General features: G+C 38.0%; 5 protein-coding genes across 5 annotated transcripts; 3 read left to right on the top strand and 2 right to left on the bottom strand.

The window, feature by feature from the left end:
- The first annotated feature begins 16,492 nt into the window (after positions 1-16,492).
- foxp3a (forkhead box P3a) lies at positions 16,493-21,782 on the top strand. Its single transcript, XM_062998392.1, has 9 exons — positions 16,493-16,591; positions 17,847-17,945; positions 18,078-18,165; positions 18,321-18,371; positions 19,037-19,175; positions 19,920-19,996; positions 20,088-20,189; positions 21,285-21,406; positions 21,510-21,782. The coding sequence occupies exons 1-9, from the start codon at positions 16,494-16,496 to the stop codon at positions 21,550-21,552; spliced, it is 819 nt and encodes a 272-aa protein (XP_062854462.1). The 5' UTR covers position 16,493; the 3' UTR covers positions 21,553-21,782.
- Positions 21,783-22,526: 744 nt separating this feature from the next.
- tspy (testis specific protein Y-linked) lies at positions 22,527-29,967 on the top strand. Its single transcript, XM_062998391.1, has 7 exons — positions 22,527-23,661; positions 25,283-25,360; positions 25,454-25,559; positions 25,652-25,806; positions 26,597-26,673; positions 27,331-27,452; positions 28,954-29,967. The coding sequence occupies exons 1-7, from the start codon at positions 22,843-22,845 to the stop codon at positions 29,124-29,126; spliced, it is 1,530 nt and encodes a 509-aa protein (XP_062854461.1). The 5' UTR covers positions 22,527-22,842; the 3' UTR covers positions 29,127-29,967.
- A 19,950-nt stretch (positions 29,968-49,917) lies between these two features.
- sema3ga (sema domain, immunoglobulin domain (Ig), short basic domain, secreted, (semaphorin) 3Ga) lies at positions 49,918-75,736 on the top strand. The gene is made up of 18 exons (XM_062998982.1): positions 49,918-50,146; positions 55,097-55,227; positions 62,312-62,472; positions 63,237-63,299; positions 63,462-63,581; positions 63,669-63,762; positions 63,869-63,988; positions 65,364-65,509; positions 68,614-68,728; positions 70,407-70,476; positions 70,570-70,714; positions 70,823-71,045; positions 71,139-71,227; positions 71,504-71,545; positions 71,669-71,826; positions 71,945-72,012; positions 72,360-72,487; positions 73,380-75,736. The coding sequence occupies exons 2-18, from the start codon at positions 55,119-55,121 to the stop codon at positions 73,785-73,787; spliced, it is 2,259 nt and encodes a 752-aa protein (XP_062855052.1). The 5' UTR covers positions 49,918-50,146; positions 55,097-55,118; the 3' UTR covers positions 73,788-75,736.
- A 2,357-nt stretch (positions 75,737-78,093) lies between these two features.
- On the bottom strand, positions 78,094-99,317 carry wasa (WASP actin nucleation promoting factor a). Its single transcript, XM_062998981.1, has 11 exons — positions 99,213-99,317; positions 91,057-91,197; positions 90,347-90,433; positions 88,869-88,965; positions 88,700-88,726; positions 88,574-88,606; positions 83,131-83,281; positions 82,372-82,550; positions 81,367-82,268; positions 81,162-81,273; positions 78,094-79,538 (listed from the first exon to the last, which is right to left on the bottom strand). The coding sequence occupies exons 1-11, from the start codon at positions 99,315-99,317 to the stop codon at positions 79,486-79,488; spliced, it is 1,887 nt and encodes a 628-aa protein (XP_062855051.1). The 3' UTR covers positions 78,094-79,485.
- Positions 99,318-109,667: 10,350 nt separating this feature from the next.
- On the bottom strand, positions 109,668-125,122 carry slc38a5a (solute carrier family 38 member 5a). The gene is made up of 15 exons (XM_062998390.1): positions 125,066-125,122; positions 124,898-124,964; positions 122,959-123,074; positions 119,796-119,869; positions 117,975-118,067; positions 117,793-117,874; positions 117,042-117,124; positions 116,014-116,072; positions 115,753-115,890; positions 114,376-114,455; positions 114,143-114,243; positions 112,857-112,972; positions 111,673-111,817; positions 111,442-111,545; positions 109,668-109,950 (listed from the first exon to the last, which is right to left on the bottom strand). The coding sequence occupies exons 1-15, from the start codon at positions 125,119-125,121 to the stop codon at positions 109,846-109,848; spliced, it is 1,419 nt and encodes a 472-aa protein (XP_062854460.1). The 5' UTR covers position 125,122; the 3' UTR covers positions 109,668-109,845.
- Between the last annotated feature and the right edge of the window lie 2,879 nt (positions 125,123-128,001).

Here is a 128,001-nt window from a genome sequence, read left to right as displayed (position 1 = left end):
GGCTAACATTTAAAAGTTTTTTTAATGTTGACCACTTTTGACATTATGGCCATTAGACCTGCAATAACCAAGTTTTTTTTTTTTTTTTTATCTAAGTATATTTTTAAATCAGTTGTCTTGCATGTCAGAGTGTTGAGATGGAAGGACATTATCCACATATAAAACTACAATCTCAGTGATGTGCATGATATTTAAGTGAAGTCTAACGTTAGGCAATATGATTATAAACTATCAATATTAATATAAAATAAGCAGACTTTAAATATGTAAAATCAGAAGTACAGTATTAAAAATAAGTTATAAGCAGTGCTGTGGCACAAGGAGGTAGAGTTGGTGCAGCATAGAGATTTTAATACTCTTTTTCTGTCAATGTAAAGTTTGGCATTTTCTTATAATGCCTGTTTGGTTTTCCAAAACATGCCCAATGAATCATTGAAATATAGGAGACTATTAATTCCTTCTAAGAACTTATAGTGTTACAATGGCTTACATATGCAGGACAACATAAAAACAAATAAGGTAAAATAAAAGCTGTGCTAATATATACACACACATTTTGCAGAGAAATAAGCTAATGCATAGTTTTTTTCTGAACTGTAGTGGCGAAGATATAGCACAACTATAAACGTTAAATGTTAAAATATGCAAAAAGTTAAACTCAAAAAGTTAGAAAATAATGTAGAGTACAATGTAAATACATTATGTTTTAATTACTTAATAAAGATTTCAATATACTGTAATTTGTACTTTACAGTGATGTACAGTAGTAAGTTGGACACTGGCATTATTAGTTTATTGAAAACTTTAAAATTTTTATGTATTAGTTCAAAAACGTTAAGCTTTTAGGAAACCAAAAGCTTATCGGTTAAAACTAACTGTATTTTTTGTATATAAAAAAATCGTAATCTGCATGCTCACAGATATTTAAAGATGTGATGTGTTTATGTTTTTGGCAAGCTGTAAGACTGTTTAAAATGAACACTAGTAAAACTACTAGTAATTTTTTCTTGCTTTACAAATGCTTTACAGATCATATAATCAACATAAGTTGAGCTAAAAATGTTTGAATTTCTTACTACTTGGTGTGGCCATATTTTTATAATAGGTAAAGAATAGTTTAATGCCTGAAATGAGCTTCTGATTAGTAGATTAAAATCACATGCTAAACGTTATCTGAGTATGTGCTTTAGTATGAAGAAGGATTCTCAAGGAAATCCGACCCTTGTACAAAGGAACTGGCATGATCAATTTCATGTTTGTATATTTGTATGCATGTATGTATGTAAAACAAATGACTTAATCACTATCCATCACCTGTAAGCAAAAGCTTTAGTTGTTTTAATAAAAAAAATTATTAAAAAAACCCCAATTATTCCCTTAGCTAATGTTCTTGTTTACATAATCTAGGTACTAAACCTAAAGAAAGAAAATATGTTCATCTAGAACTACACATTAACAGGACTTTAGTAGAGGCTTTACACTGCATTCGATATGTTAGTTACTAGGGTTAACATTATGTCAGATTTACCAGAATAATTAACCACACAGTCTAACAAAACATGTTTCATAGCAAAAAAAGTTACCTTCATTGTCATTCTTATGTTGTCCAGAAAGTGAACCACTTGATTTCTCTCTCCAGTAACAAAATTATTTCCACCCTCTAAAGATCAGTACATGTTAGAAACATAGGAGAAACATTAAAAGCTGCTGTGCTGTACTACAAGTAAAATCCTTTTTAAAAGTACCAAAGTATGAAAGCAGCATTTTTATTGATTAAAGATGTTATTGTGGTTACCAATTTTTCATTAAAACCAAACAAGTTTCTAAGGAAACACGGTTAACCATACTATTGGCACAACTGAAAAGCTGGTTTTAGAAATAAGACAAAAAATTGAATGATTGATAGCTGTTCAGTTTAAACGTATTGCAGGTGATATGTAATAAATGAAATCTATATTGCTATTTAATAATTTAAACTGTTTATTACAGTATTCATGTATCACTAGAAGAAATTATGTAGTTTTGAAAAACAACAATACAGTCTTTAGACCAAAAATAAAGTTTTTATCTACTGTCCATCTGCATTTACATCCAATCACTGCAAGTTCAACATTTTCTGTAGCTTTTTTGTAGGAGTCTGTGTTTGCTAATGAGGCTGTAATAAATAGAAATATGTGTTACTGTATAAATTCTCTTTATACAGGTTTAATCATACTCATTATGCAGTCTTTATGTTCTTATTATCCACACACATTCATAATTAGCATTGGCTTCTTTTCTGTTTATTCAGAGACCAACTGCTAAAATTATGTAAAAAAAAAAACTGTCCAATTTACTTCAGCTTTGTTACCAATTTATTAGCATGCATATATAATTATGTTTTATCATGACAATCGATCAACTCTGTTCTTGCAAAAATTTCACATGAAAATCATTTACTGAGAAAGCTAAAGTATATCATGATGGTAAACTTGAGAATTTCATCAGTAAACATGAACCTTGAGAACAATTTGTTCAAAAACAGGATGAAGCTATTTTTTCAACTAATCTGACATATATGATTTACAGATGAACATAGGATTGTTCGCCCCACCATCCTCCCGCCCATAGTGTCACGTCACATACATCGTAAATGGACTTTCCAAACACGTAAAGGTTATTTTTTATGTTTTCTTTTTCTATTATTTTATTTTATGGAATGCCCCGGAATGACCTTTTCCATATGTTTTACTATAGAGGTCATACAGTTGGGTGTTAATGTTGAAGTATACAAAAAATACCTAAAAGTGTATCCTAATAAAGTCTTAATAAAGATTTAAGGGATAAGTATTGAGTAGGACTTATAAAATTATAAAATTATAAAATGAATAAAGATACCTTTTAGACACAAGCTTAAATTCTGCTGCATTCAGGCTCTCTGCTTAAAAAAAGGTTCAATAAATCTGTTTTAAGAAATGCAGTTTTACATGAATTTAGCAGTATTTTATCACAGTGCAAACTGATGTGATGTAGCTGTAAACACAGTATATTATGTATTGGATTAACTCATTTGATTATGTATATTATATTTGTGGGACATGTATTATAAAAACTGAAATGTAGATGTGCCCTTTGTATAGATTCTCTAAAGTATGTAAAGTTCCTGTTTACAAAATAATCTGCCTAAAGCAACCGAACACATCGATGAGAAGGGAAACTTCCAGTTAAATGTCAGCATGAAGCTTATAAAAGGGTTGACCCAGCCATCAGAAATCATTCGACCAGTACTAATTCAACCACAGCTTTACCTGCAGACCACAGTAAGTAAATTTATTTGTAATAGCATATATATTATAACATTTACATTTATGCATGTTTGCTTGAACTACCAGCTTGTTTGATACCAACACAATTTAGAATGAGTACCTGTACAAAGATAACATCTAAAGTACAGCTTTAAGGAAAAAAAACATACACGCTATTGCAGCTCATGAATGAAAAAAGCCTGGCATGCAATATGTTAAAAAGATAGAACAGTAATGTGCAATTATAATGGAAAATTAAACATTTTTTTACCAGATTAAAAAGTAATGATAAAATCCTTTGGAATGGAATGTATGTTAAGGGTCACTGACGTAATAATCATTTTTTAAATATTTAATATTCATGTTTGAGTCACTATCATGATGGGCATTTTTCCAAAAGAAATTTATTTAAAATGACCATTTTTACATATTGTACTTGTAGAATAAAAGACATATCATTTACTCTACAAGCACATTACAGTTTTTATGAAAATATTTTTAAGGCAACAAAGTATGGTAATTTAGTCATCTCAAACTGATAATCAAATAACGATGTAATTTTATGTATAGACATTAAAACTATAATATTAAAAATATGCCAGCTTCAAAAGTATTTCACTTGTTGCAATGCCTATAAATTAGGATTGTAAACATTATACAGCTCAAACACCAAAAAGGACTTTTATTTTGGTACACTTAAAGGAGAAGGAAAAAAAAGACCTCAAGTAAAGTTTATGATTAAAAAGTGTAAAAATCGCCAATTTTGAGTCGTGGTGGGGCAGGTTATTTATGTCTTGCAGTGACAGGAAAACTCTAGCATGTTTTGTTTTTAAAATTAAATTTAAATAAAAAGTACTGACATTTAGGCCTAAAACCTAAATACATAACTATTATGCTGCCCACCTATCTATCCTTGACTTTCCCTTTGGGATTAATAATGTGATCTATCTATCTATCTATCTATCTATCTATCTATCTATCTATCTATCTATCTATCTATCTATCTATCTATCTATCTATCTATCTATCTATTATTATTTATATATATTAGATTTTTAAAACTATTTTACTATTCTACTACCTGTTTCTACAACCATATAAAAATACACAATATAGTGAATTTAAAGGTTATAATCAGATTTTTGTTAGAATTTCATGTAATTAATTTAACCGTTTATTTTATTTTAACTTTTTAGTTTATTTTATCTGTATATATGGCCACAGTAGCAACACCACCTGATATTTTAGTACTTAAAAATGCAAAAATGCCCAAGATGTTATTTATTTTGATGCAGTAAAATGTCTTTACATAATGGTAGTATTATACTTTTTTTTTACTTTATTAAAAATCTAAATTAGACAGGAAAAAATGGTCAGGTTGTAACAATAATTTGTATACAAAATCCAATAAAGTTATGCTGCTGCAAAATAAACTATTTTTTGTGTTTATTTTTTGTTTGTTTTTAAAGACTTAATATATTTTTAAAAGCTATTAAGTAAATATTAAAACGTAATTTGTTGCAGGCACCAAAATGGTGCTTAGGTTTTTTTTTTTGGTTTTTTTTCAACTTTATGATGTTATATTTCCTCAATTACACTAATAAATGAAGTCACACAGGAGAATCTTGCATCTTTTCTACACTAACTGGTTGTCCTTCCTGTTGAAAAAACCTACTGCTGTTCCTTCACACTTGAGACGACTGAAACCATAGTGATCGGGAAAGACAGAAACAAAAGCAGTGGGAGGAATTGACACACTTTTTACAAGCGCTTACTTTTATACTATTTCCATCACCATGATTCGTAACTTTAAAGTGTGGGTTTTAAAAGTAGTTTTCCTTAACACTGGAACGTCACCTACATCACAGTGTAAAGGTAAGTTAGAAGTTATTTAAAAAAAATGAATGAATGAATGAAATATCACCTAAAAGTGCTTGCAGTTTTTTTCTGCATCATGAACAAGACTTATTTAGAACAAAATTAGAAGTAAATGTCAGGTGCTTTAAATATCTGCTTGTAATTTTATTAATATTGTATATTAAAACTGCAAAACCTTTGTAGTTACTTAAAGTAGTTACAATAAATAAAGAGAGCATTTGTAGTTATATTGTTTATGTGATTAAGATTTATAGCCCTAAACTGTGAAACTGGAAGATCATTTATATCATAGGGTAAAGTTTCAAAAGTTTACATTTTAAAACATCATAAAAACATCACTTAAATCTCTTTGTATTCTAAACAAGAGTGTTTTGATAGATCAATATTTGATCATTAGAACCTAGCCACTGGGGGTGCACGTATGAGTGCACGCGTAGTTCCGGTCCTAAGCCCAGGTAAATTGCGTTGCAGGGACAAAAAACCTAATGTCGGGCATAATGGTGTAAAGTTTGTTCTGTTTTGCTAAGACTCTTTTACTAAGACTTTTTTACTAAGACTTTTCTTTAAAGCTATTCATTGCAGAAATTGAATTCACTAAAGACTGGGTGTTCTGACAGAACGATTATGACCCAAGATACACGTCAGATCAACACCAACAATTTTGGTTGAACTCTACAAATCAGGTCAAGTAAAGCGATTAAAGATTCTATAGCTAAGATAGCTATCATTTTAAGAGTTTTGTGTGTGTACTGGTGACCCACCATGGATTTATTAAATCCGTAATAAAAACCTAAAAACAAAAATTACTTAAATTCCTACAAAACTATGTATTGAACTCAATCTCAAAAAACAGTTGTGTAATGCTAAAACTGCCATGACTTTAGGGCAGTTGTAGCCTAGTGGTTAAGGTACTGGACTAAAAGGTCACTGGTTCAACCCCCATTACTGCCAGGTTTCCACTGTTGGGTCCTTGAGCAAGGCCCTTAACGCCTCAATTGCTTAGACAGCATATTGTCACAGTACTGAAGGTCACTTTGGATAAAAGTGTCTGCTGAATGCTGAAAATGTAAATGACGCATTAGTTGAGGGTACATTAACTACATTTCAACAGTCCTAAAAAAGGCAATCTAGATGGCAGCACATGTTGCTCCAAAATGCGTATCCCTCAGCATTAATGGTGCATTTACATATTACCACAGAAAAGTACAAAGTTCCAAAAAACTATTTTTAAAGGTGGATTCATCAAACCAAAGCATCAGTCTGTTTTTGAATGTTGTATGCCTTTCATTTTGCTGACTTAACTTGTAATTATAGACACCACTTTGAACTTTGTTTATCATAAGGGTTTCCCAAATTATTCTTGATGACACGTGGTTACATTTATTACAGAAACATACCAGTTTTTTAAATCACTGCCCTCTGAAGGACTGAAGATCACAGGAATTCTGTGTTGACCCTGCCTTTTATGCAAACAATTGTTTTGGATTCTCTGAATATTTTAAGAGTATTTTGAACTGATGGTGATAGTAATATGTTGCAATTCACAAGAAACATTGGACTTGTTGACTTAGTCTTTCAGTAAGTGGCAAACCTCATCCCACCCTGCTTGTTAACGACCAAGCCTTTCATTAACTAGTAGAGTTTTTTTTTATCATTCTTCAAACTTTCCATTCATATATGTGACCCTTGCGTCAGCTATATATGTGTTGCAGGTATCACATATGGAATTAACATATATTTACAAAAATCAGTAATCAACAGTTGACAAAGTACAACATAAACATAAAACATAACCTATATTTAAACTATCTATCTATAAAACTATTCTCTGTGCTGTTTTCAAATAAATGCCTGTAAATGACAGTTTACAAATTACAGCTGATTAAATTTTTTTCTATTTTACCTCTGTTAATTAATTAATTTATGTATTATGATTTTAACGTCATGTTTTACACTTTGGTTACTTTCATGACAGAAACGGTAGTTACTCATTACACAAGATTCATCAGTTCACAAGTTTTAATGTCAAACAGTCATGGACAATTTTGTATATCCGATTCACCTCACTTGTGGCATGTCTTTGGACTGTGGGAGGAAACCGTAGCTCTCGGAGGAAACCCACGCAGACACGGGTAGAACATGCAAACTCCACACAGAAAGGACCCAGACCGCCCCACCCGGGGATCAAACCCAGAACCTTCTTGCTGTGAGGCGACAGTGAGCCATTGTGCCGCCCGACCTCCTTTAATAACTTTTTAGAGTTTAATTTGCATTCACATCCTACCAATGCATGTTTCTACTTCATTTGCAAACACAGTGTCTTTTAATAAGTATTTAAATCTCACAAACGGATAAAATTACTACCCTATTTTAAAACCATCTTTATCAATAACATATTTGGTCCATTACTCTTGGCAAATTTAATTTCATTTTTAATATTGAATGGGATTCAAGTTGGGCAATTTTCTTGGCCATACAACTGTAATCTCTTTTTATTTATTTATTTATTTATTTAAAACTTGAGTTATGTCTTGAGTCTTGAGTTACGTCCTGAGATTAAAATCCTCACTGATATGTCCTGAATAATTCTTGTTTCCTTGAACAATGTGCAATGCACCAAAAGCAACTAATATCCTCATGCTTCTACCTCCTTACTTGATTGTTAGCACAGTGTTCAAAAAATCATACACCTAAACTATCTTTCTTTAAACATGGCAAGTTTGTGGTGATGATTAAGCTTGTGGTGCAGTTTAATATGTATTTTTCCTGTGTAACTGCTTACTGATTTAAAAAAGATATTTGGTCTAGTGCCCAAATGCGGTATGAAAAAACGCAGCATGATTTCAGTTTTGATTACAGAATAAAACATTAAAATATCAAGATACAGTTATTAAGACATAAATTATTAAGATCCATATTTAATTATACAAAAATATATTATTATTATTATCATTACTAGAAACTCGGTAGGATTTTATTACATTAAATCAATAAGTATTTTAAAACTATTGTCAGTCATGAGTTAATAAATTATTCAAGCTTTGCTGGATTGTGCTTTTGAAGTGTACTTAGCTTATGCATTTACACACATGTGCAAAATAAAAGTTAAATAATAAAAATGTTATCACTTAAAACACACACAATTTTGCTACCAAAGAAAATACAAAACCATAGTTTTCCATACCAGATACAGAGTAACTCCAGCCTATTCCATGCAATCGTACTTGAAACGAAACTGGTCCACTTTAACAATTACTGTACATTTAGCAGAACTGGAACCCACAACACAGTGCTTATTAAAAACAAAAACCTGCAGGTATATTCCATTCATATTAATAGTATCGAGGTCTGTATTAGTTGGTAATATGTCTAGTCTAGTATGAGGATTTTCTGGAAAAATAAAGACTGTAAACAAGACTCTTGAGTGGGAGTAGTGAGTCAGAATGAATTTCCTGCATTATATTTAAAAAAGCTATGTACACTTCAAATGTGGTATATTAAACCAGGTCTTTTATAGATATATATAGTTTTTCTCCCACGTCTGTAATATTGTTGCTCACAAATTTGCTGAAATCAATAGTGAAAAAGCACAGTAGTGTTATTAATACAGTTTTTCCTCTGAGCTACAGACCACAGGTATAAGATAGAAGTGTACAGTTTAGCTCTAAATAAATGCCTATTCAAAATGAAACATAAGCTTGCTCTGTCACTGGCAATGATGCAGTGTGTTGGGTGGGGGTGGTAAAATGCATTTCTATAAACTCATTCTAAATGATCAGATTTAATAGATCACTTGGAACAGATTTTATCAGAAAAAATGTCTGTTGCAATGTACAACAAAAATGGCTCAAAGCAGTAACTGCCACTTTGTGAATGTGTGTGGATATACGGCATGCCAGCAAGTTGCAAGTAAGTATTCTTTTTATCATAAAATAAATCAAGCAATTGTTTGTAGTACTAGGCTCCAATAATAGCTGGGGGTTAAAAAAGAAATTGGGTCCATTTGGAATCCCAAGATCAGTTGTTTTACCTCAGTTGGATTAATTGAGGGTGCTAATACAGTTAAACATACTAAATGCTAGCATAGAGACAACAAAGCTAGTGTAAAATGCTTGATTTCCAAGTCCTTATTCAATAATAATAATGTTTTATTACACAAGAAGATGTACTTACTGCTTAAGGAGAACCAACCTAAAACCAAAAGGACCAAACCCTTTAGCCCACAGCCAATGTAAACTAAATAAAACTGATGTCATATACTTTACTTTACTTACTTGCTTTTCCTAGTCTTAACTACATGTAGCTTACTTTAAAAAGTTAGCAAAATGTTGTAGTAATTAATAAGTTATAAAATTATCTACTAGTTGCTCACTGTCATGATTTTACTTTTTGTCAAATGATAATATGCAGTTTTATGAATGATACTTAGGAATCAAATGAAAAAAAAGCATTCAATTTGGTACCAAGATATTTAAATGTAGCTTTTGGTTTTTCAGAACAATCATTGAGCTGCATGTGCTAACATGCTAGCACACCAGATCTGACATCTTAAACTCGTAAGAATCTCAGCTGTACAAACGGATTAGCTCGTCCAAGGGTGGGAATGAAGGGGATTCCACATAACTGCTGGAATTACGACCTCAACTCACTGATTGATAGCGTCTGCACAGAGACAGGGGATAACGAAGATCAGTGCGTGGCACGTCTTGTGAAGGCTGAAAAGTAGAACTCGGCTACTACCTACGTGTCTGAGATGGCGTGTGTTAGTCATGGCTCTCCTCGGTCAGGATTCGTGGTCAGCAACAGTAGAGGAAGCGATTGCAATCTGGTAATTGGATAAAACTAGATTGAAAGAAAAAATAAGGAAAAAAAATCCAACAATTATTAAGCTATTAAATGTAATTAGTGACTTTTTTGTGCAGCTATAAAACCCAGCCCTAGTACTGCAGTTTTGTAGATATTTAGAAGGATTTTCTTATTCATCCAATAAAGACTATGTCTCTAACATAGTCCTCTGTTTTGTGTAACTTTGCTGTTAAATCTGGCTGGAATCTAATCGTATGTTGGTATAAATTGGAAAGGCAATTTTACCTGTCACAGAGGCCATATAAAAAAAAAAAACTATAACAGAAATTAAATTAATCCAACACCAACTCCCACACACGCCAAACACAAAGCTACCGAAAAGTGCAGCATAAAACCTATAAACAAAAAGCAACCACTCATTTATATAAAAAATTATATAAAATGAATGAACTTCTGCTTATTACTGCTCTCCGACTCCCTAGTCACAATGGAAAATACCAGAAAGAACAAATAGCAAATAGCAAACTTTATAATTTATTTGCATTTCAGTACCACATCATACACCTGTGAATTGTTTTTGAATTCACCATGCAACAGCCGTGACCAGATATCTCAAGTAAAAACAAGTGCGTCATATGCCTATATATAATGATATAATGTGTCTGTATATATATCTATAGATAGATAGATAGATAGATAGATAGATAGATAGATAGATAGATAGATAGATAGATAGATAGATAGATAGATAGATAGATAGATAGAAAAATGTTACCATTATAACTAATATTGCTTAACTGTTTCTCTTAAGAGTTTATCAGTGACAAACATGTAAATGTAAATTGCATTTCATTTGTTGATATTTGGTAGACACTTTTTATTCAAAGCAACCTACAATATAGTAGGTATCCAGTATCCTTCTTACTACTAGTCCACTGTCCCATCTACTAATCTACCACTGTGACTATTCCTAGTTTCACTGTAGCAATCATTGAGCATTTATAGATGAATGATCTTTTTAAATGAATGAATATTATACTGTAATAACCTTGTTTGTACCAGTATAGTAAAATATTGTAAAAAGCAAAATATCCACACATCATGACTTTAAATGCTAAAAATAAGAGCTAAAAGGAAAATTTTACTCAATATTGCCTTATGCAAGAAATAAAACAAATGCTTTGTGTATATTTTCATGTATCCATTTACCCCGTGACAACCAGAAAACAGAAAAAAAACTTCCTCTGGTTCTCATTTGATTCTGTCAAAGTTTTAACTTTTAAGAAAAACCCCCAATGTAAAAAAGTATCTGACATTTGTGTGGTTACATGTCTCTAAATGTCACCTGTTACCTGGAGAAAAAAAGACATTATGAAAGACTTATGTCTAAACATGAAGACAAAACCACAAAGGCAACACTAGTGTGCTACAATCCAAAGGTGAAAGTGTTTTTCATTTTTTTATACTTTTTTTTTTACATTTGGGTATTTTTGAAAAATCATTGAATTCAATAATAAAATATAAGGCAATATATTAAAATCACATGGAATTATAAAAAAAATAATGCAATATATTAAAATATAATACAAAGCATTACAGTAAAATGCAATGCATTCCAATTAGAAGCAATTAGTAAATAATAATGCAATACATTTACATGTATATACAAAGTGTGCTAACTATTAAATGTAATATACCACAGTAAAATTAAAATAAAAACATTGAAACCTAATGCAGTATATCTGTATTAAATAGTGTAGTGAAGCTGTATTATAAGAATTAGCTGTTGTAAGCAAGTCTTTGTTCATTTCCTCGAATGCTGGGGGCCCATTGTAGGCAGAGGTGTTTGTCTGTGTTGCTTCCATCTGCAAACTTTCCTGTGGTCCACAGGTTTCTTCCCTCAGTGTCGGTTTAAAGCACACCTGTGCTATACCACAAAAACAGAGACCTCAAACATACCAAAGACAAACACACTGTATATCCACTAAAGTAATAGACATAGTAGTAGCAGTAATAATGGTATAGTAGTAGTAGTAATAGTAATAGTAGTAGTAGTAACAGTGGTTTTAGAAGTAGTAGTAAAAATAATTGTAGTGAAAGAAGTAGTAGTAGTTTATAACAGTGTAAGAATGAAATAGTTATTCTTGTAATGTGTTACTTGTTATTTATTATTGGTATAGAACTGGTATAATAACAATAATCAGATAATGTAAATGTTAATGGAATTGTCAGATTGTCAGAAAATGTAATTATTTGGTAAGTTGTAAGTTGTTCTCGGATGATGAAGTAAAAAAAAGTAAGAAAGTATTAAGAAGAACACATTTTGACGGACTTCTAAACATTTTTTTATATTAACGAGTTATATACTGTTTGTAACCCCAGCTATGCTTCATAATGGTGCTGGAACAAGTGGAGGTAGAGACAGCAGAGGTCATTTAAAGGACCATCAACTTGGGGAACAGTGTTCTGAGTTTTCCAGATCACAGCTTAAGGATGGAGCAAGCAGTTCAGCTCTAACATCCACCGAGTTTATCATTAAGGTAAGAAAACGATGACTACAGGAACACTATGTAAACATCTAGAATCTTTTACAAATTCTGACAAATTCTGAAATAAACCAGTCTGGAAATTGCTACAAATTCATGTACAAGGCTTTATAACTTTATGACTAATATCTTCAATGGGGGGAAAAGGTAAAGTTGATTTAAATGTATTCAGTAGTGTTTGACCTATTAAAAATAGAGGTACTAGAAACAAATCATTCATAAAGTCAGACAAATAAATAATAGTACAACTAGGCAAATATTGGAAAATATGATATTCATTAAAGGGGTTTTAAAAAAAAAACTGAAGCTGAGGTGAATTGAATTTTGCAGCTAAACAGTGGTCAAAAATACAAAAGCAATTTCATACTTAAATGGTTAAAAGTAATAATACAAATAGAGATGCTAGGCTTAGACCTGAAGCAAGCAGATCATATTTAAAAATCTTTAGTGCTTCATATTTAAAGCAGTCTTAAAAAGAACAATGGGTGATGTTAAAGAGTAATATCCATAATAACATTATGGTTTACCTGCAGTCATTGCTGCTAAAAGTGATGCTACTAGCTACTTTTAACTAGCATTTACTTTTTATGGATATGTATGTTAGATAGCTTTGTTCCTTCAGGGAAAAATGGAAACCCTTTACCTAAGCTCCCTTTTGTAAAAGTTTATGTTTTGTTTAATCATCTAACAGTTTTGATTCACATGGACATATGAAATGGTCATTTATTTATTTATTATACACCCTTGTATAATAAATTTTAATAGATTATTAAGTTACATGTAATGTAAGCTAGATAGTTAGAAAGTGGGCTTTTTGCTGGCAAACTGCAATGGCACTGACTCTCGTTGTTCTTGTACAATGACAGTAAAGGTATTCGTATTCGTATCGCAGGATAATCAAATGATTTCTGTGCAGCTGTGACTGTCTTATTCATTCTCCTGTACAATTTGTACACCAATGAATGTAACATGTGATCAGGGTTGAAGATGACTCCGTTTTTGTGAGTCTGGTACAGAACAAGCAGGTCAGGCTTGGCACAGTGGTAGTTTGATATGCCCTTTTCTTACTCCAACTAAATATAGTTTTTAAAAAGTATAAAGAATTGATTGAAAAATATCTTCTAATACTCTATTATACCTACATACAGGTATATATTAATTAAAGACTAAAATCGTGGATGGCTATATAAACTGGAGCATTGTATTGGATAACTTAACAGCTAACAAAAACGCATGTACAGTGTATCACAAAAGTGAGTACACCCCTCACATTTCTGCAAATATTTCATTATATCTTTTCATGGGACAACACTATAGACATGAAACTTGGATATAACTTAGAGTAGTCAGTGTACAACTTGTATAGCAGTGTAGATTTACTGTCTTCTGAAAATAACTCGACACACAGCCATTAATGTCTAAATAGCTGGCAACATAAGTGAGTACACCCCACAGTGAACATGTCCAAATTGTGCCCAAATGTGTCGTTGTCCCTCCCTGGTGTCATGTGTCAAGGTCCCAGGTGTAAATGGGGAGCAGGGCTGTTAAATTTGGTGTTTTGGGTACAATTCTCTCATACTGGCCACTGGATATTCAACATGGCACCTCATGGCAAAGAACTCTCTGAGGATGTGAGAAATAGAATTGTTGCTCTCCACAAAGATGGCCTGGGCTATAAGAAGATTGCTAACACCATGAAACTGAGCTACAGCATGGTGGCCAAGGTCATACAGCAATTTTCCAGGACAGGTTCCACTCGGAACAGGCTTCGCCAGGGTCGACCAAAGAAGTTGAGTCCACGTGTTCGGCGTCATATCCAGAGGTTGGCTTTAAAAAATAGACACATGAGTGCTGCCAGCATTTCTGCAGAGGTTGAAGACGTGGGAGGTCAGCCTGTCAGTGCTCAGACCATACGCCGCACACTGCATCAACTCGGTCTGCATGGTCGTCATCCCAGAAGGAAGCTGACGCACAAGAAAGCCAGCAAACAGTTTGCTGAAAACAAGCAGTCCAAGAACATGGATTACTGGAATGCCCTGTGGTCTGACGAGACCAAGATAACCTTGTTTGGCTCAGATGGTGTCCAGCATGTGTGGCGGCGCCCTGGTGAGAAGTACCAAGACAACTGTATCTTGCCTACAGTCAAGCATGTTGGTGGTAGCATCATGGTCTTGGGCTGCATGAGTGTTGCTGGCACTGGGGAGCTGCAGTTCATTGAGGGAAACATGAATTTCAACATGTACTGTGACATTCTGAAACAGAGCATGATCCCCTCCCTTCGAAAACTGGGCCTCATGGCAGTTTTCCAACAAGATAACGACCCCAAACACAACCTCCAAGATGACAACTGCCTTGCTGAGGAAGCTGAAGGTAAAGGTGATGGACTAAACCCAATTGAGCACCTGTGGCGCATCCTCAAGTTGAAGGTGGAGGAGTTCAAGGTGTCTAACATCCACCAGCTCCGTGATGTCATCATGGAGGAGTGGAAGAGGATTCCAGTAGCAACCTGTGCAGCTCTGGTGAATTCCATGCCCAGGAGGGTTAAGGCAGTGCTGGATAATAATGGTGGTCACACAAAATATTGACACTTTGGGCACAATTTGGACATGTTCACTGTGGGGTGTACTCACTTATGTTGCCAGCTATTTAGACATTAATGGCTGTATGTTGAGTTATTTTCAGAAGACAGTAAATCTACACTGCTATACAAGTTGTACACTGACTACTCTAAGTTATATCCAAGTTTCATGTCTATAGTGTTGTCCCATGAAAAGATATAATAAAATATTTGCAGAAATGTGAGGGGTGTACTCACTTTTGTGATACACTGTATATGTTTTAAATTAGGTATCTTATTAAAATGTTTGTGAAAAGTTTAATTTACTTACTAGTAAGTTTTATCTGAGTTTTACAGCTACAGTCTTAACCTTTCATATAGTCACTAAGTTAGTCAGGCTTCATTTGTGTAACCAGAGTAGATCCGCTGACTGCCATCTTAAAGAGGTGTGTAGATAAAATTGCAGAAATATTTCCAAAAAAGTATGGTAAAGCTTTAAACTCACCTCAATTTAAGCATTTACAGTTTAATAACACATACACAATCAGAGTAGAAGTAAATATAAAACATAAAATGACTGAAATATTGAAAGCAGAAAAAATATACGTAAAACACAGGTCCCCAACCCAATTCAACCTAGTATAAAACATACATATAACATCATTTAAAATACTAGATATATTAGGATATTAGATACTTACCAACCTCGTTATCCTGGTCAGGGTCATGGTGGATACAGTGTCACCTGAGAACACTGGGCCAGAGGCAGGAAAAGTGGACAGGATGACAGTCTCTCACATGTTTTTAGGGGTTGGCAGGAAAAAAAAGTGTAGACAAGGAACTGAAAGAATATGTACACACACACACACACACACACACACACACACACACACACACACACACACACACACACACACACACACACACACACACATACTCCAAAACCTTGCTGAAAACAATAATGGTTTGATATGAATAGACATTCTGTATATTTTGCACCAAAATATGGAGTCTATGCAAATGTACATTTGTTATTGTTTCCCATCTTTAATTTGTCCCCAGCTCTATTTGGTTAGTAAACTTGATGAAATTACCAATTAATGTATATTTAATGTATCTGAACGTGTATTATCTTTATAACCTAAAACCTTCTGTTCTGTATCCAGACTTACAGTGACAAAACCAGCAATCAACATCAGCAGTTCAGGCTGCAGAGGCCATCAGTTCTACGCAAGGGCTACCAGACTCTGCCAAATGGTAGGGTTAGGGGTATTTTAACATGATGCTTAACCTGCACCTCATTCAAAATAAACATTTTCAGCCAGTATTTATTTTATTTAAACATAATATCTAACAGTAAATCTATTTTTATCCACAGCATTGTCCAGTCAGTCTGGTATGGGTGACAGCTCAACTGAAACCATGTGTAAGACTGAAATGAACAATATTACAAGCTGTCACAGCAGGGAAAATGATTCTGGCTCAAGTTCAAGACAGAGCACACCAGAGCGCAAGACAGAGTAAGTGCAGATACAAAAAATCCTATTTTATTTAGAAAACTGTAGTACCTGAAAACACACACATTATACATGCCAAACTCCTTAAAGACAATAACTACAGGATTAAACCCAGGCCTCTGAGACCTAAGAACCACCCATTAAGTAACAAGACTTTTGTATAAGTATGGCTATGTGTGTAAATCTTAATAAAAACTTCTTTTTATATATTTTTTTAACTGCAACAGTGAAATTAGTAAACAGGGGAAGAAAAAAAACATGTGGTAAATTTACCTTATGCAGCAAAGTGATGACATAGTGACATGACATGCAAATAAATTAGTGTGATGGGAAGAAAATCAGAACTTAGAACACAAATCTATCTGGTGTTGTGCTGTAAGTTGAACGAAAAGCTGAATTTAATGGATAAACTTCCAAATGGCACTGGGCATGCAAATATCCAATCGCTCCAGGAATGTTTTCATCCTATAATATTTTGTCATTTATGATTACTCACTCACTTACTTTCTTAACCGCTTATCCAGTTATGGTCGTAGGGGGGTGCTGGAGCCTATCCCAGCTTTTCAATGGGCGCAAGGCACACAGTAACACCCTGGACAGGGCGCCAGTCCATCGCAGGGCAGACACACATACACACACACACACACACCCATTCACCTATAGGGCAATTCAGTGTCTCCAATTAACCTGACTGCATGTTTTTGGACTGTGGGAGGAAACCGGAGCTCCCAGAGGAAACCCACGCAGACACGGGGAGAACATGCAAACTCCGCACAGAAAGGACCCGGACCGCCCCGCCTGGGGATCAAACCCAGGACCTTCTTGCTGTGAGGCGACAGTGCTACCCAACGAGCCACTGTGCCGGCCCCATTCATGATTAATGTATTCTAAATTAAATTAAATTAAATGTACAGATCATATGTTGCTCTACTAAAGCAATGAATTTCAATTACACTGAATTTCTAAAGTAATCAGATTGTCAGCAGTTTTTATATTAAAGAGTTAAGTAATTCACTAAGTGTTAGACTTGTTTTAGTAATCATTAACTATCTAGTGTGTCTCAAAATGCAGCAGCAATTAATGACAAATATGTAATACCTGTATTATAAGTTGATAATGAAATAACTAATATTAGCACCATGCAGTAATCTGATAATAAACTGTTCAATGCACAACTCATTATATTATATGTCCACGTATAAGGTTACAAACTACATATTCTTTGTTAAAACATGTTATTACATATATCTATCCAAAGTCTTTCACAGGTAGCCTCAGAAAGTGCATTATTTAGCAAAGAGGTGTGCAAATGGCCAGGCTGCAAGCAAGCATTCAAAGAACACACTCTCTTCCTGAAGTGAGTAATAACATTAGTGATTTTTTAAACAAACTATTAGTCCTTAAATGCACTATATGTACATAGAAAGCAGCGATTTTTAATTAATGTGAATTAATTAATGTCTTGTTCTATGAATTGTGTACATAACAGACATCTCTGTTCTGAGCATGGCTTTGGAGACAAAACCATTGAACAATGGAGAATGCAGAGAGATATGGTTCAGCGCATCGAGAGTCAGGTACCCACATTCACCAAAAATATTTACATTTTAGTTCGTGCATTCTACTACTACTACTACTACTAATAATAATAATAATAATGATATTATTATTGGTATTATTATCTAAGGAAAAATTGATAATGATAACTGAAAATGTTGTGATATTTCTGCAGCTAAATATGGAAAGGCAAAGACTACAGTTCATGTCCCTGCATCTGCATGATGTAAGAGCATTCATACTATAATGCTTTTAAAATAGATAAGCATACTATACACCGATGAGGCATAACATTATAACATTAGGTGAAGTGAATAACACTGATTATCTCTTCATCACGGCACCTGTTAGTGGGTGGGATATATTAGGCAGCAAGTGAACATTTTATCCTCAAAGTTGATGTGTTAGAAGCAGGAAAAATGGGCGAGCTTAAGGATTTGAGCGAGTTTGATAAGGGCCAAATTGTGATGGCTAGACAACTGGGTCAGAGCATCTCCAAAACTGCAGCTCTTGTGGGGTGTTCCCGGTCTGCAGTGGTCGGTATCTATCAAAAGTGGTCCAAGGAGGGAACAGTGGTAAATCAATGACAGGGTCATGGGCGGCCAAGGCTCACTGATGCACGTGGGGAGCGAAGGCTGGCCCGTGTGGTTTGATCCAACAGACGAGCTACTGTAGCTCAAATTGCTGAAGAAGTTAATGCTGGTTCTGATAGAAAGGTGTCAGAAGACACAGTGCATCACAGTTGCAGGGCTGTTTTTGCAGCAAAAGGGGGATCAACACAATATTAGGAAGGTGGTCATAATGTTATGCCTCATCGGTGTATACAGTATATTGCATTGAACTCTAACAGTGATTGTCCATGACAAGAGTATCACTGCACTTTTTCTTCAGACTAACTCAAGACTGAATCAGTCCAGCACTCAGTCAGAAAACCTGCAGTCCTGTCAAAGTTTGAGTAGCCAAAGCACCATCTCTGCCGACATGGTACCTTCAGGATACTGGCACATCCCTTCCTTACACTTCATACAAGGTAAATAAAACATTCCACCTATTCACCTGACATAACCAATCAGATGGATGAGTTGTTCTTCCCTGTCAGTTATGCATCAGGATATCAGTCTGACGTGTGGTTTTAGATGGAACACTGAATGGAGGCTGTACATTTGTTGGGGAGTTTTATACCTCTTAGCTTTCACAAAAAAAAAGCTAAGGGCGCTTAGTGGTGCAGCAGTGAATCGCGCTAGCCCACTATCACTGGGATGCTATTGGCTTGTCTGGCATCTGCATACAGACAAGATTGGCAATGTCTCAGGGGTGTGTGTGTGTGTGACCAAAACCTCATGATGGATTGGTGTCCTGTCTGGGGTGTGTTACTGCATTGTATGTTACGGCATTGTCTTTTTCACCACAAGATGTACTATATTTAAAATACTTACTTTAGAATTATTATGGTGAGGTGGTATTTGGTGGTGTTTTTTTCCATTTTTAAGTAGTGAAAAACACTTAATATTAAATATCAAATAAGGGAAAAACATTTTGACAGTAGACTCGAACCATTTGCACCTTGAAGTATATGGCCAAACACATGTGGACACTCTGACCATATAATATATATACATATACGTATAATTTTATACAAATTGGTTCACGGTGGTTGTGGCTAAAACACCAGATGGGGTGTAAAATACATTTGTCTACATAGTTTTTGGCTGTAAATATGTCCAACATGTATGACATTCTTTAGCTCATGATTTTTGAAAAAATTATTCCTCAGGAATCGTCCCCAGCATCGAGTGCTACAATTTTACAAACATAAGGCCCCCATTTACCTATGCATCCATGATTAGATGGGTAAGTGTGCACTTTGTCTTCACATGTACATTCCTCTCAATTATTTTTAATGCTCATCAGGTACATTTCCTTTCTTTCTGGTGTCACTTAGGCAATTCTCGAATCTCCAGAGAAGCATTTGACGCTGAATGAAATCTATCACTGGTTTACACGCAAGTTTTATTACTTCCGCCAGAACCCCACTACTTGGAAAGTAAGCAACACCTTGTACTTCTTGCTCTGTGACTCAGTGACCACAAACAGAGAGATTCTAAAACCACAACTATCAGTTCTTATTAAACCGAACATAAAAACATGAGAGGAGCTAACAAGTAGCCTGTTTTTGGATTTGTTTTAGCCTAGTGGTAGCTAAAATATTGTTTTTTTAAAGATATTTTTGTAGTTTGATAATATGTCTGTAATTTGGTTTCTCTTTAACCTTTAATTAAAGTACAAAGTATTTTTAATGACCGTACAACATTTAGTTTTCTCACCTCTCAAATTATTAAAAAGTGTAATTAAAAGGAAAGGTGATGAAACACAGAAGTAAACAAGCCTTTGCCCTATTTTTGAGTGTTGCCAGCATCAAATTCTACATTTGTTTATATTTATAAAATACATTAAGGTTGTCAGTAAAAACATTGAAAATCTTTTAACTTTAGCCAGTTTAACAATTAAAGCAAATATTGTTTTCTACATTTTACTTTTCTGAAATTATGGTTTGTAGAAAATTAAACAACAAATCTATGTGCATTGCTTACATCTTAAATCATTTTAAAACGTTGATTGCCCTTTGCTGCTTTAAAAGCCTGTACTTTTCAAGAATGGCTTCCCATTATAATTAAAAGATAAACAGATAAATGTACTAATATTTGGCCAGATACCAATGTTAGTCAATAAGACCTGCTAAAAGTTACTATTTAATTTCAGCTCACATGTGTAAGATTGAGTCAGGGCTTTGTGCAGGCCAGTGATGATAATGTGAGGCTTGTGTGCAAGTAATCTGTCATAAGATTCCGGTGAACAGTTCTTGTGCTAACGTAGCTTCCAATGAAAGCTTTTTTTTTTTACCTCACATGATGTAGCTTTCAGTTGCCATGTTTTTCAAGTTGTTGTTCCCCATAGAGAATTTTATTACAAGTAACTGAGCCTTTCAGTATAACCTATACTACAGCTAATTTATTTCTAACTACGTATTACAGCGCCCACATATATTTAGGCATGTAAAGTATCTTGACAGTTATGCAAAAGTCTGTAAACTCTGAAAGATATTTCTGTTCAATTGATATTTTAACCCCCACACATTTAGAATGCAGTGCGACACAACCTCAGCCTCCATAAGTGCTTTGTGCGTGTCGATGGAAGGAAAGGCTCAGTTTGGACCGTGGATGAGGAAGAATTTCTAAAAAAAAAAGGGCAGAAGTTACACAGGTACACTATCCAACAATATCATATAGTTCTGACCTAAGACTTACATAAACTAATTAAGATGATTAAAACGAACCATGTGTAATTACTACTTTATTTTCTGCAGGAATCAAGATATGAGCTGGATGGCACACATGTTTTATTCTTGAAATTGTATTCCTCAGTGCTGACTCACATTGTGAGACTCTCTGAGTAACCACCACAAAACCTCAATGTGTCTTTCTGCATATCCATAAGTAATTTCTGATTTACTTCAGTTTCCTTTTTTATTGACCTTAAATAGGCCAAGGAAGCAGAAGCTGAATATGAAGCTTAGCTAAGGAAATATATTACACATGTGTAAAAACATAAAATACTAAAGTATACAATCGTTACATTCTATTGTACTCACAATGTTTTGACTTGTTTTACTAAATAAAATATTATTAATAAGTTACATACTGCAAGTCCTTCTGCATTTTGCCATTGATTAATAATACAATAATGCAATTACAGTGTCTTATGATCTTTTTTGATGGGAATGCTTCAGAACCAGAAAGTCAATCTCAAATATTTGGAGTAACAACAATACGGGTCAAGTTTGTGTAGTACATTCTGCTGTACAACATTTACCTTTTTTACTACTACAGACATAAGTAGCACTTAATAAAACAAACGAGCAAAAACAAATACGTTTTTCTAATGAATGCACTCTGTAGAGTTGGGAGTCTATCTTAAAAAGAGTCGATTCTCTTATTCAATTCATTGACAACTAAGATTCGAAAGCTTTGGAGTTAATTCCAGGCGGTAAATCATTAGCTCTAGTTCGTGTAATAGATTTCGCAGTTTAGTTTGCGTTACCTCCTAACTTTGAGCAAAAGAGTTTATTACTGTTTAATTTTGCAAAATGTTATTTATGTTGTTAACTTTGTGGAATCGAATTGTATCGATTCCTAACATAACCCTGCAATTAGATTCAGAGTCGACTCTAAGATATCTGGTTGACCGGGTCTGGCGCTTCACTGGGTTGTGCTTTTTAATTGGCTGGGACGATTTTTGCGCCACGCGGCTCGGCCAATGAGAGCTTTGTTTTCGTCGTTCGTATCAAAAACAACACATCTTCAGACAAATGGCGAACGGAAGGAGAAATTATAAACAAGTACGCGGAGTCGGAATTTACAGACCAGTGTTTTACATTGAAGTAAGAGTTTAATTGTTAGTAAAACTGCACAGTTGCGAGTGCATTAAGTGTTGGGCTATAATTAGTATAGGCCTGTAGTATTTAGACAAGGACAAAAGTGCTATTCGTCTATGCAAACGGGTTAGCCGGCTGTTTAGCTAGTTGGCTAACAACCGCCTAAGTAGTTCGATCAGTTAAGATCAAGGAATTTGCATCCGTTTTCCTGTAGGTAAAAAACAACATATTCAAACGCGATAACGTGCGCTCACTGATATCTAAAATGAGTTCAACATCGGACAGCGGTATTAAACCGTCCGAGTCTAATAAGAGAGCCGCAAGCCCACAGGAGCAATCAGACTCCCCGCCGTCAAAACAGTCTAAAGTGGACGATCAGAACGATGAACAGATCGATTCGTGTGAGCACACTGAAAAAGATGCAGATGGAATAAAAAGTAAAGTTCCAACAGGATCAGATAATAATGCTGCTCCCGAAAAGAGCGCGAATGGTGCAGACAGCGCGAGTGAGCCAGACAGCTGCGGTGAACGCGCAGTAACAGATAAAGACTCGGCTGGAGGAGCCGCGATGGCTGCAGCTGAAGTGCTCGCGAGTCTGACCGGCGGCGGGAATCACGATACCGAGACACCGTGCTCGTCCAGACAAGCCATCGAAGAGAACCTAGCCGACCAGTGGAACCGTTCAGATCGTCCAGGGCTAGAACAGGCTGACAGCTCATCGGGCGCACCGAGACGCGGCACAGTGCGGGTACGGCAGCGGGTGCGCGCTCGCCGAGCAGAGGAGGAGGAAGAAGAGGAGGAAGAAGACTCTCTGTCCTTGTCCTCATCCACAGCCAGCTCTAACGATGATGATGGTGAGCAGCGAGATGACGGTGAGTGCTCTATCGTGGCGGTGCAAATGGCCCCCGAGCTGCGGCGATCGGTGGCGATGCTTGCGCATGTGCAGATGCGACTGGAAGCGTTAGAGAGGAAAGGTGCGCGTCTACACCGGCGCATCGAGCTTAAACTGAGCCGCCAGAAGCGCCCGCACCACGATCAGCGCGCCTCCATCGCCCTGAGCATCCCGGGATTCTGGCTCACTGCTGTATCCTTTTAACAGGCACATGGAACCTCTCTCTCTTTAGTGATGTTTTGGGTCAGTAATGACCTTGACATGTAATGCTCTGTAATTTAACTATCAGTCTTTTGTTGCATGGTCTCTTCTTGGGTAAGATGTTTTGCATAAAAATTCCACTCGCCTAGCATATATTTATATAATTGTATTAATCATAAATTAATTGATTAACTTAATTGGTGGATCAGGTCTGATAAGCAAGTAAATGCAATGTATACAGATCTGCTGTCCCTTAGCTGTGCATTTTTAATTTGTTTAGTGCACAGTTTTAGTTCTCATAGTTTCCACTGGTTTAGGGCAGTTGTAGCCTAGTGGTTAAGGTACTGGACTAGTAATCAGAAAGTTGCCGATTCAAGCCTCATCTCTGCCAGGTTGCAACAGTTGGGCCCTTGATCAAGGTGGAAAGAGTAGTACCAAATATTGTACTCAGGTAAAAGTACTATTACTTTAATGAATTTTTACTTAAGTAGGAGTAACATTTCTAGTCTAAAAATCTACTGAAGTAAAAAGTAACTCATTTAAAATGTACTCAGAGTAAACGTTACTTAGTTACTTTTTTAACAGGGGGGGGGGGTGGGTGTCTCCTGTGTAATGCAAACAGGACAAGTGGATATAAATCTTACAATAGTTGTTTTTAATTAAAATATAATATAAAAAAACATGTTGATACAACATTTAAAACATTTAGGGATGTGTAATGTGTCCTTTAAGTACAGACCATCCCATAAAACTTTTTTAAACTGTATAACCACTGAAGTTGGCATTAATTGTGGATTCTTTTCATCACCTACAAATACCAAACAACAGTCATACTGCAAATCTCATAACTCAAAACAAGTCAAGGTTACAAGTGTTGTGACTTTCACTAAATGACCCAAAGAAAACCTTCGAGATGTAAGACAAAACTTTGCCATTCTTTGACATCAGACTGTGTTATGTTGTCAAATAACGAAACATCAAACTCCAAACATGTTAAACTTTTAAAATCATTCTTCCCTACTCTATACCTAGATTACAGCTCCTTTATTTTAGCACCGGTTTATTTTCCATCGCAGAATTCACTGCAGCAGTTTCCCAGACGCGATTCTTTTAGCGTTTTTATTTTTTTTACTCAGTAACGGATGTTATTTAAAATGTAGCGAATTACAAATCTTTTTAATACAAAACATACATAAGTAAAAGTAAAATTACTGGTTGTAAAATCTACTTTAAAAAGTACAAGTACACAAAAAAAACTACTCAATTACAGTAACGTGAGTAAATGTAATTCGTTACTTTCCACCTCTGATCAAGGCCCTTAATTTTAAGGTGATAAAAATTGGATGCTTAATGGTATGATGTTTACAATTACTTATACTGTGGGGGATTATGACTAAAATGTATCTATTTTTTAAACTTGTACACATTTTACCTTGTCACAAATGTTATTACTATTTCATAACCCATATAAAATTTAAACGTAAATAATATACATAATCCAATAAAATTTTTACTTATTTAAATATTATTTTCTGTCATATTATTTTACATTTTTTAATATTTTGTGTTGCTTAATGTACATATGTAGTTTGCTTAACAATAACTATTCTAGCTTCTCAACCACCCACACCTGTCAGCTCAAGTTGATGAAAATGATGAAGATGCTCTTAGCTACATGAACAATTTGGAGGTAAAATACCCCACCTCTATCCCCACATTAAATATATGGTACATTCTACAAAGCCCCTTTATTTCCATTGTGCTTATAATGTGTCTCATGCAGGTTGAAACTTTCAAAAACAACAAACTCGGCTACCGAATTTCCTTTCACTTCCGTCGGAATCCGTTCTTTCAGAACAAAGTCATAATGAAAGAGCTTCATCTTGGAGGTAGATTTTCACAATCACTACTGTTCTGTTGCTATTTTTTGTCTAGACAGTCTATAGTGTTACATAGTTTATAACATTGTTTTTTCTTTCAGGATCCCCAGTTTCTTTTTCAAATCCAATTCTGTGGCATCCTGGTGAGTCTTTAACAGGAAATGCTGAACCAAGACGAAACTCACGGGGAGTTTATCAGAGCTTCTTTCACTGGTTTAATGATCACAGCAATCCTGGGAAGGATGATATAGCCCAGGTATATAACGGCTATATCCTTAATGTATTATAAAAGTTTAAAAAAAGTTTAAAACCAAATGTCTTATGTGTAATTTTTTACAAGTGCTTTGTGTATACAGTCCATTATCAGTTATTTGAATCTGGGTACAAAATGGTTGTGGCAGAGGCCCAAATTTGGTCTTATAGTCTGAACAAATATTAACGTGTAGTAGTGATAATAGGCGTTTGTGTGCCACAGGCCGTAAGTGGCCCACAGATTACATGGCCCACCCTTTATATTGACATACAATAAATCACTCACTCACTCTCTTAAACACTTATCCAATTATGGTCACGGGGGGAGGGGTGCTGGAGCCTATCCCAGCTTTTCAATGTGCACAAGGCACACGGTAACACCCTGGACGGGGCGCCTGTCCATCACAGGGCAGACACACATACACACACCCATTCACCTATAGGGCAATTCAGTGTCTCCAATTAGCCTGACTGCATGTTTTTGGACTGTGGGAGAAAACCGGAGCTCCCGGAGGAAACCCACGTAGACACGGGGAGAACATGCAAACTCCGCACAGAAAGGACCCGGACCGCCCCGCCTGGGGATCGAACCCAGGACCTTCTTGCTGTGAGGCGACAGTGCTACCCACCGAGCCACCGCACCGCCCTGACATACAGTAAATGCACATGAAAAATGATCATAGTGCATAATGTGTAATTCATTTTGAGTTGTTCCTTTATGGTTGATTAACATGGTTATTATATGTGGTTATACTAGGTTTAACAATTTAATTCACATTGCTTTTTTAATGTAGATCTTAAAGGATGACCTGTACAAAAACCCTCTCAGGTACTACCTGACTCCACTGTGGGAACCACAAGAAAACGGCAGGTAATAGAACACTCGGCACTCTCAGTCCAGATTAGTGAGGTCATAGTTTGTTACTTTTATTTTAAGTTGCAAAGCACCTTAAGGCTCGGGCTTGTAATTCATTATTTTCTCACTTAAATACTCATTTACTCATGATTGATTAGCAGACTGTATCAGAGCTGTCACAGGTGTATGGAAGAAATGAGAAATCTTTTTCTCATAGTTTCATCAAGCAAAATGTGTTTTTGAGATGTCTAATGTGTTGAGATGTTTGGGATGGGAGGACTATTTCAACAGTAGATGTTTGGTGCTGTGCATTCCCAGCAGGAAGGATGCATTTAGGTCATTCATTAAACAACCTCCGACTGTGATTCGGTTCTCAACGACTGGGGGTGTTGAGCACTAAGCACTGTTAAAAAAAATTCCAGTCATTTCTCTGCACCACTTCTTATCGTGGAAACACGCTTGTAAATGTGTTAATAATAACAGGCTCGTTTATTTCCAAGGATTACAGCAATTCTTAAGCAGTAAATTATGCTAGCCCACGACCGCTGTGATCCAGGGCGTCTACGTACAGACATGATTGTTGTGACCCTGCATTTGCATGACTGATGAAATAGCGCGAGCAGTAATTTACACTTCCCCTTTGAACAACCTACCTGAATATTTCTTTGCCAGCAAACCCAAACCACAGCAGAACAGCAATGGGGATGAGTGTGTGATCATCTCGGACTCTGACGATGACCAGGAACAGGAGGAACGAGATGACAAGGGTGATGAAGATGACATTCAAATCTCAGGTAATAATCTGAAACCAGACACAGAAACTGATGATGAGGTGTGACATGTAAATATTAGACATCTCAGACAAATAGTGTTTACTGTATTCAAAACAATTATGCTAATGTTAGAATGTTTGTAAACAATTTAATAATAAATTAGATGATCTTTTAAGTTGGAAAAAGCTAAAAGTGTAATCAGGATTAAAATATGATTATTTAGGGAATCCTTGAAAAAATATAGACTCACTGGCCACTTTAATATGAACACCTTTGTATTACTTAGCACAAGGTAAGTGTGCTTTGCTTTCAGTGCAGTGTTTTACCACATCCCAAGAGCACTTTACTGCATTTAGATCTGGTGACTAGGAAGGCCATTGAAGTGCACAGAACTAGTTTTTTATGGACTCAGTCTGAGTTAACTTGTGCTTTGTGTTATATTACTTTTATGCTAGAAGTAGCCAAAAGAAATCTTAAATTGTGGTTATAAAGGAATGTACTTGGTCAGCAACAATACTCAAATATGCACATGGCATTAAGGAATGCTTGATTGTTATAAGGGGCCCAATGTGTGCCAAAACATTCACTTTACCAATACACCACCAATTTCAACCAGAACCTTTGACACATTTTAGGTCGGGTCCATGAATTTATGCTGTTTATGCCAAATTCTGACTCTACAATCTGCATGTCTCAACAGAAATCAATATTCATTAAGTCATGCAGCTTTTTTCTATCCATAACTGATCTGCACCAACATCTGTTAGGTCAGTTGTCTCAATTACTAACTAAAGGTGTTTTAGCCAAGCCTGTTGTTAACAGGTGTATACAAATAATTGTGTAAAATAAATTAGATTATTTTAGCTTTGTGGCAACAGTTTTGGAAAAGGCTTTTCCTGTACCGACATGATTATGCTCTGCGCACAAAACAAAGTCCATAAAGGTCCCTAACCTCAATCCCACTAAACACCCTTGGGATAAACTGGAATTTCGATTGTGTAACATCTGGTGACAGTGGTAGTCTAGTGGGTAGATCTATTAATCAAAAAATTGTCTGTTCAAATCCAGTCTCTGCTATGCATTGGGCTGTTGGGCCCTTTAACTCTGTCTGCTCCAGGGGTGCCGTACAATGGCTGACCCTGTGCTCTGACCCCAACTTACAAAGAAGCTAGGATATGCAAAAAAGCATTTTATTGTACTGCACACATGTATGTGTATATATGACAAACAAAGGCATTCTTCTATTGTTTTTCTGTGCCTGCCTTCTCAAACACTCTTTTGAATGGGCACAGACACACTGTGAAACGTGTCTGTCTTCATAGAGGAGTGGAGGCAGTTATAGCTGCAGAGAGGAAAACAACTAGGAATAGGGTTAGGGTTAGGGTTAGTTTGTCCAACAAGCTTGTGGCAAAGTGGCACATGATTGGCTGATAGGATTGTTTCATGAATGTGCAGGTATTCCTAATAAAGTGGCCACTTTAGTTATGTATTAAATTATTTATGTGATATGTGTTTTTTCTAGGTTCTGATGAAAGTGACCAAGAGGCAGTGGAGTCTTCCAATGAGGGGCAGGAGCAAGTGGATATAGAGGAAGTCGAAGACTCACGTGGCTCAGGTAGTTGTGATGACAGAAAGCAGGACCAGGAAGATGATGACATCGAGGTCAATGAAGATGAGGTAGAAGAGGAAAACTAACAACAATCATAATTAGTAATGAGGCATAATTTTATTCTTTGTGTTCTTTCTGTAAATGACGAGTTTATAAGGACGTTATTATGGCAGGTAATAAAGTAGCTTTTTTTGTCTGATCGCATCATGCCAGCAGTTTAGAGCAGAGCTGATGAGCTAATACAAGATGACACAATTTCATACCAGTTGTAGATGGAGATAAAAAAAAAAAAAAAAAATAAAAAAAAATCTCGTGAGTATGGTTAGTGAAAATTGGATTTGTTTTAAATGCAGGTGAAATATACACCGATCAGCAATAACATTAAAACCGGAAACCGGACCCACCAACATGAAAATGAATGAATGGTTAACTATATTCAGAATTAATCATATTCGTCATATGTTTATAATCTTGTTAAACTACCACATAATGCAAACACACTGTGTGCCTAGAAACCACTAAATCCTTCCTTCATTATTAGCTTTATTGTATAAGATTTGTTCTTATGTGAGGCGCTCAGGTGGTGCAACTGCTGAGATCTGGGGATTGATTTGTGGAAGTTTGATACATTATGTAAAATACCCAAAGCAAGTTCGTAATGAGTACATAATTATATAAAAGTGTATGAAAATTCCAGCCCCGGTTCCTACATCAAGGGTCATTTGGCTAAAAAGCTAAGATAAGGCTTTGTAATGACATGTGTATTTTGCCTTTAAACATGTAAGTATTATGAAAATAACAATAGTTTTGAAACTGTGACATTACTTCTGTCAGCACTAGCAGTAGATTATTTCAGGTGGTGTTCATGTGATTCTGCAGCATCAAATATACACATTAAAATCAGAACTTAAGAGTTAAATACTAACATTTACACACCATTTATTCTTGCTTTGTAAATGTAGTATTGTACTGGCTTTAATAATGCTTAATATCAGAAATTTTTTTAAACAGATTGATTTATTTGAACTGCTCTAGTTGAGTGAATGTATATTTCTGTTGATTCATGGCACAGAGTGTGTTTACATGTAGCTTTGGTGGTAGTAAAAAGTCAAAAAGATCAAAGTCAAAAAAGCCAATGTTACCATCATACTCCAACACCCTAAATCAGAGTGAAGGCTCCAGTCGTACCAGGTTCTTAGATACCAAATTCTGTTCGTGAGTTACATTTATTTTAGTGAGATAAACAGTGACATGGAAATTTGCAACGCCAACTTACAGTACAAAAAAAAACTTCGGAAAAAGTCAGACCTTCAACCAAACTCAGCAGAAGGTTTCTTCAACAGCTCGACTGCTCTGCTGTACTGACCTTCAAAGGTGCAGTGCTTAACATTGTTACACTGTTGATTCTAAACAGCGGATGTTATTCTGTTTTCATTTGACATATTACAGAACCCTACTACAAAATGTAGCCACAAGGTTTGCAGTAAGAAGGGCGCTTGGGTGGCGCAGCAGTCTTAACACGCTAGCATCTCACTGCAGAGAGGTCAAACTCGCCAGTCTGAACCGACCTGGTTGGGCGCTGCCATTGCGATATGCTATCAGGGCTAGATGGTCACATGGGGCTTAGCGTGACTCTCCATAATTTATTTATGTTGTCAAAATAAAGACAGTACACAGAAGCACAGAGCTGAGAAACAGGTCTATGTAGTAGATGTGAAGGTAATAGAATTGTGTCATCTCATTGCTTCTCAGTGTATAAAATCATTTAACTCCTGCTACTTGATTTTAAATTAGAGATGCAACCTTACTACTAGAAATTAATCCAACAGCGTTTCTACATTTGTGAATTAAAAAAATAATAACTATTATTGTTTTCTATAATTAAATTGCTAAGTATATTGTTACCAGGTAATCCTGTTGTTGCCTTTTTGTGCAATTATGAAATTATGAAATTATTTTGTACATTGAATCACCCATTGCACTGATTTTGTTGCAAAAACTGCAGCAACCTTTTTAAGACAAAATCAGACTTTTTCTATGCAGTTAAACTAAGCGCATAACATCCTTTGTTAACGAATCTGACTTTTTCTTTTTGTAGTAATCATTCTCAGAGTGTGTGTTTTAAGCAAGTTTAAAGTTGCACTGGATGAAAACTCGACCCCTCAGGGATGTTTATTACAGTAATTTTATTAAATAAATTAAATTAAATAATACATAACTGTAATAATTCCATTTTATGGTCTAATCTCATTTGCTATTTGTTCATATAAAGTAAAATCAAACATTGCCATGCACCTGTAAAGAACATGTATCTTATGGCAGTTTTGGGATTTCAAAGATTTCTGCAGCTTGGAGCATAAAAAATGACTTTCAGAAATTGTTAAATGTAAAAAAGAAGCTTTAATAAATGTACTAAAAAACCTACATTCATAAGTATGTGTTTCAGATATTCACTCATAAAACAATAAATCCCAGTTCCCAAACTGCCATGACATGCATGTATTTTTTAATTAAATGTACACATTTGACTTTGGGTGTAGTGCTTCTAAGAGAATTTACTTATAAACACGTCCTAAACAGCTAGAAACACCTCAAATGTGCCGTGCTTACATGTTTTTTTTTTTTCTTTTTACATATTTCTAGCCTTATTTTAAATATATAAATAAAAGAACACTGACAGTAAAATGCATGAATGTTGCTGTTAGCAGGTACTTGGTCTAATAAATGTATCCATCATTTTCCATGTATATAAACTCTAGGGCAGATGTCATGATCTAGCTTTATTATTTTTTATTTTTGGGTGTCTGTTCATTCACATTAATAATGCATTTTTATATAAAAATTAGTTGTATGTGGAGAATTTGGAATTTTTTTGTCCTTTTTTTTCTGATTGCTCTCATATTTTGTGTTTTGTTAGTTTAAATTTATTTATTTGGACCTGAAATTCATCACAAAACACATGAAATGGATATCATGCCTTACCTTGTGGTAACTGTCATTTTAAGATAACCTGTTTTATTTTTATTTTATAATTTTAAAGAGTAGAGCGGCAGTGGCGGTCACAATAATTCCCAACCTGTAAAATATGGTTTCGAATTTGTCTATCTAAAAGTTTTAAAGAGAATTTGACCTAAATAACAGAAAAGAAAGATATTTTGTGTAGACAATTTTATAGCTTAAACAGTTTGCAATATACAATGTAATTTGTCTTTAAATAAATGTTTCTTTTTTTAAAAATAAAGTTGTTATGCTTTCAGAATTCTTTGTCTTTTTTTCCTCTGCAATTTCATGAAAAAAAAAAAGTTTAAAAACTGTATGATGTGCATGCAGTTGTGATGAATACATTAACATTTATTTATTTAGCAGATGCTTTTAATCAGAGTGACCTAGAAACGTGCAAAGTTTAATTAATTCTAAGCATAATGCTTAATGCTAAGCATTCATTATCTGATTACAGATTAATGCTGTCATGTCAGTAAATAAAAAAGGACAATAATCAATGAAACAATAATCTAAATAATTTAAAACCAGAGACAATTTTATCCAAAAAAGCTATGAAAGCAAATTTAAAAACCCAAAACACTTGTGCTAAATGTACATGAAAACAAGGAACCGGCTGAGTTCTTGCATGGCAATCTAAGCTCATTATGAATGTAAGTAAAGCCTGGTTGACTTGTGTCAATGGCTTGTAATTCATGGCAACATATTTTAAATTGTTCTTGGAGTACATGTAACCATCTAGACAAATATCCTTCTAGTATAATCTGTTTAACCCTTGTGTAACCCAGGCAGAAGGTTTCTGTATATTTTACCAATCAAATTTGTAAAAGTTACTTTGGACAAAGAGGTACAAGTTTGGTCACAGGAAAAAAAAACAGTTGCAGAAATGACTACAAAACTACAAAATGCACTCCTACAATGTTCCTGACAATTACTTTATCCTGGTCAGAGGCTAAATGACAGTCTGTTACCACCCTACAAGACAAACCAGGAAAAAGTACAGAGCTTGAAATACCCTGAACATTGATGCCAATCCATCACAAGGCAACAGGCACTTAGACATTTTTGTCACAACTAGGTGCAATTAGACATAGCAAATCCCCTTTTTGGGATTGTTGGAGAATTATAGTAACAATTATAATTTATGACAGTTTTTTTCTTCATTTTATTTTTATTTTTTTTTACGAGATGTTCCTCCACAAGGGGGAGTTGTGGAATTGTGGTCACACTAGACTAGGCTAAACGATATATGTTGTGAGGGTTTTTATGTAAAAACATACTGTATAAACTTAACATTTGTGTAGCTCACTTTATTCGCTTTATAGAATATCTCACTGCAGGATATAAACAGTGCTGTAAGTTTCCATCTGCCAGGCTTTGTTCACTTGACCGGCCTTTAACATAGCCTTGATTATTGTGAAGTAAAATTAAATAAAGATAAACTGAGTACCCTGCACTGGCAGGGTAAAGTAAGTAACTTAGTTTTTAATTAAAAGCACTTTAGCCCCTCACTAACCCTCAACAGATTTGCTACGCTATAATACACGTTAGGCTGAGCTGTATTTCAGCTGTATTACAATGGCTGTGTCCCAAACTGCACCTGTCACCTGTTACTAGACCCTACTTCAGAGGTGTCCAAACTTTTCTTGTTGGGGGCCAGATGTGGCAAAAAAATATGCAATGACGGGTCACAGACTAGTGTTTTTTATCAAACAAATAAAAAATAATAGGCCTACTTGATTACTATCAATGACATAGCTTTCTTTTTATTTTATTTTATTTTATATATCTGCCTTTAACAGTGCTGTGTGAACAATTTTTTATTTATTTATTTGCATTTTTAACGTCATGTTTTGCACACTTTGGTTACATTCATGACAGAAACGATAGTTACTCATTACACAAGATTAATCAGTTCACAAGTTTAATGTCAAACACAGTCATGGACAATTTTGTATCTCCAATTCACCTCACTTGCATGTCTTTGGACTGTGGGAGGAAACCCACACAGACACAGGGAGAACATGCAAACTTCACACAGAAAGGACCCGGACCACCCCTTTCTGTGGGGATCGAACCCAGTACCTTTTTGCTGTGAGGCGACAGTGCTACCCACTGAGCCACCGTGTGACCTAAGATTTTGTTTACCAGTAAATAATCCTAATAGAAACACTATTACACTCCGTCATTACAGCAACTGTTTCCTGATAAATTAAACATACACACTTTCATTTTCTCAACATATGTGAAATCTGTCTTCAGAGTTTCTTTAAAGCAGCCATGTCTATCCAAAAATTTACGAAGATTAATGTAGGTGCTGAAGTTAACACTTTCATTTATGGAAAGTGTTTTAAATTGGTTTTATTTGATAAAACCCAGTGTTCAAAGTAGAATTTGGCTTAATGCTCGGACAACTTTCACTTAAGTTCTAAAATACCTCACCAGCCTTTTCAAAAATGGTAATGGCCTGTGGGTCGTAGTTTGGTCACTCCTGTCTTACTCACTTATAACACAGTGGCCAGTAATTATTAAAACAACTTACGTGTTTACAACACTGCAGAACAACAACCAAGACACATATGGTAAAATGTGACTAAAATGTTAAATATCTTCAATGTTGTAATGTGAAATGTTGTAATAGTCCCCCATATTACCAAATTCTGTGCAATTATGTATTTATTTATAATTCCGTTATTTATTATTTTTAAATTGGTAATTCAGTTTATTTACAGTAATTTTTACAGTTAAAGCATGCTTTTAAAACATAAAACAGTTTCATTGACTGAATTTCATGTCTAATAATGCTTGTTCTTATTAGAAAATATAACTATTTTAAAAAGCTTGCTTTCTAAATAAACAGATTTTATTTGGGCCACTTGGTGAACTGCTGAATAAAGGACGCCCACAGGACCACCACAGAGCAGGTATTATTTGGGTGGTGGATCATTCTCAGCACTGCAGTGACACTGACATGGTGGTGGTGTGTTAGTGTGTGTTGTGCTGGTATGAGTGGATAAGACAGAGCAGCGCTGCTGGAGTTTTTTAACACCTCACTGTCACTGCTGGACTGAGAATAGTCAACCAACCAAAAAAATATCCAGCCAACAGCGCCCCGTGGGCAGCGTCCTGTGACCACTGATGAAGGTCTAGAAGATTACCAACTCAAACAGCAGCAATAGATGACCGATCGTCTCTGACTTTACATCTACAAGGTGGACCAACTAGGTAGGAGTGTCTAATAGAGTGGACAGTGAGTGGACACGGTATTTAAAAACTCCAGCAGCGCTGCTGTGTCTGATCCACTCATACCAGCACAACACACACTAACACACCACCACCATGTCAGTGTCACTGCAGTGCTGAGAATGATCCACCACCCAAATAATACCTGCTCTGTGGTGGTCCTGTGGTGGTCCTGACCATTGAAGAACAGCATGAAAGGGGGCTAACAAAGCATGCAGAGAAACAGATGGACTACAGTCAGTAATTGTAGAACTTCAAAGTGCTCCTATATGGTAAGTAGAGCTGATAAAATGGACAGTGAGTGTAGAAACAAGGAGGTGGTTTTAATGTTATGGCTGATCGATATATGTCCTGAAGGTACGATGACAAAATGTTCAGTTTGTTTTTTTGGTCAGTTTTCTATTTACGTATTAATTCATACAACCTGATCAAAGCTTCAATGGGTCTAGGACCACACCTGGGACAGGGCACCAATTTATCAAATTTATCAATTTAACTAACCCACCCAGTCAGGTAGTCATACTTAAGGGCAATTTAGAGTGACAAATCCCACCTACAGGCATATTTTGGTGAGTTGGAGGAAGCCAGAGTTGACAATGAAACCCAAATTCCAAAGACCCTAATGCTGTGCAGCTCACATTCTACCAACTCTAGAACGTTTAATTTCACTATCTATCTTATAGTCTATTGTTGCTGGTTTAGGAGAAAAAAAAAAGTCAAAATATGAGGAGTCTAATGGGTTAATACCGTCAATCTGTAATTTCACTCTTGACATTAAAAGGTCAGTATGATATGACAGTTGAATACACTCTTGGTGTTACTGCTTTGCAAACAGCCTGAAGCCAGGCATTTCTGGGCAGGCCTCAACAAAGGAGACTCGATGCTGAAATGAAACACTTACCCATCATGCTTGATGGCTTGTTTAATGCAACTCTATAAATATTCAACTAGCAAAGACGTGTTTAGGTTTTAAAAATGGTGAAATCAGGGCCATATGATCATAGAATGTATGCAGTATGCGTACTTTATTAAAGTGTTCAGTCGAGCATGTCTCTGGCTGTGAATACTAGTAACTATATTTGAGTAGCTGTGTTTGAATGTCATTCCAGACACATGACAATTATTTATCTCGCCCATTTCTTGTCCATATTTCATAAAGTATCATGTTTGTTTTTGCCCTGCGGTCATGTACACCTATCAATTAACCTGTTGGACATTCCATTCCAAAACCGTAGGCAATAAAATGAATTCTTCCTTCTGTCCTTGCAGGTATAATAGCCTCTACTCTTAGAGGAAGGCTTCCCACAAGACTGAAATGTGTCTGTGGGAATTTGTGCCCACTCAGTGAAAACAGCATTTTAAAAACAACATTCTAATTCATCTAATTCAAATGTGTCCATTGAACCTTACTGTTTATTGAAACCATACTCATCAAACCATGAACCTTAGACACAGGGGCACAATCCTGGACCGCTGAACATTATTAGAAAGGGTGTCCACATACTTTTGGCAATAATGTGTATGTCTTTTTTCAGTGAATAATTTCATAAGCCCTAGGAGGGTTGTGTCAGAAAGGGCATCCGGCGTAAAAATTGTGCCAAATCGATGCGCGGATCGTGATCCGCCGAGAGCCGACCCCGGGACAAAGGCCAAGGAAAAGAATTTCATAAGCCCTAGGTTAGTTTCCTTGTATGTAGCTGGCTTATATGTTGATCCATGATTGTCATTAATCTACCTTTCTGGGAGTTTTGTTCTTCTAGGATCTTGACAGACTTAATAACCTGGTAACTCAGTGTGTGAAATATGATGGAAAAAGCAGCCTGAAAAGAATGAAAGAGACAGAGATTAATGGTTAAGCTTATTAGCTCTGCCTGTCTGTATGTGACTACAGTGTTTAATAGATGAATGAGCTTAATTAAGCTTATTACACATGGAAAAATGCATCACTATTGAGGTTCCTCGCTGATGTGGGTGCTGTACAAGATCAAGACCAGCTATTAAGTTAATTATTAAGTTAAACCATTTGTTAGTTTGTGAAATATCATTTTAATTAGATTACATACCACAATGCTGTTGATTTTTGTCTGTGGGGAATTGCTAGCTGCAAGGTAATTCATGTTTCTAGACTCTATAGCATTTAATGTAGCTCAACAATAAATATTAATAAAACATGACCCTACAGTCAGATGTAATTCTGTTGCTATTTTGTTTGTTCACTCACTGACCTTGAGCAGAGAATTCTTATGGTCTTTGTTCCAACTGGCCTTGGACAGCTGACATCACTTTCCATCTGAGTTCATTTGGTGTATGGTGTGGAGAACCTCCAGTGGCTTGCAGAGAACCCTGAAATGAATTGGAATGTCAATTGTGAGCTATGAGTGCCTGTTCTAACAATTGATTTCCTCACACTTCAAAATCTTGTAGAAATTCTCCATAATAATGCCCATAGCTCTGAAAACAAAACTTTGAACAAGCTCAAACAAAAGCACAAAAAAGACAGAATGCTTTTTCAATCCACTTCACCTCCACCACAAAAAATCTGCCCATTGTTTATATTTTTGTACAAGAACTGGAAGGACGTCAAAGCATGAAGAGCATGCACTTGTTCAATGCTAAGTCATGATTCCCCAACCATATCACTCTGTGATGTTATTCAAATGCAGCAATCTGTCCATTAAAGCAAATAAAAGCATCTAAAGAAATGTCCATGTTTGCCCGTGACCAAGTTACAAACACGTTCTCCTACATTGTGCCTCCAAAGACTCGTCGACATACCACTGAGGCTAAAATGGACTGTTTGATGCATGCTAAATAGAGCATAGAATAAAACACCATGCATGTATGCGCACACACACACACCCAAGTGGAACTTTTATCAGCCCAAAATCACCAGCAGATCATCCATATTTAATGAGACAGGGCATTATCAGACTGCTCCATTCTGGCCCCCTTCAGGCAGATGCTAAAGTACTGACAGATTTAACCTCGAAGACAGATGAGCATGACGCTTCCACATCTAAATATTTCTACCTTTTTTACCAAGCAGCCATATTCTCTCTGAGATTGTTTACATTTTGCAGTCTATTACAGAACACCACACTCTTACTCATTCACTTACTCACACCTAAGTAATTTAGACTAGCCAGTCCACCAAAAAAAACACTCAAATTGTTGTAGTTGAGGCAGTTGTAGCCTAGCAGTTAAAGTACTGGAGTAGTAAGCATAAGGTCACTGGTTTAAACCCCACCACTGCTAGGTTGCCACTGTTGGGCACTTAAGCAGGGCCCTTAACCTTCAATTGCTTGGACTGTAAGTTGCTTTGGATAAAAGCGTCTGCTAAATCCTGAAAATGTAAACAAATGCAAGTAATTAACTGGAAGTGAGGTTTGAACTCAGGTATCCAGGGCCCTGATGCTGTACTGCACCCACACTACTTACCACAAGTCAAGTCAAGTCAAATTTATTTATATAGTGCTTTTTACAATAGACATTGTCTCAAAGCAACTTTATAGAATTCAGTACCAACAGACCAAAAACCCCTGTTGAGCAAGCCGAGGGTGACTCCCTTAAAATTACAGGAAGAAACCTTGAGAGGAATCAGACCCATCCTTCTTGGGTGGCCTGGAGGATACTTTAAATAAATAGGATTTACACCAATCATACAAACACAAAATTAAATTGAACTGAATGTTAAAACTAGCAACAAAAAAAATTGGAGTTCATCATTATGCAGTCCAGTCTGTGATAAAGTCTGTTTTGTAAGTTCTGGACATTTTGGTGCAAACACGCCAGGTTTCCGTCACATCTAGTAGAAGCAGCAATATTGGCACAGCAGGGTGAACAGGTTTCTGTCAGAACCACCTCGGGGTAAAACAACATAAGATGTAGTTACAATGTGAGCAAATGCACAAGCATTTAAAATAAAAATTAACCAGAGACCAAAAATATTTAAAGAAATGAATTATTGGTTGTAGAGCATGTAGAGTAAGTGCTGGAGATTAACAAGGATTCTAAAGACTTGAGTTTGATCCTTGTCTCCAGTCACCATCTGTGAGGTCTTGGCCTGCTCATCTATTGTCCTTATGCATATTCTTAGAGTATGTGGAACGGCTACTTCTATGTTTAAGTAATTAATTAGATTCACACCATTCCAGCTCTTCACCCATTTTTTCCCAGGGAGACACCTGATCCTTATGACCCTGAACATTAATTATTAATTAGTAGTAATAAATTTTAACTAACCAAGATGAATTGGTTAGTGAGAATTAATAACTAACCCATAAATTAATGAATAATTGAATATGAATGTATGTATAATACATTAGGTCTGAAATGAACTGGCACCCTGTCCAGGCTGTAATCTAGCATTGTGCTTTTGCAGAATTCAGTAATAGGTAAAAAAAAAAATGTTCTGTTTAAGAGTTAGCATTTTATATGGCATTTTATATACCATTAAACTAGGTAAATGTGTATAAATAATAATAATTACATAATTGATATGTATAGATACATAAATACATAAATAATTGTAGCAGTTATGAGCTTTAATCCTAAACCTGGGCGGCACGGTGGCTAAGTGGGTAGCACTGTCGCCTCACAGCAAGAAGGTCCTGGGTTCGATCCCCAGGTGGGGCGGTCCGGGTCCTTTCTGTGTGGAGTTTGCATGTTCACCCCCTGTCTGTGTGGGTTTCCTCCGGGTGCTCTGGTTTCCTCCCACAGTCCAAGACGTGCAAGTGAGGTGAATTGGAGACACAAAATTGTCCATGACTGTGTTCGATATAACCTTGTGAACTGATGAATCTTGTGTGATGAGTAACTACCGTTCCTGTCATGAATGTAACCAATGTGTAAAACATGACGTTAAAATCCTAACAAACAATAATCCTAAAACTAAATGACCTGCTGATCATTCACATCTGTTTTGTGGTGTTTTTGCACAATACATTGTGATTTTGTAGGGTGTGCATGTGTCTTAAGCTTTGAATGAGTATTATAAATCAACTCCAAATCCTTTTGAGTGAAAACAGAAGTTCATAAATAATATTCCTAAATGTGTCAAGATTTGTGTACTTTTTATAAATGTTTATACATTGAACATTAATTTAAAGATTTTTCTATTTTATTTGTAGTTTGGGGTACATTTTTGTCTAAGAAAACACAACATGTGCATCAAATGTAAAAATTGGAAGAGGCGTGTAGGGAGTTATTTAGAGGAAATGTACTGTAGCATATTACTATCTACTATCTGGTCTGATCTCTTGGAGACCGAAGGACTCAGTCTGGCTGGTGAAATGGGGTTTTGTGAGTGTTTGAAGTTGCTGTTTTAAGGTGAGCCAGAGCACATAAGCACACGCTCTTACATGCATGAAGGCACACACATTCTTCTACACACAATGCCTCGAATGTGCACCTAGAAGTCATGTGACAAGAGTGTGTTTTCTTACCTCCGGCTGCTTTGATCCTTGGTTAAGGTTTACTGTTAACCTGAGGGACTGTCCTGTCAATTCCACGAATGTGTGACAGATATATAGCCCATTTATAATGTATTTCAAAGCATGTGTTGATTGGATGTATATCATTTTCATACGGTTCCTAATCCCTTAAGGAAACCACCACACCTGTGCACTTCACAAAGCTACTTCACAGACAAATAAATATCACTGCAGGTTTAAAACAATGAAGTACACCTGACTTTTTATTATTTGAAACATATTTAACATGGTATTAATGCAATATGTTTATCAACAGGTGTTTATTTTTAGTTTATGTAATTAATAATATTTTAATATTTTTTAATAATTTTGTTTTTAACTTAAATCCACCTTTAGTTTAGTTTATTATGTGAACATTTAATTTCTATTGTAGCTTTAAAAAAAAACATTTCATTTTTTTATTTATATCTTTTTACCACCACTTTATCCTTGTAATGATGGCCAAAGGTCCGGTTTCCTTGAAATCATTGGGCCCAGTGCAGTAACAAACCCCAAACAGGATGCCAATCCATCCACCCACAGTTGGTTTGTTTGTTTATTGGAATTTTAACGTCATGTTTTACACTTTGGTTACATTCATGACCGGAGTGGTAGTTACTCATTACACAAGATTCATCAGTTCACAAGGTTATATCGAACACAGTCCTGGACAATTTTGTATCTCCAGTTCACCTTACTTGCACATCTTTGGACTGTGGGAGGAAACCGGAGCCCTGGAGGAAACCCACGCAGACACGGGGAGAACATACAAACTCCACACAGAAAGGACCCAGACTGCCCCACCTGGGGATCGAACCCAGGACCTTCTTGCTGTGAGGTGACAGTGCTACCCACTGAGCCACAGTGCCCCCCCCTATCCACTCTCTGACATAGCCAATCATGTCTGTATGTAGAAACCCGACTGGCTGATAGCACCATTCGGGATTCAAGCCCTGAACCCCAGGAGTAGTCTGCTAGCGTAATTTACTGCTGTGCCACCCCAGCCCCCTAAAATAATTAATATAGAAATATTTTAGCTAATCATATATTATAGTATAGCTGTACATAATTAATTCATTTTTTTGTTTGTCCCTGTCAACTACTTCATTCATTAAGCTACTTCATGAATCCTTACCTCTATGAATTCAGAGGCAATTTTAATATATATATATACAGTATATACAGTGTATCACAAAAGTGAGTACACCCCTCACATTTCTGCAGATATTGAAGTATATCTTTTCATGGGACAACACTGACAAAATGACACTTTGACACAATGAAAAGTAGTCTGTGTGCAGCTTATATAACAGTGTAAATTTATTCTTCCCTCAAAATAACTCAATATACAGCCATTAATGTCTAAACCACCGGCAACAAAAGTGAGTACACCCCTTAGTGAAAGTTCCTGAAGTGTCAATATTTTGTGTGGCCACCATTATTTCCCAGAACTGCCTTAACTCTCCTGGGCATGGAGTTTACCAGAGCTTCACAGGTTGCCACTGGAATGCTTTTCCACTCCTCCATGACGACATCACGGAGCTGGCGGATATTCGAGACTTTGCGCTCCTCCACCTTCCGCTTGAGGATGCCCCAAAGATGTTCTATTGGGTTTAGGTCTGGAGACATGCTTGGCCAGTCCATCACCTTTACCCTCAGCCTCTTCAATAAAGCAGTGGTCGTCTTAGAGGTGTGTTTGGGGTCATTATCATGCTGGAACACTGCCCTGCGACCCAGTTTCCGGAGGGAGGGGATCATGCTCTGCTTCAGTATTTCACAGTACATATTGGAGTTCATGTGTCCCTCAATGAAATGTAACTCCCCAACACCTGCTGCACTCATGCAGCCCCAGACCATGGCATTCCCACCACCATGCTTGACTGTAGGCATGACACACTTTTCTTTGTACTCCTCACCTGATTGCCGCCACACATGCCTGAGACCATCTGAACCAAACAAATTAATCTTGGTCTCATCAGACCATAGGACATGGTTCCAGTAATCCATGTCCTTTGTTGACATGTCTTCAGCAAACTGTTTGTGGGCTTTCTTGTGTAGAGACTTCAGAAGAGGCTTCCTTCTGGGGTGACAGCCATGCAGACCAATTTGATGTAGTGTGCGGCGTATGGTCTGAGCACTGACAGGCTGACCCCCCACCTTTTCAATCTCTGCAGCAATGCTGACAGCACTCCTGCGCCTATCTTTCAAAGACAGCAGTTGGATGTGACGCTGAGCACGTGCACTCAGCTTCTTTGGACGACCAACGCGAGGTCTGTTCTGAGTGGACCCTGCTCTTTTAAAACGCTGGATGATCTTGGCCACTGTGCTGCAGCTCAGTTTCAGGGTGTTGGCAATCTTCTTGTAGCCTTGGCCATCTTTATGTAGCGCAACAATTCGTCTTTTAAGATCCTCAGAGAGTTCTTTGCCATGAGGTGCCATGTTGGAACTTTCAGTGACCAGTATGAGAGAATGTGAGAGCTGTACTACTAAATTGAACACACCTGCTCCCTATGCACACCTGAGACCTAGTAACACTAACAAATCACATGACATTTTGGAGGGAAAATGACAAGCAGTGCTCAATTTGGACATTTAGGGGTGTAGTCTCTTAGGGGTGTACTCACTTTTGTTGCCGGTGGTTTAGACATTAATGGCTGTATATTGAGTTATTTTGAGGGAAGAATAAATTTACACTGTTATATAAGCTGCACACAGACTACTTTTCATTGTGTCAAAGTGTCATTTTGTCAGTGTTGTCCCATGAAAAGATATACTTCAATATCTGCAGAAATGTGAGGGGTGTACTCACTTTTGTGATACACTGTATATATATATATATATATATATATATATATATATATATATTTTATATATGTATATATATATATATATATATATATATATATTATATATGTTAGGGACAACGCTATCCATCACACAACATCTCACACACTGTTTTACACTATTATTGTTATGTTATTTACATCTAAAGACAATTTAGAGTAGCCAGTCTTCATTTTTGGTATGTGTAAAAGAGTACCTCCATGTACAGTCTCGTACCCAGAACCCATGTAAACACTGGAACAGTGTGCCAAACTTCACACAAATCAGGGGAAAGGCTCAAATCTGAGACACCTGTTTTTATTTATTTAGGAAAACAAAAGAAGTGTCCAATAGAGGTGTGTAGTCTTCACCTTGTGTGTTGAAGCTTAAACATGGAGTTCCAATCTATTTACGGTTCTAGTGTTGCAACCAAGAATAAAAAAAACTAAAAACTAAATTCGGCACTGTCCATTCTTTTAGCCTATGTGGCTGTCCACTTTCTGGGTAACCTTAGTTGTCTTTAGACATTTTAACTTAAAATTTACAAAACTGACTTATTAGAGTGGCATCCTATGGCACAATTTATGTGCATTTCTCCCCCTTTTCTTCCAATTAAGTAATTCCAAAGCAAACTGATCCTTTAAAACACAAAGAGCTAACAACATCAGTTCAGCCAGTGGCAGATACCTACAGAGGTCTAACATGCATGTCGCACCACTGAGGTCTACAGCCAAGGTTTGTTTTAGACATTGCCTTGGTTGATGCTTGCAATGAATGTGGCTGAAACTCCTTTTAGCCCTGTATTGTAATTCCTAGGACTTTTATGAGCTGAATAGAAACAGTAGAAACAAACCAACTAAGAGGCCCCCAGGACCTAAGTTTGACCCTCTGTCCTCGAACATTAAATTTTATGTGTCTGTACGTTTCCATAAAGCGCCATTCACTGCGCTTCTTGTTTAACCTATTTGCCTTTGTGTCATGCTATACGTCATACGTGCACTTTATTTAAGATTGAACAATCTCTGTACATACTGAGACCAGACCACAAATGGTTGTCCCATAAATCCTTCACTGCTTTTGTCTACTCTCCACACGGATGGTTCTAGCCATAGTATATAGACTTTAGTATAACTGAATGGGAGAGGTGCACAGTGCTGGATCTCAGGGCCAGTGTGGGTAAATGGTGCACGGAAACCCCAGTATAAAGCTCACATTTTAGTCACTTCCTCAGAGAGGAAAATAAAGGATGCCTCCCACAAGGAGAGAGAAAGGAAAAAAACCACCTCCACATCCGCACCAGAGTACAAAAGGAAGAAAAGAGGACAGTCAAGAGGCACACCTCAAAGCAGGCGGGAATAAAGACAACTTCACTGTTCAAATAGTTATTGAAAGTCAGCTTTACTGACAAAATGAGAAAAAGACATCCAAGTAAAATAACCTGCTGAACAAATGACAAGTCAACAATGGAATGAACAAATGAAGTACACTAATTCAGGGAGTACAAGAGAGTATAAAGATTAAGTAGGCCTTCAGGGCATTAATTGGTTCTTGGCAGACCCACAGTGTTGAATTAACGCCTGGCATGTTCATGTAAGTCAGTGTTTAGAAATAACACAGTAAGGGGAAGCCCAGGCCACATACTACCTCACTAAATTGTAGTTAAAGTGGGTAGCTACTTATATTTGTGTTCTCATAGAAAGCTAATGTCAAACCCCAATTAACACCACTCTTATTAGTAGTCTAGCTCAAAGTAGGTGTTACTATTTTGACTAGTTGTCTAGTACAGTAGAAAGAACAGAAGTTTCTGAAGCATTTTTTTGTCCCTACAGACAAGACAGAAAGGTTAAGAGACAGCCAGTGTGCAGTGTCTCATCAATTCTTAAAGGGTTTTTTGAGGCGTACATGACCGCATCGAGATTTTCCGTGAAGGAGAAATGTCTTTTTAGTGAACCCCTTCCCCCCAATGGCTTTTTGTCTCCGTTGTCGTTAGCCACACAAATGCCAAGTGAAGAATCTGGGGAATTTTTAAATGCTTTGTTGCCCTTTTGTGCCCTTTTTGAACACTTCTCTTCAGAGATAGAGTGTCTTTATTTTAAAACTTGTTACAGCTGTCAGACATTTTAGTCATACTGGAGGTGGTTCTCAGTCAATCGGTAAGAAGAGGGATTTTAGAGACTGTTACATCAAATAAAATACAATTCAAAAGTATTTAAACCCCAAGACATGCTAGTGCACATCAGGGGCTCTATTTCAAGAAAGTAAGATCTCTTGAAGGCTTAAAAAAATTAAGTCATTTTCCCACTCTCCTGAACACATGCACACATACTGTATGTGCACATTAACATATATACGTATATATTTCTACACTCACTGTCCATTTTATCAGCTTCACTTACCATATACAAGCACTTTGTAGTTCTACAATTACTGACTGTAGTCCATTTATTTCTCTGCATGCTTTGTTAGCCCCCTTTCATTCTGTTCTTTAATGGTCAGAACTCTTCCAGGACCACTACAGAGCAGGTATTATTTGGGTGGTGGATCATTCTCAGCACTGCAGTGACACTGACATGGTGGTGGTGTGTTAGTGTGTGTTGTGCTGGTATGAGTGGATCAGACAGCAGCGCTGATGGAGTTTTTTAACACATCACTATCACTGCTGGACTGAGAATAGTCCACCAACCAAAAATATCCAGCCAACAGCGCCCCGTGGGCAGCGTCCTGTGACCACTGATGAAGGTCTAGAAGATGACCAACTCAAACAGCAGCAATAGATGAGCGATCGTCTCTGACTTTACATCTACAAGGTGGACCAACTAGGTAGGAGTGTCTAATAGAGTGGACAGTGAGTGGACACGGTATTTAAAAAATCCACTCATACTAGCACAACACACACTAACACACCATGTCATTGTAACAGCAGTGCTGAGAATGACCCACCACCTAAATAATACCTGCCCTGTGGTGGTCCTGTGGGGGTCCTTACCATTGAAGAACAGGGTGAAAGCAGGCTAAAAACATATGTAGAGAAACAGATGGACTACAGTCAGTAATTGTAGAACTACAAAGTGCTTCTATATGGTAAGTGGAGCTGATAAAAAATGGACAGTGAGTGTAGAACCAATGAGGTGGTTTTAATGTTATGGCTGATCAGTGTATGTATGGATTTACCTTACCCATGGTTACCCTTGTTAAAACAATGTAGAAAAGATTTTACCAAACATTGGCAATAAAAAGAATTTAAAAAACACACTTTTAACATAGCATAGTCATAGAATGTCAGCAAGATACTGTCACACAGCCCTCTGTAACGACACTTTAGTTTATAGGACTAATATGTGCAATATAACTTAATGCTGTTGGCTATTTTAAAATAGGGTAGACTGTAGTTAAGTCCTGGAAACTGCTAGGCATTTATAACAGGTTTATTTAACAGATTTTTATCTTTAGTAGTTACTACAGTAAAATATAAATATGTATTGTATTGATTTTTTTTGCCTGATAGGTTTTGAAAAATAAGCTACTCTGTCAGCTAAGTCAATGAACACATATAATCTGGCAAAAATAAATATGAAGTCATATTTGGCATTAGTGTATTTCAGGGTCAGGAGTAATGCTACAAGAGTGCTCCCATGACAGGTTAATGCTTCAAGCAGTTTTCATTTTCCTACACAAGTGTTGTTTTGTTGGGTGCTCTTGCGCCATTTATCTACTATTTGAACTTTTAAACATCTCCGCCTTTTTGGTTTCAGTTGTTCCCTTGGGTATGAGCACACAAATGTGTTGCTTGCTAACAAAAAGAGGATCGTGAACAGATGGAAGCATTCCATCTAACAAATACACATCACTTTTACTTAAAAGTAAAGCAGAATAAGGCATGGCATTGTCTTGCTGAACTTACTATGGACTTTCCCTCATATATGCCTCTGCAACAATGGTACCTTCACATGCTTCTGCACCTTTTGTTGATAACAATCTGGGTGGTTTTTGTTTTTGACATGGAGAGATTAATTTCCTTTTTTTCGGAAAAGACGCTGGATTGTGAACTCATGTGACAACAACACTGTCTTTTGGTCCAAAGAAAATGAGCTTGGGCTCAGAGAACTTAGCTGTGTTTCTGATGTATGCTTTTCTCTTTGCATAAGATGCAGCAGCCAACTTTGTTAAGTGACAGCGGTTTTCAGAAGTACTACAAAGAGAGTCTGTGTGGCTGTATTTATCACAGTAGCATAATGGTTTCTCATGCATTGCTGTCTGATGGCTTAAAGTTCATGTACATTTAACAGTGATTTCTGACTTTGCACATCTATTTCTTGAAATCTTTTTCTATCTAAATCTACTTCCATAAATCTTTTTACAGTATTCTGTATGGTATAGGGTGAAGGTCTTAAATTAATTGCAATCTCGCATTGGGAAATGTTCTTTGTGAACTGATTGTTGATTCCTACACAAAAGATGGCACACAGTGGTAAGCCACAACCCTCACCTATTACCAATTTACCTGCTTATTGTGGAATAATAGTGGGGATCAAGTGTCATTTGTATGAATAACTGCAAATATGTATAGAGAATTCATTCCGAATTCTACTCATCAATGTATACACACTTAAATGAAAATAAACTTCTAGTACAATTCTTAGTTATATATAAATTTACATTTTTCATGATCATAAATTGAGCTCAGGATGCCTCTCAATCTGGTAAGCTTTCAGATTTGATAATGCAATATTTGCTCAACAATGTTAAAACATGCAACTGTCGTAGGACGTAAAAGATTAATATGTATAAAGGGTTTAAAGCTTACGTACATTCAACAGTGATTTCCGACCTTGCACATCTATTGCTTGACATCTTTTTCTATCTAAATCTACTTCCATAAATCTTTTTACAGTATTCTGTATGGTATATGGTACATCTTAAATTAATTGCAATTTGTCATTGACAAATGTTCTTTGTGAACTCATTGTTGATTTCTTCACAAAAGCTGGCACACAGTGGTAAGCCACAACCCTCACCTATTACCATTTTAGCTGCTTATTGTGGAATGATAACATGGAAGTGTCATTAGGATGAATACCTGCAAATAGGTATAGAGAATTAATTCCAAATTCTACTCATCAATGTATACACACTTAAATAAAAAATAAACTTCTAATACAATTCTTAAAGTTACCTATATATTTTCATATACAGTATATATTTTAATGATCGTAAATTGAGCTTAAGATGCCTCTCAATCTGGTAAGATTTCAGATTTGAAAATGCAATATTTGCTCAATGATGTTAAAATATGCGACTGTATATGCAGTTGTATAAAGGGTTTAAAGTTCAACAGTGATTTCAGACCTTGCACATGTATTATTATCTAAATCTACTTCCATAAATCTTTTCACAGTATTCTGTATGGTATATGGTGAGCGTCTTAAATTAATTGCAATCTTGCATTGACAAATGTTCTTTGTGAACTGATTGTTGATTCCTTCACAAAAGATAGCACACAGTGGTAAGCCACAACCCTCACCTATTACCAATTTACCTGCTTATTGTGGAATAATAGTGGGGATCAAGTGTCATTAGGATGAATACCTGCAAATATGTATAGAGAATCAATTCCACATCCTACCCACCTATATAAAATCAAAAGAAGATTAAGATTGTAAAATCAAATTTTAATTCTAATTAAATTTTTAATCATTTTAAATTGCTCTTAAAATCCATCCCAAACTGGTAAGCTTTCAGATTTGACAATGGAATATTTGCTCAACTATGTTAAAACATGGCACTATTATAGGAGATGGAAGAACACCATCTATCGAACGGTCCTTCAGGAAACCAATAGTGATTCCTATCTTTTTGGGTCCGACTGACAGCTTTAAGAATCTAATTTGGGAGGTGTCTGAGGGGCTCTGAAAAGCCATCATCAGTCTTTGAGTTGTGGAGGGAAGCGTTCCTGTTCGTGAGGTGAGGAAATGCGCAGTTGGTTTATCTGCGGTGTGGAGCGAGTAAGTGAGGTGGTGGAGCTGGAGCTGGAGCTGGGAGTGTGAGTGGGAGTGTGATAGGGACTAGGGAGACTTTTGTGGGATTCAGAACTGACTGAACACCTGCTATGCTTCAAAACCGCGGATTTTAAAGGGCTTACGTGACAAGAGGACATTGTTTTGCTTCTTTTTTTCTTTTTGCACGAGTAATCTTTTTGTGACACTGTCACGAAATCAACAACAACACTTTTTTTTTGCTATTTGTTGCATCTGAGAGATAAGTGTAAATCAGACAAGCAGCGCGCGCTCACAGCTCGTTCCACACACCTCACTCACGTCGACCTTTCCGTCCTGACTGAAGCGTTCCTGTCAGCAGGTTTTAGCTCTCACTGACAAACTGTCCAACGGATTAAAGTGTGTTTTAGTGAGTAAGGTGTTTTTTTTTCTTTTTTGGGAGTGATAAATATCGCGGCGAGACTATTGGAATGTAGATAAAAGGATAACATCTCACCTGAGAGACGACTGAAAACTCAGCTCGACGTCTTTTCCAGTTTAGCCACCGATTCTGAGAGAAAGGAGAGGAGAGAACAGGTAAGGCTAGCAAACCTTTATTTTCATTCTTTATTACTATTAAATATGTGTGCTTTTGCTTAGCTTTCTGTCAGTATGCTGTTTTGTTGGAGTATTGTACTATATGCTATGTGTGAATTATGTAGAATATAAGTTATATGCTGTCCTGGGTTATATATGGTTTGTTCATGTAAATAGGGTCATGGAATGCCATACATCATACATAAGGAGACGGGTGCTAGTTAAAATTTTGGACCCTGGAGGGTTCACCGTCCTCCCACAGACAGTGTTTTTTTTCCAGGGGGTTCTTAGGGACCCCTATCTACTTTGGGCCCTTGGAGTTGTCCCCACATTTTCTATACTGTATCCATTTATATGACAGTGTTCAATACAAATTTTACCATTGAGTTTTGTAATAGAGAGAGAGAATGGGGTTTTGAGTTATTGACATGATGTAACACTATAATGCTGTTAAGCTTTTTAAATGTAAGTTTGTATACATTTTTGTTTAATTCTTTTTCATTATTAAATCCACTTTCTGCAATGTATCAGTTTCACAGACTGCAAAACAGTCCTAAAACATTTTTTGCAAGCTGTGCATTGTACTCTTCGCTATTTGTGCATAATGCAAAATATAAGTTATATGCTGTCATGACTTATATATGGTTTGTTCATGGAAATAGGGTCATGGTATGCCATACATCATACATAAGATGACAGGGGTGCTAGTTGAAATTTTGGCACCCCTGGAAGGTTTACCTTCCTCCCACAGACAGTGGTCTTTCCAGAGGGTTCTAAGGGACCCCTATCTAATATTACCATTGAGTTTTGTAAGAGAGAGAGGTTTTGGGTCACTGACATGAAACACTATAATGCTGTTAAGTTTTTAAATGTAAAAAAATAAAAAATAAAAAAAATAAAAAAATAATATATATATATATATACCAACATTTTTGTTTAATTATTGTTCATTATTAAATCTGCTTTCTGTAATGTAACAGTTTCTGGCTGCAAAACAGTCCAAAAACATTTTTACGACCCTGTTTTGTTTCTTTCATGACCATACTGATATAAAGCTGGTCTGACTAAGTACAGCATCACATGTGTTCCAAATTACATTTCTGACTTGTTAAAATGTATCCTTCTAACATCTGTAGAGCTAGTATTAGTTATATGGCATCAGTGAAGTTACCAACTGTCCAGCTGTATTCAATATAAACGCAAAAGGCATTTTCAATTTTAGGTGTGGAAATTTGTGCCCTTTTAGGCAAATGATGATTTGATTTGATGATTTGTGAGTGGTTGAGATCAGGGCTTTGCACAAGAAACTGGAGTTCCTCATCAAGACACTTGTGTAATGTTTGCTTAACATCTGGGGTGGGGGGCCATTATTAAAATCAAAATAGTGAAATCATATCTTATCATATCACAAGAAAATAACCTCCCCCTCGCACCATCATGTATTGTGCAGATTTGCTCAGCCATTTTGAAGCCATCATGAAAAAAAACTAAAGTGGATTTTTCTTTGTTTAGATACTGATTATAAATTGCAGTATAATTTGAAAATGTCCAAAATTGTCCAAAATTGAAAAAAGTTTCAATTTAAGGTCAGTACACTACACATAAAGTGACTTAGTTCCAGGTTAGGGAAGGGAAAAGGTTTTGGAATAAATAGATAAATATGAAGAGAGATGTAGTAGACGTCACAGATTTGGCTTTTAGTATTCATAATTCATATCCTGTCCACTCCAGCGGAGTGCCATCATTCATTATGCATGTGTACATGAGAGTATAACCGTTTATATCTACCAATTCCCACAACCAGTAAAGCATTAAATGGGCCACTTAACAAGTTTCTAACTTCAGAGGAGCCTGGTTGCATAGGGTCGTGGGTTTAATGCAACTGTCTGAATCAATACTCATATTGTAAATCTGTGCTATTGTTTTTCATATGTAAATGTTTGGAGTTTGTCTTGGATAGACTTGTTATGTACTTAAATTGAATTAATTTGCTATATAGTAGTGGTATTAACAGTTTTACATTCTTATAAAGAACTAATTCTGATTTGTTATATGCTTAGCCATATTTGACAAGGCATTCAGTGCACTAGGTTTGTTCATTACTGTCAAAGATATTAAAAGATTGTATGGTATTAATAATGAAAAATCCAAACAGTATTTTCTAATGACTTGAATGACCACCCTTTCTCATTATAAATCATTCCAAGCTATTTTTGTATCCTTTGAGTGCTTAGTTGTAATATTTGACTTTCACTCCAATTCTTTCTGTCATATTTGTTCTAAATATGTCAGATTTAGTAGTTAGTGTTGGCCAATATTTCCTGACATAAGTAATAAATCTGCTTTGTCACCCATGCCTTAAATAGCAGAATGTCTTATAAAGCAACACATTGCAAATACAGAGTACAATGAATGTTACATTTTCTGTCTTTAACATGCACATTTCTACAGGTTCTTCTTCTTTTCTAAAACTTTTAGTTTAGTTGAAGTTCTTTCTTACTGTGTTATTTTACTTCTACTACCTTTTATGTTTAGCAGAACTGAATGCAACTTCTAGTTCATTCTCTCCTGCTGTTTTCTAGTCAATATTATGTTTTCAGAATGGTAAAGTACCTATTCATTGGATCATTCCGTTGCCCAGTGGGTTAGCTAATAAATTTACGATTTGCCCACCCCTGCTTATCAATACAAAAACCATGGGGTGTAACATTTTGCTTTCAATTGCAAATGTAGCCTGTACACTTTTGATTATATTAGAATGCCTGTGATTTTGGGCACTTTTTACGAAATATGACTATAGGGATGTTTACTTTTTTTGCATCCTATGTTTTTTCATTTCATAAAGAGAAAGTCTCTAATCCACTTCATTCAACTGCATACATTTGAGTAGAAAAAGACTGAAACCAAAGTGCAAGAGAAAAATCCTGGCTAATTATGTTAGGACTGAGACTTTCACCTCAGCAGCTCTGCAGGTGGAAACATGACCCTCGCTGACCTGCTTTTTGCAGCCTGGGGCTTTCATTTCTCTAGGTATATGCCAGCAAGCTCACACCTTGTGTGTGTGTTGAATAGCTAAGTTTGAAATGCCACACCCTCTTACAGAAGTAGTGTTTGGACTAACATGTAAAAACACCTAAGCGCATGACCTGTGCTGACAAACACAAAGTGAGAAGAAAATACATATCTGATCAAGCTAACTATGTCTGATCTCCAGCCAGCTAGGCACTCGGGGAAAGCCAAAAGCAGACAAAAGAAAAGAAAAAATAAGTAGAAGAAGGGTAGAACTAAGTAGTGGAAAGGGCCTATTGTGGACCTAAACTCTTGGGGAATTAGTATTTTTTTTTTAGTTTGATTAACCTCCACTGTTCAGATCTAATGAACTTTTCAAGCTCTCAATAGCAATTGCTTACCAGCTGTGATTTCAATCTCTCTCCTGCAGGAGAGGCATATCCATCTCTAGCACTGTTCAGAGAGATTAAATCAGTCCTCATGCTTTTACCCCTCTCCCTCTTTTAACTCCTGTGCTCTTTACACCAGTGCTCACTCAGATGCCCTTTCTTTTCTCTCACATCTTTTCTTCACTCTGTCATTTTGACGTTTAGACATGTAGTACATTCCGAGACAAGCCTATAGATGTGCTGGGAGGGCGTACTTGAATCATCTGCCAAATCTCATGGTGCCTAAAGAGAGTAACATCCAAAAGAACAAGTTCCAACTCCAAACTTTGTTTATTTACTGGAGATAAATAAATGATGATATGCATTCTGCATGTGTGTATTTATTATAGTAATAAGGTGATTACTACAACACTAACTATTCAGCTGGCCTACTATTATGGCATATCAGGAGAATATGGGTGCATTTAAATATTCATGGAATCTATTTATACTTGGTTGTTTCACGCATCTTGTCCAGTGGTGGAGAAATCTACTAGCCTGGGCGCCTGGGAAAGTCATTTATGTACCTAGGCTACAAGTTTAGATTTGCTTTAGCTCAGCAAATGGCAAATAAAAACAATAAAAACAATTGTAATGTTTAAAATGAGCTGTTAAAGTGTACTTCAAGCTTTTCATGCCTTTAGACACATTTTTGTATTTTAATGTAAATCTCAATCAGTCAGTTTTTACAGTAACCAGCAATAAAGTTATAAAAGCACTATAACAAGAGGATTGTAATAATGAATGACTAAACTCTAATACATGTATATTTTATTCTAACCTGTCTTTCTTTTACATTATGTTGGTAATTAAAACATCACAATACTTCAACAAAAATGGTTTCACATACTTGTCTGATATGATGAAAAGTGGCAAAGTTCAAAACTCTGAATGACTACCCTATTGACATCAGCTCTGTGCTTCACTCAATGATGTCAGGAGTTTATGGCCTGGATCAGTAGCTAGTGGAAACAAATCTAAACTTGGCCCGGAGGGATATCCTGCTAAAACCTATAACACGGCACAATGTGACAGGGATTTGCAGCAGCTTAGTGCACTTTGGCAGCACTGGCGTTTCCAAAGCATGTCCTTCTAATCCCTTTTTTCACAGGTGTGCAATGTTTGACATCCCACCGTTGCATGCTGACCCTTTAACCTACAAGGATGGTGCTCTAGTGTGTCAACCTGCTAATCAGAAATGAATTAGAAAGCAAATTGGTCACTGTCACACAACAAAGCCCTACTTCAACGTGTTTAGGCTCTGTCAAATCTAGAGGTAGATCAGATGTATGATTATTGAAGTTTGTGACATGATGTTATTATTCCTCCAGCATTTATAATTTTAATGTAACTTTTTATGTAACTTAAATATCTTTTTCATAGTCTGTACCTTTTCTTGCAGATATTTCTAACAGCTCACGTCATTTTCTTAGTCCTCTATGCCACCCTGCATGTTTCTCTCTTCCCCCAATGATATATTTAGCCTGTTCCACTCTCTGTCTCTTTTGTTTAGGTCTACAGGTTGCCTGAGTCACATGGGAACCAATATGGGAACAAGAATCATCCTGTTGCTACTGGCACTGTGCGTTTGTGGTGTGTCCTGCATCCTGCGTTCAGCCCCCAGAGTTGCTTTATCCTTTAAAGGTGGGCACAATTACACACAAATATATACAAAAAAGGCATAATAAACAGAACCACACAAACACCTGTACTGGACATAATAGAACTACTGTTTTTTTCTGTTTTCCTCTCTTCTATCCTCCTAGTCATTCATTCACATGCCCGTAGGCATTCACACACATATGCAAACACGTACACATATTAAAGTAGTAGCTTAGTTCCTGTAACTGACTGCTAGAATGTTTCTAACAGTCTACAAAAGGTGGATGTTTCCTCCAGAGCTGGAGCCGGATACCCGCTGTGTAAATGAAACCATCTAGTATACAATGTTCATTGTTCAAAAGTCCAGGAACTTGCAATATATTATGCAATATGATATGAAACATGGAATCATTAGCTGTAATTCTTCGAGTTTCCTTAGCATCAATGATTGTATTATGTCAGCCATAATAAAGGGTTTTTTGTCCTACTGCAGTAAAGGACTTTCAGGTCTTTATTATTTTGTTCTACACATTCTACACATTCCCCTGATATTCACTTTTGTCGAGTTAAATAATAAAAAAATTAATTAACTTTAAATTAGCATTAAATATGCTTTAAATGTGATCCAATCGAGTCAGTTTAATTGTAGTTAAACACAATCTGCTTAAAGCTGTACAAGATATACAAGAGATGTCCACTCAAAGTCAGGTTACTGATGTAGGCTGCTCCTCTAAAAAACATGTTAGTGTGAATCCTGCCTCAATCAGCTCAGGATCGATAAGCTGGACGATTTAGCTATAAACTGAAAGAGCTGTAAAAAAGCTTGAAGCCTGGAAAATTTGTCTAAAACATTGTAGAAGACAACATACTAAACAGCATAACATGTAATGCCTTGGGAGGTTAAAAAAATCAACGGTCACAGTAAAAGACTTGCAGAAGTCTTTTGAACTTAATAATCTCTGTTCATGGATAACAATAGTGTTTATTAAAAACCACCACAAAGGAAACCACTGCTCTTTTGAAAACATTCTGCACACCTTAAGTCTGCAAGATACCATCTAGATGTTTAACAGTGTTTTGGGGACAAGGTTTCTTGTTATGTTTATTTCTATCTTTGCTAACACTAACACTTTAATCTGTGAAGCATGGTGAAGGGAGCATTATGATTTGGGGCTGATTCTTCAGGCCCTGGACAGCTTGCATTCATTAAGTGACCAAGGAATTTAGATGGTACTTAAACATTTCACAGGATACTGTTAGGGTAGTGGTCAACCAGCTAAAGCTTGATTGAAATGGCCTTCCCAGAGTCTTGACCTCAACCCGGTGGTCAACTCAAATTCAAACAAAAAAGTAAGTGTTTGAATCATTCAGTCACAGAAAACAGCTGTGGAAAGAAAATTCCCCAGCCAGCCATCATATGTCTCTTACAGGTTATGAAACCACAACAGGTTAGTTCTATTCCCTGTAGAAGTTTTTCCAGGCTTTTCCAAACAGTCCTACAGATAATAGGTGTGTGTGAATGAAGCTTTACTCCAAACAATTACTGTTATTATAGCAAGTTAACCTGTCAGCCTCTTGCAATCACGGACATACCTGCACACACTATGCACAAGTCTCAAATTACAGTACAGTGTAATAAATAACTGAAAGATGAGTCTGTAAGCCTTTGAACCTTTGAACAAATAGGAATTACTCAAATAAAGCATTTTAGAAAAAATCTTAGTCACTTCTTTACTGACACTTCAAGAGGCGAGAGAACACATTTTCCCTGAATCAGAGCTTTATAATTATAGCAGTGATGCTAAAAACCTTCACACCTACTTTATGTGATTAAAAGGTGTGTACTGGGGTAAGTAAAAGAGTAGGCATGCTTTTAACAACCCAGCATCTTTATCACTAACAATTTGGTGAACAAATTATATCAATAGAGTTTTCAAGCAATTATCAAGCAAGTTGTAACTAATGAAGTTAAAAAGTCTAAAAGGCCACTAAAACAGGAACCAGCCAAAATAAAACCAGCAGAAATAGAGCTCTGGTTGTCTCACAATGAGAACATTAAATGAGACTATAATTACTTTAACATGCATTTACATTTTCAGCATTTAGCAGACGCCTTTATCCAAAGCGACTTACAGTACAGTTACAGTATACAATCTGAGCAAATGAGGCTTAAGGGCTCAACAGCAGCAACCTGGCAGTGGTGAGGCTTGAACCAGCAACCTTTTGATTGTTAAGCTACGGCCTGCCCTAATGCAGTGAGATAATTGTTTATTGTTTGTGAGGAGATGGCACGTACCTCTTATATCCAAGTGGGTTTTCAGCCGGGAACTCTGGTTTCTTCCCACCTCTTAAAAACTTGCAAAAGGAGAAATGGTTACTGGAACTTACCTCTAGATGCCAGTGAGTGAGTGAATGGGTAATCCCCTGTCAGGAACTGGTGCCTTGTCCAGGCTTCAGACTTATCATCAGGGTAGGGTTGAACAATTACTGATGATGAACAAGTAAATGGATAAATAAACATATATATCACATGCTAACACTAACTTTGTTACTTTGATCTGTTGTTTGGTTAAAATTAATAAGGTTGATATTTTACTCTATTTTGTTGTGTAAAAGCTGGAAATATCTGGAGATCAAGATGAAACACAACTGTTAAAACTATGTGAACAAAGCAGGTTTATCATAAGCTTACAAAAAAACAGGAGAAAATAGCTTTTAAAACTGTAGTTTCCTTCACACTACATCACATACTTGATCTTCAAGGCTTTTTACTCTTTATTCCTACTTCTAACAAATAAATACATTGTGGACTCCCATGTTAAATAGCTAGCATCTTAAAATAATGACAGTCGTTAGTTGTGCATAATCTGCTTGTTAGTACTATTGTGATACTGTTGTGTTAGAACCAGCACAATCAACACAACTTGACTCCAACTGTCCTTTAAAAAAAGCACAAAACTGTCCAAAAAGTTACAAATACAAACTGTTCTAAATGGTTTTACACATTGTAACTGGTTTGGGTTGTGTGGGTGGACAGTTTACAGATAAAAGCTTTAATGGCTCCAATTAATGAACATGCTGGCTTACCTAATGTGCGTGGTTTGCATACATGATTATTTTCAGTGAAAGGGTAATGGCTTTGTTAATATACAGTACAATTACAGTAAAATGACTACAAAATGTTTGAGAACATTCTTAATTTATTAATTATATAACTACAGTCTGTGTTTTTTTTGTAAATGTGCCTGGATATTTAAAAGACCTTCTAGTATTTGTTTATTTCATTTTCATTTCATGAACTGATTTATCCTGGTCAGGGTAGCGGTGGGACAGTTTTTATCAGAAAACAAAGGACAGGATGGAATACCTTGGACAGGGTGCCAATCCTTCGTAGGGCTACCTCTGTGTTCCACGCTATTGGTTTGATGTTTTTATAGTGGAATGCAGTGTTAGTTTTACTCCCAAATGTAAATGTCTTTCAAAGTATTCCACCTTTGACTAATCAGCTCACAAAGAATTATACCAAAGGTCTTGATGGTCTAGATGTTTTTGGCAAATGCGCTTGTGTTCTTTTTGATCGACTCCTTCATGGGTACCAGTGTTTTTTTTATTGTGTACATTGACCCTAACTGAGGCATATAAGGCTTGCCTCTCTGAGTCCTAGAACTGAGTCACAGAGCCCAACCAATGATTTTGTAACCTCAATTTCTGTTTCTACATTACTGCTGGGCATCAATGGTAATTCACTTATTTACATTGAGGGGCAATTTCTATCATTCGGTTCCCATATAGTTTGCATTTATAAAGCTTTTAGGTATGATAAAGAGTGTACAGTACATTTTGTTTATAAATGATAAATATAACAAACATATAACTTCAGATGGTAAAAATAGACACTGGTAGCACAAGTTTAATATGGAAAAAGCAATGGCACATGCAATTAGCTACGTATACTGTGTGATCTAAAATTATGAGTGCGTCCAGATTTTTTTCTTCACTTTTTAAACATTGTAGATTACATCTCTAAATGATAATAATTGTATATAATTTTATATATAATTTATAATTTTCTTATTGTTTTTTTCTGTAACATTCTTCAAAATTAAATGTAACATTTTTAGCATATTGCTTTTTCTCTGACTAGTAAGCCTTAAAGGTTAAAGTGAAATATCATACCAGTACCAGTTATCACAGCGTTTTATGTGCTGTGTTTCTTATGCTTGCCTAAAAGATTTGCCAAACTTACTTGTTGCTCACAGTCATTCTACTTTGGCTCTTTATTGCAGTATTGTTCTATCCCTCTATCATGTCATCACCAGTGTATGTAATCCAGCTGAAATTCATCTGTGGCCTTTGGCCTTTTTTTGATTTCATCCACTCACTTGCCTTGCCCAATCCGCTGTATTGTCCCCCCTGAGAATGATCGGTCCAGTATTAGTGACCTCCACCTTTTATTTTCTCCTCCCCCACTTTAAGAATAGTGGGCCGGAAAAGACCATTTCTCTGCTTGGCTCCTCTGTGTTCTGCTGTTCCCAAAGATGGATTGTTCATTGTTTACAACAGGGATGGCCTTTGTCTTGAAGGCGCCTGAAGAGGAGGAAAGCTCTTTACAGGGTTATAGTGAACATGTTTAGTGGAAGTTCATCTAGTTAAGAGGAAAGACAACCAGTGTGATGTCACATATGAAACTTTATAACTGCAAATATTTCAAAATAATATATTTGTAGATACATTTTGACATTTTAACTAATATAAACTGACTTTGATTGTAATATGATGTATGACACTGCAAGGAATTTCTAGGAACAGACATACATGCATACTCCCTTTACCTTTGTGCCTGTTTGTTTACCATATCCATAGCTTGTTTTGTTTGGCCTGAACTCTGAGCAGCATCCACTTTTGCCGGCTTGGCCACGTCAGTGTGTCCTGTGTTTATGATAAAGGAAGGAGAGCGGAAATATATTGTTTAAAAGCCTCCTTATTCTTACCCACCCAGTCCTGCCTGATCTAAAATCTGATGTGTAGATTTATTTTGGAGGCAAAATATTCTTGGCATCCAGCAAGAACACTCATCTCTTCTTGAAAAATTAGAACGTCATGTATTGGACACATTTCCTGTACTTGAAAACACAAACACAAGAGCAAACATCCTTAGTGACGAATTGCTAGTGACCTAAAGGAAGTGGAAGCTATCAGAGCGTGGGTTCAGGAGAGAAACTAGTCCTTGTCTGTTGACAGTTAAAAGATTTTGTGATTTCAAGGTCAAGGCCAAATTAGGGGTGCATATTTTGCCATTTTGATTTAACCTTTAAAAATATAAAACACATATCTAGGTTTTATACGAGTAAGTCTTTGTGTCTTATTAAAAACACATAACTAAACATAACATTAATGTAGAACAGTAAGGTGAACATAAGCACCTTGAGCAAAACCAGCATTCAGAAGTAGATTTTATATGGTAGCCTGTAGCAATAATTTCTATCATAACTATTTAGCTATGCAATTATAACTAAGCTTGCTAATTATAATTTATATAGATGCAGTTTATATGCAATTATAATGTATATTGAAGCTTTTCCTGACATTTGTTTTCATAGTAAGAAGAATTCTACCTTTACACTAAGACATTAACATTACACAGAGATCCACATGTAGTTTATCATACAGTCTAACTTCCTACTGACATAAAAACGGCTTCAGATTTTAATGTGTAATAGTTCAGTTGTTCATGATTTAAATGATATAAGTGCATGAAAAGGACAGCTTGAGGACTGCAGCAAAGTTCTTCCTAAAAGAAACTGGAATCATTGAAATCTGTAGACTGATAGATGAATGGGGTGACATTTATAAAAACTGGCATGCTTCTGTAATGCATATCATTTATTTATTCAAAGAAAACTGAAACTAAGGGGTGTATATTAGGCCACAGAATGTTCCTGGTATTGTTAATGTTTACTCTTTCTCAGCAGTGTTTCATTAATTTAGAAATGTTCTAGTTATTTCGTACATTTAATTACAATCACATTCTGACTAGCAGCTGTTTGGCTTTGAGTTTCTTCACAGTGGGTCAGCACTTAAAATATTCAACTCTTAGAAGCTCACCCGCTGTGGCAAAATGGCTAAAGGATCAACTTTCACCCACTTTTATCATCTTTTTTTGTACAACAATAGGGCCTGTGCACACAAAAAGAGCTAATACGGAGCATGTTGGTAGTTTCTGTGCAGTATTTCTGATGGGGTGTAACCAAAGCCCTTAAGCATATAAACACATGTAAGATGAGAACAACAGTTATTTAAGCCCTAGGAAGGCTACAATTAGTCAGGCATATGTTTAGATTAATCTGCTTATTCATAATATTATAACCACGGTAAAGTCTTTTCAGATTACTTTATTATGGTAGTACATATATATACATTTATTTTAAACAAAGGAAGTAGGCTATTTTAATGTTTCTCATAATACATGTATTTTATGAAAGGTCTTTTTGATGTCATTTATATTTATAATAACATTTAATATAAAACATTTATAAATGCTGCATCATTTGCATCAGTACACACTTTCTCAGCAAGCCATTGATAGCTTTAAAGACCTTCCATAATTATAGTGGGCATCTCAATGTCAGGCATAATAAGTGAGGTGTAGGAACATACGTTATTCAGACAGTACATTCATGTATTTTTGTTGATATCTCAACAATGAATTAAGTGCACTTTGTTCCCCAGAATTTCACTTCACACTGTCAGTTTTTGTTATGCACCCCTGAGAGGATAGTTCACAGAGGTCTAAGCTGACAGCTCAGGAATGACAAGCTTCTTGTGTAAGATTTGGGATCACAAGAACAAGAAGCCCAGAGAGAATTGTTTATCCCAAAACACACTAATGCTCTGTGAGTGGGACTTAATTCGCCTAGAGCAAAAGAAATATAAACTTCCCCCTGCTGATCCAAAAACAAAACAGTGATTTGTTTTATGAACACAATTATTATTAGAGTAAATAACTCTGGTTTTTGGTTAAATTTGCTACACCAGGTACACCACAAAACTGGAATCAGTTTTAGGATTTTTTAGCAATCAGCGTTAATGACAGCATTTCCCATGGTTTCTCTCTGTTGCTCACCAGAGCTAATGGACACTCGAACAGTAAGGCCATTCAGCTTCTCCTTCAACACCAGTGACTACCGAATTCTCCACATGGACCAGGACCAGGGACGACTTTACCTGGGCAGCCGCGAGTATCTTGTGTCCCTGGACATGCAGAACGTCAACAAGGAACCTCTCATTGTAAGCAGAGCATGTTATTAAGAGCACCAAGAACAAGAACACTATATTTAATACGTTCAAAGCAGTAATACACCATGGACAGGTCTCTAATCCACTGCACAATCATCAAAACACAACTATCCAGTCACTCACACCTGGGATCAAAATTAGCTAGTCCACCTAGTGGCAAACCCATGCAGATACTGAGAGAATCAAGTATATGAATCAAACTCAGGTCCCCAGAAACTCAAAGGTGTGTGACCATTATATTACCTGCTGCAGTACCATGATGGTCTAACTTTGCACACCAGTGTTTTGAGGATATACAGTATATGGACCCATGATGACATTGACATAAATCACTTCAGTTCGAACTAAATTAAGAATAATAGAAGGATTGGAATCACATCAGATGAAGCCAGGAGTAAACCATAAACAGATGGTGGTTTAAATGTTATGTAGCCAAAAGACTTGCATGTTGATGGCAGGAAACAATGGAAACACCTGAAGACACATGAGAAACTTGTTAATTCTTACACAGACAGTAATCAGAGGTGAGAATCCAATCACTGACCCTGGAGCTGTGTGGAACTGACCCAGTATATTTGTTTAAACCCACAATAAGCTTATGAAAGAAGTTCAGTGTAAAAGTAAGACAACTGATCCAGTGTTCAGTTTTATTCTTAGAATAATGAATATATGGTATACTGAATATGAAATATAGATGTTCTCTACACATACTCTGCATATACTCAGGGTGAAAGTTTTTGGTTTACTCTTCATAGATCCACTGGCCTGCAACAGCTCAAAGAAAAGGGGAGTGTCAGATGACTGGGAAAGGAACATATGTAAGTACACCACATATTATGCTAGCACTACATTCACTATAATAATTATTGATTTGTTTCACAACTAAGCTTTTTTGATTAAGGTTTAGATGGAGATTATGTTTAGCGTATCCCTATGAATTACATTAATCTCTTGTTACTGTGTGTGTTTGTGTTTCCCAGGGAGAATGTGCCAACTTTGTACGTTTGATTGAGCCATGGAACAGGACTCATTTGTACACCTGTGGCACAGGAGCTTACAGACCCATTTGTACCTTTATCAACAGAGGCTGGAAAGCCGAGGTACACACTTAGGCGCACACACACTTTGCCTGAAGCTTTATTATAACAACCCTTTCAACTGGCCATCTGCCCCTCTTGTCTGTGTAGGACTACCTCTTCAGGCTGGTCCCTGGATATGTGGATTCAGGAAAGGGCAAATGCTCCTACGACCCAAACCATGAAAACGTGGCTGCCCTCATCAGTGAGTTACAAAAGAACTACTGTTTGTCCTCTGACCTTCAGTAGCATGCACAGAGCCTATGCTAATTTCTTCTTTCCACATCCTTACCCTCTTCTGTGTTTCTCAGATGGCAATCTATACTCTGGTGTGCATGTGGACTTTATGGGCACTGACCCAGCCATCTTTAGAACTATGGGAAACAGGCCAGCTATCAGGACAGAGCAGTATGACTCTAAGTGGCTTAATGGTAAGTATTCAGTTAAGCCTAAAACAAATGGGTACAGCAGCACAATAAGGGAAAACTTCTTTTGCTCTACCACATCTGTCAAATCAGCTTTTCAAAACAAAATAACGAAGTAAAAGAAGAAGTAAGTTTACTTCATGATTTCATATAAAATGCTTGCTTCACTTTAATCTTTTAAACGGTTTTAGCTTCTTAAAGTTAATGAGTAGTGAACCAATTTTCCAAATTCATATAACAGAAGGTTCATTAGTCATAAAGTGTTTATCTTTGTACTCGAGTGGTGCAGCAGTCTCGTGCGCTAGCCCACCACCGCTTAGTGCTGTGCTCTTTGATTCTCAGCTATGCTACTGACCTGGCCAATCATCCAATGGACACAGTTGGTTGTGCTTGAGGGAGGGAGGTCAGTGGGGTTACACTTCATGGCCAAAAGTATTTGGACACCTGTCCACAAACTTGTTGGGCTCTTTGAGCCTTGAAGGCTTCTCATAGGACTGTGGGAATTTGTGTCTGTTCGGTAAATAAGAGCATTTTGTATAGCTGGGCCAGGAAAGCCTCAGTTGATGTTCTAGTTCATTCCAAAGCTGTTCAGTGGGGCTGAGGTCAGGGCTCTGTGCAGGCCACTGGAGTTTCTTTAAACCAAGTTTTTCTCCATGTCTTTATAGACATTGCTTTGTGCACAGAGGCACAGTCATGCTGGAACAGGAAAGGGCCTTCCCTAACCTGTTGCTGCCAAGTCGAAGGCATACTATTCTCTTAATACAGTTGATTTTATACGCCTGTTAGCAACTGTTGTGGCTGAAACACATGAATTTAAAAAAGAGACAGGACATCTCAATACTTTTGTCCATATAGTAAATTTTGTCTATAAAGTGATTGACTTATTTATGTCAGAAATTATGATTTCTTTGGTGGCTGTATAGCTGCCTTTGTCACTGACTCAGTTTAAACCTGCTAGCTGGATAGCAAAAAAAAGGTATTTTACTAGCAACAGTTATGTTATGGTTTTTATACTCAGCCCTTGAACTCATATGTGGAAATTGAATCTTAATTTGAATAGAACATAAAAATGAATTTTTAGCTGTCCATAATTTGACTCGTTTGAGCAAGACATTCAAGCTACTTGCAAGTCGCACTGAAATGTTAATGGAAAAAATAACACAGTAGTGTTGATTGCTACGCAGTTTCCTCGAGTCTGTTTTTGACTTGCTGGTTCAGGGATTGGGTGTACACCACCACCTAGTGTACAAATGCCTACAGCAACCCTAGTGCGTTCCAATCATGCCAGATAGCAAAAAGATCTTTTGCTAACCTCGGATACATTTGCCAATCACCATGTGTTTTTGATGTTTTCTTTTCGTTCTTTGTGTCTTAATATTAGAGCCGGTGTTTATTCAAATAAAGCAGATTCCAGACAGCTCAGAGAAAAATGATGACAAGCTCTACTTCTTCTTCCGGGAGAAGAGTTTGGACTCTGGAGGGACTGCAAGTCCCAGCATGTTGGCCAGAGTGGGCAGAGTGTGTTTGGTAAGAAAACTAAATAGGCATTCGTCATTCAACAATACTTATTAACAGTTCTTCATTGTTATGAGATCTTCTTCTTCTTCCTCGGCCTTTGTCCCGTTCGGTTGCGGGGTCGGCTCTCGGCGGATCGTGATCCGCATTGATCTGGCACAATTTTTACGCCGGATGCCCTTCCTGACACAACCCTCCCTATTTTATCCAGGCTTGGGACCGGCACTACAATGCACTGGTTTGTGCTTCTAGCGGCTAGGTATCTATAGGACAATTTAGTGTTTCCAATTAGCCTGGTGGCATGTTTTGGACTGTGGGAGGAAACTGGAGCACCCGGAGGAAACCCACGCGGACACGGGGAGAACATGCAAACTCCGCACAGAACCCAGGAGATCGAACCCAGGACCTTCTTGCTGTGCTACCCACTAAGCCACCGTGCCGCCCTCTCCATTGTTATGAGATATGAGAGTAATATATACTTATAGTTATGGACAGTTAACCATTTTATTGTAGATGAACATACATTTGATGTATTGTAGATGTTACATTTGTATGTATTATTAGGGGCACAGACACAAATATTTGTGCGATTATTTTCTAATCAATAAATACATTTCAGTAAAAAGCTACATGACAGTTTGTGGTAGTTTTGGAGTTATTGTTCTGCTTTATTTCAGGCTCTACTTTGTAGTATATACAGTGGGGGAAATAAGTATTTGATCCCCTACCAACCAGCAAGAATTCTGACCCCCACAGACCGGTTATGTGCCCATGAGGCACACAAATTAGTCCTGTCCCTGTATAAAATACTCCTGTCACAGAATCAGTTTCTTCCGTTCAAATCTCTCGACAACCATGGGCAAGACCAAAGAGCTATCAAAGGACGTCAGGGACAAGATTGTAGACCTGCACAAGGCTGGAATGGGCTACAAGACCATCAGCAAGAAGCTTGGTGAGAAAGAGACCACTGTTGGTGCGATAATTCGAAAATGGAAGAAATACAAGATCACAGTCAATCACCCTCACTCTGGAGCTCCATGCAAGATCTTACCTGGTGGGGTAAGAATGATTCTGAGAAAGTTGAGGTCAGTCCAGAATTACACGGGAGGAGCTTGTCAATGATCTCAAGGGAGCTGGGAGCACAGTCACCAAGAAAACCATTAGTAACGCACTTCGCCGTAATGGATTGAGATCCTGCAGTGCCCGCAAAGTCCCTTTGCTCAAGAAGGCTCATGTACAGGCCCGTCTGAAGTTTGCCAATGAACACCTGAATGATTCAGAGAAAGCTTGGGAGAATGTGATATGGTCAGATGAGACCAAAATTGAGCTCTTTGACATCAACTCCACTCGCCGTGTTTGGAGGCAAAGAAATGCCCGGTGGGGATGGTGTTCTTGGGGTCATATCCAGCATTTCTCTGCTCCCAGCTCCCTTGAGATCATTGACAAGCTCCTCCCGTGTAATTCTGGACTGACCTCACCTTTCTCAGAATCATTCTTACCCCACCAGGTGAGATCTTGCATGGAGCTCCAGAGTGAGGGCGATTGACTGTGATCTTGTATTTCTTCCATTTTCGAATTATCGCACCAACAGTGGTCTCTTTCTTACCAAGCTTCTTGCTGATGGTCTTGTAGCCCATTCCAGCCTTGTGCAGGTCTACAATCTTGTCCCTGACGTCCTTTGATAGCTCTTTGGTCTTGCCCATGGTGGTCGAGAGATTTGAACGGAAGAAACTGATTCTGTGACAGGAGTATTTTATACAGGGACAGGACTAATTTGTGTGCCTTATGGGCACATAACCGGTCTGTGGGGGTCAGAATTCTTGCTGGTTGGTAGGGGATCAAATACTTATTTCCCTTAATTAAATACAAATTAATTTACAACTTTTATTTAATGTTTTTTTTCTGGATTTTTTGTTGATATTCTGTCTCTCTCTGTTAAAATAAACCTTCCATAAAAATTATAGACTGTTCAAGTCTTTGTAAGGGGGTAAACTTACAAAATCAGCAGGGAATCAAATACTTATTTCCCCCACTGTACATTTCCTAGATTCCCCTATGCAGCTTATTTAATCCTTGACAACATTTCAGTCCCTATGGAGGTTTTACAGTGCAATAAAGTTTCCGTTGTGCAAAGTTTCCTTAAATAATTTATTAACAGCTTAGTTTTCCTATCTTGTTAAAGTCACTAGTCATCATTAGACACAACTGTTACACTGAGGAATTAGAATTCAAAACTTTTGTCAATGGGCACTAAATTCTGAATAGAATTTTCTCAACGATGTCAGTGAATTGTTACAGTTAAAACATACAAACAAAAGCAAAACATTAGGAAAGCTAAGTGTGCAGTCAAAGTGAGTTGGATAAGGATTTGTTTAATCAGAACATGGTTTAAATTAGCACTGTCAGCTCACAGCAAGAAAGTGGGTTCCTTACAGTGTGGGTTTTCTCTGGGTGCTCCGGTTTCCACCCACAAGTCCAAAGACATACAGTCAGGTCACTTGAAGATTCTAAAAATTGTGTGTGTGTGTGTGTGTCCTGTGATGAACTGGTGACCTGGCAGGAGTGTTTTCTGCCTAAGACTCAGACCCACTGTGACTTTAAACATGATGAAGCTTTGGTAAAACAGATAATGAATAAATGGTTAAATGTTTCTTTTATTATGTTCTTCTGAGTTGAATTTTAAGTTCTCCTTAAATGCTGTGTGGCTAAATAACAGACAGATCTGCAAGTAAGCTAGGGGAAGGGCTGTAAACGAGCAAGTTGGTGCTAGTACTATGGTGCAGAATCTTAAAAGACAAAGTCTGATAACAGGAAACAGAAAGTGTGATGTAATCAGCTCAGCGTTCTCAGAAAGTTATTTATTAGCACCACTTACTGTGTAGATAGATTTAAAAAGTGGTGCTTCAACAGTGCAGAAGTGCTTTGGTTACTACAAAACAAACTGAAGAACACAACAGTTATCCTCAGGTATAAACCAGGTCTTGTGACCATGTAAACAGCAATATATCTGTAAGTTAATACTTTTTTAGGCATTTATGTAGTATAAATTTTTTTTTTTTATAAAAAAAATATTATTGGAGCAGAACTGAGAGCAAATGTGCTATGTGTGTTACCAGAATGATGAGGGAGGCCAGAAGTTGCTGGTTAACAAGTGGACAACATTTCTCAAAGCCAGACTTGTGTGCTCTGTAATGGGTGACGATGGTGTGGAGACTTTCTTTGATGAGCTGAGTGGGTATTATTTAAAAAGTACACTTTACCACAATCTTAACACAATTATACTGTTTACACTGATTAGCTATAACATTAAAACCACCTCCTTGTTTCTACACTCACTGTTAGGGTTGCCAACTTTCAGAACTGGAAATAAGGAACACCCTGGGCTGGCAGGTTGGCGGAAGGCATAGGGTGGGGGTTGCTTTGGCGGGTGTTTACACCTATAAAAAATATTACGGGTCTTACACCGTCATAGGAACATTATCAAAATGTTTAGTATAGGCTGTTTAACATATATTATTTTCGCTCTTTATAGTAATAAATCAGAACCATATTTTAGGCAAAACAACATGCATGAAGAACATCATGTAGCATTTTTTCTCAATAGTGCAAACTATTGCAAATTTCATTAAAAAATAAAAATAAAACAGACCTGGTATTATAAAAAATGCTGAATATTTCTCACACTTTTTCATAAATACTTGGGGTTTTTATGTATGTATTACAGTGGGCACTGTTTGAAATAAACTCAACTGTGTGGCATATTTTGCTGGCATGTTACTTTTTTGTATTATATTTTGTTAGAATTCATATCACACATATGTACACTTGATATTTCCTTCCACAAAGTAATTTTAGTTAACCAAACTAGATTTCTTCTCAGGGTAATTTTGCTGTAGTTCAGCTTCTTCCAGTGTGGAAGTCTCTAATCTGCAGCATTTCTCTCCCATTGATAAAAATACGGAATAAAGCACGTCCCGTATCGGTTCAATACGGAACACATTTACATTTACATTTTCTGCATTTAGCAGACGCTCTTATCCAGAGCGACTTACAGAAGTGCTTCCATAGTAAACATTTCATTTCTCAAGTTTTAGTAAACAACAGTCGAAGAACACAAATCTGCTCAAACCTGTTAGAACCAATGTGTTTTTTTTTTTTTTTTTTTTTTTTTTCTTTAGGTAATGGAACACCACGTTTAGTTTCCAAATAAGGAACGATTCCGTATTTTACGGGACGGTTGGCAACCCTACTCATTGTCCATTTTATCAGCTCCACTTACCATATAGGAGCACTTTGTAGTTCTACAATCACTGACTGTAGTCCATCTGTTTTTCTGCATACATTTTAGCCTGCTTTCACTCTGTTCTTCAATGGTCAGGACCCCCACAGGAGTTGGTCATCTTCTAGACCTTCATCAGTGGTCACAGGACGCTGCCCATGGGGTGCTGTTGGCTGGATGTTTTTGGTTGGTGGAATATTCTCAGTCCAGCAGTGACAGTCATCAGCGCTGCTGTGTCTTATCCACTCATACCAGCACAACTCACACTAACACACCACCACCATGTCAGTGTCACTGCAGTGCTGAGAATGATCCAACACCCAAATAATACATACTCTGTAGTGGTCCTGGGAGAGTCCTGACCATTAAAGAACAGCATGAAAGGGGGCTAACAAAGCATGCAAAGAAACAGATGGACTACAGTCAGTAATTGTAGAACTAAAAAAGTGCTCCTATATGGTAAATGAAGTTGATAAAATGGACAATGTGAATAGAAACAAGGAGGTGGTTTTAATGCTATGGCTTATCGGTGTATATAGCACCAGGTTATTTAGTACTATCTTATTTTAATTCCGCTGTTGATTCAGCATCTGTATCCTTGCTAGACTAAATCATATCTTTTTATTCCAGGAGATGTCTTTATTCAGCCAACCCAGGATGAACGCAACCCTATGATATATGCTGTTTTTTCCACTGCAGGGTAAATATATCTAGTTGTCTTCATGCATATACTGTATATAGAAGGCTAGTTTTGCTGCCTTTGGAATACAGAGTGTCTTATATCTCTGCATAGGTCTGTGTTTAAGGGATCGGCTGTGTGTGTGTATTCTATGGCTGACATTCGGAATGTCTTCAATGGCCCTTTTGCCCACAAACAAGGACACAATTACCAGTGGACAATGTACACCGGGAAGATTCCCTACCCTCGACCTGGAACTGTAAGTAAATATTCATAATGTTAAGAACTACAAATTATTATTCAAGATGTTTTAAAATGATTACTGTTTATGTTACTGTTAAAAAGATGACTTTGTGTTACCTTCTAGTGTCCAGGAGGCACCTTTACACCAGGTTTGCATTCCACTAAAGAGTTCTCAGAGGAGGCTGTAAACTTCATTCGCTTTCACCCACTCATGTACCACCCAGTGTATCCTATACACAAGCGCCCCTTGGTGGTGCGATCAGGAGTGGACTACCGCTTTACCACAATTGCTGTGGACCAGGTAGATGCTGTGGATGGGAGATATGATGTGTTTTTTCTCGGAACAGGTGAGTCATATATAGCTGCAGGTGTTTTTAATAACACCATATATGTGCTACACTAGGAGCATATTGTTAAAGGTTTTTGTTTACTGTCTACAGATCGTGGAACAGTGCAGAAAATTATAGTACTGCCCAAAGATCCAACCACCATGGAAGAGCTGACTTTAGAGGAAGTGGAAGTTTTTAGGGTAAGTCGAAGCCCAAAGCAGTGGTAATTTTGTGAATCATGAATTAGTAATAGATGGTAATAGATGGTATGCATTCAAAGTTCACCCATATGAGATTAGGTGGACCTGATAGCCAATGACAGTAGTATAGTACAGTAGTCTTGGATTCTGTACAGTTGCTTTGAAACAATATATTTTGTAAAAAGCACAATACAAATAAATTTGACCTGAAATGAGTAGACAGTTTATTAGGCTGTACCTAATAAACTGACAGACGGTGTCTCTTCTTTTTTACAGACACAAGTGCCTATTAAGACAATGAGAATATCTGCTAAAAGGGTAAACATTACATTCCCTAATTACAGTCCCAATGTTTAAAAGTGTATAATAGAAATGTTAATGAAATACTTATTATATCCTCTGTACAGACTGTAATATCTTTTCTTCCTTTAATCTAAACAGCAACAGCTATATGTATCATCGGATGCTGGTCTAACCCAGGTGTCTTTACATCGCTGTGGTGTGTATGGTAAGGCTTGCTCAGACTGCTGTCTGGCACGAGACCCCTACTGTGCCTGGGATGGAGAGAACTGTGCTGCCTTTACACAGGCAACTAAAAGGTTGGCAAAGCTTAACAAAACCCTAAAAAGTTTAAGCAAATAATTTTTTAACAGTTAATGAAAATTAAACAGTTTGCGTCCCATCTGAAATGTCTGAATAAAACAAATTTCTTTTCAGGAGAAGCAGAAGGCAGGATGTTAAACATGGTGACCCTTTACGTCAATGCAGAGGCTTCAATGGTAAAGGTGGGTAGAGATCGGGATGGGGACATTTTTAATTTTTGAAGTGGGTAAAAGTGTTTGGCCATGTCAAAAAATTAACTATAAAAAATTATATACTAAAAAAAGTATATATAGATTACTGTACTGTATATTAATTATGCTGTAAAAATATAAGTGTAGAAACATGCTCTAAGTGTCTAAGGAAACGTGGCGGCGTAATAAGCCTAATGTTTCCTAATTAGCTAGTTTCTATATGAGCTTGCAGATATGCTGATTTACAAATGATGAAGCAGAATAAATAAAATATCATTTATAAGCATGTGTCGTCCTTCAAGGTTCATACACTAAATGAGTTCTGTGTATCTCCCCAGTTGAGAAAAGACTAAGTGAGACAGTACAGTTCGGCGTGGAGGGTAGCAGTACATTTTTGGAGTGTGTACCACGATCTCCTCAGGCTACTGTCAAATGGCTCTACCAAAAAGAAGGAAGAAGGAAAGTGGTAAGATCTCATTTCTACACTTCCTCAACACTTAAATGGGGAACCTCACAGTCTTGCAACACTGAGTTCGCAATTTACATCTGATTAGGAGTTTTTAGACAATTTCTAATAAACCTGTTATTAATGTACAGTGCACAAATATAGCCACATTTATTATACTTATTACAAATATTTTGCCTCAGTTTTTTTTTTTATATTTTATTTCAGATTGTGGTGGTTTAAAATGTAAAAAATACAATAATATATTTTTGTTAAATTAGAAAATACAACTCCATAAAAACAGAAATATTACCCTCTTGTAAACCAGAATTAAAAGCAGACAATTTATAGACCTTACCCTGTTTTACTGGTAGCACTGTCGCCTCACAGCAAAAAGGTCCTGAGTTCAATTGCCAGGTGGAGCGGTTCGGGTCCTTTCTGTGTGGAGTTTGCATGTTCTCCCTGTGTCTTTGTGGGTTTTCTCCAGTTTTCTTTAACAGTCCAAAGACATGTAAGTTAGTTAAATTGGAGATACACAATTGCCCATAACGTGTTTGACATTAAACTTGAACAAAAGATTTGTATATGTAACCAAAGTGCAAACATGATGTTAAAGAGGAGCAGTTGGCTACTGCACACGTTTCGGAGGAGTGTTTGTTGATCACAGCTCTTCTCGGTCATCAGGAGTGGAAGTCAGCAGCAGTAGAGGAAGCGAAATGCAATCGGGTAATTGTATACGACTCGATTGGGAGGAAAATGTTTTAAAAATACTTGAGATGGTTCGTGTAGGTATTTTTACAACAAGATATTACATAGAGAGTAAAAGAACTAAAGGGATTAGAACATAACTCCATCATATAATAACTTCATTATATAAATTTAAAAAAATACAGTTACACTGCTCTGTCTGCAGTTGAACCGAGAGGGAGAAGTCCTGACCACGCCTCAAGGAGTCCTGCTGAAGTCCCTCACCCAATCAGATGCTGGTCTCTACCACTGCCTGGCCACTGAGAACAACTTTAAGCACACTCTAGCTCGTGTCTCACTGCGAATTCTGGATCGGGACATCGCAGTGGCACTCACAGTACCTGATGAGGAGAATAACAAGGACAGTGGATATGAGGAAATAAAGATGGATCAAAAACCTCGTCAGCATGACGTCCTGCCCAGAATTGATGGTGTGCAACCTCTGGAACCTGAAGTGCGAGTGATCCACCAGTACTGCCAGTCCTACTGGGAACAGCTCACTTCTGCAGGGCAGCAGCAGATCAAACGGCCAAGCCGCAGACACACAGAAGGTCATGAGCCAAGTGGAGGTTGAGAAACACCTAGGAAATGACCTCATGTCATGTATTCCTTCAGTTTGTTCTTTTGTTTATGTACTGCTGAGAGAGATTGGGTGATCACACTACTTCTCAAGAACATCTGTCTTCTTAACCTTCAATACGTTTGCTAATGTACTGCTAATTTTGATTTTCTGAATTCATTTTAATGTTTCATTTTTATGGCCTTCATGCTTTTAGACATATTGGATTAAACATTGCATTGTTTTAACTGAATCATTTAAACTAATTCACAAGCTCAACTAAATCAAATTGTAAAGCACTTGCACAACGTTCGTGTTATTGGTGTAGACATTTCTTACAAGTGTAATAATAAGGTACAATCTTATAAAATTACACTTAAAATAAAATATATTATTTTTACTGTTAGAGGTTATAGGATAAATCAGTAGGTAGTATTTTCAAATCCTGGTGACCCATAATCCACAGTTTAAAAAAAGCATTTTCTAGTTATTGCTTATACACCGATCAGCCATAACATTAAAACCACCTTCTTGTTTCTACACTCACTGTCCATTTTATCAGCTCCACTTACCATATAGAAGCACTTTGTAGTTCTAAAATGACTGACTGTAGTCCATCTGTTTCTCTACATACCTTTTTAGCCTGCTTTTACCCTGTTCTTAAATGGTCAGGACCACCACAGAGCAGGTATTATTTAGGTGGAGGATCATTCTCAGCACGGCAGTGACACTGACATGGTGGTGGTGTGTTAGTGTGTGTTGTGCTGGTATCAGTAGACCAGACACAGCAGCGCTGATGGAGTTTTTAAATACTGAGAGTCCACTCACTGTCCACTCTATTAGACACTCCTACCTAGTTGTACCACCTTGTAGCTGTAAAGTCAGAGACAATCGCTCATTTATTGCTGATGTTTGAGTTGGTCATCTTCTAGCCCTTCATCAGTGGTCACAGGACGCTGCCCACTGGGCTCTGTTGGCTGGATGTTTTTGGTTGGTGGACTTTTCTTAGTCCAGCAGTGACAGTGATGTGTTTAAAAACTCCATTAGCATTGATGTGTCGTATCCACTCATACCAACTCATAGATGAAAATATTACATGTCTTTAGCTATAAGCCAGAAGCAGACCACCTCATCCACAGACGCATAGTAAAGGCTGCAGGTGTTCACTTAAATAGAGCAAAAGCTACAACTGATTCCACTTGCTTCCTCAATTGTTTTCAGTTTTCAAAATGTCAGTGTTAAAATGATTAATGTTTGGGATCAAGTTCAGCATCTTCTTGGCTGGAGTGAAAACCTTTACATTAAGTCTTGTGTATAGTATTTTAGGTTACCCATGTTGTAATATACCTTGACCAGACCTGGTAATAATTACTGATCCTATATTCTTTTAGTTGAATGGCTTGTAACACATTTTCTATTATTTTACCTCTGCAGTCAAGTTTAAGCACCTTACAGTATGATTTATCTGGAGATTATTAGTAAAGGAAAATCTTTTCTGTGTATGTGTATCATTCAGTCTATGGGCAAGTGCAATTTTCTGTTTCCTAGTTCTTGGTTGGAAAATTGCTCCAAATCTGTCACAAGAACACTCAATATCTTTATGTTTGTGACTCTAGCTGATTGTTAATGTGTATTTATTTTATGGCTGTATTTTATTCTGACAGACCTTATCAGTAGAGAAGATATCATGTAAGGGTGGAGGGCATTTTGCATGTATGACAAGATATGGTTCTATTTATTGAAATGTAATTTAATAACTGACACTGTTTTTGTACATAGGTTGTTTTGGAATGTATAGCTACTATTGACCCACCAACACCAATAACACAGGAATTTAAAGTTACAGCACAAGCACCAACTGTTGTAATTGGTATTTTTACATAGAATTTGGTCACATCGTGTTGTTTGTATGTTCTGTTGTACCTGAATATAAGAACTTAAAGGAAATAAAAGCATACAGTGTACAGTTGTAATCACTCTGACTAACGAATCGCACGTAAGTCGCACACACAGCGACTTCAGACTCAACTCGTTTCAAATGACTCGTAAACAACAAGAGTCGCTAGTGTCAGCATGTGTTAACATTAGTTACGTGTGACAAGTTCACTTCATTTGAACATTTTCGTTACCTTTGGATTGGAATCTCACAACAAATGGTGGAATACCCTAGGTAGTGCACTTCACAGGAACAACTGGGTGAATGGAACGCTCCTACAGAATTGGCGCTAATGGTTGAAAGACCAACCAATCTGAACCAATCAAACTTGATTTTAATTTTTAGTAAGAAATGCTGTTATTTGCATTTATTCAGTTTGCCTCACACAGATGATGTGTCAGTGAAACACTTAATTGGCTTTCTAACGAGTTCGTGTTTTACTTCACAACCGGGAAAAGTTTGGAGGTTTTTAATTATAAGCACACATTTACAAAATAATTTGCTGTGTTTTGGATTTTGGTCGCAGTGCTGTGATTTATTGCACGCTGTTGTTTTGCAATAAAAACAAAACGTATCAGTTAAAGCTTTTAACTGGTACCTTCTTGTTACGGAAATTACATTCATTTGTACAATGACTAGGAAAGTAAAGGCACTAATCTGAACTTAGAGATGATTTGTTTATTTCTACACTACATTTCCAATATATGTTTTGTGTATATTATATTGACTTGTGACTTGACCCGGACTCTAGTCTAAAGACTTGTGACTTGACTCAAACTCTAACCTAAAGACTTGTGACTTGACTCAAACTCTAACCTAAAGACTTGTGACTTGACTTGAACTCTAACCTAAAGACTTGTGACTTGACTCAAACTCTAACCTAAAGACTTGTGACTTGACTCGAACTCTAACCTAAAGACTTGTGACTTGACTCGAACTCTAACCTAAAGACTTGTGACTTGACTCGAACTCTAACCTAAAGACTTGTGACTTGACTCGAACTCTAACCTAAAGACTTGTGACTTGACTCGAACTCTAACCTAAAGACTTGTGACTTGACTCGAACTCTAACCTAAAGACTTGTGACTTGACTCAAACTCTAACCTAAAGACTTGTGACTTGACTCAAACTCTAACCTAAAGACTTGTGACTTGACTCGGACTCTAACCTAAAGACTTGTGACTTGACTCGGACTCTAGCCTAAAGACTTGTGACTTGACTCGGACTCTAGTCTAAAGACTTGTGACTTGACTCAGACTCTAGCCTAAAGACTTGTGACTTGATTCGAACTCTAACCTAAAGACTTGTGACTTGACTCGAACTCTAACCTAAAGACTTGTGACTTGACTCGAACTCTAACCTAAAGACTTGTGACTTGACTCGGACTCTAACCTAAAGACTTGTGACTTGACTCGAACTCTAACCTAAAGACTTGTGACTTGACTCGGACTCTAGCCTAAAGACTTGTGACTTGACTCGAACTCTAACCTAAAGACTTGTGACTTGACTCGGACTCTAGCCTAAAGACTTGTGACTTGACTCGGACTCTAACCTAAAGACTTGTGACTTGACTCGGACTCTAACCTAAAGACTTGTGACTTGACTCGAACTCTAACCTAAAGACTTGTGACTTGACTCGAACTCTAACCTAAAGACTTGTGACTTGACTCGAACTCTAACCTAAAGACTTGTGACTTGACTCGGACTCTAGCCTAAAGACTTGTGACTTGACTCGGACTCAGTGATGTATAAAGTACCGAAAGGCCATACTTGAGTAAAAGTACAAGTATCTAACCAGAAATGTACTTTGATAGAAGTAAAATTCACCTTTTAGAATATTACTTGAGTAAAAGTCTAAAAGTATCTGATGTTTAATGTACTTAAATATCAAAAGTAATTTGATATTAAATGTACTTAAGTATTAAAAATAGAAGTAAAAGTAAATGCTGTTAGTATAAATGGAAGCGGTCATTTAAATATAAAGATTGTTTTTTAAGCCAGTAAACCACCTTAACAATTAACCTGTTTTCTTCCTTTCATCTGAACATGATTTGTGCCAATTCATGATCATAATTAACTGTTCACATCACCTGTTTACAATCACGTCATTATTTAGTTGTTTTAATTTATTACTAGCCCTAAATGTTCTTGTTCCAACGTTTTTAGAATGCGAGTCGATGTAAATGTAAGAAACACTGCATCTATTTTATTTGCATTGTCTATACTGTCCCATTTTTTTATTTGGGTAGTATATTTCAATAACAAAAAAATTATTTTGGCATAAGTCATTTAAAGCATTTAAGCCTAAAAAGAAAGAAAACTTTATGTACTTTAAATGATTAGCTCTTTAAAATGAATTATTGACAGTATATAAGCATTAATCCACTTTGTTTAATAATTAGTGAACCCAACTTTGGAAGCAGTTACAGTAGGTTAACACAGTAGGTTGTGTTTTCAAATCCTGGTCACCACTCTTGACCCATAATCCACAACTGTTCAGATTAATTTTAAGTAAATAGCAAAACATGTATTAGTTACAGTCAGTAATGTATTTGCATAAGTTCTAAATAATTAATGCAGCAGATTTGATTAATTGCTCTTTAAGCTCTGCCAGGCCTCACCACACATTTAAACAGGGTTAAGATCTGGACACTTCTCCCCTTTTTCTCCCTTTCAGCGCGTCCAATTTACCCAATTGCATCATGCTTTCTCTCCGCCTATGCCGATCCCTGCTCTGACCGAGGAGATCGAAGCTAACCCACAACCCCTCCGACACATGAGCAGCAAGCCGTATGCATCTTATCACCCACACATTGACGAGTGTTGTGCCACCTAACGTTGTGTACGGAGAGACACACCCTAAGAGCACTCTTTCCTCATCTCTGTGTAGGCGACTCTAATCAGCCAGCAGAGGTCGTAATTGCACCAGTCCGACAGAGAGAGACCCACATCTGGCTTAGTTCCGCCCATCTGAACAACAGGCCAATCGTTGTTCATGTGGCCGCTCAGCCTCAGCTGGCAAGGCAGAGCTGAGGTTCGATACGATGTATTTGAGATCCCAGCTCTGGTTGCAGCGTGTGTTTTTACCGCTGCTCCACCTGAGCGGCCTGGACAAGAGTTTTTTAAATTTTAAAATAAATAGAAACTTTCTTATTAGTTCTTCCAATAACTCAAACAAAGGTGTGTAATTTTTCATCCTCAATCTCTATACTGTGATTCCTGTTTTTCCTGTTAATCCTGATTGGATCTCTAGATATTGCTGCTGTGTAGTGTGACTGTAGTTTCATGTTCTCTTCTTTATAATGGACTACACTGCTCTTCATGGCACAATTAGTGCCTTTGAGATGGTCTTGTATCCTTTTTTCAGTATGTTCCTCTCTAATTTAGACTTAGTCTGCACATTTTTGTACATCAACTGAAAAAAGTATTTACTTCACATTTTTAATCTGACACAATGAAATTAAATTCATCCTGCTCAGGGTCATAGCACATCCAATGGGCGCAAGGCAGGAAAACCCTAAACAGGGCACCAATCCATTGCAGGGCTTCTCTAGTAAACTGCTTCTTATTTAACATAAAAATTACAACAAACGTAATCTGTACTTTATTAATAAATGAAATAGTTTGTAATAAAAGTCTAGATTTGTAGAAGTTATGGATGTTACAGTGAGATTGTTAGTCCAGTGTGTTCTTTTCCTTCATGTACATTTTCAGACAGTGATTGTGATTTGCACCAAAAGATGTTTATTGGGATGCTGTCCTTCACTTGAACTTATCTTAGTCCCACTCATCGTCATCATCTTCCTCATCATCAAATTCATCTTCATCATCTAGAGGAAAAAAAATGTAATTAACTTTAGCATAGGCTGATCCTACTAAACTGTCTTAACCTCATCAACTCCAAAGACCTGTAGGCTGGTCTTAAAATCAATCATATTCATACCAGTCAAATCGTAACAAAAACGTGGAGATGAGTGGTGAAGAACCTGTAAAAACTGCAGTCCCCGAGCTCTTAATGATTTATATTTATGCAAATTATTTTAATTTGATTAACATTGTTAATCAAATGTAATTTTTTTTAAAAGATTTTTGCTGTGCTAAGATTACCAAACCAAATTATTCAACTTAAAATATACAACTACAACAAGCAATTTGGATAAGCCTGCAGAGTTTTGGGACACAGTACTATTGAGTGACAAATCACAACTGGAACTGGTTGGCCTTGGTGGCTGGTGAATCATTTACATTTACATTTTCGGCATTTAGCAGACGCCTTTATCCAAAGCGACTTACAGTAGTGTCACATTATATAGTCTGAGCAATTGAGGGTTAAGGGTCTTGCTCAAGGGAGCAACCTGGCAGTGATGGGGCTTAAACCAGCAACCCTTTGATTACTAGTCCAGTACCTTAACTGCTAGGCTACAGCTGGCCTGAATCAACAGATTATATGGCTCAAGAAAGCCAAGGTTTATGAGAAGAAGAATATTATCCCCATAGTTAAGCATAGAGGTGGGTCAGTAAAGAAATGGAACTCTTGACTGTGTGACTGGTATCATGGATTCACTAAAATACCAAGGCATGTTGAGGAGGAATGTTCTGCCTTTTGTGGTGAATTTGAACCCTGGTGATAATTAAACTTGATCCCAAGCCGCTTCTATTTCAACCATAGCTTGGTTAAGCAATCAGTCCTGGAATAGGCTTGATTATCCAAAGAATTTTCTTGGAGTCTCGAAATTTAAATCAAATAGAACTCTTGGGTGGGATTCAAAGAAACCAGCAGCAGTATTGTGAACCTGTTCTTATCTGTGAAGAAAACAAGGCACCAATGCAAGACCTGTCAATTCTAGTGTTCTCTGGTGAATGCCAATCGATCTGTATGGTGATGGGCTGTGAGCACTGGTGCCATTAGAGGATGTCGGGCAGTCATGCCACCCTTGTGGTGGCTGAAACATGCACAACAATATGACTGGAGGTCATTTTGTAAGGCTCTGGCAGTGCTCTGCCGGGTTTCTCCTAGCACAGATAACAGCCCTGATGGTGGGTTGATGCCCTACTACAACCTCGTCCAGCTTGCCTCATGTAACAGCCTGTGTCCTGGTATCTCCTCAATGCTCTGTGTTCGGAGACTGTGCTGGGAGACACAGCAAACCTTGTGACGACACATATGAATGTGCCATCCTGGATTGCCTGGGCCATCTGTGCAACCTAAATGGGCTGCAGGTACCACCTCATGCTACCAGTAGTGACAAGGAAACTAGAAAAACACAAAACTAGAGAAGAATCAGTCAGAAAAGATAAGGAGAGAGTAATTGTCTGTGGCCACCACCTGTAAAACGGATCCATTTTGGGGGGTTGTTTTGCTGTTACCTCTCTAGTGGACCTGTTGTCACTTTTATATGCACCAAATGAAGTGAAATTGATTCACAATCGCTTATACATGAGTAGTTTAATACCTGAGGGGCGGATGGCTTGACTTCTCTTCTGCATGACCATCATGAGGGCTCCTACTATTCCCTCTTCTGAATCCCCTGTGGCAGATGGGGGTGGATTGGGGTTGGCGGTTACCTATTAAAATAATTTATATTTATTTTAGTTTCAATTAAACCACATTATCACTGACATTTCTTGATGCAAAACAATCAAAATAGCTATTGTTACCATTTTGAGCTTTGTTCCTAAGCGTATCTGGTCCAGTAATGCTCCTCTTCCTCCTTCTCCGCCACTGCTGGCTACAGGAGGAGCTGGACTGCTTCCTAAATTGGGTGGTGGTGGAGCAGAAGGTGGTGGAGCAGAAGGTGGTGGAGGAGGTGGTGGAGGAGGAGGACCTCCTTTGCTGGAATTAACTGAAACAGGTGGAGGATATGAATCCATGTCTGAGGAATACTGGTCATATGTTTGAGGATATGTTTGGGAGTCAAATGAAACAGGGGGTGGTGGTAGGTCTTCACACTCTGGTGGTGGGAGAAAGTCAACTGGAGGAGGAGGAAGAAACGTTTCAGGTGGTGGAGGTGGCCGTGAATGACTGCTTGGAGGTGGGGGTAAAGATCCAGTTCGTCTTCCTGGTAGAGATGGGGGTGGAGGTCCACTTCGTCCTCCTGGAACTGGAGGCATGGATCCATTATGACCTCCTGGAACTGATGGTAAAGATTCTCTACGTGCTCCTTCAGGAAAGGGTGGGGGTCCACTACTTCTTCCTGGAGGAGGAGGGAAGGGTCCACTACGAGAAGGTAGAGCAGGCAAAGCTCGTTCTCCTGGTACAGGGGGCGGAGGGCCACTATGCCCACCTGACACTGGAGGTAAGGAACCACCTCTTGCTGGCATGGTTGCAGCAGCTGGTGGTTGAGGTAAAGCCCCTTTCCGTCCACCTTGTGTTGCTTGGCCTGGGGGTGGTGGTAAGGGTCCTGAGCGCCTTACAGAGGACCTTGGGGTTTCATTAAACTGTGTTCCTCCAGGAGGAGGGGGTAAGGGCCCTAGACGAGGCTGAGAGGGAATAGGAGCTGAAGGAGAAGCAGTGTTGAGAGAGGTCCGACGAGTGCTGGGAGGTGGTGGTAGAGGACGTTCTGCAAAGCAAGCATGTTCAGAAACATGTTCAGTCTTTAAATAAAGCAAATGCTGATGCAACAAATGGATTGAAATCAACTTTTATATTAAAAAAAACCTCACCCTGCTGATTCAATTCTTTTTTAACAGCGTCCATTCCACCGGAGCGCTCAATGACATCATAAATGAGCTGAGAGGTCTCTGAGTCATTCATGTCTGCCTCACTGATTCCAGCACGCGACAGCAACTGCATCAGGTCCGGATCTATGCTGTTGGTTTCCATACCAACATGACTAACATGACTGAAAGATAAATCAAACTTTCATTAGCACAACATAACAATGTAGAACACTTCTGGGTCCTAAAAGCTTGTTCAGCAAAAAATCTATTTGATGCCGCTCAGGTGGCGCAGCGGTAAAAACACATGCTGGAACACCAGAGGTGGGTTCTCGAATACATCGTATCCTGCCGCCGGCTGGGCTGAGCAGCCACATGAACAACAATTGGCCTGTTGTTCAGATAGGGGTGGGATATTAAAGCCGGATAGAGACTCTCTCATAACTAATGCAATTACGACCTCTGCTGGCTGATTGATGGCGCCTGCACATAGACGGGAAAAGAGTGCTGTCAGGGTGTGTCTCTCCGTACACAGTGCTGATCCGCATTGCAAAACTCGTCAAAGTGTAGGTGACAAAATGCATACGGCTGCTCCCCACGTGTCGGAGGGGGTGTGGGTTAGCTTCGTTCTCCTCAATCAGAGCGGGGATCGGCATTGGTGGAGAGGAAGCATGACGCAATTGGGCAGTTGGACGTGCTAAAAAGGGAGAAAATGCATAAACAAAATATGTTTACAAAAATCTATTTGATAATTTTCTCACTTACGTAAATCCACTGGGAGCTCCAATTAACTCCTTGGATATTTTAGAGCCCTTCTTTTTGTTTTTTTTCTCCTTCGACTTTTTCTCTTTCTTTGATTTTGATGGGGCTGCTTGATTCTGGATGTTTTCCAATGGGAATGGACTGTTCCCACCATCTAGTTTGAAAGAATATCAATCAAATTTTCATTTTCACTAAATTAATACAAAAAAGCTTCAGATATTTGGTTTATATTAGTTTTCTGCCAGTAAAATAACCCCATATTGATCGTCCCATTGATTCTTTTGGATGAAACATACTTTAAAAAAACACAAATTCAGTAGGCGGCTCAGTGCCACAGCTGGTACAATAATTGCAGCACAAAAACATGGGCTCTTGGGACCTCGGTAGATTTTAATGGACCACCTGCTGTACAGTACCCATGGGTGTGAGTGAATAAACGTAAGAATAAAAGTGATTGGTGCCCTGTTCAGAGTGTATACACAGCATCCAGGTAGCACTAGACCCACTGTGACCCTGACCAAGATAAAGCCATTAGTAAAAATAAATAGGTTTTTTCCCCCACATATTTCACCCCCCATCTGAATATTGCCAGGTGCCCTGTTGCAATTCTTTTGCTGTTTGTAACACCTCTTTACTGGCAGAGGAGGGCTAAGACTGTCATGCACCCTCTCCAATACACATGCAGTCGACACCACATCTTTTCATCTGCCAGTGGCAGAGTATTGCAGGAAGCAGTACTATACATGGAGAGATGCCATTATTTTCTTGAATACAAGTATTTTTGTTTCAGCATGTTCCTATTTTCCTTTAGTTAATGTCAAGATTCGGATGCTGATTGGTGGATCAACACTGATATCATCCTAGGAGACATAAAAGGTGACGCTAACAGATATACTGTAGATGGCTGACTGCCCCATCCCTTGTCTCACTTATGTTCGGATTGTTGTTTTTGCTTGGGAAATCTTGTAATATATATAAAAAATAACTAATACTGTCACTTGTGACTTTTAAAAATGTTACAAATATCAGTAAAGTTTGGCTGTCTTAAACTGTCTGGACTGTATGCATGTTACAATTCTCTTCACATCCTTAACAGGCCATATTAAGTTCGCTCTAATTTTAAGAAATAAAAAAGTATTGCAACACCACCACCAGTGCAGGTGCCTTGACCAGACAGCTGAAGTTGCAGTTGTACAGCAGCCATGAAGCCCATTTTACCTTCCTCTAAAAATTGTATAGCAAATTGTATCCATTTGGATGCCCAGTCTGATCATTAGCACTGTTTGGGTCTGAGCTTAAGAGGTTAAAATCTCTGTGGTGGCGGACTACTATTTTACACAACTACAATAACCTGAGTGCTCTTTGTTTTTCTCCTGTAAAATACCTCAATAAAAAGTGCACACTGAGGTGCCCAGGTGGCACAGTGGGAGATTCCGCTAGCATACCAGCACTGAGATTCTGAACTGACACGTTTCTGCTAGGGCGGAATGATCGGACTATGTGGGTGGGATCTTCAAACGCAGTGTAAGGACCCTGATTTGCAGATAGAGAGGCACCTGGGCAGAATGCATGGGTGGTAAAGGGTTCTGCTAAGGGCTGCACGTGGGTTCGGAGGAGGCGTGAGCAGCAATAGGGATCCCCCAGCAGTGGAAGACAAATTGACTACAGTAATTGACAAGTAATACTATAAAAATAGTTATGGTTTTATGTAATTATTAAAATGCCACTTAAGATAATGTCCCATGAAAATGATAATCAAATATGAATTGTGCCCTGCAATGAATTAGCACATTGTTTCTCAACCTTTTTTCAGTCACGGCACCCTTTAAAAGTATGCAAAATCTCAAGTCATCCCAGTCTAAAATGTATTAAAGAACTTACACTCTGCATCCCTCAGACTGCTAACACACACGCACACACACCATAAGATGCCATTTAGGGAGGAAGGGGGAAACGTGACTTACTTTTAATGGGAAACCTGAGCCTGGGATTATGCACACAATCGCCCTATTCTGGCAGGGATGGATGAGAGGCAGACATGGAGCTCCTGGTCCAGAGCCCTCAGTCGCTCCCTGTACTTGTTCTTGATGTAAGTTAGGCTCGAAAAGCTCAGTTCGCGCCATGAACGAATCAGATTTAACATAATTAAACAAGTTTATAGTTTATTTCATAATTATTTGTCATTATACTAAGAGCACTGCTTCTTTTCTGCATGTTCTCTCTGTAGGTCAAACTCAAAAGAAGCTTTATTGGCATGACAAATAAAGACATTCGTATTGCCAAAGCAAGTTACAGAGAAATAATAAAAATAACAGTAAGAAAGAACAAATAAATACAAAACAGTTACATGTGCAAAAAATATATAAAATAGAATAAAATATTAATAAAAACAGTGCAAAATTATAATATTAACAGTAATGAGGTAGTAATACCGATCAGTTTGTGTGTGTGTGTGTGTGTGTGTGTGTCTCTCTCGCGCTCTCTCTCTCTCTGTGTGTCTCTCTCTCTCTCTCTGTGTGTGTGTGTGTCTCTCTCTCTCTCTCTCTCTCTCTCTGTGTGTGTGTGTCTCTCTCTGTGTGTGTGTGTGTCTCTCTCTCTTTCTCTGTGTGTGTGTGTGTGTCTGTCTCTCTCTCTCTCTGTGTGTGTGTGTGTGTCTCTCTCTGTGTGTGTGTGTGTGTCTCTCTCTCTCTCTCTCTCTGTGTGTGTGTGTGTGTGTCTCTGTGTGTGTGTGTGTGTGTGTGTCTCTGTGTGTGTGTGTGTGTGTGTGTGTGTCTCTCTCTGTGTGTGTGTGTGTGTCTCTCTCTGTGTGTGTGTGTGTGTGTCGCTCACTCTCCGCTCTCCGTTTTCGGATTTGAATTTCGACAATAAACAGCTCTTATTATGACTGATTAATTCCCTCTACTGATGGAAGTGGACTGGGTGGATTACAGTCTGAACGGCGCAGAAATAAAAATATATATATATAGCGGCTCCCAGAGGCGCGACTCGGTTCCTTTTGTTTATTTTAAAGAGTCGTTCAATAGAATCGGATCGTTCACGAACGACCCATAACTATCGGAATATTTTCGACGGCACCCCTGACGAAGCCAGACGGCTGGATCAGCACCCTGTCCAGGGTGTGTTACTGCATCGCCAGTGATTCTACAAAAACAGGAATTACAGCAAGCCTCACCAGGATAAAGAAGTGGTAAAAAGATGAAAATGAAACAGAAAATCAATTGTGTAATTTCTAAATGAAGTGAGACATTAAGCTATTCATTATTCATTAATTTATCTATCTTTTTTTTCTATTTCTTTATGCATTTTCTCCCATTTTTCTCCCGATTTAGCATAGTCAATTTGCCTTTCACTGCTGGGGATCCCTGATTGCATTCGAGGAAGATATCCTCCGACCCGTGCGCAGTCCTAGCGGACCCCTTCTTTTCACCCATGCACTCTGCACAGGCGCCTCTATCTGCTAATCAGGGTCCTTGCACAGTGTTTGAAGACCCCACCCACATAGTCCAGTCATCCCGCTCTAGCGGACATGGTAGCCAATTAGAGTCTGCTGCAGGTACTGCCAGTTATGCCCGCAAGATGGCGCCCAACCGGTGGCAACGCTGAGTTTCGAACCGGGTGTTCAGAATATTGGCACTGGGCCGCTCAGGTGGCGCAGCGGTAAAAAGAAACGCACTGCAACCAGGGCTGGATTCTGAGAAGCGTGGTATCGAATCCAGCCTTGCTTTACCGGTTCGAAGCTGAGTGGCTATATGAGCAACGATTGGCCGGTTGCTCATGTGGGGGGTGGGACAAAGAACCGGATCTGGGTCTCTCTCTGTCAGAATGCGATTGCGTTCTCTGCCGGCTGATTCGAGGCGCTTACACAGAGATGGGAGAGGGTGCCCTTAGGGTGTGTCTCTCCGCATGCAACGCTAGGTGGCGCCAAACTCGTCAATGTGTGGGTGGCAAAGATGCATCTGGCTGCTGCTCGTGTTTCGGAGGGGATACGGGTTAGCTTCAATCACCTCCGTCAGGGCAGGGTTCGGCATAGACAGAGAGGAAGCACGATGCTAATTGAACAATTGGATGCGCTAAAAGGGGAGAAAAAGGGGTAAAAATTAGAATATTTAAAAAAAAAAAAAAGAATATTGGCACTGGTGTGCTAGTGGAATATCCCACTGAGCCACCTGGGCGCCTTCATTTATCTATCTATAGCAGCCTTTCTCAACCGGGGTGCCGCGGAACCCTGGGGTGCCGTCTGGCTTCGTCAGGGGTGCCGTCAAAAATATTCTGACGTTACTGATATTATGAAATAAATTTAAAATACAAAAAGGTCAACTTATCATGAAAATGTTGAACATTAGCCACCTCAAACATCAAAATTTGTCTCACATGCCCCTTTCCCCATGCTACAACGTCAACGCGGGGGTCAGCACGATGCATTAGGAGAGCGTTGTGTGAAGCACATGAACTAGCAAGGAAAGGTTTTTGAAGAGAAAGTCTCCAGAATCAGGTAACTCTGAATCTGAGCCATCAACTTCTTCATCCAGTGGTAGCTCAGCAGCGAGGGTAGTAGAACCAGCAGCAAGACAACGAAAAGACAGTACGATGATAGCTACTTGTTGTATGGTTTCATCTTTACCGGGGATCCATCATGCCCTCTTCCTATGGGCCTGGTATGTGGTATGAAATTGTCAAACCAAGCAATGGTTCCAAGCATTCTAAACTTAAAATACACCTGACAACAAATCATCCGTCAATAGCCAGCAAGGATACAGAGTATTTTATTCGTTTGAAAAGTCAACACAACCGACAAGAGCAAGTGATGATGAAGTCCGCAAAAGTGTCAGAGAAAGCACTGGAGGCTAGCTATTTAGTGGCCGAGATAGTGGCTAAGGCTAAGAAGCCACACACGATTGCGATTACCTTTCTCTATGACATATTTGTGCAAACTGAGCTTTTCGAGCCTAACTTACATCAAGAACAAGTACAGGGAGCGACTGAGGGCTCTGGACCAGGAGCTCCGTGTCTGCCTCTCATCCATCCCTGCCAGAATAGGGCGATTGTGTGCATCATCCCAGGCTCAGGTTTCCCATTAAAAGTAAGTCACGTTTACCCCTCCCTCCCTAAATGACACCTTATGGTGTGTGTGTGTGTGTGTGTGTGTGTGTGTGTGTTAGCAGTCCGAGGGATGCAGAGTGTAAGTTTTTTAATACATTTATAGTAACTTTATCCTAATTAGACTCAGAAACGTTTGGCACATGAAGGTGTAAGTACGACATGGACACACTAACTCACACCTAGGTGCAATTTAGTAACTAATTGCAAACTAGTAACTAGTAACTAATCCAGTTTTTGGAAAGAAACTTCTCACACAGTGATTGGGCCCCAGGGCCCATTTGCTTTGTGCTACTTTACTTACTGTGCCTTTGTGCAGGCTTTAATAATAATTATTATTGTTAATTACCATTTGAAGATGATAAAGGAAATCCATCATGATCTGAAAAAAAGAAGAAAATAAAAACACAATTAGGTCACTAAAAACACAAGAATACATTCTCTTTTAGTCAGCGATGAAATAATTCACTCTCACCTCGTTGGCTTTTTCGATTGCGCTTCTCTGAAGACAAATAATAGAAAAATATAAGCTTATTTGACGTTAAAAATCATTATACAGTATATTCTGCGACTGTCATTATATTTAATGTAAATGTTCATTTTAATTTAGTGTTTAGGTTGAAGACCTATGTGTTTAAACTGACCCAGTTGTTTACATCTTTGATTGATCTTGTCATCCACTGCATTGAAAAAGCGGTCAGCTTCTTGCTCATTTGCAAAGTTTAATCCCACCTGACAGTCCTGAGAAAACAAGTTACAGCTTTTAAACAGTGAATTCACGTAAGAACTACAAGGACCATTGACAAAAAGAGTATAATTATTATTTTTTAAATGCATTTTCTCCCTTTCTTTCTGATTTTTAGCGCATCCAATTTTTACCCAATTGCATTATGCTTCCTCTTTGAGGAGAGGAGAGCTTGTGCAGTAGCCGACTGCATCTTTTCACCTGCACGAGGCAAGTTCATATGCCAATCAGCTTTGTGCACGGAGAGCCACAACCTGATCAACGAATTATCCCTCGTCTCTGTGCAGACACCATCAATCAGCCAGCAAAGGTCGTTATTGCATTAGTCATGAGGAGTCCCTATCCAGCTCACCCTACCCTATGAACAACAGCCAATCGTTGTTTATGCAGCCGCCCAGCTCAGCCGGATGCAGAGCTGAGATTCGATACGATGTATTTGAAATCCCAGCGCTGGTGTGCTAGTGTGTTTTACTGCTGCGCCACCTGAGCGGCAAGACTAAAATTATTAAAAGATATTTGTTTTACATGACACTGGTTTTCAACTTGAGATTACCTGGATACCAGAGTGCCTGGGTCATGGTTTATTATTTAACCCAATGTTTTCCAACTTAGTGAATGAGTATGTTAATTCAAGACATATAAACAGTGAATTCTGATGTTTAAAATTGCAGTCAAATCAGATAAACTACTTACAGGGTGGTAACATCTTGACCTGCCATGCTTATACACTTAAAACCAGTTCCTGTGTCTCATCAAACATCCCAACACCTGAGCAAAATGCTTTACAAGCTGTACTCTATCATACTAGCTAGCGCTGCCTTAAGCACCCTTCTGTTCTAGAGTTTTTCCTTTGAATGATATTCCAGCTTTGTAGGTTGTCTAACTGCTGCTGTTTTTCTAGGTTCTGTTGTTTTGCCCCTCTGAATAACATTTGCCAGTGGATTAAGTGGCTGGTGAAGTTGCACCCAAGCAGTGTTTTGTTTGTTTCCTGAGTTTCCTGGCTCAGGTTGCGTGTATATTTACAGTGTTTCTCTGTTCTTGTAATGTCGTTGCCTTCTGTCTTTCCTCTTCTTGGGTTCCTCTTCAGAATTCAGTTGATTTAGTTTTATTTCTAACGCTTTATTTTGTTATTTAGTTATTTAGTCTTCCTATTTTAAAAATTTGACCACTGGTCACTGTTACTAATACACTGTAGAAATTCAGATTACTAAAATGCAAGTAGATCAATGCCATAATCAGTTTTTCTGGTACATGTAACCTGGTTAATTAACAATTCCCACCCACTATTTCAGTTATCAATCTGGTCAGGTCTAACATGCTTACTCTGGGACATTTTAAGCCAGACAATGCTGATGTCCTTACTGACTGAATACTTACATCTGCATTAAACGTGTGGAAGAACGACCTGGCTTTGCAGTAGGTGAACTGGTTATAAATCTCCTGCTCCCATATAAGTTTACTCGCCTGTTGCAGAGGCACAAATCTCAGAATTAGATCAGATTAGGTTAAACTCAACAAATTTATAAACATACACATTTAACATTAAATTGTGTGTAATTAAACAGCATAATTCTGCTCAGTTGCTAAATTCTGGATGGATAATAAGAGGCATTTGTTAAAGCAGTCTTTAATTTAGTTAAAAAAGCACATTTGTAGAACTTTCTTTACAATTTAAATGTACATTATGGTTTAATTTTAATTAATTTGGTTTAATTTATTATAACGTAAAATGTTATATATGTATACAGCATTTTACTTGATAATCAAGTCACTAATTGGCCAAGAATGCAGAGTATTTGTTCATCATATTTTGTACATTCTTATTTCTAGTCCTTTTTATGGCTATTTATGAACACCTGTTAGTGTGGTCAAAAATGAGATGAAACATGTTTGCCTCATTTTAAAGCCCAGGAGTCTATATGGACATTTTCTTAAGCCACCCCATTCTAGAAATCCAATTGTACATATGATACCAGTGACCTTACATTTCTATGTATTTTGTGATATTGATGATATTGGAAGCATGAATGTACATAAATGCACTAAGATGATGTGACTTATCTTTGAAATCTCAGCGTTCACATTACCTTAATATCAAAGAGTCGGATGAAGTAAGACCTATTGGGATTATCTTTGACAAAGCAGAGAATGCCTGTATGCTGCAGAGTCCAGATGGAGGGGCTGTGTGGCAGTGCCATGAACAACTGCACCACTGTTGTACACATAGGCTGGAACACATGAACACACAGGAAAGTATTAATTGTAAATGCAACACCTGAAACAAACAATTCTTTGGACATTAGTAGCAAGACCTTTATGAGTAAGATTGTACTGTGGTTCCTGATCTGAAACAGAGGTGGAAAGTAGGGCAGCATGGTGGCTCAGAGTGTTCCAAACAGCAGCATGGTTCCTGGGAGGGCCTGGATTTAGATTTAGATGTCTTAGAGAGCCTGGTATGTTCTCCCTATGTCTGCATGGATAAACTCTGCGTAGTATAATTTTCTCACCACTCCCCAAAACATGCAGAAGGTGAACTGTCTATTCTGCTCATTCCTGTCTATTTAACAGTAGGTCTAAAGGCTTTGTTATGTTACATTGCACATTTCGTATTTATTTGTTTTCATTACCAGGTGACCCATAATGTACCCGTGATTAATTTGGTTACCCTTCTTGATCAGGGACAAAGCAAACTAGAGCTAGATAATATAAGCATGCAATAAGTGGTTACATGAAAAACATATAAAAACTTAAACAGGACTACCTAAAATTCAACTGCATAGGAGCAAATTGAAAATCACCCTGCTGTTACTGCTATTGTTCACTGTTACCGTGGTGTATTTGTGGCTCGTTAGGCATCGTATGATAGCTCTGGATATTGATGCCTACCATATTTTACTGTAGAGTTATTAGTAGGCAACTTGTGCCACAAGTTTTGTGATCTTAGTGGTTAAGCTACTGGACTAGTAATCATAAGGGTGCCAGTTTAAGATACACCATCACCAGGTTGCCACTGTTGAGCCCTTGAGCAAGACCCATAACCCTCAATTGCTTGGACTGTATACTTTGGATAAAAGCATCTGCTAAATGCTAATAATGTAAATGTACAAGAATCATAAGTAGTAAAACCATAATAGACCTAATTTGTTACTGAATACAAGACAGAAACCCACTAGGCATCAGAGGGTAGCACACTCTATATGGGCAATCTATGGGCAAATTAGAACACCTGGATGTTTTGGGAGTTGGGTAGAAACCCAAGTACACACAGGAAACCCCACCTAGACCCAAGCAGACACTGACCAGAAGAGAGAATTGAACCCAAGTGCCAAGGATCCACGTTGCTGTGTTCCACATTTAATGATTTACGACAGCGATCCCTCAGTCAGTTGTATATTACCCATAACCGTTTACTGTATGTGGCAATGAAACTACATCTGTGCCACTGTTCCATCCAGATTCAGTCAAATTCTTGGTTTACTTCTGTGTGCTAACAATAGAAATGTACACAAACTGAACAGATTTGGAAATTAGCTTCCATTAGGGTCATCTTAAGCAGTCAGTTATGCGACAGTGTTTAAAATGGTGGTAAACAAAGTGAAGTATTTAAAACTTTTTTTTTTTACTTTGATTTCGCCGCTCAGGTGGCGCAGCGGTAAAATAAGTACGCTAGCACACCAGAGTTGGTTGGGGTTTCGAATACATCGTATCCAATCTCAGCTCTGCCTTCCGACTGGGCTGGGCGGCTGCATGAACAATGATTGGCTGTTGTTCATAGGGGCAAAAAGTCAGATCATAGGTCCTCATAACTGGTGCAACTGCGGCCCCTGCTGGCCATGGTCATGGCGCCTGCACAGGGCTGAGGAATTATGCTGATGGGGGTGTGTCCCTCCGTACACAGTGCCCGTCAGTGTATGAACTCGACTCGTGCAGGTGAAAAATGCAGTCTGTACTGACTGTACGTGCCGGAGGGGGCACATGTCAGTTGAGAGGCATCCTCAGTCAGCGGTGAAGGGTCGAATCAGTATAGAGGACGCAATCAGGGTAATTGGACATGACTAGATTAGGGGAGAAAATTGGGGGAAACAAAAAAAACAACAACCTTGATTTCACCAAGCCCTAAGGCAAAAATAAATGGTGCATTACTCCTCTCCAGGCATCACTAATTCACCTATTACCCTCTGGGCAACTTAGCACTCAGTTCCCCTACTGACATGTTTTTTTTGGATGTGAAAGGAGACCCAAGTGTCTATAATTTGAATAAGTCTGCTCTAGCGAATCATCTGTCTCATGGTTGATGGGTGCAGAACAACAACAGCACACATTATTTCACCACTTACATGTTTAACACTGTTAGTTTCAAACATATTCAATGTGATTTAATGTTCAATGTTTGGTTTGTCAATTATTTACTTTCATTTACCTCTGATTTGGAACTTTGACCCTAAAAATGCACACAAACAAGAGCACACACCCCATTGTGAGCACATACCCCATTCTGTTTATTAACCAAATGCATTGAAGGACTGTTTCTGAGTGCACTGTTATCAAAGCATGACAGGAAATGTCTAGTGCACGCTTCCTCTGTCACCCCTGCCCACTATACGTAAATAGGCACTTGAGATGAATAGCACGACTGTTTCATCTTTCACACCTCCAGCCATGTACGTAGCTCAGACAGCAATACAATCAGACCACAGTTTCTGCACAAAATGGCCGTTGTGATTAGATCGACTGTATGTATTTACAGAGTATATAGATTTCCAATTAACTATTGTATTTTGTAAACACATACACACTTACAGTTTGATGCCTGCAACACACTTACAAAATGTTGTGACAAAGGCGTGTTTTGCACTGTGTTTCATCACCTTTCTTATTAATGAGACTTTTTAATGGTTGGGGACACTAATTATTGAAGTTTTGCATGTGGATTTCTTTGCGTTCTTACTTTTTTTTACATATATATTAGGGCTGTCGAAGTTAACGCGATAATAACGCATTAACGCAATCTCAATTTAACGCGATTAAAAAAATTAGTGCCATTAACGCAAATTCTAGTTCATGTTGATACTTGACTGGTAGAACAAACGTTTTAATGTCGGACTTGCCACCGTTTTTCATTTGCGGTTTGTTAACATAATGTAACCGATCGTGGTAGTGATGCACTTGCATAATAAAGAAATAAATACACGCTATATTCACAAGTTGTCGGGAGCAGAACACTTTATTACACTTAATTAACTTCTTCTTCTGTACCGAATACCGGAAAGCTGAGTCGAGCACGTTAGTTCATGAACTATGGAAGCCCCAAAGGGTCAAAACACACTCACTTCGTGTAGAAACGTCCATCAAACCATCGTCACGATACAACCACAGACAAGTCTGATACAATAACTACGCCTTATCCCACCTAAAGCACCGCTGATCTACAATGTTTGCTGATGGAGAAATTCTAACCTACAATCTGACATTTACTGCCTAGTATGTGAGTGAATAAAACTCCCTTACAGTTTTCTCTTGTCCCAGCAGTTTTTAACATCAGTACATTTAGCATAAAATGTGTTCACCATTTTAATTGTAACATTTCACTTAAAAATCCTTGTTTTCTATAACATTTACACCGATTTTTTTTAATGCGATTAATCGCGATTAACTATATGAAATTCTGAGATTAATCGCGATTAAAAATTTTAATCGTTTGACAGCCCTAATATATATATATTTTGTTTCTCCCCCTTTTTAGCGCGTCCAATTGCTCAATTGTGTCATGCTTCCTCTCCACCAATGCTTATCCCCACTCTAATTGAGGAGAACGAAGCTAACCCACGCCCCCTCCAACACATGGCAGCAGCCGTATGCATCTTGTCACCTACACTTTGACAAGTGCAATGCGGATCAGCACTGTGTACAGAGACACCCTGACAGCACTCTTTTCCCGTCTCTGTGCAGGCGCCATCAATCAGCCAGCAGAGGTCGTAATTGCATTATTTATGAGAGAGTCTCTGTCAGGCTTTTTTAATATCCCACCCCTATCTGAACAACAGGCCAATCGTTGTTCATGTGGCTGCTCAGCCCAGACGGTAGGCAGAGCTGAGACTCGATCTGATGTATTCGAGAACCCAGTTTCGGTGTTCCAGCATGTGTTTTTATGCTCTTACTTGATACAAGACCTCAGAGTTCATGGTTGCTGTTGTCTGATTCTTCTCTTCATGATTTACCATATATACTGTATATATACAGTATATATTATTATTTTTTTTCTCCCTTTTTCTCCCCCTTTAGCGCATCCAATTGTCAAATTTTTTCATGTGCTTCCTCTCTGTCTATGCCGAACCCTGCCCTGACAGATGTGATCGAAGCTAACCAACATCCCCCCCGAAACACTGGCAGCAGCCGGATGCATCTTTGCCACCCACACATTGATGAGTTTGGCGCCACCTAGCGTTGCATGTGGAGAGAGACACACCCTAAGGGCACCCTCCCTCATCTCTTGTGTAGGCGCCTCTTAATCAGCCGGCAGAGATCGTAATCGCATTCTGACAGAGAGAGAGACCCACCCCCTCCGGTCTCCAATCCCACCCCCCCACCTGAACAACAGGCCAATCGTTGTTCATATAGCCGCCCAGCCTTCGACCGGCTGAAGGCAGAGCTGGATTCAAAACGACGCACTTTCGAAATCCAGCTCTGGTTGCAGCGCGTGTTTTTACTGCTGCGCCACCTGAGCGGCTATGATTTACCATATATTTTTAATAGAAGACAGATCTGGACAGCAGCCAGGCTGGTCAAGCACACACACTCTGTGTTTACAAAGCCACGATGGTGTAGCAGAATCAGGCTTGGAACTGTCTTGTTAAAATAACCATGAACTTCCAAAAAAAAAGGCATCGCCTAGATAGAAGCATGTCTCTCTAAAATCAGAATATACACCTTATCATCAATGGTACTTTCACACACATTCAGGTCACCCACGCTGTAGGCACTGATGCACCCCAATACCATGACATGACATGTTCTTGGCTTTTGCTGATAACAGTCTGAATGATCCTTTTCATCTGTGGCGTGGAGAAGTCAATTCCCTTTTTTTCCCCAGAAAGCTGAAATATGGACTTATCTGACCACAGCACGTTTCCACTGTCTTTCCGTTCATCTGAGATGAGTCAGAGTACTCTGTGGTGTTTCTGCATAGAATTGATGTCTGGCTTTCTCTTTGTGAGTTTGCATTTCTTGATGCAGTGATAGACTGTGTTAAGTGACAACAGTTTTTCGAAGTACTTATAGTATATTTATCACTGTAGAATTCAGAGATTTCTCCAAATTCCCTAAATCTTTTGACAATATCATGTATGGTAAATGGTGAAGAACCTTAATTATTTGTAATCATGATCCTCACCTGTTACCAGTTCAACAGGTAATTGTTCTACACTCACTGTCTATTTGATCAGCTCCACTTACCATATAGAAGCACTTTGTAGTTCTACAATTACTGACTGTAGTCCATCTGTTTCTCTGCATGCTTTGTTAGCCCCCCTTTACCATGTTCTTCAATGGTCAGGACCCCCACAGGACCACCACAGAGTAGGTATTATTTGGATGGTGGGTCATTCTCAGCACTGCAGTGACACTGACATGGTGGTGGTGTGTTAGTGTGTGTTGTGCTGGTATGAGTGGATCAGACACAGCAGCGCTGATGGAGTTTTTAAACACCTCACTGTCACAGCTGGACTGAGAATAGTCCACCAACCAAAAATATCCAGCCAACAGCGCCCTGTGGGCAGCGTCCTGTGACCACTGATGAAGGTCTAGAAGATGACCAACTCAAACAGCAGCAATAGATGACCAACTAGGTAGGAGTGTCTAATAGAGTGGACACGGAATTTAAAAACTCCAGCGGCGCTACTGTGTCTGATCCACTCATACCAGCACAACACACACTAACACACCACCACCATGTCAGTGTCACTGCAGTGCCGAGAATGATCCACCACCTAAATAATACCTGCTCTGTGGTGGTCCTCTGGGGTCCTGACCATTGAAGAACAAGGTGAAAGCAGGCTACAAAAGTATGGATTACAGTCAGTAATTGTAGAACTACAAAATGCTTTTATATGGTAAGTGAAGCCGATAAAATGGACAGTGAGTGTAGAAACAAGTAGGAGGTTTTAATGTTATGGCTGATCAGTGTATACATACACACATAAATATTAGTTAGTCCACTCAATCCACTTTCAGTAATAATTTAGTAATAATTAACCTGAAACCTGACAAACCTGGCTGATAACTGCTCTAAAAGACACCCAGCATGCCATTGTGTGTTTGGCACAGAATTAAGGATGTATCGTTGTATCATGTAGCATTATGCAAAAAACCTAAAGAGGAAGTTCAAGTTTGGCTTCCCTATTAAAATAATGTAACCACATGCAAATATTTTTAAATGTGTAAATTGGTGCTGTTACTGCCACACACAGTTTAAGACACACACTGTCCCGTGTATTTTAAACCTGGTGTGTCAAATCAAAAAGTTGTTTACAAACTAAAAAATCTGTGAATTAAAAAAAAAATTTGAAAAAAATGCAGGAAAATGTTAGAACGTGTGTGTTGGCCTTTTAAGCATTATTATTATGTGTTACCTTAATCATGTGGGTCATATATAGTAATAGTTTCAGTAGATGATGAAACAAAGCATGTACCCTTTTCTCTTGAAAAACATTTCTGCAATTCTGGAATGTTTATATATTTTTGTAGTCCATATTCATTTTAAGGGACGACATTATTACACAATCAAATGAAACCAAGTGACATAGAACAAGTGTGCTTCCACATTTTATTTGCTTTAACATTTATTACTGTTATGATAGTTACATTTATTGCCAAAAACTGTTAAACTACATACTCTAGCTCTCTGTGTAGTTACCAGCATTTAAACCACAGTTGTTTAGACATTATAATTACATGAGGTGCTTATAAAACATGATTACAACGTTATGCAGACTTTTAGTTTTATCTCTAATATGTTGTTACTTTAAGCAATACACCAATACCCTATTTTTTTTAAACCAATTTTCTTATTTAGGGTAATTGCATTTTCCAGAAATCACAGGCAGAAAGGCAGAAATACCCTGCATAGAGCACCAAATCATTACCTTGACCCATCCCCCCCCTTCCTCAGACATATCCAATCATGTTTGTGTAGTAGCCCGGCCGGCCGAGAGCACAGCTGAGATTTGAATCCAGATCTCAGTGGTGGTGGGCCAGCGAAAAACCCCAATGGAAAAAGACAGAGTGCCAAAACTAAACTGAATTAAACCTGGCATCAACCTGGCATCAACCTGGCATCAACGCTTAATGAGGTGCAGGGATCGTCAGTTAAAAGAACCAAAATCATCTGCCTCTCCATTCTCACTGCTGGCTCCAATGGTATAAAGGGCAGATGATTCATAAACTTCAATCTTATACTTATTTGGAAGTTCATATTTTACATGACTGGCTACAGGGCACCCAGGTGGCACAGTGGTTAATTGTGCTACTCCACCACTGCTGGGGCACAGGGTTTGAATCCCTAGCATTGCACTGGCTGATAGCAAATACAGACATGATTGGCAAGGCCTGTGATGGATTGAAGTGTGTTACTGCATTGCTCCTAGGGATTTTAGGGAAAACTACAGCGACCTACAGGATGAAGCAGAGGTGAAACATGAAAATTGAATGGAAAAAATTGCTAAAATGAAGCCTGGCTGTGTTTAAATAACCAAATTACCAATTAACTTACTAATGTCTAAATGGTTGAGTTACCAAGAAGGCAATTACTGTAAACATATTGATATTAGTAATTAGTAAAGCAAGTTCATTTTGAGTAATTATGTTTGGGCACTCGCTATAGCTCATCTCAGTGCTATCAGAAGGCTAGACATTGGCTGCAAAAAAGATGACATGACAACAAACCAAACAACGACATTTTTCTATTAAAATGTAATAAAATGCTTCCTTACAAGTTAATGACAGCTCTATTAAATACATTGGAAATTTAAACAAGTGAGTTAGATAATCAGGGCTATAATTATTGTGAAAAGAAAGCATAACATAACTGAATACCTAATATATCAGCAAGGCTCTTATGTTACTCATTTTATGAATTTAAACATACCCACTACAGTAAAATCAGGATGGTGAATTAACCCACTACAGTTGGTTAATTTAAGTTCCTGCCCCTCATAAAAATGTAACCCACCAGAGCCCCTGTACTCACCACACATCTCCTGCCCAGCAGATCAATCACTTGTTCATTCTCTTGCGGACTCAGCAGAGAACAGCCCGTGCTGTCCTGACTTTTCTGCTTTGACCCACGCCTCATGTCCTACCACTAGCCCTCAGACCCTGTTTTAGACTGCTCAAACGGTTTCAGAACCACAAATGCCGGCAGACAGGATCTCCGTCTTTCTGCTCATCAGACCCCACACAGCACAAACAGGTTTCTCTTCCTACTTCTCACCAGCGCTTAGTGGCTTTTTACAGGAAGTGGACGAGTACATCATTTTTTTCTTTTGTTGTTTTCACATGTTCGTTCTGCATTGTTATAAATGTATCAGTTTTGTCTAAACTTAGTGCTAATATACACTGATCAACCATCTCCTTGTTTCTACACTCACTGTCCATTTTATCAGCTCCACTTACCATATAGAAGCACTTTGTAGTTCTACAATTACTGACTGTAGTCCATCTGTTCTCCGCATGCTTTGTTAGCTCCCTTTCATGCTGTTCTTCAATGGTCAGGACTCTACCAGGACCACTACAGAGTAAGTATTATTTAGGTGGTGGATCATTCTCAGCACTGCAGTGACACTGACATGGTGGTGGTGTGTTAGTGATTGTTGTGCTGGAATGAGTGGATCAGACACAGCAGTGCTGCTGGAGTTTTTAAATACCATGTCCACTCACTGTCCACCCTATTAGACACTCCTACCTACAGGTCCTTCTCAAAAAATTAGCATATTGTGATAAAGTTCATTATTTTCCATAATGTAATGATAAAAATTAAACTTTCATATATTTTAGATTCATTGCACACCAACTGAAATATTTCAGGTCTTTTATTGTTTTAATACTGATGATTTTGGCATACAGCTCATGAAAACCCAAAATTCCTATCTCAAAAAATTAGCATATTTCATCCGACCAATAAAAGAAAAGTGTTTTTAATACAAAAAAAGTCAACCTTCAAATAATTATGTTCAGTTATGCACTCAATACTTGGTCGGGAATCCTTTTGCAGAAATGACTGCTTCAATGCGGCGTGGCATGGAGGCAATCAGCCTGTGGCACTGCTGAGGTGTTATGGAGGCCCAGGATGCTTCGATAGCGGCCTTAAGCTCATCCAGAGTGTTGGGTCTTGTGTCTCTCAACTTTCTCTTCACAATATCCCACAGATTCTCTATGGGGTTCAGGTCAGGAGAGTTGGCAGGCCAATTGAGCACAGTAATACCATGGTCAGTAAACCATTCACCAGTGGTTTTGGCACTGTGAGCAGGTGCCAGGTCGTGCTGAAAAATGAAATCTTCATCTCCATAAAGCTTTTCAGCAGATGGAAGCATGAAGTGCTCCAAAATCTCCTGATAGCTAGCTGCATTGACCCTGCCCTTGATAAAACACAGTGGACCAACACCAGCAGCTGACATGGCACCCCAGACCATCACTGACTGTGGGTACTTGACACTGGACTTCAGGCATTTTGGCATTTCCTTCTCCCCAGTCTTTCTCCAGACTCTAGCACCTTGATTTCCGAATGACATGCAAAATTTGCTTTCATCCGAAAACAGTACTTTGGACCACTGAGCAACAGTCCAGTGCTGCTTCTCTGTAGCCCAGGTCAGGCGCTTCTGCCGCTGTTTCTGGTTCAAAAGTGGCTTGACCTGGGGAATGCGGCACCTGTAGCCCATTTCCTGCACACGCCTGTGCACGGTGGCTCTGGATGTTTCTACTCCAGACTCAGTCCACTGCTTCCGCAGGTCCCCTAAGGTCTGGAATCGGCCCTTCTCCACAATCTTCCTCAGGGTCCGGTCACCTCTTCTCGTTGTGCAGCGTTTTCTGCCACACTTTTTCCTTCCCACAGACTTCCCACTGAGGTGCCTTGATACAGCACTCTGGGAACAGCCTATTCGTTCAGAAATTTCTTTCTGTGTCTTACCCTCTTGCTTGAGGGTGTCAATGATGGCCTTCTGGACAGCAGTCAGGTCGGCAGTCTTACCCATGATTGCAGTTTTGAGTAATGAACCAGGCTGGGAGTTTTTAAAAGCCTCAGGAATCTTTTGCAGGTGTTTAGAGTTAATTCGTTGATTCAGATGATTAGGTTAATAGCTCGTTTAGAGAACCTTTTCATGATATGCTAATTTTTTGAGATAGGAATTTTGGGTTTTCATGAGCTGTATGCCAAAATCATCAGTATTAAAACAATAAAAGACCTGAAATATTTCAGTTGGTGTGCAATGAATCTAAAATATATGAAAGTTTAATTTTTATCATTACATTATGGAAAATAATGAACTTTATCACAATATGCTAATTTTTTGAGAAGGACCTGTAGTTGGTCCACCTTGTAGATATAAAGTCAGAGACGATCGGTCATCTATTGCTGCTGTTTGAGTTGGTCATCTCTGAAATCTTCGATCTTTGGCTGGATATATTTTTGGTTGGTGGACTATTCAGTCCAGCAGTGACAGTGAGGTGTTTAAAAACTCCAGCAGCGCTGCTGTGTCTGATCCACTCATACCAGCACAACACACACTAACACACCACCACCATGCTTTTATTCAAAGTGACTTAAACTACAGTGACAGTATATTGTCTAAGCAATTGAGGCTTAAGGGCCTTGCTCAAGAGCCCAACAGTGGCAACTTGGCAGTGGTGGGGCTTAAACCAGCAACCTTTGGATTACTAGTCCAGTACCTTAACCTCTAGGCTACAGCTGCCCTACAGACAAGAGCATCCCTGTCCAAATCCTGCAGTAACCAGGTAAACACTCTAAAGCTGAATTAGCTCATGAGCAGAACATTACACATTAAGAGCTCAGAGAACAGTTAAGTGAATTCTGGCATTGCAACAAAAGTATGTGGACACCCCTCCTAATTATTAAGTTAAGGTGTTTTGGACACACTCACTACTAACATCAAACCAATTACATTAACTAAATGATACCCATGAAACTATGTGAAAACTGTTTGTGAATGACATTTTACTGATTCAGCATGACTGTCCCCCTTGTGCACAAATAACGTCCATAATGGCATTGTTTAACAATATAGGTGTGAAGTAACTCCTGACCTTTTTCCCCATGCAGCGGACAAATCAAAACGTTGAAAACAAACCAGGCCTTCTCATTCACCATCAGTGCCTGATCTTACAGACAATCTTAATTAAATGGGAACCCATTCCCACAGTTAACTCCACAACTTTGTGGAACCTACTTTCCCAGTTGAGTGCAAGCTGTTATAGCTGCAGTTGGGGACTCCATATTAATACTCTTGGATTTTAAATAGTCTATCTACTAAACTCATAATTAGAAGTCCACATACTTACGGCCATCTAGTTTACAAAGCATGGACATAGAAATTGGTAACAATATAGTCAATTAAAAGAGCTAAATTATTTTGTGGGATGTTGGATTTAAACCCATTTATTTTAATAACAAAGGGACTACAGATCTACTTCACAGTCTGCACTGCACAATTTACTAAGGTAAAATTGTGTTTAATTCCAATTAGAGAGACCATAGAAGGTGATTCACTTAATCCTGGTTTTCCTCAAATCAATATTTATGGAGGCACTCAGTGTATCTGGTTGTCTCATATTTGTTGTCCGTTATACATCTATGCAAAGCAATCGATAGACCGAATCATTTCCACCAGATGTCTGCACTGGTTTTAATGCAAAAGGTTTCCTAATAACCTTCAGCTTTGTGAGGCTCAAAACATATCTTTTTTTCCACAATAGATTACAGTGTAAGTGACTTAGTGAGTAAAGATGTGAGTGTCTAATGCCCGGGCATGTATTGTTGTGCTTTCAGGTGGCAACAGACCCAGGTGTGACCCCAATTAGAATCAAAAAGTTACTTAAGATGAGTACATACTGTATATTCATCTGGGGTAGCCTAGTGGTTAGAGCTTTGGACTATCAATCAGAAGATTGTGGGTTTGAACCCCAGCTCTGCCATGCAGCCACTATTGGGTCCTTAACCCTCTCGGCTCCAGGGCCGCCGTACCATGGCTGACCCAGCGTGTTGACCCCAGCTTCTAAATGAGCTGGAATACCTGGAAAAAGAGTGCTCAGCATATGTTAGAAATCCTTCATGTCTATTGGAAAAGCATCAAGTCACCATCTTGCAGCTATAACAGCAAAACCTACTTTCTGGTTGAGGCAGAAACATGTTGGGTGGAAATAGTGCTGTGAATAAATAATTGCCACTTCTGAATTCCTTTCCTTTTTGCACATTTGTCACTTTTAAATGCTTAAGACAGTCAACCTTCTTTTCATCTTAGACAAAGATAACCAAAATAAACACATATGCATTTGCTAAAATGGTGACCAAAATGTAATGGCTTGTCTTTAGATGAAAACTTACACACTAACACAAGACCTTTGAGATACTATTGATTGGACTAATTGATCAAAGGTGGAACTTTTTGGAAGGCATGGGTCCAGTTATATCTGGCATAAAACTAATACTGCATTCTATTATAAGAATGTCATACCAACAGTCAAACATGGAACTGGCAGTGTGATGAAATGGGGCTGCTTTGCTTTGGCTGGACCTGGACCAGGGGCTGCTCGTTCCTTAGGGCGGTCGGGCGACGCACCACCAAAGGGCGAAAGGGAAGAAATTTTTCTATCACAGCTGTGACTGTTCTGGACAGTCTGTCTTGTCTCTGAATATCGTAGTCCAATCAGCGTCGAGTTGTGTTCCGTACAGTACCGCCCCTTTTGGGGCGACTTCAGTCTGACTGAAAATCGCCCCGGATTGCTCTCATAGACTCTCATGTTAAGGCTGTTTAACTGCAGGCGCTGCAATACAATCTGAATGGGTTCCGGGAGGGCTCGCACTTACGTGCTTGCGTCACACGTAACCTGGTGTCGCGATCTCGTCACCATGACTACCATTACCTCAGTTCGGAGCAACTCCATCGTGTCATTAAGGGAAATGCCATTCAGTCGTCGTAGTAATCAGGATAAATTAGCAACTAAAGAATTAGGGCCACCCAGACCAAATTTAATCTACAAAGGGGGGGAAATCATGTAAGTTACAACTAAATTACAAGTAAGTAATATAATTTTTAAATTGTGAATTGTGATTGCACTTATTGTATCTCCCCAATTGTTTAATTGTACTTCTTTATTCATTGCACATCAGCCCTGATGCCAATCTTTATTCTGGATCTGCTGCACCTAAAATAAAATGCTATCTGATGAAGACTGAATTAAATTGTTAGTGTGAAGGCTTTACTTAATTTTATGATTAATGGTAAAGCTGGTCTCTATCCATGTTCAAAGTTATTCGTGAGGGCAAACTGACAGATGACTTAAGATCTTAATTATTTAAGCTTTAATTTACCCATTGAACGGGTCACCTTGGCCATCATTGCAACAATTGCCCCCCCTGAGAGATTTGGCAGGAGCCGCCACTGACCTGGACAACTTGTCATAATTGTTGGAATCATGAATTCTGCTGTCAGGAAATCCTAAAGATGAATGTCCAACTGTTAGTGACTTAAAGCTCGACTGTAGTTGGGCTATGTAGCAGAACAAGCATCTGAAGCACACAAGCAAGTCCACTAGTGAATGGCTCCAAAGACACAAAATTAAGTCTTGGAGTGGCCGAGTAGAAGTTTTTGACCGCATTAAGATGACGTAGACCTAAACAGGCAGTTCATAAACAAAGTAAAACAATTCTTCAAAAAAGAGTGGGCCAAAATCCCTCCACAGTGATGTAAAAGACCCATTGCAGCTACTGCCAATGGTGGCACAACCAGTAATTAGGTTTAGGGGCAATTATTTTTTCACATTTATTTTTAAAATAAATCTTTATCTTCAGTAAGTGAAGTGACCATTAAAAAACTTCAATTTGTGTTTACTCATGGTGCTTTTATGCATGTCCTGATATTGCAGAGTGAGATGTGGCCCTGGGTCCTTCAATCGATGCTTCAATCGGAATTGTTCGACCAATCACAAATTATGCCAAGTTCACACTACACGACTTTCTGATTTGTCGGGTCGCTGTATATTTCACACTACACGACTGATCGGCGATAGGGGGTTTCACACTACACCATCTATCACCAACTGGAATCACAGGCGAGCTTCTCTGGTCTCCCAAACTATGTTTTGTCACGAAAACAAACGTGAGAAGTGACGAGGGGTTTAATGACACCACGTCCAAAAATGCACGTCAACAAGTAGCGAGTGATCAAAGTGTTTGTGCGCTGATGTGCAGTGTAAAATCAAGGAGGAAAAATAAATGAATCTGAGTGGATTTGGCAACACGAACAGTATGGATTGTTCTATAGTAAGTTGGAGGTTAATTAATATTTTTGCAATGCAACGTTGGTGTTTTGTAGAGAACAATCAGGTCAGAAATACTGTAAAGCTTGTGTGTGTGCCGGTGTATTCTGATATAAACTATATTATGTCCCTGTCTATATTATGTACCGGTACCCTCCTCTCCTGCGTTTCCCCTCACACCGTATCTTGCGTTCTCATTGGCTGTTCGACAGAGCACTCATTGCCAGACGTGCAACTGAGATCAGATATCTGACATGCTAGATATCTCAATCCGGTCGCCGAGCGCTTGGCGAGCCGGTTGGATCGAGTTGTTGGATAGTTCACACATAGCGACTGAGTGCCGAGTTTCGATCGCCGAGCAAACGCCGAGTTGCTCCCGAGCCGGCAAATCTAGCACCGACTGGTCGCCGAGCGAAATCTGGCCAAAAATCGTGTAGTGTGAACTTGGCATTAGCCACCCGCTATGACATCACCACATTTGCCGGGCCTTTCTCGTTTTTCTTCTTCTTTTTTCTATTTTTCTCATTTTTTAACCTAAACCAGAGAAAAAGCTCCGTGCCACGCACGCACTTAATCCCCTTGTTATAATACATGCTTAACATGTAGTAGTACCGTTTTTTTTTTTTGCTTACACAGAATATTTTACATATTGTAGCTAGCCTTGGCTTGGCTAATCTCTCATAGCTTTTTGCTACGCTAGCTAGTAGTTAAGCTAGCTGGCTAACCTAATGGTAAATCTGAGAAATTTATTTCATGCTTTGCACACTGTTAATATTTTGTTGGAACAATGATTTCCAACATTCTTTCAAATACTGAAAGTAACACAGTTGCCAGATCTTTTAGCTTGCATACTCATTACCTAGCTAGGATTAGCTAGCCCGCCAATAGCCCGGGATGTTATAGCAGCAGCTAGTTTGTGATTGGTCGAACGATTTCGATTGAAGCACCTCCCCTGTTGACCCAGGGCCACATCTCACTCTACAATATCAGGTTGTGCTTGTTGGCGGCACCTTGCATTAAAATTAGTTGGAAGACCTGAAATTGTGCGTCAAGCAAAAAGAAGAAATCGATACTCTTTCAAAGCTCACCGTAAAAATCTGACACTGGCTGTGTAAAGTCTAGTCTGTGGCTTCACAGAAAAATCAGTGTAAATCCTGAGCTTTTTTTCTTCGATGCAGTGAGACGCTGCTCCCACCTAGTGGTGATTAGAAACAATAACACCCAAAGAGTGTTGGAAATTGAATTGCTTATGTAGCGATCTCTACTTATTCTTTCTGTGCGGCCCGGTAATAAATGACCCACGGACCGGTGGTTGGGGATCACTGCTGTAAGGCAATAGTGCTACCCATCGAGCCACGGTGCAAACGCTATGATTTTGATCAGCTTGCAAAAGCAATATTAGATACACAGTTGGTGATGTATGCAAATACTATACATACTATATGTACTAAACAAATTTAAATAGCAAATTGTGTTATAGAACACGAGACAAAAACAGAGTGGAAGCTGTTATGATAAACCATAATCAAACTGAAATAAACCATTGCTAAACTCTTCTTCATTTAAAAAATGAACAATTTATACAAACTACTTTTTAAATATATTTAGATGTACACTCACATCAAGTAGATTTATCTTAGGCACTAAACAATACAGTGGAATTTTAAAAAAGAAGAACCAGTCTAAAAATAAAATGTGTGATAAAAAAAAAACAGTTTCAAAAGAATAAAAATTTGTTATATATTTTAAATTGGATTTTGTATATTTGCATATTTTAAACCTATTTCAGCTAACAGGTTTGCTATCAATAGATGGCTATAGTATAAAATTAACCTGAAAAAATAGACAATATTATGAAATAATATTAATAAAAAATGTTTTATCATAAAAATGTTTGCAGCAACATTTCTCCCTTCAAACTTGTACACAACATTTCCAGAAAATACTTTGAGTAGATATTTTTGGAAATACTGGTTGAATGGGTCAATACTGTTCATTTGACTGATGTTACAAACGTCAAAAACGAATCATACAGAACATGTAAACATCATGCACAAGGACAAATAATTAGACTTAGTTACTGTTGACAAAAGCCACCCCAATTTTATCTATTAAAATACATTTTTAACAAAGCAGGTAGGAATTTACCTGGACAAAAAAGTCTTCAGTGTATAAATATAGTAATCTTGTGTAAAGTCAGTATTTCTTCAACATAAAAATATTCTGTACAAATGTTGAGCAATGTTGATGTAATAATTTAAGTATTTTACACTTACCAAATATGGTATACACTGTACGGCCACAAATGCACTCCTCCTAATTATTCAGTTTAGGTCTTAAAGCCCTAATTGTTAACATGTGTATAAAATCAATATCTTTTTTTTTTTTTTTTTTTTTTTTTTTTTTGTGGCAAGTTTGGAATGGGCCTGTGCATAACTCTGCCCCTTGTGCATAAAGTGAGGTCACTAAGACAAGTCTTATATGAAAGAACCTCAGTGGACTGAGCAGAGCCCCAATCTCATTGAATAGCTTTTTGATATTTTAAGTGAAATGGGCAAAACCACAGACACACACCAAAATCTAGTGAAAAGCATTTGCAGAATAGTGGAGGCTGTTGTAGGTGTGGGGGGCCAACTCTATATTATGGTCCATGGTTTTGTAATGGGATGACCAACAAGCTTATGCTCAAATGTCCACATACACTGATCAGCCAGAACATTAAAACCACCTCCTTGTTTCTACACTCGCTGTCCATTTTATCAGCTCCACTTACCATATAGGAGCACTTTGTAGTTCTACAATTACTGACTGTAGTCCATCTGTTTCTCTGCATGCTTTGTTAGCCCCCTTTCATGCTGTTCTTCAATGGTCAGGACTCTCCCAGGACCACTACAGAGTAGGTATTATTTGGGTGGTGGATCATTCTGACATGGTGGTGGTGTGTTAGTGTGTGTTGTGTTGGTATGAGTGGATCAGACACAGCAATGCTGATGGAGTTTTTAAACACCTCACTGTCACTCCTGGACTGAGAATAGTCCACCAACCAAAAATATCCAGCCAACAGTGCCCCGTGGGCAGCGTCCTGTGACCACTGATGAAGGTCTAGAAGATGACCAACTCAAACAGCAGCAATAGATGTGCGATCTACAAGGTGGGCCAACTAGGTAGGAGTGTCTAATAGAGTGGACAGTGAGTGGACACAGTATTTAAAAACTCCTGACTCTTAAAGAACAGTGAGTGTAGAAACAAGGAGGTGGTTTAAATGTTATGGCTGATCTGCGTATATTTAATTCAATACATCTGCGTATAACAATAGAGGTATAACATAACATATTTTTGATAGGACTTTAAAAAGAAAAAAGTAAAACCCACTAAATTCAGTGATTCATTCCTACTGCTGATGCTTGATTACAATTAAGAGCACTGATACAGTCTGTACAAGGTAAGAACAGTGAATTTACTCATCTGATCCACCCTCAGTGTGCATGTGTCAATTCTGTGGACAGTCGCACTTCAGAGTTTCTAATCTTAACTTGTGCATTTATATGTATTGACGCACAGTGAAGTGTTTTGCCTCAGTATGGAGTCTGACAGCATGTTCAATTCTGCACATTCAGATCTGATGTGGATATTTTGCATCATGTCCCAACATAAAAGTAATACCCTGCTTATCATATTGTAACTACACTAACGTTGTCTGAAAAAGCTTTAATATAACGACTGCATTGCAATTCATTATGATTAGATTTTAAATGGTAGCTGGTAGCAAACAGTTCATTACCAGGGAAACTACACATGCTAGATTGTGAATGCTGACCTGGTTCTGCTTACAGTGTTTATGGTCATTGTACTGTGCTACATTACTGCCACCTTTACTACATTATGCTGTTTTTTATTATTAATATAGCATGTGTGAATAGTTGAGATAAAACATTGTGATGCGTTTTGAAATATTGGAATTGAATGCTATAAGCTTGTCAGTTATCAATAACTGTCATCTAATAAAAGTCAGTTATCAGTTAAATAAAATACATTTTTAAAATTTGCATCCCTAGCTAAAACCCTGTGTTGATTCTTAAAAAAAAAGCCTGCTACAAGTGCTGCTCTAATTCATCAGGCATTGAGAGCTGTATTTATAATGGTGGTGCATCCTGGGGATTCTTTGGGCAACATAACACGATAACACGAGTTATATGTGTGCAAAAATATAAATAAAAACTTTAAAAACAAACATACTACGACTGATGCTTTATAAAATCTGGAATGATCTGCCTGAGCATGTGCTGGTTCAGAGGTCCACATGTATTTCTGGAAAGGGTCCAGTTGGTCTTGTGTTAGTGTCCTCCCACTGATGAAGGATCCCCATTCACCCAAGTAATGATGATAAAGCTAATGCTCATCACCATAAAGATGAAGCCTAGAGCTGCAAACAAAGCTGCCTGAAAGTAAAGCAATACATATGAGCTGTAAACAGACAAAAACTGCATATGTTCTTGTTCAAGTTGAGGCCAAGCAATAGTAAATAAATGTGAAAATTTAAAATGACAATAAAATTGACCATACACTGATCAGCCATAACATTAAAACCACCTCCTTGTTTCTACACTCACTGTCCATTTTATCAGCTCCACTTACCATATAGAAATACTTTGTAGTTCTACAATTACTGACTGTAGTCCATCTGTTTCTCTACATACTTTTTTTAGCCTGTTTTCACCCTGTTCCTTAATGGTCATGACTCCCACAGAGTAGGTATTATTTAGGTGGTGGATCATTCTCAGCACTTCAGTGACACTGACATGGTGGTGGTGTGTTAGTGTGTGTTGTGCTGGTATGAGTGGATCAGACACAGCAGCGCTGATGGAGTTTGTAAAATACCATGTCCACTCACTGTCCACTCTATTAGACACTCCTACCTAGTTGGTCCACCTTGTAGATGTAAAGTCAAATTGCTGCTGTTTGAGTTGGTCATCTTCTAGACCTTCATCAGTGGTCACAAGACGCTGCCCATTCTCAGTCCAGCAGTGAAAGTGAGGTGTTTGTAAACTCCATCAGCATTGCTGTGTCTTATCCACACACTAACACACCACCACCATGTCAGTGTCAATGCAGTGCTGAGAATGATCCACCACCCAAATAATACCTGCTCTGTGGTGGTCCTGACCATTAAAGAACAGCATGAAAAGGGGCTAACAAAGCATGCAGAGAAACAGATGGATTACAGTCAGTAATCGTAGAACTACAAAGTGCTCCTATATGGTAAGTGGAGCTGATAAAATGGACAGTGAGTGCAGAAACAAGGAGGTGGCTTTAATGTTATGGCTGATTGGTGTATCTTGCCTCTAAATGGATGGGCTTTGTTAACTAACTTTATGACAAGTTCCACCCGCTGTTCAGAGCACATAGAGCTTGTGTAATGGAATTATTTGTAGCCCAGTGGTTAAGGTACTGGACTAGTAAGCAAAAGGTCGCTGGCTCAAACCCCACCACTGCCAGGTTGCCATTGTTGCCTTAACTCTTAATTGTCTAGTCTGTATACTGCAAGTCGTTTTGGATAAATGCTGAACATGTAAATGTAATGTAAATGACATTAAACAATGCATTGGGGCAGTTGTAGCCCAGCGATTAAGTTGCTGGGTTAGTAATCGAAAGCCCTGCCAAGTTGCCACTGTTGGGCTCTTGATCAAGGCCCTTAACCTTCAATTGCTTAGACAAAACACTGTCACAGTACTGTAAGTCGCTTTGGATAAAAGTGTCTGCTGAATACTGAAAATGTAATGTAACTATCGTCTGAGATTTAGTGTCTTCACTTTTGCAAGACTTCAGAAAATGACACAGTAATCCAGGCTGGGTTTTTTTAGACACAGAAAGATGGAGTCAAAGAACAGGGTATAAAGTGTGGACATAATTTGGGGAAATGTGATATTTACCTGGATCTTTGGTCGTGATTTCAACGGCTCCTGTTCATCTGGGACAATTCGGATATAGATTATTCCAGGTAAAATGAAAATAAGACTGGGTGCAGATGTGGCTCCTGAGGAAAAAACAACAACAACAACAAAATGGTTTAGTAAGTTTACTGTAAAATTGCTCTGTAATCACTGTCTGAATTCTTACTGTCGTGTTAACAGTATAGAAAACAATTAGTTACTGAATCTTACCAATAAAACCAAAGATTTCTTTGATGTTGTGTACAAAGATGACGAGTATATCAACCACAGTGATGAGGCACAGGGCGATGCATGTGTGTAGAGCCCAGCTGAACGGTTTATCAGGAAACAGCATTTGTAACACAGCACGTCTGATCTGTACACAAACCAAAAGCCAGACACCCTTAGCTGTACTCAAATAGTCCATAATAAAACTACAGTACTGTAAATACAAAATATATATATAACATAACTGTTTTAAAGTACAAGAACGTCATATTTAATAACTGCTCCATGTTTATAAAGAAGGAACACCATCAACAGGGTGCCAATCCATCCCAGCCCATCACTCACAGGAAATTACAAGTACTCAAATACTCCATAATAAATATATCAGGCATGTTCTCCTGATGTGGTTTCACTATGTTGGTTTCTCTTAAGCTCCCTGGTTACCTCCCACCTCCTTAAAAACACATCAAAGTAAATAGGGTAATCTTAAGTATGAGAAAGTGTGTGATGCCCTGCAATGGATTGGCACATTTCTGCCCCGTGTCCAATTTTCCAGACATCTACAAAGAGTAAAAAGCCAGTATGGGCCATCGAAGATCAAATTATATTATGTATGTTGCAATTATTACTAAGTACTGATAATCTGCTGATGCCGTATGTTCTAAAATATGATAAAAATGGCAACTGAAAATCTACCCAAATATTGGCTTAAAACAAGAGTGTTCAATTTTAGAAAATTAATGACAGTTGGCCGGCAAGTCTAAACAAAGCCACACCCCGTGTTATAAAACCAGCCTAAAACGCTCCTGATCTTCTTTCCTCACAACTCAAAACAGAAACGACATCACAACAACATTAACGTTCCTGAACTTCTGGATAGACATGGAGACTCCAAAAAAAATATTTCAGGCAGGTTGAAAAAAAGATTTGTTGACTGATTTCAGACGGATGTGTGTATTTAATTTTTCAGGACACAGTTGCTGTAATGAGTGCAATAACATTAGTTTACACAACAGTGTCAAGATCATTAAAGTTAGTCAAGTAAGCCTATTATTTTTTTATTTGTTTCATTACACAGACTCTGTGGCCAGTCATTGCGTATTGGTTTGGTTGTAGTTCCTGTAGTTATATTCAGTGAAGTAAATGAAAATGCATATTGACAAGTGGTGCACATTCATGTGTTTTACCGGAAAGAGAACCACAGGAACAGTGAGGGTGACCGCGACCAGCACTGCCAGCCGCACACAAAGCATCAGTGTGTCCTTTGTCGGGTAACTTTCTAGTAGATCGTCCTTTACTTCACCTACACACAGAAAGCTCTGTAAGACTTCTCTAGCCATGCATATTTTACACTACATGCACAAAAGTATGTGGACACTTGGTGATGTGTTCTGCCATTATAGCCACACCTCCCAAGAACTAAAATATTGCCATAAATAATCCTTGACAAAGGTGGGTCATACTAAAAAACTGACTTGTGTGTGTGTGTGGCCACATCAAGAATGTCACCTTTCCAACAATCAAACTGTTAAAAAAAGAATCTGCCTTTATTTGAAAAAAGGCCTCTGAAAAGTTATTGTACTGACGTTGCTTTAAGTGTGAGCTTCATGTATTGGGTTAAACTGGCTTAGTCTCTGCATACAAGGCTAAGAACTTCATTTGTCATTTTAGGCAATAACAGAAACGGTATAAAGCATCGATCCCCAACCTTTTTTGCACCATGGTCTGGCAGGGATGGGAGGATTTAAAATAGAATAACTATACTGCTCACACTTTTTTTGCTGCAACGAGACGCTTCCACCTGGGGGTGATATGAAACGATAAACACCTGTGTGTTAGTAATGGAGCTGATGTAGCGATCTTTAATTATTTATTCTTTCTGTGCGGCCTGGCAATAAATGACCCACGGACTGGAACCGGTCCACAGCCTGGTGGTTGAGGACCACTGGTATAAAGAACACCACCTTTGGGCTCTGGGGCCATAAATGACTAAGAAGAACGTTTCACCCTACCATCCAGCAGTCTAACAGACAAATCAAGGTCTGCCAGGGATGCCATTACCTCTCTGAATGCTTACTGCACACTATAAAGGTCAAGGACCTGGCTCTGCTGTCAATAGTTTAGGCTTGGCCTCTTAATTACACTAACTATAAGTCCTAGTGTTAAAGCGTCCAGTATATTATCATGACAATGTCCTGTGCACAGTTGGGTGGTAGGTCAGGATGTGTGCGAAACCTAGACTGGCCTGGACAAACTCCTGACCCTTACTAGTTCTAGTACCAAAAATTTAAATCCAACCTTGCTATTATTTTTGTGAATAAAAAAAGGGGAAAGGGCTGTTGGTTCACCTCTGCATGATTCATTAATTTTAAATAAAAGCTTCGTCCAAGTGTCCACATACTTCTGCCAGCGTAATTCATTTTTTAAAATGTATTTTCCCCATACTTATTCCTTACACCAATCACATGCTTACCATAGAAAGTGAGGTAGCCAAAAATGGCAGTTAGTAAATACATGATGAACATGGCTAATATAGAGATGTTTGCCACATTCTGCATTCGCTTTTTGGTTGCTCTTGTGTAGAAGAATAATAGAACACACAGACAAACAATAATTGTTAGAAAAACAACACAAATAAAATACAAAATGCATCACAGTTAAATAGCAATCAGAGCTTGTGTGCATGTGATTAATGCAAAGACTTACTTCCTCAGCTCAGTGTAGATGGGCAGCACTTCAGGGTGGCAAACAAAAGCAAAAGCCAGAATAGGAATGGTATATGCAGCCTGCACAAGATAAAAGACAAAGCTAATCAGCTTCAGTGTAAGACTTGAGGTTTGTAATTCTCACAAAACACCACCAATGCTTTACACTGTGCATATAAGGGCACTTAGATGGTGCAGTGGTCTAATGCAGGAGTTTTCAACCTTTTTGGACATGCGCCCCCTTTCGTGTGCCGACCTTGAACTTTATTTGAAACTGCAGCATTCATTAATAACAGTAAAAATGAGATGACTGGAAAGAGAAAGTTACGCTTCACTTCATACGAATAGACTCCTGACTCACTTATCAGCGATACTGTGAACAAAGCATCTCCCACTATACACCTCTTTTAAAGACACACACACGTCCTATAACAGCAGTCATTGCTTTTGTCACACATTTATCTTCACTGTTACTATTTCTAAGTTGTTGGGTTTTTTTTCCCAGACTGAGCTGGATAACATTAGACGTGCATGTGTGCATGGTCAGCAAGACTAATCAAATATGTCCCCTATGGGTGAAAATCTCACAATCTCACAATGTCACACCCTCCTGGACAGGTACTCGCACCAACCCCGTCCCCGTCCCCACACACACACACACAGGTTGAAAACCCTTGGTCTAATGCAGCAGTCAAAAAGTTATTGAGTTCAAATCTCTGGCTGGGTACCCAAACAGGCACAACTGAGAGAGAGAGGTGAAAGTAGTGTGCCTCTCTGTACGCTGTACAGTTCTCTCTGAGCCTCCATCACTGGAACATCTCAGCTCTAAGCAGCAATAGAATTACAATAGGGGACTTGGCAATGATTAGATGGTAAAATACAGGGGAAAATGCAATCATTTATTTATTTTATAAATAAATGTTCAGCACATATTTGTGTCATTTATGACATGCTAGGTATTATGGTGCCTGTTTATAATTTCTTTTCTTTATATTTTTAATCCACATTATATTTTCATTTTCGTTTTTATGGCAAGACACATTAATATTGTTATTGTACTTTCTTTAGTAAGGATTTCTTTAATGGTTCCAGGTTTGAGTAGTAGTTGTTTTTTCCTCTTGTATTCAGAAAATTCTATTAGGATGTGATTGTGTTGGGTGTCTGAAAAATGCAAGGAAAAAAAGAAATTGTGCAGATGAGGACAAGACTTAAAATCAGTCTAGTGTAAACTACACAGTACTCAAAATATAAATGACAAATACATATCATTCAACTTGGTAAAGCAGAGCAACACATTATTTGTAACGTAGCCCTGATAATTTTCTGATTTAATAGGCTGTTTATGCACTTGGCTGTGAGAAGCAGAACCATGTCTTACTTGTGGTGTGAGTGTAGCCAGTTTAGCTTCACATGTGCCGTTGCTAGTGCTGATGGTTGTAGTGTTGAGGGCAGATATAGTAGTGGTGGTGTTCCTGCTTTCAAATGGACAGTCGGTTACAAACTTCTTATAGATGACCTACAAAGCATGAAATACAATATGTGAAAAGAGGTTTGTAATAATTTATATTAAAATAAGCAGAGGTCAGACAGTGATGGATAAATGAATAGATGAATGAATGAATGAATTACATGGACTCACAGATATGAGGAAGAAAAACATGCATGAGAGAGAGAAACCACTGGTGTAGCCAAGATAACCTACATTATATCACATAAAACACGCATTTCAACAGTTACTGAAAAAGTTTATTATTACAAGCCACATCCTCTGACATGGCGTAATCAAATCTAATCATTTGATTTAAAAAACATTAACACTATATGGCCAGAGATATGTGGACACTTGGTCATAAACCTTCTAGACATCCCATTTCAAAACAATGGCCATTGATATGGAGTCAAACCCCCACCCCAGCCCTCAACCCTCAGAGAAAGCTTTCCATGTAATATTTTGAGCACAAATCAAAAAAGCACTGTGGGGCCTTGAGCAAGGCTCTTAACCCTTAATTGCTTAGACAATACACTGTCACAGTATTGTAAGTCGCTTTGGATAAAAGCGTCAGATAAATGCCGAAAATGTAAATGTTGAACGAGGAGACCTGAATTGCAGTCTATTGTTCCCAAAAGCTGGGGTTAAGGTCAGGGCTCTGTGCAGACCACTGAAGTTTCTCCACACCAAAATGGTTGGATGTATATAAATCACACATACATTTACGATTCCATAAATGGATGCATGACAAATCCTAACAGTATGGTGAGAATTTAAATGGATTCAAAAATAAATACAAAAATCTGATTTAATGGATCTAACTGTGATTATGAGAGCACTTAGGATTTTAGTCATTTTTAGGCTAGCGCATTAGACCACTGCACCACCTGAGTTTAAATCCCAGGAGGTGCTATCAACCTGGCCAAGTACCCAAACGGCCACCTTGAGTTGGAGGGAGTTGAAATGGGCTTCCTTGCCACTGTACAATTGTTACATTATAAAAAATAATGTATATTTAACAAAGTTGGATGTGTAGAAATTATTTTATAAAATGAATGACATCTGAACTTAATACTTAAAAGGTGTGTCCACATACTTTTGGCCATTTAGTGTAAATAAAAGTAAATTATGGTAAAATGTGGTGAAAAAATTAGAATGAAATATGAGGGTGGACATACCAAGTCGTCGCATGAGAGCAAGAGGTAAGATTACAGCAATACTGACGATGAGGATGAGATAATTTCCATTTAGAAACCACTCTCTACCAGAACACAAACAACACACATCAATTTGATGATGAAAATAACACAAAACAAGCACCAGCACACATAAAAGCCATATTTACATTTCAGAACAAGTGGCATCTGCAGGAATGATCAAAGCTACTTCGGTTTAGCAAATACATCACCCATTTGCTCCGAGTTGGGTTATTTTTATTCTAAATTTGCATTTTGCCTTTTCCGTCCAATCTAGACTTAATCACTTCCCCCAACTGTAATTGGAGACCAACACCCTAATTAAAAAGAGCTGCAGACTAGCACACAAACCCTCTGACACAAGCACAGTCACCAACAGCTTCTTTTAACCTGTCAGAGATGGGGTCTTACAGAGAGCAGTATCATAATGTAAATTGATATTGCAGTAAAATCACATTCACATCCTGATGTAAAATGTAAAAGGACATTTTTAGTTCGTACTATTCCACGGTGTTCTGGAGACATAGCCTTATATTTTAGGTTTTGTATATTACTGATGATGGGGTGGTCTGATGTGTATGACTAGTGCTTTAAGGCATGACCAAGTCAGTGCACATTATGATTTTAGCTTTTTGGGTCTATTCTACATATTTTAATGCCATAAGCACGGTATAGCATGAGCTTCTGCGGTGTGAGTAAATTAAACAAAGGATAAAAATATTCAGGTTCTTACCCAGAGTCTGGTTCTTTATTTAAAAGTCCTATCATAACAGAGGGCAGCTGATTCTTCACAATAAACAAGTAGGTGGACATGGCTACAGGGTGACAAAACATAACATAAAAATATGACTCAAAATGCATCATTACTGGGGGTGTTTGAATCAAAACATGGACAAGAAAGTTCTCCAGTCTCACCTCCAATATTATGCATGGTTATTACGCAGGCTGCTAAGATTTTTCCTGCCGGTCCAAATGCACGGTAGCCCAACTGCTCATATACATGAACACCTTAAACAAGGACAGATATAACAATCATATAATTATTAAAATAATCATCAGTATTTGGCATCATGATCTTTACGATTAAAGTACTTTTATGAAAATTTGTCTTGATGATGCCACAGCTGACTGTTCAAACAAAACATTCTAGCACAAAACATTTAAATTAGCTGATCTGTGTTTAGATCTTACAGTGTAAATAAATAAGCCTGGTATGTGCACACACACAGCTTTGAATGTTGGTGCTACATGTGTGTTTAGAAATTAATTTGGTTAATCATTCTTCATATCCAATGGCCTCCAGTTCACTAATACTCTTGAATTTGCATGTGGCGACACCTTCTTAAAAGCCCACCAAAGATTTTCTATTGGGTTCGAGGCAGGCGACTGACAGGCATTAGAGAATACTCCAGGACCTCTTCTAAAACCAAGCCTGGGAGGACTTTAAGGTATGCTTGGGATCACTGTCCTGTTGAAAGGTCCAATGACTGACAGAAGGCATGACATTTTCTCCTAGGATTTCCTGATACGTGATTGAATCTATCTTGCCCTCCACATGATGCAGGTTTCCAGTGCCAGAAGAAGCAGAGCAGTCTCAGAGCATCACGAGTCATCGCCACACTTCACTGTAGGCATGTGCTTCATCCTTCTTCCTTCAGATATACCGCTGATCCACAGGCCAGAAAATTGTAATGTTTTTGTTTCACCACTCCACAGAACAAAATCTCAAAACTTGTCTTATTTTTATGGTTTAGAGTAAATTGAAGCTGACTTGTCTTGCTTTTGGGTCGGTAGAGGTAAACGTCTTGATTCTGAGACTAAAGTAGCTTTTAAAAGTGGTATTTTGTGTTGAATTTGGAGAAAGCAAATGTTGAGCTAATTAAATTGTTCTAGTTTAATTGGTTAATTGCAAACAGCTAAAAATTTACAAATCTTGCTAATAAACCTAATTTGCAATGGGAGTTAAACATTTCTGATTGCAGCTGGATGTTCCAGGACATAGAATTTTTTAACAGTGCAGTATGGTCTGCGTGAACTTTTTATTTATTTATTAGGATTTTAACGTCATGTTTTACACACTTTGGTTACAATCATGACAGAAACACTAATTACTCGTTACACAAGATTCATCAGTTCACAAGTTCAATATCAAACAGTCATGGACAATTTTGTATCTTCAATTAACCTAACTGCATGTCTTTGGACTGTGGTTGGAAACTGGAGCTACCAGAGGAAACCCATGCTGACACACAAAAATGCAAACTCCACACAGAAAGGACCCGGACCACCCTACCTGGGGATTGAACCCAGGACCTTCTTGCTGTGAGGCGACAGCACTACCCACTGAGCCACCCTACGCTTGAACTAAATTTTTTAACAAATAATTATATTTCTTTTACAGCCTTCAAAGGCCCAGTGTCATATTTCAGTGGTGTGTATCTGGTTATTTATATTAATGCAAGTTTATATTCATGTTTATGTAAGGTTGTTTACAAATGATATCCTGGTTGCATCCCAAAGTGAATTCTATTCTGTAACGTCTCACTTGGCTATATCCTCCCCGAACCACCAGAGGGCACTATACCCAGAATACTGAGCATAGCAAATACAGTATTTAAGTAATAGTTAAGAATGTTAGTTCTATTTATGACAAATACAATTTGATGCTTACACGGTAACAACCCTGAACTCTCAATAATAATCAAATAATCTGTATGTGTTTATTTGATCACTCACCAACCACATCAGCACTCTTTAGCAGCAGGTGGATGGAGTAAGCAGACAGAATTGCAATTACCGTCATAAGAAATCTACAAAAGCAACAAACAAGGAAAAACAAAACAATTGTAATGAGCTGTATATCTGTGATGGAACCAACCAGTCTTCATATACATTAGATCCTGCAATTAATTGCAATTGTATACATTTAGTGGCCACATAATAATAAAAGTGTAGCTGGCAAATCTGAAGCAATTACATGATTCAACAATTTACAACCAAAGGTGGGTCCAACACAGTATTGTTAAGAGGTTTATGCTGTCAATATCCCATTCTACCACATCACAAACGTGCTCTGCTGGATTCGAAACTGGTGACGGAAGAGGTCATTCAAATACACTAAACTCATTGTCATGTTTATGGAACCAGTATAAAATGACTTGTGCTTTGTAAAATAGTGCACCATCATGCTGGAAGTAGCCAGTATAAAATGGTAAACTGTAACCATAAAGAGATGCACATGGTCAGCAAACAAAAAAAAGATACTGTACTGATATGCAAACATAAGGAACCGCAGTCCTTAATATCTGCAATAGTTTAATAACCATTTAAAACACTTGACTGAAATATAATTGACATTTTATGGAAGTGAACATTGTGCGAGGACACAGCCTTGACTACATAAATAAACCTTTAGGTCAGGACACTCCTTTATGCAAATAACTCATGACACCTATTGATCTCCTCCACATTTGCGTATTTACCCACACACACCTGTTTTAATAATATATAAATCGGTTAACTCTCATTGTATAAGCCTATCCAAACTAAAGATCCAATATAACTTTGATTGATTGATTTTCTATTTCTATTTGTTCTAGAATTTTGATGAAGGCTTTTGAACATATCATATGCCTTTAAAATACATACATAAGAACATATCTTAACAGAGCATATACAGTAGACCCTTGACTTACGAATTTAACTGGTTCCAAAGGGCTGTTCTTAAGTCAAAATGTTCGTTAGTTAAACCTATGTTTCCCATAAGAAATAATGTAAATAGAATTAATCCGTGCCAGACCTCCCAAACCACCCCCTTACCTAACCTTTCTAATGTCTTAAATGGTCTTTTTAATGTCTTAAATGTATTTTTGTTATAAATACAAGTGTATTTTCCCTTGAACCTTAAGTTATAGAATATACATTCCTGTAATAAACAATAATAAACAACAATACACAGTAGTACTGTACATAAAACACACATCACATTTCAGTACAGTATGTGTGCTGTACCATACACCATAATCAATTTCCTTCTTTTTATATAAAATGTATCTACCAGAAACAACAATAACTCTCATATTTCTCTATTATTTCCTTCTTTATTTCAGTAGTGTTGTATTTTGTAGGTGTAATTGCACGAAAGAAAGAATACTTTCTTCTTCTCTCTCACTTACTGTCCCCTCTGTCTGATACACAGTGATTTTTTCATTTTCTCAACACTGCACATTCTTTCGGGACATTTTAATATAGAATTTTACAAAATATAAAGAAAACACCGAAAAAACACCATCCGAATGTTTGCTCACTGTATATATACTGCAATTAGCTGATGTGTCCAAGTCAACATGAATCAAAATATTCCATTAAAGCTGTCATTTAAATTCATTAACAACCACTGAAGAAGTAAACATAACTTGAAATGACATGTAAATGACTGGATAATTAAATGTAAGATCATGACTAACAAGTCAAAAAAATGCAGTAAAACTAAACATTAAATAACAAATTTTGTTTGCTTATTGCTTTAATGCCATGTCAACACATTGGTTACATTCGTGGCAGGATAGTTCAATCTTTTCTTGTTTTATATATAAAGGATAAGGTACTATAAACCAGCTTTGCTGGTTAGTGAGCTTTTGTCAAGTGGGTATCAAATTGAAGTTAAAATCCAACAAAAAAAAAAAGTGTACACAAAATGCAATAGTTTGAATAATGGTGTATTGGAGCAAAACACAAAACTTAAAACAGTGCATTGAAACTAAATTGCTCCCATACATTAGCCAATCATGTCTAGGGCAGACAGGCAATCATGTACGTATGTGTATGACGCCCAGTCGGCCAGTGTCAGAGCTGAGATTCGAACTCGCGAGCTGGTGGCAAGCTGTTGGGCTAGTGTGTTTCACTGCTGCAGCATCCGAGCAGCAGTAATACATTGTTTAAACATGGGCGGCTTGTTCCTTAGGGCGATCGGGCGACGCACCACCAAAAGGAGAAAGGGAAGAAATTTTTCTATCACATTCAACCAGTGTTAAACTAGCTGTCACTGTTCTGGACAGTCTGTCTTGCCTCTGAATATCGTAGTCCAATCAGCGTCGAGTTGTGTTCCGTACAGTACCGCCCCTTTTTGGCGATTTCAGTCTGATTGAAAATCGCCCGGATTGCTCCGATAGACTCTCAACATATTGTTGTTAACTAACATTAAATTGTTAGAGTGAAAGCTTAACTTAATTTTATGATTAATGGTAAAGCTGGTCTCTCCATGTTCTCCAAGTTATTTGTGAGGGCAAACTGACATTGATGACTTAAGACGTTAATTATTTAAGCTTTAATTTACCCATTGAACAGGTCACCTTGGCCATCATCGCAACAATTGCCCCCCCTGAGAGATTTGGCAGGAGCCGCCACTGTGTTTAAACATTTACTTTTATGACTAGGCTTGTTTACTTACATATGAGAACAGTGTATTGCTGTTGTGTTGTGGATTAAATAAAGGGTCAAATTCAATCTTGAATCAAGTTACTACCATTAATCCAATACTTAATATATTCTTGACTGTGGCATGCACAGCTGTTACAAACCAGGCACTGCCATGCACATTTTTTGGGGGGTGGTCCAAAGTTATGGCTGATCGGTGTTTATTATGCATAATTAATTGTCATAACAAAATGAATTGGGCTATCCTTTAAAGTAGAACCTATAGTAATATATTATATTGTAATTGTAATAAACTGTAATTGAATATAGTTCGCCAAAAACAGGGAATGCTACTAGCTTATTTAGAGCTAAAAAGGTCCAATTCATATTGATGAATTCAGCCTAATATCAGTTATTGAAAAAAAAACATTGATAAGAACAATACGCCTAATACACACACATTGTAAATGATATGGTAACTCACAGAAAAAGAACAATGCCAGTGTTGGACATTGCAAATGCCAGTCCCAGAATGCCGCTGCCCATTATAGCATTACTGAGATTGAAGATGGACATTTCGAAAGACGTCTTTCCCTCAGACTATAAAACAAAAACACAGCATTATGTTGTAACAGTCTACAATAAAAAAAATCCAAAGATATACACTGGTAAAATCCCATTAATTATATTAATGCTAAACATTTTTATTTTAAAGTATGCTGTTAGGTAGTTAGATGGCACAGCAGTCTAATATGGTAGCCTATCATCGTTGAGAATGAGCAAAATAATCTCCTTGTCACAGAAACGCCTACTGTTTGGTCGATGTGTCTGCATGAGCAGCGAAGGAGTACATAGGGAATAAAAGAATCCTTCGTACACGTTAAAGCTCTCAGTAACAATCCGCCAACAGCTTCACACAGCTTAGAAGAGCCAAGGGATTTGTGTAAGTGGCCTGGGTTAGATTGCATATTGACACTGGGATATACGAGGGTTCTTCAAAAAGTTTTAGCACTTTTTTACCTTTAATTAGATTTTTTAAAAAGTCCTATGCATTTTTCCCAGCGTCGTACCAACTTTTTAATGCCATTTGGTTGAGCGCGTAGACACTGATGCACCGCTGCTTTCACATCACATAAAAATGTTCTTCCCTTTAAAGCTTCTTCCAGCGTCCAAAAAGGAGGAAATCACATGGCGCTAAATCTGGACTATAAGCTCTCTCAGACACTACTCCTCCCACCCTCACTGTTTCCAACCAAAATATAAAAGTGCGGAAAACTTTTCGAAGGTCTGTCGTATCTAAATTGGGACAATTCGACTGGGGATCATGGCATTCTTACAAATACAGTTTTTAAAGTTAAAAAAATGAATATATGCACTGGATGTACGTATATTAAAATTAGATATTCGGGTGACGCTGCAGTCTAATGTCTAACTCAACACCTTTTATAGCCCTATTAACCAAAAAGAACTCTGGTTCTTGAACTGGTTCTGTTTAGGCTTCTTAGAACCTTGAAGCTTTTCAGAGAACTGGACAGTTTTTGGATGCCAAGGATGTGTCATCAATAGTGGGCATTGTACAACAGAAGTTAATAGTCCTAACATAATGGCGGAGTGTGTAGATTAGCTGCAGGCGTTTGTGCTGTTGCAGATTTTCATTTTTATGCAAAAAGTTTCGATCAACTATTGGTGATAAAAAGACGGAGAAGACTACTCCGTGTGGGACGCATGGTATGTGAAACGTTTCATTTGCAGATGTTTAGTAAACATGAGTGAAAAGAAAACTAGCAGCCATATAATTAATGTATAGTTTGTTAGCATTTGTATATGCACACAAAATGGACATTTATACTTTAAAACTTCATTTATGTAGTAAACTTTACAGCCATATTTCATTTCTTTATCCTTTACAAATTGACATGCCCAAGAATGACGCCACGGTTCATGCTGAAAGAACCTAGTATTCTTTGGTTCGTTCAGTTTGGAAGCTTTTTTTTTGGTGGAGGAAACGTGCTGAACCGGTTCAAAATCAAGTGTATGAAGCGGAAAGGAGTCAAGTATCAGTGGTGCTACTGTCCTGACACAAATGGCAACATCTACTTTTTGCTACAACACCATTGCCTATTGTCTGGTCAAGGAGTGGTGGAGAAATACAGAGAGAATATTGTCTGTGCTAAAGCTTTACAATTGTAAAAAGAGATGTGTGCAAACCTGCAGCCCTCCCTGGCCAGCGTGGGTGTTGTGAAATTCATGATGAGTACTTCAGGAGATAATATATTTATTACAGCTGCAAAGAAATATTCAACCCCAGAGCTAGATTCTGCTTTAAATTAAGTCTTTATTGGTGACATTTATTTCTTACAGACTCCTACACTCACAACATATTTTTATTTGTGTTAAAATCTCTGTGTACTGATAATACTCACATCTGTAAATTCTGTCTTTTGAGATATGAACTGGTCTCTTTCAGCCATGTTCTCCAGAGCATCGAACCTGCACATGAAACAGTGTATACAAGTTCTTTAATGCTGGCATTTACATAATAGAAATGACACATTGGAAAAAAAACACCAAAGTGAACATGTAATACATACCCATTCTCCTGGTTAACTTTATCAGGGCTGAACTGAATCTCCATATTGCTATACATAATAAATTGTGCTGGGAAACAGAATCTAAAAGAAAAAAAAACAGAACTTTGTTCAGGTGTGTATCAGCCCAGCACAGCTTTCAAGGTTTACACAAGGCATAAATGCAAATCTCTACACAAAACACACACAGGGGGTGGACCAGCAAATGAAACCACCACATGAAGAATAAGCTTCACTTCAAAATGAGAATCACAATTACAAACATAGTAGTATAGGTGAGGTCTGTTGGGTTAATTGTTCAGACAGCATGTATCAGCAATAAAGAAAAAAATACTACTATTAGCATTTTGAAATGTGACGAATGTCTGCTTAGGCTAAATAGTTGGTATCAAAACCTGGAAAACTGAAACATGATTACAACAATCATAAAGCATAATGCTTAACAAAACATGTCTTGAGCTTCAGAAAGCTGAATATCATAGAAATTATGCCACTGAGAAATAATTTATCTAAAAAAGACCAAAACTTAAATAGGATTATATTGCCAAAAGTATTCAGTCAACCATCCAAATGATTGAATTCAGGTGTTCCAATCACTTCCATGGCCACATGTGTATAAAACCAAGCACCTAGGCATGCAGACTGCTTCTACAAACATTTGTGAAAGAATGGGTGGCTCTCAGGAGCTTAGTGAATTCCAGCATGGTACTGTGATAAGATGCCACCTGTGCAACAAGTCCAGTCATGAAATTTCCTCGCTACTAAGTATTCCACAGTCAACTGTCAGTGGTATTATAACAAAGTGGAAGTGACTGGGAACAACAGCAACTCAGCCACGAAGTGGTAGGCCGCATAAAATGACAGAGCGGGTCAACGGATGCTGAGGCGCATAGTGCACAGAGGTCGCCAACTCTCTGCAGAGTCAATCGCTACAGACCTCCAAACTTCATGTGGCCTTCAGATTAGCTCTAGAACAGTGCGTAGAGAGCTTCATGGAATGGGATTCCATGGCCGAGCAGCTGCATCCAAGCATTACATCACCAAGCGCAATGCAAAGCGTCACATGCAGTGGTGTAAAGCACGCCGCCACTGGACTCTAGAGCAGTGGAGACTTGTTCTCTGGAGTGACGAATCACGCTTCTCTTGGTAATCCGATGGACGAGTCTGGGTTTGGCGGTTGCCAGGAGAACGGTACTTGTCTGACTGCATTGTGCCAAGTGTAAAGATTGGTGGAGGGGGGATTATGGTGTGGGGTTGTTTTTCAGGAGTTTCAAGAGTCGGGCCCTTAGTTCCAGTGAAAGGAACTCTTAATGCTTCAGCATACCAAGAGATTTTGGACAATTTCATGCTCCCAACTTTGTGGGAACAGTTTGGGGATGGCCCCTACCTGTTCCAACATGACTGCGCACCAGTGAACAAAGCAAGGTCCATAAAGACATGGATGAGTGAGTTTGGTGTGGAAGAACTTGACTGGCCTGCACATAGTCCTGACCTCAACCCGACAGAACACCTTTGAGATGAATTAGAGTGGAGACTGTGAGCCAGGCCTTCTCATCCAACATCAGTGTCTGACCTCACAAATGCGCTTCTGGAAGAATGGTCCAAAATTCCCGTAAACACGCTTAACCTTATGGAAAGCCTTCCCAGAAGAGTTAACGCTGTTAAAGCTGCAAAGGGTGGGTCGACATCATATTAAACCCTATGGATTAGGAATGAGATGTATAAAATTATTAGGTTCACAATTGTAGATCATTAGCTCCTTCATGAAACACGAAAGGACATTCTCAAAACTGTTACTACAAAATTGATACCAAAAAATTAAAGGATAGTTAATTCCTATGATTGATCTCATATACCTGTTAGCAGTGGGTGTGGCTAAAACACCTGAACTCATACATTAGGGTTTTCCACATACACAGACTGTATCTAAAACACAACAGCAGTGGGGGAAGCTTAAAAAATATGTTAATTAGCTACACGAATTCAGTCATGAAAATTTAAGGCAAATTTAGGCAAGCATCTGCTCCTCCTTCTTTCCGTAAGCCACCTGGTCTTTTTGTTGTTTTTGATCACATAAAGATTAGGAACTAGCATTTAGGTCATTTAACTCCTGGAATGGCTGACTAACATCAGAAGTAAATGTGACACAGATAGCAGTCAGAAAATCCATCATTTAAACCGGCTTAGTCCATCCGGCTGTAGTCCATCTGTTTCTCTGCATTCTTTTTCTCTGCACGCAGCCCCCTTTTATACTGTGTCTGATCCACTCATACCAACACAACACACACTAACACCACCACCACCGTGTCAGTGTCACTGCAGTGCTGAGAATGATCCACCACCTAAATAATACCTGCTCTGTGGTGATCCTGACCATTGAAGAACAGGGTGAAAGCAGGCTAAAAAGTATGTAGAGAAACAGATGGACTACAGTCAGTAATTGTAGAACTACAAAGTGCTTCTATATGGTAAGTGGAGCTGATAAAATGGACAGTGAGTATAGAAACAAGGAGGTGGTTTTAATGTTATGGCTGATCGATGTATATATACCTAATGGCAAACTGTTACATTAAAAAAAAGACAAGTAAAAATGTTTACAGACACAAACTTATCTAACTTCCTAATTTTATTGACTGTAAATGCTAGAAAATACATTAAAAGGTTTTGAGTATACAGTAGAACAAATTTTACAGGTCTAATAGTATAGTTATTTTATACTAAATTTAAAAAATGACATTAATGGCATTAATAGTAAATTAATACATTCCTAGTTCTCTAGCTAGAAACACAAACTGAAAATACATTCTACAGATTTGATCTGGATTAAAAGTTTTAAGTTATAAGTAACCAAACTGATCTTTACTATTACCCCTCCCCAAATTCCAGATCAAAGCAGAAAATGTCAACTAACCAGAGCAGAAGAAGGAAAACTCTGGCAG

The sequence above is a fragment of the Trichomycterus rosablanca genome, chromosome 7, assembly GCF_030014385.1.
Source record: "Trichomycterus rosablanca isolate fTriRos1 chromosome 7, fTriRos1.hap1, whole genome shotgun sequence".
Taxonomy (NCBI): domain Eukaryota; kingdom Metazoa; phylum Chordata; class Actinopteri; order Siluriformes; family Trichomycteridae; genus Trichomycterus; species Trichomycterus rosablanca.
The sequence above is the reverse complement of the archived record's forward strand: the minus strand, read 5'-3'. Positions and strand labels throughout refer to the sequence as shown.

Excerpts from the sequence above, each read along its gene's own strand:
- foxp3a (XM_062998392.1), top strand. The coding sequence starts at position 16,494 with ATGTGTAAGACTGAAATGAACAATATTACAAGCTGTCACAGCAGGGAA. Across the intron at positions 17,946-18,077 it reads GAACACACTCTCTTCCTGAA|ACATCTCTGTTCTGAGCATG; the intron begins GTGAGTAATAAC and ends TGTACATAACAG. Across the intron at positions 20,190-21,284 it reads AGAACCCCACTACTTGGAAA|AATGCAGTGCGACACAACCT; the intron begins GTAAGCAACACC and ends CCACACATTTAG.
- tspy (XM_062998391.1), top strand. The coding sequence starts at position 22,843 with ATGAGTTCAACATCGGACAGCGGTATTAAACCGTCCGAGTCTAATAAG. Across the intron at positions 23,662-25,282 it reads CGGGATTCTGGCTCACTGCT|CTTCTCAACCACCCACACCT; the intron begins GTATCCTTTTAA and ends TAACTATTCTAG. Across the intron at positions 27,453-28,953 it reads AGATGACATTCAAATCTCAG|GTTCTGATGAAAGTGACCAA; the intron begins GTAATAATCTGA and ends TGTTTTTTCTAG.
- sema3ga (XM_062998982.1), top strand. The coding sequence starts at position 55,119 with ATGGGAACCAATATGGGAACAAGAATCATCCTGTTGCTACTGGCACTG. Across the intron at positions 71,046-71,138 it reads TGTGTTTTTTCTCGGAACAG|ATCGTGGAACAGTGCAGAAA; the intron begins GTGAGTCATATA and ends TACTGTCTACAG. Across the intron at positions 71,827-71,944 it reads TTTACACAGGCAACTAAAAG|GAGAAGCAGAAGGCAGGATG; the intron begins GTTGGCAAAGCT and ends ATTTCTTTTCAG.
- wasa (XM_062998981.1), bottom strand. The coding sequence starts at position 99,317 with ATGAGGCGTGGGTCAAAGCAGAAAAGTCAGGACAGCACGGGCTGTTCT. Across the intron at positions 91,198-99,212 it reads TGCTGGGCAGGAGATGTGTG|CCTATGTGTACAACAGTGGT; the intron begins GTGAGTACAGGG and ends CATGTGTTCCAG. Across the intron at positions 82,269-82,371 it reads AAAAGAATTGAATCAGCAGG|AACGTCCTCTACCACCACCT; the intron begins GTGAGGTTTTTT and ends CTTGCTTTGCAG.
- slc38a5a (XM_062998390.1), bottom strand. The coding sequence starts at position 125,121 with ATGTATAGCAATATGGAGATTCAGTTCAGCCCTGATAAAGTTAACCAG. Across the intron at positions 111,818-112,856 it reads TTCCTGTGGTTCTCTTTCCG|ATCAGACGTGCTGTGTTACA; the intron begins GTAAAACACATG and ends GTTTGTGTACAG. Across the intron at positions 109,951-111,441 it reads AATCACGACCAAAGATCCAG|GCAGCTTTGTTTGCAGCTCT; the intron begins GTAAATATCACA and ends CTTTACTTTCAG.